Source organism: Helicoverpa zea, chromosome 4, assembly GCF_022581195.2.
Source record: "Helicoverpa zea isolate HzStark_Cry1AcR chromosome 4, ilHelZeax1.1, whole genome shotgun sequence".
NCBI classification, from domain to species: Eukaryota; Metazoa; Arthropoda; class Insecta; order Lepidoptera; family Noctuidae; genus Helicoverpa; species Helicoverpa zea.
The window spans coordinates 9,486,322-9,630,500 of NC_061455.1; the positions used below are offsets into that span (position 1 = coordinate 9,486,322).

At 35.8% G+C, this 144,179-nt stretch overlaps 7 protein-coding genes and 1 long non-coding RNA gene across 11 annotated transcripts; 2 read left to right on the top strand and 6 right to left on the bottom strand.

Annotated features, from left to right (window-relative positions):
* Positions 1 to 647: 647 nt before the first annotated feature.
* LOC124629691 lies at positions 648 to 7,834 on the bottom strand. Its single transcript, XM_047163204.1, has 6 exons — positions 7,192 to 7,834; positions 4,487 to 4,693; positions 4,131 to 4,247; positions 3,351 to 3,467; positions 3,037 to 3,129; positions 648 to 2,922 (listed from the first exon to the last, which is right to left on the bottom strand). The coding sequence occupies exons 1-6, from the start codon at positions 7,229 to 7,231 to the stop codon at positions 2,600 to 2,602; spliced, it is 897 nt and encodes a 298-aa protein (XP_047019160.1). The 5' UTR covers positions 7,232 to 7,834; the 3' UTR covers positions 648 to 2,599.
* Positions 7,835 to 23,474: 15,640 nt separating this feature from the next.
* On the top strand, positions 23,475 to 23,795 carry LOC124630004. Its single transcript, XR_006984366.1, has 2 exons — positions 23,475 to 23,538; positions 23,657 to 23,795. It is a non-coding gene; the product is annotated as an uncharacterized LOC124630004 (long non-coding RNA).
* Positions 23,796 to 27,974: 4,179 nt separating this feature from the next.
* On the bottom strand, positions 27,975 to 29,847 carry LOC124630005 (THAP domain-containing protein 2-like). The gene is made up of 3 exons (XM_047163706.1): positions 29,652 to 29,847; positions 28,937 to 29,111; positions 27,975 to 28,820 (listed from the first exon to the last, which is right to left on the bottom strand). The coding sequence occupies exons 1-3, from the start codon at positions 29,720 to 29,722 to the stop codon at positions 28,593 to 28,595; spliced, it is 474 nt and encodes a 157-aa protein (XP_047019662.1). The 5' UTR covers positions 29,723 to 29,847; the 3' UTR covers positions 27,975 to 28,592.
* Positions 29,848 to 31,639: 1,792 nt separating this feature from the next.
* LOC124630103 (multidrug resistance-associated protein 1) lies at positions 31,640 to 63,296 on the bottom strand. 4 transcript variants are annotated; one of them, XM_047163834.1, is made up of 25 exons: positions 63,000 to 63,296; positions 58,267 to 58,572; positions 54,813 to 55,079; positions 54,280 to 54,473; positions 53,752 to 53,937; positions 53,169 to 53,423; positions 52,097 to 52,337; positions 49,085 to 49,222; positions 47,473 to 47,622; positions 46,505 to 46,589; positions 46,154 to 46,351; positions 45,782 to 45,958; positions 45,289 to 45,422; positions 44,974 to 45,184; positions 44,624 to 44,740; positions 44,440 to 44,543; positions 44,200 to 44,343; positions 43,746 to 43,821; positions 37,186 to 37,406; positions 35,682 to 35,899; positions 35,393 to 35,591; positions 35,216 to 35,314; positions 34,348 to 34,768; positions 34,113 to 34,279; positions 31,640 to 34,032 (listed from the first exon to the last, which is right to left on the bottom strand). In XM_047163834.1, exons 1-25 carry the CDS (start codon positions 63,045 to 63,047, stop codon positions 33,838 to 33,840), a joined length of 4,551 nt encoding a protein of 1,516 aa, XP_047019790.1. In that variant the 5' UTR covers positions 63,048 to 63,296; the 3' UTR covers positions 31,640 to 33,837. The 4 variants fall into 4 exon arrangements, with proteins under 4 accessions (XP_047019790.1, XP_047019788.1, XP_047019791.1 ...); XM_047163832.1 differs by lacking the exon at positions 37,186 to 37,406 and adding an exon at positions 41,368 to 41,591; XM_047163835.1 differs by lacking the exon at positions 47,473 to 47,622 and adding an exon at positions 47,023 to 47,169 and having other exon boundaries at positions 63,000 to 63,295.
* A 7,108-nt stretch (positions 63,297 to 70,404) lies between these two features.
* LOC124629566 (multidrug resistance-associated protein 1-like) lies at positions 70,405 to 91,271 on the bottom strand. Its single transcript, XM_047163009.1, has 25 exons — positions 91,106 to 91,271; positions 90,036 to 90,341; positions 89,188 to 89,451; positions 88,911 to 89,104; positions 85,895 to 86,068; positions 85,559 to 85,813; positions 85,168 to 85,405; positions 84,953 to 85,090; positions 84,730 to 84,876; positions 84,569 to 84,653; positions 84,273 to 84,470; positions 84,014 to 84,190; positions 83,807 to 83,940; positions 83,495 to 83,708; positions 82,998 to 83,114; positions 82,807 to 82,916; positions 82,523 to 82,666; positions 81,999 to 82,074; positions 81,658 to 81,878; positions 72,661 to 72,878; positions 72,369 to 72,567; positions 72,165 to 72,263; positions 71,664 to 72,084; positions 71,406 to 71,572; positions 70,405 to 71,329 (listed from the first exon to the last, which is right to left on the bottom strand). Exons 1-25 carry the CDS (start codon positions 91,151 to 91,153, stop codon positions 71,135 to 71,137), a joined length of 4,539 nt encoding a protein of 1,512 aa, XP_047018965.1. The 5' UTR covers positions 91,154 to 91,271; the 3' UTR covers positions 70,405 to 71,134.
* Positions 77,133 to 81,028, bottom strand: LOC124629567. The gene is made up of 2 exons (XM_047163010.1): positions 80,127 to 81,028; positions 77,133 to 79,897 (listed from the first exon to the last, which is right to left on the bottom strand). The coding sequence occupies exons 1-2, from the start codon at positions 80,424 to 80,426 to the stop codon at positions 79,019 to 79,021; spliced, it is 1,179 nt and encodes a 392-aa protein (XP_047018966.1). The 5' UTR covers positions 80,427 to 81,028; the 3' UTR covers positions 77,133 to 79,018.
* A 493-nt stretch (positions 91,272 to 91,764) lies between the features above and the next one.
* On the top strand, positions 91,765 to 95,130 carry LOC124629710 (splicing factor U2af 38 kDa subunit). The gene is made up of 5 exons (XM_047163223.1): positions 91,765 to 92,036; positions 92,570 to 92,724; positions 93,067 to 93,224; positions 93,770 to 93,969; positions 94,327 to 95,130. The coding sequence occupies exons 1-5, from the start codon at positions 91,993 to 91,995 to the stop codon at positions 94,457 to 94,459; spliced, it is 690 nt and encodes a 229-aa protein (XP_047019179.1). The 5' UTR covers positions 91,765 to 91,992; the 3' UTR covers positions 94,460 to 95,130.
* A 64-nt stretch (positions 95,131 to 95,194) lies between these two features.
* On the bottom strand, positions 95,195 to 106,233 carry LOC124629709 (esterase FE4-like). Its single transcript, XM_047163222.1, has 4 exons — positions 106,015 to 106,233; positions 97,886 to 98,021; positions 95,515 to 96,809; positions 95,195 to 95,425 (listed from the first exon to the last, which is right to left on the bottom strand). The coding sequence occupies exons 1-4, from the start codon at positions 106,080 to 106,082 to the stop codon at positions 95,257 to 95,259; spliced, it is 1,668 nt and encodes a 555-aa protein (XP_047019178.1). The 5' UTR covers positions 106,083 to 106,233; the 3' UTR covers positions 95,195 to 95,256.
* Between the last annotated feature and the right edge of the window lie 37,946 nt (positions 106,234 to 144,179).

Sequence of the window (144,179 nt, forward strand, 5' to 3'; positions counted from 1 at the left end):
TTTATGTGTGCGTACATCCCATTTCACACACATGTATACATCAGTATTGTCTACAGGTTATTCGTCATCTCGACAGACTAAACTCACCATTAAAGTGTCGAGTTGGTGAAACTCGAAATTTGTACATTTATCATGTCGTCAACTCGCCACTCAAGATTTTCATTCGTGTCCAGTTAGTGAAACTTAGATTTTATCACTTTTATGTTTTCGCCAACTGGATACATTGTGTCACAAACATCATCGGCCACTGAACGTCCATTTTGCAAACGTTTGAAACGCGAAAAGTTGATTCCCAAACTTGGCGAAAACATAAAAGTGATAAAATCTAAGTTTCACTAACTGGACACGAATTAAAATCTTGACGTGGCGAGTTGACGACATGATAAATGTACAAATTTTGAGTTTCACCAACTCGACACATTCGTGGTGAGTTTAGTGTGTCGAGATGACGAATAACCGTCTATAGATATTCTAGGGGAATTTGTTCATACGTACGTACTTACAAAATATAGCCACAGAATGTAGAAAATAGTTATTTATTGAAATATGGAAATACAACACAGATTACTACAACTCAACAGAACAACGTTATGTAGGAACATTTAGAAAGTACTTAGTAGGCGACCTGGAATTAAATAAAAATCATATTTACTTATGTTTATGTTTATTGTAATAAATTTGTGCTGAAAGTTTAGTTTCATCATCCTCATCACGATATTGGATTTTACCTGATAAAATTCGATTAATTGAGCGGCACCAACTATATACCAAAATATTTATTGTAATGTTTTCAAAAACATTTCTTAATTCTATCTTGTGGATATCGCAGGTGAAAGGATAATCCACAAATATGTCTAAAAACATTTTTATCTTTTCTTTTAATTTAGTTTTTGGCACATTCTTTTTCAAAATTTCTACTACAATATTTTGTATGTCTTTAAAAACTTTTTCCGCCACTATATTGGGATACAACAGACAATGTTTTCCTTTTGTATATTCTTTTGCCCTTATATAACTATTTGATTTTAATTGACTGTCGCCAGTTAGTTCAGTTTTGCAGTGCCTGCATGATTTAGCAACTTTTTTAAAACATTTAGCCAGCACCCACCCACATACATAATTGGCCTGACCAGCATCAGCAGGCTCAGAATTTAAATTTATAAAAGGCACCTCAATTTCGTCATTTTCTTCTTGCTGAAATGGTAGAACCTCATTACTGGGAACATTAGAAGTGTTTTCTAAAAGTTTGTCTTCCAAAAAGAAACTCAATGTCTGAAGACAATCATTGTCATCATTTTCACAGTTAGCGTTAAGTGAATGGGGTGAGTTATAATTATTTAAAAGAAGTGATTTATAGGCACCTTCAAAGCTAATTGTGTTGGGTGCCGTATTCCTCACCCCAAAACTTCTAATGTTCCCAAAAAAATTTTCCAGTGGGTCCTGGTTAAAGTTTCTGGTCATCATTGTATCAAATAAATATTTTTGGGATAATATTTTCCACAACTGTTGCATGCCCTCAATAGTACGTATAAAATTTTTTATTGAAGGTACCGAACTCGTTTCAATTAATCTTATTTTATTTTCCTTTTCTTTTTTAACTTTAATAAATTTTATTGATTTTAATACCTTTTTGGCATTTTCCCATAATTCATGATGAGGAGAATTGTTTCTAACACCACATTTATACATTTTTCCATGTATCATATTAAATGAGCTTGAATTTAAGGAATCAAATAAATTGTCCATCATTTTGGTAAATGTAATTACTTGGCGGCACTCATTAGATAAATCGCCCCTAGCAGATAAATGTTCTGCAGCTGTAGCAACACTGCGGCTAAAAATTTGGGTTGCGTGTTTGACCTTCATTTTTTTTATTTTCTCCACATAAATATGTTCATCAGTTAGTTTCTGACATATTTTTAATTCACCATGTAATTTGTCCGCTTCATAAATTTTCTGGTAATATTCCCATTTTATCGTCTTTTCAACCTTTTCTTCGAAGTCGAAATATTTTAAGTCCTTCGTAAGTAAATTGTTTCTTACCCCTTTCAATAAATGAGGGACATCAAATAATGGGATAATTTTAGATTTCCCTACTTCCATTACATCATGTCTCCATTCCTTATTTTCTTTTATGAATTTTATTCTACTATCTTCAATAATTTCATTCACTACACTGACATTTACTGTGCTTTGGTCGCACACTGTGCACAAAATATTAAGCCCTGTACCCTGAACATATTTAATGACTTTTATAGTCAAGGCTTTTAATTCTGCTTTGTTAACAGAATTTGTAAAAAAGTATGCAACAGGCTGTTTAAATTTTTTCTTTAATCCTTTGACCATGTAAACTAAAACATGGTCAGCAATTTTTTTACTACGCCAAGCGAATCCCTTTAATTTATCCTTAGATCCGTCGTAATGGATCTGCGGCGATATTGACATCTCGTCAAAAATAAGACAGCAGAGGCGATCTTCTGGACTTAATTCCTTCACAGTCTTTCTCATTTTTATGAATAAAAACTTATTTAGCCCCGACTCTATTTCAATTTTCGCAAGAAGCCTTTTTAATGATTTTATAGAGGGCAATGTAAAGTATTTATATAAAAGAGTATAACTCTTGGGACTCTTTTTGTACATGGAGAGAGACAAAACTTTTTCCTTTAAAGTAAACCTCCGCCCACGAGCTCTCTTGTGAGTTTGGGTGTACTGCATGTTTGTGAATATTTTTGCTGCAGTTGTCATATTTCTCGTTATTTTTTTTTAAACAATTTGTATTGCTAATTTTATCAACGCTGGCTAATCTTTCTTTCAAACTACTACTCCGTTTACGTAACCGAATAATTTCGGTTTTTAAATTCTTCATTTGAAATCTTGAAATCTTTAATTCATTCTCCAGCGATGAAGTTGATTTCAGTTTTTCTGCAAAAAAAAAAAAAACTTTTACTTTACTACTTTCCACACCCAGATAAAAAGTAGCCTATGTATAAACATTTTTTTTGGATATCTTATGGTATAAACTACATTGGCACTTACTTTTGTCTCCTTTAAGTTTCCGTCTTTGTTGTATACCATGTTTACTGCAATAATTATGTTCTGCTGCTATAACACACGCATTGGGAGGTGCAGCTGAAAATAAAATAATAATAATTCACCATTGTCATTGTAAACATCAAAATTACTAGTGTGAGTTACATGAGGATTATTAACCTAAATTGTCATTACAATAAATCAAGTTGAAGTGTGTTTGTAATGACTACACAACAGTTACATATTACTTAATGCAGTAATTAATTATGGTAGCTAGTTAAACATAATTTGAGAATGTAGGTAGCCAAGCGTTTACATACCAGTGATTATTTGCTTTGATGTAGAAGGCAGATCCCATATATTATGTTCAGGCATAGGAAGTTCAGTTGGTATATGTGGAGTTGCAGGAGGCATATGAGCATCTTGTGATGGAGCACCTGGAAATAGTAAAAACAAGTCTAAGATCCCACTAAACAACAACCTTCACCGAGTTGGTTAAGGGGTGAATGAACAGTATTTTATATCCAATTAAATATTACTATACTGCAAACAGGTGGCCTTAAAGGTATCTATGAAAAAAATGAAATTTAAAAAGCGTCGCCCCCACCCAGAATACAAAGGGGGCGGGATTCTCCATCGCGATTAGCTCCGGTACCCGCCTGGGGTATTATTACTCTATTTCGTAGTCGCATTAAATTATATTAGGAGCAATGTTTTAAAACTTAAGAAAAAGAAAAGTTAAGAGGTGAAAGAGAGAAGGTGACTGCAGAGTACATATTTTAAAGTAATAAGATATATATTTTATCAGACACTGAAGAGAAGGTAAAGGGAAAGGGAAGGTTAGTTGGGAAGTTGGGACCGTTAGTTGGAAAGGGTTAGCCGAGGTGTTATGACTATATTTTCTGATGGTACCTCATGTTTACCAATTGGCACAGGGTCGTCTAGTTCTTACTGACTTCTTTAAGCGTTCATGCCTTCCCCCATCACGTCAAGGTGGCCCCATGGGGGGGGGGATTATTATTATAAAAAAAATGCAGTATTTAATTATGGCAGCTAGTTAAACATAATTTGAGAATGTAGGTAGCCAAGCATTTACGTACCAGTGACTATTTGCTTTGATGTAGAAGGCAGATTCCATATATTATGTTCAGGCATAGGAAGTTCAGTTGGTATATGTGGAGTTGCAGGAGGCATATGAGCATCTTGTGATGGAGCACCTGGAAATAGTAAAAACAAGTCTAAGATCCCACTAAACAACAACCTTCACCGAGTTGGTTAAGGGGTGAATGAACTGCATTTTATATCCAATTAAATATTAATATACTGCAAACAGGTGGCCTAAAAGATTTCAGTTCAGTTTAATTGTGAATAATTAAGAATTTTGTTTTCTTAATGGCAATTTTAACTCAGTAGGTGGCATTGCGATCTAGTTCAAGAATAAAGATCTAAATCTTACCCTGAAGATGGAGAGTAGGAACAGCTATGTTATTTAAACGGTTGTTGCGATTCTTAAACTTGTCTGCAAAATGTATGTCACAGATGACTCGCTTTCTGTAAAATTTGATATCATCTGCAGTCTCCAGTTTTCCACCAACTATATTAACCCAGGCTTTGAATAACTCAGGATTCTTTTCTGGGTGTGGAAATTGATGTTGTGTCACACCTGAAAAATAAATTACAAAAATATGAAGTTTGTATGCTGATATTGTATAGTGTATGTATGAATGAATACCTATTACCTATGTATGTGTGCGCGTGTCTATCTATGTATGTCTATCTTATTAAATCATGTATCATTTCATATGGGATTCAGTAATAAATGGTTACTCGTAAGGAACTGTGTTTCTCTAAACGCCCAACCTTATAATTGACTGAGTTGGTATCTCCCGTGATGACAAGTTTATCCGGATGACTAGGAGCTTTCAGGAGCACGATTCTGGGGCCCGATTCTGTTAAGTTAATAATGTCAAAATTGAATAGAAATTGCATCGCAACAGCTTTTTTAACCATATCGGGCATTCTGTTACTAATATAAGACCAATCGTATTCCAACGACATTCGATTGGTTTGCGATTGGTCTGCCATTTTGGTCTATATTACCATAATATTCTTAGTCTATATTGCCATATTGCAATCGTAAATCATTTGCAGACAAAATGATTCATTATTGAATGACAGAAAAGGATAAAAACGTTTATTTCAAAGAAAAAATTGCGCAGAATCCTGCCCCTGCTAATTTTACTTTAGCGACATGCGATTCACATCCGACTGAGATCCAATCACGACTCAATTACGATTGAAGCGTATGTGGCATTCCACTATTTTTTCTTTTAAATAAACGTGTTTATCCTTTTCTGTGATTCAATAATGAATCATATTGTCTGCAAACGATTTACGATTGCAATATGGCAATATCATCATCCTCCGAGCCTTTTCCCAACTATGTTGGGGTCGGCTTCCAGTCTAACCGGATTCGAATTATTCCCAACTAGCGACCCGCCCCGGCTTCGCACGGGTAACAGTATTTCTCCATTATTTAATAGATGTTATTATACATAAAAACCTTCTCATGAGTTACTCTATCTATTAAAAAAAACCGCATCAAAATCCGTTGCGTAGTTTTAAAGATTTGAGCGTTCATAGGGACATACAACATGACACATGACAGAAAAAGCGACTTTGTTTTATACTATGTAGTAATAGTCCCCTCTAGCGCTGTCCTCCGGGGTGATAGCCGGGAATTGTCTTCCCAGTTATCACCGGGGTGACAATTTGTGCCGACTGTTCCCTTTGAAAACTGACTAGAGGGGACAAATGGGAAGTCTATTTCTCAGTTGTCACCGGGGGGGTGACATTTGCTACGGTTCCTTCTTCCTTCCAAAGAAAAAAAAATGTAATTACCATAGATTTCAGGTTTTTTATTTATTATGCTACATAGAATCTTCCAAAGAAAAAAAAATGTAATTATCATAGATTTCAGGTTTTTATTTCTTATAACAAACAACATTGTGTTTCCTTTAATAGGTACATCACATATTATTAATTTCTATTAACACCAATCGTTTTCTTAATTTTATTTAATTTAACAAGATTACAAACTGTGTTACAAATAAGCATGCGACTAATAAGCACTTTTAACTTAACCATTAGTGATTATCTGTGATTAGTATTAATTAAAGTTATCTGTGATTGTGCCTATTATAGGAAACATAATGTTGTTTTTGTTTTTTATAGTAGTATTAACTACTATAAAAAAATCGATTTTTGTAAGCCTGTTGACATTGTGTTAGTTAAAATAATAATATATATATTTTTTTATGTGATTCTATGTAACATAATAAATAAAAAACCTGAAATCTATGGTAATTACATTTTTTTTTCTTAGGAAGGAAGAAGGAACCGTAGCAAATGTCACCCCCCCGGTGACAACTGAGAAATAGACTTCCCATTTGTCCCCTCTAGTCAGTTTTCAAAGGGAACAGTCGGCACAAATTGTCACCCCGGTGATAACTGGGAAGACAATTCCCGGCTGTCACCCCGGAGGACAGCGCTAGAGGGGACTATTGGGAATAATTCCCGGATTCAGCTGAGTACCAGTGCTGTACAAGGAGCGACTGCCTATCTGACCTCCTCAACCCAGCTACCCGGGCAACCCGATACCCCTTGGTTAGACTGGTGTCAGACTTACTGGCTTCTGACTACCCGTAACGACTGCCAAGGATGTTAAATGATAGCCGGGACCTACAGTTTAACGTGCCATCCGAAACACAGTCATTGGTTTCTAAGATATACTTAGAAAGTACATACAAACTTAGAAAAGTTGCATGGGTACTTGCCTGACCTGGAATCGAACCCACGCCCTCATACTTGTGAGGTTGGCTCTTTACCCACTAGGCCACCACGACTTTGAGGCAATATGGCAATATAGACTAAGAATAATATGGTAATATGTACCTATAAACCAAAACGGCAGACCAATAGCAACCAATCGAATGTCGTTGGAATACGATTGGTCTTATAAATATTAGTAGCAGAATGCCCGAAATGGTTAAAACTGATATTGCGATTTAATTTCTATTCAATTTTGATATTAATAACTTAATGATACTATTAACAGAATCGGGCCCTAGGTACTATGAACTTGATAAAGAAAGCACTTACCCGGGTTGTGTGAACATCCCAATTCGCACCGCCTCGGCATGATTATATGCACTCAAACAAGCGTCTCTAATCGCTAATAACACAATAACAGTGTCTATTTCACAAATATCACAAAAAAGGCGTCTTTATCGCAAATAATACTAAACACTAATGGCGTCTTTTCGCAAGTTATGTGAAACAATGAAACAGAGGAGCACAGCTCAACTCACTCACTAATTCACCGAAAACACAGCGGATGAGTAAAACTCAAATCAACGCAAGTCAACAGCAGAAAACACTTAAATGGACGAAAACTTAACACACAAATTGTATGTACTGTACTCGCCATTAAAATTCAAATTCTAACTTCAGCATTGGCAGTTGGCACGGTTTATTGCCAACCAAAAAAATAATTATAGAAAAATAATTTATGTATATAAAATAGTGTACAGATTTAATAAAAATAATTGATAGATTTCCTACGTAATACTAATATATAAAATAATTTTTAGATTTCAATAATTTTAGTGATATTTTATGGAAGTTAATTTTTGATTAAAGAGCCATCTATTATCACTTGAAGATATTAAATACTTTAGGAAGAGGATTGCAGATGGCGCTTTTCTAAATTTTTTACCGAAATCTAGTCAAGTACGGCAGTGACCAGCCCCTGATTTTAGCGCAATATCCGCTTTTAGTAAATTGGCATCCCGTTTACAAAGAACAATGTCAGACGTCCATAGTAACTTAGGCTCAATAAAGATATTTCATGTACAGTGAAAATTCTTACAGTTTTTTGTGTAGTTTAATGTCAGAAGCTTTTCTATGTTTTCCACTTTTGCATTGAACTTCTCAAAACCAAATTATTCCAAACTAGCTTCTGCCCGCGACTTCGTACGCGGATCCTGTCCCTTATGCCAGCGACTATGGGGTCAGCAAAATCAAAGATCTGAATAGTCGCAATAGACGTGACCATAGGGATAAAAGTAGTGATTCTAATTAGTCCGCATTTAAGTTGTGTGTGGCAAAAATATTACACGTATTATAACGTAAAAAAACATTAAATAGGTGACAAAGTCGTGGTGACTTAGTGGAATTCGTGGTGGTTTAGTGGGTAGAGAACCAATTTCTCAAGTATGAGCGTGCGTCTTTGATTCCAGGGTCTGGCAAGTGCCTGCCAATGCAACTTTTCTAAGTTCGTATGTACTTTGTACTTTCTACGTATATTTTGGATACCAATGACCGTTATTTGGAGGGGATGTTAAACTGTAGGTTCCGGCTGTCATTGAACATTCTTGGCAGTCGTTATGGGTAGTCAGAAGCCAGTAAGTCTTACCAAGGGGTGTTGGGTTGAGGGGGTAACCGGGTTGTGGAGGTCAGATAGGCAGTCGCTCCTTGTAAAACACTGGTACTCAGTTGCATCGTGACTGGAAGTCGATCCTAACATAATTGGGACAAAGGCTCTTGAGATAATAACGACAATAATAATGAGATATAGGCACCGCAGGATATCTGAGGCTGATGACGGGGAGTAGCGACCCCGCGGGGCTATATATACTGAGTTCTCCAGAGAGTGTATACTGTCCCCCATCTCCGGCCGGTCGGAGTGAACCATGACGGGGGTAGGTCTCACGCCTCTGGCTTGGCTTGGCCGTCCAGAGTGGAGTCGCTAGAGCAGGATTAGTAGCCCTGCTCGGAGGGTAGGTGTCTCATGGTAAGCACAGGGAGCGCGTAATCTGCGTTTAAAGTCCGCCGAGGTATCCTCACCCTTCAGCCGCTCATGTCCCTGTTGCCCTCTTGTTGCTATTCAGTGACTGGTTCCCGGGGGCCCAGTAAGTGAGGTGGCGAGTCTCCACCTGCCGTTTTTACATGTACCTAATACATTGTCATCCACTAACATCCCATCACAATAGCCCAAGTAGTTATCCTCCATAGTTAGCAATAGTTTAGCACAGAACCGGGAATTGTCTTTTTTTTAACGACGTCCACCGGGGATTGTCCTTGGGTTCATTTTTATAGTGTATAAAGGGATAATCGTCGGTTTTGTGTCACCATTTCATTAAAGTTGTCTCAAAAGGGCTTCAGCGTGTTGGCTTCGGCCCCACGTTTGCCTCCCAAAAATTCGGAACTCTGTAGTCCCGAGGTCTGGAAGAGACATACAAAATAATAATGAGATATAACGCAACAAAGTTAGAGAGTGGGGGCTCGTGACGCCACGTCTAGGTATGTAAAATTTGTACTAAGCAGTGACTTAACACGAAATTCAAGCGTTGTTGTATCTTCGTTATTATTTGTTTGAGAGAGAAAAGAAAAATGCGTGTCCATTATTTTAGGGTTATCTAAAAGACGGACTAATTACTTTTTTTGATTCACCATACCTATTTCATAACATTCATTTATATACATTTCAAGTGTAGTATTGCTCTTGAAGTTCCACATCAGGTGTTCCAGATCTTCGATGTTTATACGTCAATAGAGAGTGCTTATCAGATTGAACCACTTTTGCTAAAACGTCATATCTTCATATGCTTCATATAGTCTAGCAGGGCTCCTGGAGTTCCACATCAGGTGTTTTAGATCTTCAATTTGTATAAGTCAATAGAAAGTGCTTATCAAATTGAACAACTTTTGCTAAAACGTCATACCTGTATATGGTACAGAGAAACTGGGCTCTTGGGGTTCCACATCAGGTGTTCCAGATCTTAAAATTTATTATCTCAGCTGAAAATGCTCATCAAATGAAACAATTTTTGCCACGGCACCATATTTGTATCTCTTATAGTTTTATTGGTCTGTTGGAGTTCTGCATCAGGTCTTCAAGTTTCGAAGATAAATTATAGCCTATATGTTGACCAGGGCCGCGATTCTCCTAATTTTACTTAAGCGTCATACGATTCACGTTCGACTCGATTCGACTGAGATCCGATCCCGACTCGATTACGATTGAAGGGTATGTGGCATTCCGCTATTTTTTCTTTGAAATAAACGTTTTTATCCTTTTCTGTCATTCAATAATGAATCATTTTGTCTGCAAATGATTTACGATTGCAAATTGATTGTACAGCAAACTACCGTATGGACCAAAATCACCAAAATAGCAGACCAATCGCACACCAATCAAATGTCAATCGAATGCGATTGGTCTTTTATTAGTAGCAGAATGCCCGATATGGTTAAAACTGCTATTGCGATTCGATTTCTACTGGATTTTGACATTATTAACTTAGGAGAATCGGGCCCCAGGCCTAATACTGATAAAACAAAGAAAAAATCATTGAAATCCGTTCAGTAGTTCGGAAGATTAGCGTGTACAAACAAACAGACAAACAGACAGAATTTTTTTTTTGGAATTGTGCTCCATTACTGTTTCTAAACCCCACCCAATTATTACTTTATATATTCAATGTACAGACACAGTTTTTTTACAGATTTATTATATGTATAGATTATTCAAACGAAAAACCTGAACTCGATAAACAAAATAATTACTTATTAACATGATATTTTTTTTGGAAAAGTTCTAGATAACAATTAAATATTTTATAAGAAGTTAGTATTTTATATGTAAATTGTTGTAGTAAAGAACTTTGTGTCCGTGAGAATTCAGTTTTAAAAGTTGATTGGGTGGGCCGAAACCTGACATTGTTCTTTCTAATACAGTTGCTTTGACTACATGACTACAGAAAGGCTGTTGTAAATTTTTTTTTAATATTGTCAAATCGAATTCGTCTAATTCGAAATCGGAGTTTAATTTTAGATCGATTAAAACTTTTAAAACACAATCCTTTAATTTCAAAAAGCATACAATCATAGCCCCGACACTATGACTAAAAATGAGATTGACTTCATCATGACGAACAAGAAGCACATAGAAACGTCTCCGTGATCAATAGGTTTAATACCGGTAGCGATTACCGACTTGTCTGAGGCTCTCTGAATATCAACTTCAAGGCCGAACGTTTCCGTCTGATGAAGGCCAAGCTCCGACAAACACTGCTCCAAACCATTTCAGGATCTGAAACGTTCCAGTCAAATTTGGAGAACCGATTTGCCGCCGTGGAAACCACAACAGACGTTAACCAGAACCACGAATATGTGGTTCGGATCCTCAGGGAGGAAGGTTCGAGATTCTGTAACAGGCAGCGTAAGGGCAAGAAATCAAAGCTTTCGGAAGAGACATTAGGGCTTATGAAGAAACGACGTGAAAACCCGCCTGTCACTTCGTCAGCTAAGCGGGCTCTAAACCAAGAGATCAACAAGCACGTACGACGCGACCTCCGGTGCTCCAATACTCTTGACATTGAAAGAGCAATTGAGCTGAATCGGGGGTCAAAGGTGTTCGTACAATCTCTTGGAAGAAGCCACTTGACGAAGCTGGCCACAAGAAGTGGAGAAGTCATTTCTTCGGTGCCGGCAGTCCTTTCGGAAGTGGAAAACTTCTATGGCCAGCTATACGCATCGCATGCATCTCGACCTGATCCCGGAAATGAGGATTCTAGAGCCACATTAACACGCCATTTCACCGAAGACCTGCCAGAAGTCAGCAGTGGCGAAATCGAGATCGCTCTGAGACAGCTCAAAAATGGAAAAGCCCCTGGCGAGGATGGCATTACAACAGAGCTATTAAAAGCAGGAGGTAAGCCTGTACTGGGGGAGCTCCAGAAGCTTTAATGATGTCCTGTTTGAAGGAAGAACTCCAGAGACGTGGAGTAGGACTGGGGCCCGATTCTCCTAATTTTACTTAAGCGATATACGATTCACGTTCGACTCGATTCGACTGAGATCCGATCCCGACTCGATTACGATTGAAGCGTATGTGGCATTCCGCTATTTTTTCTTTGAAATAAACGTTTTTATCCTTTTCTGTCATTCAATAATGAATCATTTTGTCTGCAAATGATTTACGATTGCAAAATGATTGTACAGCAAACTACCGTATAGACCAAAATTACCAAAATAGCAGACCAATCGCACACCAATCAAATGTCAATCGAATACGATTGGTCTTTTATTAGTAGCAGAATGCCCGATATGGTTAAAACTGCTATTGCGATTCGATTTCTATTCGATTTTGACATTATTAACTTAGGAGAATCGGGCCCCTGTTGTCGTCCTGTTCTTCAACTTCAACTGTTTCTAGCATTTGTGGACTATGAGAAGGCCTTTGACTCGGTTGAAATCTGGTCTGTTCTGGAGTCCCTGCAGCGTTGCCAAGTAGAATGGCGATACATCCTAGTGATGAGATGTCTCTTTACTACTGACTAACAAAACAATAACATCGTTTGGCTCGCTCGACCGATTAAGAAATCAGTTGTTTAAGAAAGGTTGAGGTATGCTGAAGATAAAAGTTGGCGCTTAACATACAAGTGTGAAGTGTGAGAATAATATTACCAGTACATACATCTGACAGAGTATGGAAATATGAGCGGAGAAGCCATAAGGCAGGTAGGTCAGGCAGTGGTGTAGGCACACCTAGAACTTTTAGATCAAATACGTACGATGGGCATGACAAGGGAAGGTTCTTTGAGACATCTATCAACGATTTTTGGTATTACAGCAAATGATCGTGTCCAAAGATATAATTTACATGCATTGAAGCACAGGCCCACTGCCAGCTAGCAGGCGGGCGGGCGAACGCAACCAAGGTCCATCCTTTTATTATTAAATCATTTCTTGTGCCCAGAACGCACCTTCACAATTATTGAAGAAAAACAACAATTTAGTATAATCGCTTTATTTTATAGATTCTAAAGCATGAATCATTTTTAATAAAATATCTTTTTGAATGTCGTAAATAATATTATTTTGTTTCCCATTTTTATGTAATGTAGACAATACCAATTGTAGCAGTGGATATTTTAAAGTTTTTAAGTCCCTTGTACCAAGAATGAATTTGACTAGCCAGTCAAAATTTACTACTGTTTCACAGTAACTGCTATTGTACTGATTCAAAGCTGCATTTAATAAATCAGACTTGTATTTATCTATTAATCCATGTAAGCATTGAACTTTTTCTTCTGGCCATCCCTTGCCATTAAATACATTTTTAACTGATTGTAGATCAAAATTGCAATCAGAAATTATTGAGATCAAATTTTGTTTTGCAGCTGTAATCACATCTCCTTCAATGTTGGATGTTAGAGAAGAAGATCCTGAATAATACAAATCTGTTAAGATTTTTTCTGATACCTGAAACAGGTTAATGAAAAAAAAATGTCATGATGAATAATAGTAATGCTGGACCAAAACATTGACAAAGTCATTAAGGTAGAGTGAAAGATTAACTGGGTAACGGTTTTAAGTGGCTGCAGCACCATAATCAATGCAAATCAATGTATTTGAAGTATGTCATAAAGATCACAAATGAATTATTAATTTGTGTGACAAAACACTAGTTTACAGCATTTTTGGTCCTAAGGTAAAATATATAATTTCTTGTAGAATAATTGATACATAACCAACGTAAAGAAAATAAGGTTGCAATAGCATGTCTGTGTATGGAGATATGTATCTAATGGTGCTGAAACTTTACGATATTTGACGTATTTTCTTATAATAAATTTGCTAAAGCACCCTGTAGTAGTACTGATCCAGATTCAAAAACATTTTAATTTTGAACACTATGCGTTTTCATTTTCATAATATAATGTTTTCAGCTGCGGTAGTTCGATGCTGTAGTTAGAAATTAACAGAAAATATTGGTGTCTTCAAAAAATAAATGAAATACTATTAAAAATGACGTTTTTAGTGCTTAAGAGGGATATAGCTTTAAATTCCGACGTGCTAGAGCAACTTTGTGATCTAGACTTCGAAGAAATAAGTGTCAAATAATCTACAAGAAAATTATATTATGTTTCACCTTCGAGAAAAAAAAATGAAAACTAGTGAACTCCGCCCCTAAGAGGACCCACTGACCAATGTTTTTATTTAATAAAAAGTAAAAGATTTTGATGTGTCCAGATGCAAACCTGGCATGTCGTTCATGCACATAGTATTCCCAGTTAAGTGTTTGTGGCAGCTAATGGTTTATACTGTTATTTGGACTGGGTAGGTTCTACTTACATTTTGGAATGTTTCTAGTGATTCAATTTGAAATATTTTATCCATTTAAATAGAGTTACACAGTTTTAGAGAAAACTTAGTCAAATCCAATATTTCAAATATAGGTAACACACGAAATTGATTAAACTATGGTTGAATTCTGTATTAAATAAATGAAAAATTGTATTCAGCAAAATTGTTACCTATCTATATACAAGGTTATTATTTTTATTTCTAATCCAGCCCTGACAGTGACAAATAAATATGACAATGACAACTGACAAGTTGGAAACTGCCTGATGTTTTTTTTTTTTTTTTTTTTTTTTTTTAAGTTGGCTAGTCGCTGTATGCGCATTGCCACCGACGAAAACGGGGAAACTTGGTAGGAATGAAATAAAATTTAGGTAACGGAATTTGGATAGGTATTGGATAGGATTATTCGAAAACTACAGGATATTAAACACTTTAAATACGTATGTTATTCAGAGAGATAAAAGCTACTAAATACATATATATATTGGGATCATTAGTTGCTAGCAAGACAGGGATAGAGGTAGGAAAAGGAATCTTATAGGATAAAAGACTTGATAGAAAAGGTTCGTGATCGAGAAGAGGACAGGAAAAAAACATGTGGTTTAAATCGCCAATCTCACCACATTCGCAAAGGGCACTATCAACGATCTGCAGTCGGGCGAGGTGAAGCTTGGAACAATTATGACCTATTCTCATACGAATTAGGCAACTGGTAGCAGCTTTATTAAAATTTAGTTTAGCGAACCACGGTTTTTTTGGAATGCATGATTGGATACGAGCGTAATAGCTACCTTTATTGATACTGCTATTTGCCCATGACTTACTCCAGTCATCCCAAAGAAAATTCTTTGGTAGACTAGCCAAGTCATGAGCAAAATTTATATATGGAAATAAATCACCACATTCTACCGCTTCGCCAGCCAGATGATCAGCTTTCACATTTCCTGTGATGTTGCAATGACCCGGAATCCACACGAAGGAAACTTGAAAACCTAATTGAATACATTGATATAACAGGCTTCTAATGATTAAAATAATCGGAAATACTGGTTTAGATTTAAAAGGATATTTTTTAATTGCTTGCAATGCACTTAATGCGTCAGTAAATATTACTGTCCTACCCAATTTCATTAAGCGGACGTACTCTAAGGCCTTGAGGAGACCAAAGCATTCTCCAGTAAACACTGAAGACTCAGGAGGAAGCTTAACTTTTTGTACTATATTATATTGGGAGTGAAAAACGCCAACTCCGACATTACCAAAAGAAGAGTGTTTAGATGCGTCCGTGTAAATATGATGCCAATTGTCCCAGTGTATGCTCTTTGAAAAGTTGAATAACTCTTTTATACAATTATCATTTTTATTAATGCCTAAATTTAAAATAACATTCGGAGTAAACACTAATGATTCGTAAGAATTGCAAAAAAGAGGAAATGTTATTGATTTATAAGTTGGAGCTTGCAAAGCAAGGTACTTTTTATAGCTAACAACAAGACAGGGAGGTGATTTGTGAGACCAATAGTGAGAAGAGTTGGTTTCCTCTAAAAGAGACTCAAGTTTTGCGCGTAAAGGGTGATTGGAAAATTGTAAGGCACGGAACAAAAACTTGTCAGAAAGATATTGACGTCGAAGGGATAGAGGAGGATCAACCGTTTCGACCTGTAAGGCATTAATTGGGCTTGACTTCATAGCTCCGGTTACAATTCGTAAAGCCTTTGACTGAATAGCGTCCAATCTTTTAAAAGCAGCTAAATTACCAGGTTCTAGTAAGAATGTACCATAGTCTAATACACTTCTAACTATTGCATTATAAATTAATTTTAGTGAGAATGGATGGGCCCCCCACCACACTCCAGACAAACATCTTAATATATTTATTCTTTGTTCACACCTCGCTGCTATATATTCGCAGTGTGGAACTCCAGAAAGTTTGCTATCTAATATCAGACCTAAAAACTTAACTGATGATTTAACAGGAATAGGAACATTATCATAATATACATACACAGGAGGAGGAAGACGCATCCTAGAAAAAAGTACAACAGTACTTTTTGCGGTAGACAGCTCAAGACCATTGTTATCCATCCATTTCTTTAAAAGAGTGAGACCCGATGACAATGAATCACAGGCCGTTGTAACAGAGTTATTTGGGCAATACAACAGAAGATCATCAGCATATTGGAGCACTTTCACTTCATTATTTAGAGAAGATTCAAGATCGTAAGTATAAATGTCATAAAGTAAAGGACTAAGAACTGAACCTTGAGGGAGACCTCTCCACACGACTCTAGATTCACAAGAATCCTCGTGAGTAAGTTTTATATACCTCTCAGATAATATATTTATAATGAAATTTACAAGCATTATAGGCACATTTAACTGCAGAAGTTTATATTTTAACATAGAAATTACAACGTTATCGTAAGCCGAAGTGATATCCAGAAAAGCTGAAACTATGGAGTGATTGGAAGAAAATGCTAATCTAATGTCAGTGATAAAGATACTTAGACTGTCTAGGGTACTTTTACCACGCCTAAAACCAAATTGACTTTCGCTTAATATTTTCTTACTTTCTATAAACCATTCTAATCTATTTTTGGCTAAATGTTCCGAGACCTTTAACATTACAGATGACAAAGCTATTGGTCGATAAGATGAGCAGTCAGAAGGACTTTTGTTGGGTTTCAAAATTGGAAGGATATCTTGCGATTTCCAAGAAATGGGAACCTTACCAGAAATCACAATTTGATTAATTAATTTAAGGTAATATAAAAGAGATAAATCGCTCATATTAGCCAGAAAAGAGTAGGGTATACCATCTGCACCCGGTGCAGAGTCTTTGATTTGGTACAAAACACCTTTTAGCTCTTCTAAAGTAAATGGATTATCGAGTACGCAGGGAGGATCTGATAATGTGAAAGGGATATGATACGCAGATGTATTATCTGAGACGTATGGGGGAGCCAATTTATCTAAAAAACTATTTCTTAATTGAGGTGGAAGACATGCAATAACCGGTTCAGAAAAAGCTGATCTGAATCTTCTTATGTTGCGCCAAACAACAGAAGGTTTAACATTTGGTGATATGGAAAGACAAAATGATCTCCAGCCCTCAAACTTCTTTTTTTTTAATAACTTTTTGGTGTCTGAAATTACTTCACATAAAATGTCAAAATTTTCTTCGGTAGAATTTTCAAAGTAGAACAGTTCACACTGCTTTCTTTTGTGTATAGCATCTGTGCAATCCCTATCCCACCATGGTGGCATTGGGATTTTGTTTAGTGGATTTTTATGAGGGAAAAGATTATCAGCAGTTTTTATCATGGCATCTGATAAAGCATCAGCACAAGCCTGTTCATTCCCACTTTGAATTTCAGGAAGGCTAGAAACGATTTTATCCAAGTGTTCCCTATACGTATGCCAGTTTATATCGGTTAGTTTATACTTCAACCGCGGAGGGCGACTGGAATAAGATTTTTGGCTGGATGGAAATTTTAAAACTATGGGAAAATGATCACTACCATAAGTAGAAGGCATAACTTCCCAACTCAAATGCGAGGCTAGTTTATTAGTGCATAGTGACAGATCAGGTGCACTGGCACCTTCATTTGGAGATGTGCGTCGAGTAGGCGACCCAGTGTTTAAAATACAAAGATTAATATTATCTAACATATCTAATAAAGTACTACCATAACTATTTGTTGTAGCACTACCCCATACTTCATGTTGACAATTAAAATCCCCTAAAACTATAAATGGTTTGGGTAGAAGAGATAAAATATTTACAAGTTCGTTAAAGATTGAAGAAGAAGGACGAGGAATATATACAGAAACGAAACATATACTATCTACAACAGCTGCAATTATGGAGAATGAATTATTATGAGATGGGAGTGAGAAAAGTGAAAATGAATGATGATGTCTGATGAGTAAGGCTACACCGCCATACCCATCAGAACGGTCTTCCCTAAGACAGGCGTACCCAGGGATCTTAAACACAGACCCTGGTTTAAGCCATGTCTCTTGTAGGGCAATAACTATAGGTTTTAAATTATTGACAAGATGTATTATATCAGATTTTTTATTAATTGCGCTTCGACAATTCCATTGTATTGCCTTGGCTTTGTGTTCCATTATGAATATTCTTTTCAGAAACTGCATTAATTACAGTGGCAGCGATGGTCGGTGAGAGGTGTTGAGTCTGGGTTAAAGATTTAATTAGTGCTATGATTAACTCATTTACTGAGGCTGATGATAGATCATCTCTGGGGATGAGAGCACAACCATCTTTTGGTTGAGGCAGACCCCTAGCGAGTTCTTGATGGAATTGCTGATCATAACCTTTTGAAAACTGAGGGGGGGAACGAGGCTTAATAAATACAGTTTTTTTATAAGATGTTTTATTTTTTGTTGGAGAGTAATCCTGAGGAACAGAAGCATTTATATTGCTTGAAACTGTGGGAGAGGAAAGCAAAGCATCAGCATAAGAAATTTTGGAAATTGTGGGGTGAAGTTTTGAGGCTTCAGCATATGATATGCAGGATTTGGCCATAGATTCTTTTATGTTTTTCTGCCTCTCATATTCTAAACATTTCCTGCTAGTGGCCTCATGGAAACCTTTGCAGAGACAGCAATGCAAATTATCCTCAGAGATGGTGCACCCATCCCCAGAGTGACCTTGACCACATTTGTAGCATCTAGGGGTAGATCTACACTGACTTTTAACGTGCCCATATCTACAACAATTATAGCACTGAATAGTAGGGTAAATGTAAAGGTCAACAGCTAAAGAAGTGTAGCACATATAGACCCGCTTTGGTAAAACTTGGCCATCAAAAGTTAATATAACAGTTTCAGTGTTTTTAAACTCGGATTTGCCATCTACAACAGTCTTTCGTTTAATCCTCCTCAATTTTAAAATTTTTCCACAACCAATTGGGACTGAAATATTTTCGAGGACATCATCATCGGACCACTCCATGGGAACGCCTCTAACGACGCCCATGCGGGTCACCGAGAAAGTTGGAATGAAAGCTTTGAAATGTTCTTTTTCTAATAAGCTATTGGTAATAAAAGAGTTGGCGTCTAAGTATGTAGTAAAGGAAACAACCAGACGATTGCGACCAATTTTTTTTAAACTACCGTTTACTATACCTTTAAAAGAATTCCTCCTTAAAAACCTGCCAAATGAAATTGGGTTTAAGTAGCTATTATCGTTGGGAGCAGTTTGCTCTCTCTGTATATGTACAAGAAATGGTGCCGCATCGGAAGAATTGTATACCAATCTGGCTACCGAAACCGGTTTTTGTGGAGATTCATTTGGTTTATTAACATGAGAACTAACAACAGACGCGCTATTTAAAGGATCAGTTTCCATGTCCACCACGCCACAACTGCAGTCGGACTGAGTTTTCGCGCCATTTTTGCGCCTCTTTTTATTGCATTGTTTGCAAAGGCTGCGTGAGGATACCCTCTTCCTCTTTGTATTAGTAGTACTGACGGCGGAGCCATCAGTATCTACTCCGGTGTCGTTGTTCGAAACTGTTACATAATGCCCAACTTCGGGCGGCAATGTTCCTCCGGGGTCATCCGGAGGTTCCATTTCATTAGAGAAAAAACTAAATAAAAAACTTACCAAACAGAATTAACACTAACACTATAACTAAACTACGATATTACGATAGAATATATACAAAAACTTAATCTAATCCAATATAAAAATTATTTTTCAACTTGAGCAAAAGAAAACACGTCCGCCAAAGTTCAGGTTTCCCGCGCTTTTCAAAATCATACTTCCGCCTGATGTTTCAAAGAAGATGGATCAAAATTGCCCCACGTGCTATAACAATGTGACGTATCTCAAAAAAAAGATAAAAATGTTTAAAAAAATATAGCATACTCTCTAATTCTTTTTTTTTACACCTTCATACGAAAAAAATGCTTTAAAATTGTTCAGGCGCTGTTATGAAAACATCATTAATAGGACTATTTATGGACTATTTTATTAAATTATTTATTTGTTTGATAGGGTATACCTCACAGGTGGTCCCATAATCATCAGGTCAGGATCTGATGATGGAAACCCTGAGAAATCCAGGACAACTTTTTAAAGTTGCAGGCATGCGCAGGATAAAAACGTGACTATAAGGTGTATGTCTTATAACAATATGCAACAGTGAAGGTTTGGAGCTGACCTGATGATGGAGACGAACGAAGGTTGAGGGTACTCGACAACTGAATACGTAAACTGCCTCGTGTTTGGTCTTATATTATTTGTATTGAATAGAACTTTGCAACAGTGAAGGTTTACATCTGACTTGATGATGGAGACCAGAGAAAGTCGAGGGAACTCGACAACTGAATATGTGAACTACCTCGTGTTTGGGCTTATATTATTCGTATTAATGAGAACTTTCCACTTATGCGGATAATGACAACTGTGCGTGTCACTGAAAAGCCAAAAAAAAAAAAAAAAACTTTTTACAATAAAATAAAACCGACTCCCAAAAACACTGAAAAGCAAAAAAAAAACTATTCTTTGGAGCATCGGCTTAGGTACATCCATTAGACACCGACTCTTGAGGTAGTTCACATATTCAGTTGTCGAGTTCCCTCGACTTTCTCTGGTCTCCATCATTTCATCGGATCAGCTCCAAACCTTCACTGTTGCAAAGGTTTATTCAATACAAATAATAAAAGCCCAATCACGAGGTTGTTTACATATTCAGTTGTCGAGTTCCCTGGACCTTCTTTCGTCTCTATCATCAGGTCAGCTCCAAATATTCACTGTTACATAGAATAAGACATACACCTTATAGTCAAGTTTTTATCCTGCGTATGGCTGCAACTTTAAAAAGTTGCCCTGGATTTCTCAGGGTTTCCATCATCAGATCCTGACCTGATAATTATGGGACCACCTGTGAGGTATACCCTATCAAACAAATAAATAATTTAATAAAATAGTCCATAAATAGTCCTATTAACGATGTTTTCATAACAGCGCCTGAACAATTTTTAAAGCATTTTTTTCGTATGAAGGTGTAAAAAAAAAGAATTAGAGAGTATGCTATATTTTTTTAAACATTTTTATCTTTTTTTTGAGATACGTCACATTGTTATAGGACGTGGGGCAATTTTGTATGGAATGTGATCCGTCTTCTTTCTGAGGAGAGGTATTAATATTACATCTATGGGTATTAATCATCGAGCTTAGAATTATAAGGAGACGCCGTGTTGTTATTGACGTATCTATAGTTATATAAATATGGGCGAAATATGAAACAAACTATGCAACATAGTTCTCTCTCACTCTTTCTAAGCAGATAATTATATTTGAAAACAGGGACAACAATATTTTTGTGGTTGCGTGAAATGGTGACATTTATTTTTGATATCCTCCTGTTTGTAGGTGCGTGCCATATCTGGTACATATGTCATGGTAGTTGTGCTGTCAAATAGGTGCTCTTCGTGACTTATTTTTGCTATTTTATAGAAAATCACTCGTGTTTACTTTTAAGACTTTACTATTTCAATAGTGAATTTATCAACGAGTATGCCTACGTGTTGTATCGTGAAGTGTGGTGCAAGTAAGCACAAAAATCAAGCTGGATTGTCTTTACACAGGTTAGTAACCAGTTTTTGCTAGATTCTACATAAACTAATTCACATTGGATAAAAAATATGTTACGGAAACATGAATTGATGGTGAAAGCACTAATATTTAAGTTTATTTCTGTATAAAAAGCTATATTTAGAAATAAATGTTGTTTACAATATAGTTCGGCCATTCAGAGAATGCGTTCCTGACACGTCGCGATTGAACTGACGACGTAACTTTGCAATGGCGTTACAGTTACGATAAAAATATTTTTGCTGGTTGTTTACCGTTTTAACAATTGAGGAGCATTAAAACAACATTATTATATCAATAATCAATGAATGTTATAATTTTGTGCCAAACTGAGTGTCAAATAACTTGGTAAACAATATTTTTCTAAATCTATACTGCGCTATTACAAGGTTATGTCAGCGGTTTATATTTTGTAGTGCTGTGCTAAAAATAACAGGCAAGTATCGTAATCTGTTCTTATACAGTTATAATATAAAATAATACGTTTTGATTTTCTTTTTAAGAATTGGAAAATAATGGACTATAAGACTTAATTATAACTTTTATGAAATATAAAAATAAAACTATGACCAAACCGCATTTTTATACTTAGATTAAAAATGGTAACCCCAAATGGCGTTATGGGCCGCCATTTTGTGACGCTAAAACAGTCGTCCGTTGTCGTTTCTTGCGCATAGACCACGTTTTTCAAGTGTTTTCGATCTGTTTTTATTTGATTACCCGGCTTTTGTTAGACCGAGATATCAGGATTGATTCTGTTATTGATAATAATATAATTATACATGTAGGCGAAGATGATGATGAAGACACCACCTCCTCAAGCAAATCGGAGTCTGATTAATATTCTGTTCGCACATTCAATTCAATGTACTTGTAACAAAGAATAAATAAAACAATTTTATTATATGAATATTACCTTTTTTTGGTTTCCACTTAAATAACTAAAATATAAAACAAATGATTCCGCCAATTTAAAACGAAAATAATCTTAAAATAATGCGGCGGTTCATTTTGAAGGAACGGTAACGAACTCAGTGTTATGTTGTGCCCATCACTAGTCGTGACTAACTGATAGGTGTCAGGAACGCATTCTCTGAACGGCCGAAGTATAACATATCATATTGGCATAGTGCTGTACAGTTGTCATAACTGTATCGATATAATATCCACTTTTATAATTCAGCTTTTACTAATTTTAACAACAGAAGTTACTGTTCCTAAGACACTGAGCCCTCAAAGTTGTGTATTATGTTGAATAGAACATCTCTATTTTGTTATTTACTTAAGTACTATCTTTTCATCGCGGTATTACTCGCGTTCCGATGGATCTAATTCCGTACCCGAACAGTAATAACCTATGCCCACCGGGTAAAGTGTAGCTTTCAAATCGGTCAACTTGTTTCGGAGCCTATGCAATCCAAACAAATAATCAAAGTATAGATAAGTTCAAGTTTTGATGTTCTTTAATTAAAAAAAACATTTTTTGCAGGTTTCCTATACGAAATGATTTAAGGACAAAATGGTTAGAAGCTATTGGTGAGGAAAATATTAATCCCAGACATAAATATTGGTTTGTCTGTTCGCTTCACTTTGAAGATAGTTGTTTTAATAGAACACTGGATATCTTAAGATTACGTGACAACTCTGTTCCCACATTATTTTTGGTAAGTCTTAAGATAGTTTTTTTTTTTTTTTTTTGTTAGACAAATCCTATGTAATTACATTATTAGTACAGTATATCTCTCCGTTCAATCGTTATTAAAGGAATATTCTTTTTTTCAGACACCCAAAGAAGGCCCCCAGGAGTCGTTGAATAGCTTGAAAACGATTGTAAATTATTGTATTTTTTTTAAGACAGTATCTACTTATGGCGTTTCTTGCGGATTCTTCTTCATAAGACCGAATCTTTGGCACCCTGCAACTAGTCTGACGTGAAAGAACTTTCATAGGGCTATTTGAAATAATAAATAATTACTTTGCCTGTGTTTTTTTTTTTTTTTTCAAAGGTGAAGAAATGACTCCTCCCATTTGGTTGATGTTGTTGAGGTTATTAGTATCAGTGAAGTTAATGTGATAGTTAGTTCTATGACGAAGAAATTATTTATACTAGGTTATTTTTATGCACCCAGTAAGACTCGTACGTACTTCTAACTAGAATACAATATCGATATTTGTTGAATCCGGTAGTGGTACAACCCTAGTAATGGCAGCCATTTTAGTTACTACTGCAGACTGTAGGTGTGCAGGTTTTTTTCATTGACATATAAATAAAGGGACAGGAAATGTCACGAAAAAAACGTGCACACCTACTGTCAGTCTGCAGTCGTAACTAAAATGGCTGCCATTACTAGGGTTGTACCGCTACCGGATTCAACAAATATCGATATTGTATTCTAGTTAGAAGTACGTACGAGTCTTACTGGGTGCATAAAAATAACCGAGTATAAATAATTTCTTCGTCATAGAACTAACTATCACATTAATTTCACTGATACTAATAACCTCAACAACATCAACCAAATGGGAGGAGTTATTTCAGTAGGGTGATACCTTTGAAAAAAAAAAACACAGGCAAAGTAATTATTAATTATTTATTATTTCAAATAGCGTGGTGGCCTAGTGGGCAAAGAACCAACCTCTCGAGTATGAGGGCGCGGGTTCGATTCCAGGTCAGGCAAGTACCAATGCAACTTTTCTAAGTTTGTATGTACTTTCTAAGTATATCTTAGACACCAATGACTGTGTTTCGGATGGCACGTTAAACTGTAGGTCCCGGCTGTCATTGAACATCCTTGGCAGTCGTTACGGGTAGTCAGAAGCCAGTAAGTGTGACACCAGTCTAACCAAGGGGTATTGGGTTTCCCGGGTAACTGGGTTGAGGAGGTCAGGCAGGGCAGTCGCTCCTTGTAAAGCACTGGTACTCAGCTACATCCGGTTAGACTGGAAGCCGACCCCAACATAGTTTGGGAAAAAGGCTCGGAGGATGGAGGATGGATATTATTTCAAATAGCCCTATGAAAGTTCTTTCACGTCAGACTAGTTGCAGGGTGCCAAAGATTCGGTCTTATGAAGAAGAATCCGCAAGAAACGCCATAAGTAGATACTCTCTTAAAAAAAATACAATAATTTACAATCGTTTTCAAGCTATTCATGAGAAAGTTATATAATGCAAATGGAGCTAATTATGTATTAATCGATTGTACAAAACAATTTTGTGCCGGCGGCCATATTGGATTTACAATGTTATTGATATTACTATATTGTATTGTCATGGGAATTAAAGGTGTATACAAAATTTCAGATTAATCGGTTGACAGGAAGAGGGTGAATTTTGAATTACTAAATTTGACCCAAGAATAAATAATAAACCAAACGGGGTGAGCAAAGTTATTCATTTCTAAACAATATAAGCTTATTAAAAAACTGTCTATGAGACAGTTTTTCAATTCTTCTACAACCGTAGTATCTGAATCTTATATCTAAAAATGTTTTAATTATTGACTTGATCAAAAGGAACTTGTGGTTAGTACTGTGATTGGGATCACAGTCAAAAAAAGTATTAATTTCATAAAATTCACACATAAATTTAAAAATGTATAGATAATAGACTTCAGGTTTAATTTTACAATCTAAATGAGTTTTCACGAGTTTCTCTGTTTTTTTAATTATATCTATGACGCTACAAGAGGCATATTTCAGCCCTCCTCTTGTTTTTACATAAATGAGGCTATTGATGTCTTCCTCCCCAATTAATAATGAAACACAAACGTCACATTTAATGCTACGCATTAACTTTTTAACGACGTATCCAGATATATATTCGATGACTTTATCAGAGTACGTCTCAGCTGTGGTATTTAAAATGTATTGCATATACGTATCGTACAAATCGCTATGATCCTCTGGGATATCTATGAAATTCTTTCTATCACTCAATTCATTTATAGCTAAAACCGGATTTTTACTAGAGCAATTTAGTACAGTAATTTGCTCTAGTGGAGCACAATTCCCAATGCCATCATCGCGAATCTCAGCTCTCACTAATAACTTTTTGTAAGCTGCGCGAAATTGAACAGCATTGGGATTATTGTTGAAACCCCCTCTAGCTCTCACAGCCGAGAAAAAAAGCTCTAAATGATCTTGGCTGACTTTATAGAGGGGGATGTATTTGAGCAATTTTGTGTCTTCGACCAGGTAACGATAAAGCGACAAAGCGCTTTCCATATTAACAATTAAACCAATGAAGCCGGTTTTTCTTCGGGAATTTATTACAAGTTCACCTGATGGCAATTTTAAACTTTTCAGGTAATTTGTCGCACATTCAAATAGAGCAGATATTAAACCAATATTGGCAGGACACATAGCTTTTTTGAATCCTGGGGGACGGATGGAGTGGCTGTTTAATACGTCGAATACGTTGTTCATTAAATTTATAAAATTCACCGTGCCATCACAATTTTTAAATTGTTTTAATTTTAGTTCACAACGGCAGTAATCAAGTGCATCTGCTACTGAGCTACTAAAAAGCTGTGTCGCCAGTTTTACCTTCATTTTTTGTTTTTGGTAAAATATATGAGGTTTTTTAATTTTATTAGCAAGATGGAGGCCCTGTTTTTCTTGAAGTTCAAGAAGTTTTTCTAGATATTCGAAATCTACCTTTCGCCCGAGTGAGTCTATGAACACTCTAAGTTCGCCAAATGCATTTCTTATTAATTTTATCGCGTGGCAAGGGTCAATAAAAGCGTGAACGCGAGTGCCATATTCAAAACTGGTAATATCTTGCTGTCGGAAAAGATTACAGCCAAATGACGTAAACATGCTAAAATTTGCGGCAGGTCCATCACAAGTAATACTAACTACCTTTACGCCTATTTCTTGACATAACTTCAAAGCTGTGCCAATAATAATATACTTTTGTTCGCCGGTAAGGGTTGTTATGAAAAAATAACCAATGGGAATTTTCCACGAGTCGTTAATAGCTGTCAACAAGACCACTAGAACTTGATTTGCTTCCTCGGTACTGTCACTATCTAGATTGTGTCCTAAATTAACTCGACCATGAAATATCTGATCTCTTGGATCCCAGGTCAGAGACTTTCTTATGGCCATTTCGTCGAAAACTAATGAGCATATTATAGGCCGGGTACTTCTCTGCACCTTGAATTTTAATGTGTCAAATGCTTCTTTAGTAAATCCAGGTTCGCAATTAACGTGTTGGTACCATTTGCATAAAGTTCTTGTATGGGGTAAACATGTGTTATAAGTCTGCCTTATATAATTGTAAGCTTTAGGGGACAAGAAATGTAAAGTCAATGCAAACTTTCTGATTTCTTCGGAGTACATACGAGGTGTAGGCAAACCTTTAGACTTCATAACTTGCCTTTTCAAAAAGTCTTTTGGTCCCGCTAAATCTTCAATAGCTACAGCTTGTTCACTGTTGACACAATTTTTTCTCTTAAGATCTTCTACAATATCTGCTAAATTGGCTATCTTTTTGTTACGCCTTCGAATCGTCTCGTTGAGACGTTTAATTGTTTTCTGCTGTGTGAGACATTTGTTTTTCAAAGCCTTGACTTTTTCAATCAATACAATCTGGTAAAAAAAAATCACCTGTAGGTATAAAGAAGCAGGGTATGTCCGTAAATATATATGTAAAGAGCATTTAGTTGGTGTAAGATATTTCACCTCTATGGTTTTATTTTCTTTATGAAAATTAAGCGTACAAAGGGACATAGGGACAGGAAAAGCGACTGTGTTTTATATATAGTGATACTACATATCTATACTACATATCTATGTAATGCTACTACATACATACTCAGTCGAAAACTGAACTTTCTTTTTTAAAATCTATACTAATATTATAAAGAGGAAAACTTTGTTTACTTGTAATGAATAGGCTCAAAAACTACCGGACCATTTTTAAAAATTCTTTCACCATTCGAAAGCTACATTATCCACGAGCAACATAGCATATAAGAAACCTATAGTACCAAACTCCCTTAAAAAAGATTAAAATACTAGCCTTAGCCTACACTTTAGAAAGTTGAAATTGTTCATAAAGACCCGGACTTATACACAAAAAGAAAAGACATACAAATCAAATTAATTTATTTATTCATATACATGTTGGGTATTAAATATGTTCACAATTTTAATAAAATTAGTACCACCAAAATCTGCCTCAGAAGGCGTATGAATGTAATGTCAGGTATGAAGATTGTAGTATTAATCACATACATTAATTTTCATGTATTAATATTCAACAAAATCAAATTAAATGCATTTTCAACAAACAAAATTAATTACAATGTCAAAGTTATGATAGAAAAATAAAAATATTCACATCACAATAACAAGTAAGGATACAGTAAGTATGTAATATTAGGAGAACAGGGCGTATGTCAAGGTGTTTCTAAGTTATTGTCATTTAAAAAATCATTAATGGTGTAGTAACAATTTTTGACCAAGAGGGCTCTAAGTGCTCGTTTAAATGTGGTCAAGTCGTATTCTTTTATTTTTTGTGGTAATTTAAAATACAAACTAGATAATATATACTTTAAGAATTGTTACAAATGTTTTAATTTACAAATAACTTTTTACAATGTCTTGATAATAAATATATATACATCATACAACTAACTTATTACGTAATATATACACTTACTATAAATATAAATGTATAATTTAAGAATCATTTGTTCTATATATTTCTAATTTAATTACTAATGTTGCTATCCCTTACAAGGACCATTGTAAATACCTCTTTATGACGGACAGTCTGCTTCTTCCTTCTTCTTTCGTCTGAAACAAACTCCTTATGCTTTGGTTTTATATTTTCATAGGATAATGGGAACACATCAGTTGATGTGGCAGTATCATTATGCTTTCTGATGTTAGTAATATCATGTAAAACCAACGACTCTTGGGGGCCTTCTTTGGGTGTCTGAAAAAAAGAATATTCCTTTAATAACGATTGAACGGAGAGATATACTGTACTAATAATATAATTACATAGGATTTGTCTAACAAAAAAAAAAAAAAAACTATCTTAAGACTTACCAAAAATAATGTGGGAACAGAGTTGTCACGTAATCTTAAGATATCCAGTGTTCTATTAAAACAACTATCTTCAAAGTGAAGCGAACAGACATACCAATATTTATGTCTGGGATTAATATTTTCCTCACCAATAGCTTCTAACCATTTTGTCCTTAAATCATTTCGTATAGGAAACCTGCAAAAAAAGTTTTTTAATTAAAGAACAAAAAACTTGAACTTATCTATAGATAGGTACTTTGATTATTTGTTTGGATTGAATAGGCTCCGAAACAAGTTGACCGATTTGAAAGCTACACTTTACCCGGTATAGGCTATTACTGTTCGCGTACGGGAATTGGATCCGTCGGGACGCGAGTAATACCGCGATGAAAAGATAAATAAAAAAGTAAGTAAGTAAATAACAAAATAGAGATGTTCTATTCAACATAATACACAACTCTGAGGGCTCAGTGTCTTAGGAACAGTAACTTCTGTTGTTAAAATTAGTAAAAGCTGAATTATAAAAGTGGATATTATATCGATACAGTTATGACAACTGTACAGCACTATGCCATATGACATGTTATTGTAAACAACATTTATTTCTAAATATAGCTTTTTATACAGAAATAAACTTAAATATAAGTACTTTCACCATCAATTCATGTTTCCGTAACATATTTTTTATCCAATGTGAATTAGTTTATGTAGAATCTAGCAAAAACTGGTTACTAACCTGTGTAAAGAAAATCCTGCTTGATTTTTGTGCTTACTTGCACGACACTTCACGATACAACACGTAGGCATACTCGTTGATAAATTCAGTCTTGAAATAGTAAAGTCTTAATAGTAAACACGTAAAATACACACATAAAATAACAAAAATAAGTCACGAAGAGCACCTATTTGACAGCACAACTACCATGACATATATGGCCACTGGCCAGATATGGCACGCAGAAGGATTTCAAAAGTAAATGTCACCATTTTACGCAATCACAAAAATATTGTTGTCCCTGTTTTCAAATACACTTATCTGCTTAGAAAGAGTGAGACAGAACTATGTTGCATAGTTTGTTTCATATTTATATAACTATAGATACGTCAATATCAAAACGGCGTCTCCTTATAATTCTAAGCTCGATGGTTTTTTTCGTGACATTTCCTGTCCCTATAGTTATATGTCAATGGTATTAATGAGAGATTTTCATATTGAGAATTAAAAAACATACTTTTTCCGTCAGGTATGGGGCACGATTCAATAAATTAATAGATTTCTGCACATTGATTTCAAAATTTCTCGGGATATTCGGATAAGAATCTGAACGACTTCTTTTCTCCTATTCTGTCACTTTCTTGGGAAGTACTTTTTTTTTTAATTCTCAAAAAGAAAATCTCCAATTTGTAGAAAGATCATATAAAGTGAGTCCAAGACAAACTGGTTTTGTACGACTTCAAAATTAGATTACATAGATAATGACGCTTCGTTCCTTGCAGTACCAAGATCAGCGCCATCTAGCCATCAGACAGAAAAAGAATTAAAAAATCTGCCCGGCCGCAGACATCCGGTTTCCTGATCAGGAATTCGGATTCGGAAACCGAAATCCTCTTTTTTCATACAAAATGTTCACAAGGGCGCACACGTTTTTACTTTTTCCGGACGGAAAAAAAACCTGACATTCGGTTTAAAATTTTCTCCGTGCGTTCGGGTACTCAGAACGGAATAAAACCTAATGACGTCATTCCGAACGCAGCGCTCGCGAACAATTTGGTTCGACCGCCGCACACATACGGAAATTTTCATTCGGAATCAAGATAGCCCTGTTCCGAATGGACGTGTATCAGAGCATTCAGAGCCCGCCTGTGACTTGCATTTTATATATGTTTTATTTTTGTATTAATATTATTTAAAAAAATCTTGTTTATTTAACAATTAACAAACGTACACATAATTTCCATAAATAAACACCTGAAATAATGTGATTTTTTTATTTCTCTTGTACTTGTCTTCTATGCCTTTATGTAGGATAAATATAGGAATAAAAGGATTTCATGGACTTTCTATAATACTTAAATAATTCCTCTGGGTAGTGGGTATAGTCGTAATTTAGTTCTTTTAACATAGAATTGACTTTCGGATAATCTTTGAGCATTCGACGGGTGTACCCAGTAACGTCGTTTCCTCTTTTTCTTGTTTAGCGCCAGTAAAAGTGCAACAGCAATCAATTCGTCATAGTCCATGATGTCGTGCCTTCACTATGGTTCCTCTTTACGTACTGGCCATGTAAATTCCGAATGAAAAAAACCGAATGTGTGCGCTAGTGACACGGAATCCCGAATCTGAATTCCTGATCAGGAAACCGGATGTCTGCGGCCGGGCTTAAAAAAACACTCAAGGGTCGACACGAATTAATCTCAATTTTATGACGTTATCGACTATAAAATATGCAATTTCTTTGATATTATTTGAGTTTGGTCTACAGTTGTCGCGGTGCAATACCCATATTTGAATTCGCTTCGCGAAACGTATTTGTGGTCATTAAAGAATTTATTACAAACTGGCCAATTTAAAGAACTTAAATTTTTCTTCGCTATGTCCCGAGCTCTTTGCACACCCTTTGCTGAATTGTGACCCACATCTATAACGCAGCCATAGATACTGGCCAACTCTTTTTCTGATTTATGGATCACCTTTGATAGGGATGGAAAAAAAAAACGTTTATGTCTATCCTGGTAAAATTTCTTTAATTTAATACACATTGAAACAAATAATCTTTAATTATTCAATAGGCACAAAAGTGAAGACTAATCTACTTATATCCTAAAACCTGCCTTGCTTGAAACTGGGCAACTTTTTACAAATTGTACATATTATGTACATAGGTACTTTATTCACAGATGTACAGTTATTGTAGACCTTATTGACATTACAAAAATGGAATAGTCAAAATTCGCGGTCGAATTTAACCCAACTGCTTCCAATTTAAATGCAAGTTGGTGAATTATGACGGTGTTGTCACCGTAATTAATTCGACACACGTTACGAAGTAAGGTTGACCAATAGAAGCACAAGTATTTTTAAGTTTCTTCTGTCTTGTTTTTTTTTCTTTTTAATTCAACTTGGAAATTGAATGAGCCATAAAAATATTTTTAAAACAAAATTTATTTACTCTTTATGTATAAACCTTATTATCATCACATGACAAAAAATCGCATGTGGTATTTTTAGTAAACACGGCAGCTTTAATTTAAAGTATGTTTTCCTTAAACATAGTTTTTTACAGATAATATTATTTCAACACTTAAACTGAGGTTATTAGTGGCCATTATATTTGCCGGCAACACTTCGTTTGGCAGCACCCTTCTATGGTTATGTAAGTTTTTATGTAAGTACTAGTATAAGTTTTTACATATTTTTTCAGCACAATGAAACCAAGCACTGACAATACAAATGATGGACCGTTGCGTGAGTCATAGCATATAAAATCATACTTAAACAAAACTAGTTTCTTCATACATATCTACATAAATAAAGGAATACAAACATTGTTAACATTGATCAAGCAGCTGGTCCGTGGTAACTCATTGAGCTAAAGGTAAAATAATAATAACTCAAATAATATATTGAACATGCAAAACCATTAAATAGCTTGACAATTAAGTAAATTTTAATGTAAATTAAGTATCAGAATTAAGTTAACAAAATAATAATTCACAAACATTATACAATAATCAGGAGTATTTAAATAATTCTAGTTTAATTATAAACTATACAGCATATATGCATATGCCGTTTAGGACATAAAAAATGTGTAACAATGTACATATATATTAAAAGAAAAGGAGATACTTAAAAGAAGGTACTTGGCAGGGATGAGTTTAATTTGTAGCAAATACTTAATAAAACTTATATAATGTGCTTATGATCAGATTATTATTATTAATCTCTTACATGAATTGATATGATTAACCTAGAAACAATGAAACATAAGTCATTTTGTAAGTACGTGAACACATTGCGAAATATAGTTTATTCCAATGAAAGAAATTGCTTTTTGGCCTTAAGCACGCTTAGGTACTTGTGCCGGAAAAACTACAGGTACAAGCAACCTACTCTTGTTCTATTATTGGTTTTTCACATTTATAAGTGCATGTGACGTAAGTTAAATAAAAAAGATTTGAAGTTAATTAGGAGTTCGCACAATTCTGACGTAGATCTGATCTGACGAGAAGGCTTCCGCTAACTGATCTGTCAAAAAGATGGTAAGCGAAAGGCATCTCTTACTGCACCACATCTCACAGACATTTAATGTAATTTTTTTCTTAGATTTTCATTTTACATTTATTAAAGACGCAAGTTTTCTTCTCAAATTGAAATCATCCTTATGTCTTTTCTCGTGGCATGATTTGAGCTTACCTTAATGATATATCATAATTATATTACCTATAGCAGAAACTCATAAAAAATCTCACCCTGTCATTATACTTAAGTACTATTATGACATTAAGTCACTATTATCCATTTATTTGTAACTGTGATGAGTTGTAAATGCTTCAGTTTTCTTACTTTCCTACACACTAAAACTTAACATGGGGAGGTAAAATAGATTAACTTTCTATTTATCATTATGACTATTGTCAAATAACTTAGTGGCAGCAAGAGTTTTTATTTGTGTAGAGCGCAAATAGAGTTAAGTAATAGACAACAACGACTCGATACCATGTATCGACAATGCAGACACGTCGTTAACAAACAACGTAGGTATGTACAATTTTTTCATTAGCATTTTTTTTTGCATTAGTAAGGCCAACTACTACGAGCTTAGCGTGCCTGTATTGATATCGTCTATCACCCTAAGATGAGCTCAATACAATAAATTCACTATGTGGAATGGATGAGATAGTGAATATGATAAAAATATTTAATTAACCAGTCCGGCGTCCTTGGCCATACTGTAGAATACGGAGTTCTTGTCCTGAAGAAGCTGGTCGGGCGGCGCGTACTCGACAAGTTGGCCCTTGTCCAGCACCATGACCTTCGTGGAGTCCATAATGGTGTTGAGCCGGTGCGCGATGGTCAGCACCGTGCACGACGCAAACTCCGACCGGATGGTCTTCTGCAATGCGACAAGAGACGCGATAGTGTTTTCTGTGTGTGTGTGTGTGTGCGTGTACAGTGGGTACACACGCGACTCACCTGGATGAGCTCGTCCGTCTCGAGGTCGACGGCGGCGGTGGCCTCGTCCAGCACGAGCAGCGGCGTCTTGCGCAGCAGCGCGCGAGCCAGGCACACGAGCTGCCGCTGTCCCACCGACAGGTTCTCACCGCCCTCCGCCACCTCGTGGCGCAGCCCGGCCGGCAGCCCTGCACAAGCACATAGCGTCAGCGCCGCTCTGCTGCCGCTCGACTGCAGCGACGCGGGCGACACTCACCTTGCACGAACGGCTTGAGGTGCGCGTATTCGAGCGCCCGCCAGATGTCCTCGTCCGAGAAGGTCTCGAAGGGGTCCAGGTTCATGCGCAGCGTGCCGGAGAAGAGCACCGGGTCCTGCGGGATGATGGTGATGCGCGAGCGCAGCTGGTGCAGGCCCATGGTGGCGATGTCCAGGCCGTCGATGAGGATGCGGCCGCCGACGGCCTCGACGATGCGGAACAGGCCGAGCGTGAGCGTGGACTTGCCGGCGCCGGTGCGGCCGACGATGCCGAGCTTGTCGCGCGGCGCCACGGCGCACGTGACGTCCCGCAGCGCGGGCTCGGCGCCGGCGCGGTACGCCAGCGTCAGCCGCTCCAGCTGCAGCGCGCCCGTCTCCGGCCACGTGGCCGGCGGGCCCGCGCCTATCGCCCACGGCGCCTCCTGACACACACCCATTCATTATGTAACACTCACACACATACCCATAGTTGAAAGAATACTAAAATTCAAACTATTTTAATTAAAACGGAATGTTATATATTAGACTAGCGAGCGCAGCGTAGGACGTCCATCAACGACGTGCCCTGACGACCTTATAAAGGTCGCCAGAAGACGCTGGATGCAGGTCGCTTCCAACAGGTATCTGTGGAGATCTAGGGGGAGGCCTATGTTCAGCAGTGACTGTGGACGTCCTATGGCTGACATGATGGTGATGACGATAAATATATTACTTGATATTTAAAATGAATATTTATTTTAGTTAATGTATCAGGTACCTAAAACATTTGTCAAGGTCTGAGATTTCACCAAAAAAGTTAGGCTTAGATAATAATAATTTAAAGAATTCAGATTTAACTATTTTGTCATGAATGCTTTATGTTGACTTGCCTGTTCCGTCTCTGCGTATTCTTTAATTCTCTCGACTGCTACAATGTTTGTTTCTACTTCTGATGTCATGCGTACCAGCCAGTTCAAAGTTTGTGTAATCTGAAAACCAAACATCGTGATTAACAATATGAATTGTATTCCTTGTTACGTTACTGATCATCGTGTTACGTTACATACCTGTAAGGCGTAGCTGACGGAGAGTCCTACAAGACCGGCGCTAATGGTGTCCCTGTTGAGCACAGCAAACATCGCCGAGAAGAAAATGATCAGGTTTCCGATCATTTCCAGCCTGATCGCCAGCCATCTGTTAGCGATGCAGCTTGGGTAATAGCAAGACTGGTTGTGGTCAACTCCGCGCTCTGATTCTTCGATAAACCTGATGATTTAACAACATGGTCGATAAAGAAATACAAATAATATTCATGCAATCAGTGAGACGAATTAAATAGAGATAAATAAAGTTTACCTTTCCGAGACGCCGTACGCACGTATCGTACTAGAGCCAGTTATACTCTCGCCGAAGTGCGAGTAGATAGGCGATCGCGACACAGACTCCAGTCGCTTCAATTGTCGCGACGTGGCCACGTAGAACCGCTGGATCACGTAGTAGATAAACCCAATCGGAAGGATCACGGCCATGAATATCGGCGTCGAGAAACTTATCACGAAGAGGGTGCCCAGTACCTACAGACATTTACGTTCAATTATTTTTGGGAAAATATACAACAATCCCAAATTATATGTCACATGGAAATGTAGTAAAACTAGAGTCTCAATTATGCTAATATAAATTAAACAAGTTAATTTAATTTAATGAGCACAAATTTATGTACTGAGAAAATCCAATACTAGTTAAATGGTGATGGTAGTAGTATTTAGATTAGCATAACTATGACCCAGGCCCAATATAACACGTACAGACACAACAATATGTCAGTTACAAAGTTAAGGTCCGTATCACAGAAGTTTAATACCCAAGCACTCATATGAATAGCCTTATCCTAACTATGTTGGAGTCGGAAGAACCGAAATTGTCTACCGCCAATATGCTTACTTCAGGCTCGCCTAGTCATTTGGAACATAGTAAAAGCTCGAGTATTCTTCTGTAATGCGGACCTGAATGTCTTTTGATTGAAATGACAGTGCTGACAAGATACCGTAAGGCCCGGTCTCCAACAAAGCGGAGATGTGCTTGAAAGCAATGCGATAATTGTTTTTCCCATATTTCTTTTTTACTTAGCTTTGGTATAAATAAATCAAACGGAGATGAGATGATATCTCATTTTTCTAAAGCATCACCTCCGCTGAGGTGGAAATAACCAGTCAGTTTTGCAGCATTTATCCTCTTGTCTCTTTTTCTATCAGCTTTGGTGGAAATGGGGCCTTAGTGATACGGCTACAAATAGGTGCTTCATTTTTTAAAACAGTTGAATTCGTTAATACAAGAAAAAAAGAGCTATGCAATGGAAGCAACTACTTGTAACAATTTAAGTAGGTAATGATAAAAGCAATAGGCACTATCAATCATATAATTTGGGATCAGTTTACAAGCTTGATTTACATTTTCTAGGTGATTCTGGTCAAATATAATGCTAAATTCTACTTTTATATCAATTTTCTGTTGACCAACCTAAACAGAACACATTTAAATTAAACTATTTTCACTTTTTATTAAACAAAATTGACATTCTACGCCATGATGAAAATAATGTTTAAATATTTAGTTACCGATGTCATGTGAATTCGTGCCAGATTCTACCTGTTTCCCCCGCCATGCATTGCACGCGAGGTGCTGTCGGCGCTAGCGATCCCACATGGTAACATTCTGTTGCACTAACACTTTCACAAATAACGCGCACATCATTACACACAAACACCGACAAATATTAAAACTACAAAAATACCCACCAACATAACTGAATGAGCCATGAAATATTATGAAGTCATGAATTTCAGACTGGTGTGATTACCTCAAATGTGCACCACATCAAGTCGGAGATCTGCGAAGGAAGGGATGTGTCCAAAATATCCATGTCTTTAGAAAATCTAGAGAGGATCCTGCCAAGTGGCGTCACTTCGAAGAATTGCAACGGTGCTTTTAACACATGGTCCAACAATAGTTCATGGAGAATTCTTGCCGCCCTCCAACACGCCAGAAATGGCATAAGGTCAGCGAAAATTGATGCTAATGCTGCAACAACACATCCATGGACACCATTTTAGTACCTAAGTGAACACCACGCATGGACGCTCGACAACTGGTGACAGTCCTAATAATAATGAATACATTTTTTACGACAGAAATCACCCAAAATCTACCGGGTAAAAGGGCTATACGACGCTAAGTTGGTGGATATTGAAAGTGCACTATGCGCAACATAAAACAAACGAGCTAATTAGCGAAAAACGAAAAAACCACAACGCATGACGACTTTCGGTCTCAAACTGCAATCATTATTATTATTTATTGTAATTCTTTAAATATTCGGTGACCACAACACGTCTTATAATTTGTTTGAGCTATTTCCTATTTCATTCTTATTGCCAAAGTCATAATTTTATTCCATGTGAATGCATTTTTGAGCTCTTGAATCAAATAATTTTAGATAGTTTTTAGCATTGCATGAATAATGCATACCTATAGCGCAATATTGAAACTGCTTAACAGTATATATTGTTAAGAGGGGGACAAATTCATCAATTATAAAGAGGTATCTCTATCGAGTGTTGTCGAAGCGTGGGACCGCTCTTTTAACTATCCTGTATTGTCGGCAAAATCGAATTGGTTCAGGCGAAACCTTGGGTTTCTCGAAGCGCCCCAAGAATACGATAACTAGGAAATATACAACCGTTTGATTGCAGCTATCAATTTCAATGCGGTCTGAAGTTCCACCGTTACAAAGCGTTGTGGTCAAATATCAAAAGAACCCAAAAAAAAACTCCATTCCTTTCCCAATTTTGTCAAGAAGGTGCATAACTTTTTTTTACTAATGCATGAATTTAGGGTTAAAGATATTTACTATAAATCAATATGCGTCGTGGTAAATTGATTAATTACATGTCTAGCTAGGTTCATTTTAAGCTTTACTGCTATACTAGGTTAATACATGCAAGCTTATCTAAGCAAACATTTCTACATAGTAATTAGGTTAAAACAAAAGTTAGCAAGGAACGTACGAGAGCAAATCTATATAAGAACCTCAAACAAAAAAATACCTTACATCTTATTAATAAACTGATCCCATGTTAATGTACACGTATACGTTTTATAATTTCTACATAAATATACTTTATTCTACATTACACGATTTGCGTAACACATTGCAGTATAAAGTGCAACACTTGGTGGACTCCACTAATATAATGTATTTATTGGTGTACTATAACACTGGTATTTTATTATTTAAAACCTTTAAAACGCTTTTTTGTGTCACAGCGACACATTTCCCATCTACACTAGTTATAGATAGTTCAACTCAGATTTGCGCGCGGCCCTATGTGTGCGTCGGCTTGTAAATATACAATTTTCATTCGTGTGACAGTGACGTCGTCCGAGCATGACGTGTTCTTATCGCTTTTTGTTATGGGTACAGTCGTTTACGAAAATGTCTAGTTCTTCACGGAGAAAATGTTTAAGGAGTCAGGTAGCGTTTCAAAAAATGAAACAACATTCAAAGCTTTTTATTATTACATTTTACAGTTTTTCATTATTTTCTCATAAGTTTTTTCAAATTGACGTTGACAGTATCTAAGAAATAAATGAGGTGAAATATCTAAGATGAATTAAATACTCCTTACATATTTTCTAGATCTCGGGGTACGCGGACAATAAATAAAAGTGTGGACTAAGAATGTAAAAAGACGTATAATCTAGTATAATAATGTAAACAAAATGTGTGGGGAATTTTAAAAAATAATATTGCTTCGCATAATGTCGACCAAAATAAGACGGAAATAATGAAACTCATAAATGAACGTTTAAGTCATATTGATGAAGGAATGTTGGGTAATACTTGTCGACATGTACAAAAGAAAAAAGAAAAATACTATAGACATTTTGACATGGAGTCAAAAGGAGATTGGGCAAGAATGTATGAAGTTTGGTCCAAATGTCCACCACGAACGAGACCTATATAATTAAATAGTCCACTTAATTTAGAGTAACTTTTACTAAGAAAGTAAAAAAAAAACAATGCCAAAAAAAAGTTATAGCCAAAAATGTATTCTTAATTTTAAGTAGTTTTTGTATGTTGTCATTATTATTTTTTATTTTATTCCACTTTCATTTCCGCACTTTATCTAAAACTAAGATGAGTAAGACACATTTGCATATAAACCCATATTTATTTGCCCGATGGATGTACGAATCACGAACCAATTGAGGTGCCAGAAGGGCTTGAATATACTCAACGGTGCCTGGATCTAAGATAGTTCGAAGTAACTGGTGGTGTCTTCTCTCTAATAATGAACAATTCTATTTTGTCAGAAGTTACAGAAAGTACGAAAATCGAACATCACGAAAAGTAATTGAAAAAATTAAATTGAAAAAATCTATAAAATGTTTTATTTTATTTTGCTATAACTTTTTTCTGGCATTATATTTTTTTTTACTTTCATAACAAAATATGTTCTATATTTAACGGGCTATCTAGCCATATAGGTCTCGTTCGTGGTGGACATTTGGACCGGAATCGCCCATTGTCCTTTATAATTGGGAACAAATATAATGACCACCATAAAATGCTTTGATACCCTAAGTTTTGTAACCAGAAATATCTACTGAACACCAGAAAAATAAAGTCTAAAAATGTAATAGTACCAGCTAATTTAGTCACGACTTCACTTTAAATTGTATTCGACCACCAAATTTAGTAAATGATCACCAACTCTTGACGACCAAATTAATGTATTATTTTTGGCTAAATAAGTCACTGTGATTGCCATAAAATGTAGGCTTATTACCAAATAAAGTATTATGATGCCATATTAAGTTATGTGTCCGGCTTGCAATGCATGCGTGAGTGTCAGTATGACGAGTGACAGGGGAAAATGGAAGAAAATGACATATTGCGCCGACCCCAAGTAAAATTGAGAACAGGGCAGGAGAAAGAAGAAGAAGAATGTGTTTCTCAATACACTCCCTCGAAAACACACTCTTATCGCACTGTTTAGAGGCATGCAATAGACAATTTTCCACCCTAGTGCAGGAAAAGGGTCCCCATAATGTTACTACATTTATTGTATCAGGCCGAACTTATTTTTTTGGAGTCAGTTTACTTAAACAGGATAGCAAGATGTAAAAACTTTGATTATCATTTTATATTAAAACGCTGGTATAATTTTGATGATCATTTACTACTTTTGGTGATCATTTACTACTTTTGGGATAACAATGATTTATTTGGACTCATTTTGCTTAAATAGGATAGCAGAATTTAAAAACTTTGGTTGTAATCTTACTTTAAAATGGTGGTTTAATTTTGGTGATCGTCTACTATTTTTGGCTTACGCATGATTTATTTTGGAGTAATTTCACTTAAATAGGATAGCAAAGTGTTAAAACTTTGGTGATAGTTTTACATTAAAATGCGAGTTTCATTTTGGTGATCATTTACTATTTTAGTCTGCTATTTGTTACTATATCTGGTGATCAGTTAAACATAAGCCTTTATAATTTACCTCGGTGAGAGTAGCGAATCCGAAAATTCATCATTTGATTTTTCAAGTAGCGATTCAGAATCATTATAAATAAATAAACATTAAATTACGTAATAACTGTTTTTCTTTAAACAGCCGTAACCCCTAAATAACTGTATTTGTACCCGACTGTACCTCTTGTCACGCACACAAAGTCACTGTGTATGTACAAGGGTTACCCACACATAAGGCCGCGCGCAAGACTGAGTTGAACTTACTATAACTACATTTCATCTAAAATCAGCCATTTGATGCCTCGACGGTTTTTTCGTACATTTTAACTGTTGTGCAGTCACTAGTAGTGTGTAGTGTTCGGAGGGTTACAATTTTATTCGAAGTGAGCTGTTCATCCCGATATTTGAATTAGCGGGTACAGAACGTTTGACAGTTGGTCAATTTGCCTATGTAGGAGTAGCACCAGTGTTACACTCCACACCGGGCTCGGCGTGGCATACCGCAAAGAAGCAGGAGGTCCAGCCCCTGAGCGTCATGGGCAAGACATTGTCGAGCACGTCGACGTCCTTGCTGAAGCGGTTGAGCACGCGGCCGACGGGCGTGCAGTCGAAGAAGCCGATGGAGGGCGCGTGCAGCACGCCGGCCAGCAGCGCCGCGTGCAGCGCGCGCGCCGCCGCCAGCGTGCCCAGGTACAGCGCCAGCGACGACACCGACACCGACACCACTGCCACACACGCACGTCACTGCCGCGCCTCGCACACTTGTCGACCCACGCCCTACTGCTAGCTTGAAAGCTTCACCGCAATCACACTAATGCGCCACATACTATTGCCAAAAAGCTGACGCTTTATCGCGGACTAGCCGATTACCCGCGGTTTCACCCGCGTCCTGTAGGACCTATGTTACTCGGAAAGAGTGTACATTTTTAACATCAGATCCAGAGCATATAGGGTACAAACAAACCAAAAAATGTTTTCATTACATACCGATTTCATACACGTCAGTATGAAGTTAACTTCACTCATACCGAAATCGATTTAACAGTTTTCTATGCTTTGGTATCGAATTGCTTTTATTGACGAATATCTATATTACAACAATGATGACGATGATTGGACTGTGTTTGGTAGTGAGTAACGTGGTATCGGCTTTCAAGTCCAGCTGTTAGTGTCGACAAATGTGGGAAGATGCTTCTTGTCTAGGCCATCAAACCACTCAAATTCAAAAACTCACACCGTACACCAGCGGATTGAAAAAAGAATATGTACTTTGTAAAATATACTGTTACTAGTAAGAAACAACACAGTTTCGCGACTCAAGAAATTATTGAAAACTCCCAAAATGTTTCATTCCGTAGGTGTAAAGACGTGATATTTTTTGTGGTTATAACATCTTACTAGACTGAGTATGTAGTTATAATTTTAACTGATTTTGAAACTGTGTGGCGACTACTCCATAGCTTTTCAGAAATCCTATTAAAAAGCCTGCTCCACCCGAATTTTTCAGTTGAACCATTGAATTTAGTGTTAAGAGCTTTCCCAGAATTTAATAAATTACGCATGTTGTGTTGTTATTTAGTTATTTTGATAGTTGAGTTACACACACAAACATATATTTAGTATTTTTACATAACAGTACAAGTTATTCAATAAATGTTATTTATTTTATTCCACAGTCCCTTTAATAAGAAAAAACACCCTGCGAAAAGTAAATTAGTCACGATATGCACATTCGCGATTAAACGGTACTTCACTAACTGTAATATTCAAATCTAAAAAGGAGGAGAAACACGTTGCATGCATTTCCTAAAAAAGATAGTAAAAAGTTCTAATTTAACATACAAAAGTCATTGTATTGTGTTAGTATCACATATAGTAGAACATCAAATAGATACATGATTATGTGTTACATATAAGACTCTTTGTTATTATGTTAAAAATAAAGATTGTTAGTATTTTTCAAACATAGATAATAATGGTTAGACGAGTGACTCTTGTACGTTACATCTACTAAAATAAATCCTTTGTTGCAAAAACATTCATGCAAATTAGTTTTAAGGTTGATAAATACATCATGCATCAATAACTTCTTTTTCAAATGTAAAATGAGTAATTGGTATTAAAAATAAATCCATATCCTTAAAAAAATACATAAATACGATAATTTAAACATAAAGTAAATAATGTATTCATTATTAAAAGTTTCCAATTTTTACCATATCCCATATAAATGTATATTTTTTGATAATCACAACGAATAAAAAGAGACCATAATATACCTTACTTCGTGTGCACATTTTATTGTAATATGAAGTTTCAAAAAATTCCGAGCATAACTAATAGGTATGTATTCTAGAGCTAACTTCACAGGAAGCCTTGCTTTATTTACAAGTTTACATTATTGCCATGATGAATATCTTAATGTTTTACGTATATATTGCTGGTACTAATTTTCGGGTACAATTTGGTACTCTCTTTTTTCATAAACATCATATTAGTTACATACAATGCTCATTCCTTGACAATTAACCAGATTTAAACAAAAGTGGTCGCATTTGAATTTTAGGTGCGATTTAACACTATGTCGAGAGAATAAACAATATCTATATTCTGTGTTTTCTAACACCATAATTTTTTTGTGGGACTGCATTAATCGATGTTTTGTCATTTTATAAATGGGACGTATTTGTTTTCATGTACTTAGTCCTTACAGTTGCTCATCGCGATTTCTGACTTAGTTAAAAATTGAAATAAAAACGGAATGATATACGAACATTCAGCTCACCGCGTTGACCAACTATAAGATCTAAGGAAACAGTGTAAAATGTCTTGTCACCATAGTAAGAAGAGACGTTAGTTATATTTTTAGTCTGTGTTACCTTGTCCGATACCGAGGCCGCCGTACACGCCCAGGTACATGTCACGACGTTTCGTGTCCACAGTTCCGTTCACCAACTGTTGACAAACAAATCGTATTAGAATTTGAAGAAAAATAATTTTATATAAGCGGCGTGACCAAAGCGATAAGTTATAGTTGAATTAACAAGGCGTTCGGGTTTCTTGAGAAATTTCTCAATGATTGGTCTTGATTGGTTGTAAAAAAAATGGGTTCCTCGTCCCCTAAACACTCGCATTTTGGCGATGCAACTTTTTAGAAGATTTTTTGTATGACGTCTCCACTAGCCATTTCGTTTTCCATGATAAATAAAGATGCTGATGACATATTAAGTTAAAGTTGTCATTCTGTCAATAAGTTATGTCTCTAAGTTTGAAGAAGAGAGTACTTTATATTTTAAAAGACAATAAAGCTACTAAAAAAATAAAAGAACATACCATTTTATCATCATTGGCCCACTCGGTCAGCCAGTAGTTGGAGCCAACTTGGAATACTTGGAGAATGAGATTCATGAGTACCGTGATTACGGACGAGAGGATTCCGACGCTCATCAAATAGTGTTTGTATACTCCCCATTTTACCTGCGCACAGATAGAAAACACGTACATAAATGCATGAAGGCCAAATTTCTAAAGCTTTTTTCTTTATAAAACATATGTAAAGTATGTGGTACTTACACTTCCAGTCTCGGTTTTCTCAGCTTCAATGAGTTTGTTCTTCTCTTTCAATTCATTAGGCGTTGCTTCTGGAGTCTTTCTTTTCACGCTGCCGGCGCGGTCACCTTGAGGGAATTACATTTCGAGCAATTATATAATAATTTTGATGGGGCTGGTCGAATATTTTACTATGTTTAATATTTACCTGCTGCTGCCTGTTCTGATTCGGAGGCACTTTCAGATAGTGAACGAGCTCGTTGTAACTTGTGCTGGAACTCAGTTCCAAGTTTACTTTCAAGGTCCTGTTTGATCTTGTCCAATTCTGAAATTGTGATTTAGATGTTATTTAGAGAATATAATAAAAACGTATTATAAAAGGCTCTCTACTTCCGTGCGTGCAGGTAGCGGTGATTTTTAGTTTTTAAATTATTATTTTTTTCCGCGCGATCTAAGGTAGGTCAAGTCATAAAGTCCCAACCGCGAGGTGATGATGAAATAGAGTTTATGAATTTCTATACATACAAGTTTAAAAATTAGTTATAGATAATTTATTACCTTCAGGGGAGGTCCTCTCGGCGTCGCTAAGATGGTGCAGCAGGAAGTCTGCGAAGGCGCCTTTCTTCTCGAGCAGCTGCTGGTAGGAGCCGGCCTCGGAGACCTCTCCGTCGCGCAGCACCACCACCAGGTCCGTGTGCATCAGGTACGACACGTTGTGCGTGACCCACACGCGCGTCTTGTGCTTCAGCAGCCCGGCCGGGCCCAGCACCTGCACAGCACTCGTCACTACTCGCTCTACTCGCGCTCGCGCTCGCGCTCGCACTCGCACTCGCACTCGCACTCGCACTCGCACTCGCACGCGCCCGCACTCACCTTGTCGAAGATGTGCTTGCCCACGTGCGAGTCCACGGCGCTCAGCGGGTCGTCCAGGAAGTAGTTGTCCGCGTCGCAGTACACCGCCCGCGCCAGCGACACGCGCTGCTTCTGCCCGCCCGACAGGTTTATTCCTAAGCACACACTCTAGGTTAATAAACAAATTCACTTTGGTAAGGCCCACGGAGTAAGTAGATGGACGGAGATGCCATAAGGCGTAGGTCAGGCGCCTTCTTCTAAGTCAAATACCTACGATAGGCGTGACCAAAAGGATCAATTACAAGTGAGCTACCGAGACGTTCGGGTTCTTTGGGATATCTGTCAATGTCTTTGGTATTACAAAAAATGGTCGGGTTCCAAAGAAGGCGTATAAGAGCGGAGGCAAATAATCTTTCGCCCCCGCACACCCGTATTCTGGTCCTTTGGAGATTTTCCGTTATGGCATCTCCGTCATTTTGTTCTCCATAGTCAGCACATATGACAAATACATTACCCTTTTCTCCAATTTCAGTTTGGTCTCCACCAGGCAGTACTTCGAAGTCAGGTTTGAGAGCACACATGTCTATGACATTGTTGTATTTTTGCTTGTCAAGAGGCTTGCCGAAAAGAATGTTGTCTTGAAGTGTTGCGTTTTGGATCCACGCTTGCTGAGGTACGTACGCGATGGTGCCTGAGGTATAAAGGGGAATTGATGCTTAATGTAAATTGTAGACAGCACAAATAAAAAATAGTAGATCAACCTTGTATAAAAAAATTGTAGGTTAACCTTAAACAAAAATTTGGCAAAAATGCAGGTACTTATTCTAGGTAAACCTCTAAAAATAATTCCTTATAAAATATTTTTATTGGTAAGTTCGTATCATACCGGTAGTATTAACTCGTCCGGAAAGCTTGTTCATCTCTCCAAGAAGGGCAGCCAACAAGGAACTCTTGCCGGAGCCGACGGCGCCTACAACGGCGATGAGTGAACCACGAGGAACGTGTAATGTTATGTTCTTGAGGAACGGCTCCGAATCCTGTTCGCCCCATGTAAAGTGACCGTTCTCGATTGAAATTGGGTTCGCTGAAATATAATAAAGATGTTGACTTCGTTATTACTCGGTTGGAGAACCTATCTAGCGGAAGGTATACTTAGTTTTAAATATATGTTAACTACGTTTGGGACAATTGACTGGATAATAAATATTTGTAAGAATAATATGAACAATATACTTACGGTCTTTAGGATCGTGTTCAACGGACGTGACATCGAGTTCATCACAATTCATGAATTTGTTCAATCTCTTTATACCGACGGATGTCTAAAAACGCAGAATCAAGTTAGTTGTAATAAAAAAAAGTTGTTATTAGCAAGAAAACAATAACTCAAGCAATGACTTCCACCACATTAAGCTTTGCTATTTTAAATAGAGTAACCAATCCTTATCATAAATTTAATCAATAAGTAGGTAATATAGAAGCCAGTGAAATCATTATAATTAGTTGCCTGATCAAAGATGTTGAAGGAAATTCAAAATGAGTCGATCCATGGATTGTGTAGTACCACTACCTCAATAACGACAAATTATCCCAGATTGTTAAATATTAAGATTTAGGAAGCATAGTACATATTTTGATTAATCACTGATGCCAATCACTATACATTGCGGCCAAATATTTGTAATTCAATTTCTATGGGACTCCGTAAAGCTCGACATGGCACACAGACAAAATAATCTAATATGATAAACTTACTTGTACAACATTCGATATAACGTTAGGCAGCATTGACAGTGGGAAACGCAGAATGTTGAAAAGAGACAACGCTACGAAAGCTCTCTTAGAGTCCAGTACTTCAGTATCGTTTACCAGTACAAAGCACCCGAACGACATCAGCGACACCTACGACACCAGTCCAGGAGTTACAAGAGGTGACCATGCAAGCGGCACGACCGAAGCCTACACAGCTCAAGTTGTGTTGTGCTACCTGCCTTTGTACGTTCACTCGCTCTGGGTTCTAGGGCCGCGAGTCAATGTACAAAAACTTGTCTAAGTAGCAAAACACAACGTGAACTGAATTGTGCACTGTCGCTTTCTCAGTTAAAATATATTAAGTAGTAGATATATGCGTGTTAGTGTGTCTGTATGAAAGAACCATAGCCTCATGCGTAGATATCTAGAGGTGTGAACGCGTGGTGGCACTACCTCGATCGCTGATACCACGATGAGTGGCAGTAAACCTAGGGGCAAGTGCATTGTGTAAAACAGAGACATCGACACGAATATATTTTCAGCTGTCAGGATATTTTTCTCAGGGTCGCTTATCAGAAACGTGAAGAAGGTTAGGAAGGTTACCTTGAAAACAAACAAAATGATTTAATACCTTTGGATCTTATTAATATTTAATGTTCTACACGTAAAACTTTATTAGGAAAATGTTTTGTGATGGCTCTATTTGTAAAAGTGATATTACTTTTAATTTGTTTTATTTTGGTTTCTAGTTTATGTATTTCTGAAGAGATTAAATTTATTACTTTTAAAATTCCCGTGGAAGTTCTTTTAACGAAGTAAAATTGTTTACCATACTACTAAAAGTAAAGAAATACAAAGAAAATTGATCATGATAACTTTATCTGCAGAAGTAACACTTCTTTTTAACAACACAGAAATTTTTCACTTTCGTTGCCGACATTCTGGGGAGTGATTGAATTAATTAAACTTTTAGTATAACTTCTATTTTTCAAAGGACGATAAATCAATTAACAACTTTTGAGTAATAAATATCGCGTCTGGACATATTTTCTCTAAGCTGTTAATACGTCAAACATATTCTTCAGATAAAACTTATCTGGCGATTGAAAAATCGGCACTAAGTAAAAAGACTTAATCACTGCATACTATCAGTAGTTATATCATATTAGTAGAACGATAAGCGATCATTAACGCTCATCAATAACAATATAACGACATTAAACATTGATAACATTGGTATTTAAGCGTGTAATCTGGCCTATATCATTGTAAATCAACAAATCTGTGACATTTATAACATCGTTTGATTATTATCCGTGATTGAGAATTAGTTTTATCAAGGTAATAAAAATGTTATAGGCTTACATGACATGCCAGCTGCAGCTTTTTAAAGATTTTATTATCTGCTGAGTACCTAAGAACATAATTTATTGTATGGCAAATATGGATTTCTCCTAAACAATAAGGTCGCAACATACTTCTTTTACCGTGTTCATACATAATAGTGTCCAGCCAGATCACGGCGACTATTGTGTCTATCGATCAGTCAGTTGCGCAAATACTTGTCCATATAATATTATTATAATAATCCACTACTATATGTTTTTGTTCACAAGCATTTGCGTGGATACAGGTGTAATCTCTATTCCCTCAACGTCGTAGTCCGATGGGAAGACCCGGGAATCGAACCCGAAATCCCGTGCACGGTACTCTCGACAACCACTAAACCAATTCATAAAGAATAGTTTGTGATTGCCATAACAAAGTATGATTCTAGTCTCGTTGATATTTTCTAAACAGTACAGATAACACACAGCAAATTACCCGTGCTTACAAAGGGGTATAAAAACTTGCGCGGTGTTCTTATCGTTGAAGATAAGAGTACCATCTGTAAATATACTCTGTTACAGTTAAATTAACTTCTGTATTTTCTTTATGGTGCAATCAAAATCAGCATGACTTGAACATTTTTTAATTACTAATGTTATTTGACTTAAATGTTTTATTTATTCATTTATTTACCCTGCAAATCAGGGTGTTGGCTAGATAAGAAAGAGTAGCTTACCAGGAAAGGTGCGCAAGACCATATAAATGAGGTAGCAGAGTTGAGATAAGCTGTTTGTTTTAACACATTCATTTCCTTGTTTCTTATTTTAAGAATTTGGTCTTCGAAACTCGGCTCCCAGGCGTACATTTTGAGGACCTGAAAAAAATATCGTAGGTACTATTTTAAAAAGGGAACTTTAGAGTACCAGATTACTGATACACATACGAAAGTTCTGTGGACCTGCATAAGAAGATACTTGTGCAACTGAGATAAATTGTGCACTTACGTAAAACATACGACATTACATAAATAACGTAACGTATGACTACAGTTATAAGTAATGATATTATGATTGTCAAGTTATCAGTTGATTTACTTTCTATATATCATTTGGTTAAGTATTTAACTAATGATAAACCTGAATATGGTTTTATTTAAAAAGCAGTTTAAAAGTAAATTGCAGCTAAATATCAATGGCAATAGAATAATGACAATTTCTTAATGTATTAAAGCATTCTTTAGAGCAGTATTTTTATTTCTTATATGTATTTGTGTAAAAGGTCCTATCAAATATTTAATAAGGAACATTAATTGTTCTTTTATTTTTACTATTTATGTTCAGTTCTTGTAAAACTCGATGGCAGTACGCAACTAAATTCCGAAAATAAGTACGCGTATATCACCATACCCCTTCCCAGCTGATACCAAAGATTGGTTTCTGCGATTATTACATCTTCCGTCATGAGAAAAAGTTTGGCAAAACTACACTATAACGGGTATAATATTTTTTTATTCTGTTCCTGTACATTTTGCCCTGATGTTGATCAATATTTGGTGGAATCTAGAGTTTCCTTATAATAATTATGCTCATGACATACATTTAACAGGAAAAAATACAGGTGTTATGTTATTTTGTTTTTGGATACCACAGTTAATCGTATGCTTAATACATTTCAACATCCCAAAAACCAGTGCTCTAACTAAAACCATAGTTCACTGGCAAAATTGACCACAAAGATCAACATTTTTAGAAAAAATCAATTAAATTTATTTTTAAACTAAGATCCATGCTTTAATGTCACTAGACTCTGAACTAAGTCTCTCAATGGTAAAAAAGAGTTTTTCGTAATATTACGCAATTTTTACATGATAATTCATAATATGATTTCGTCATTTTTCACAACATTTGTGCGAGATAAGCATTTTCATCCGCTTTGATAGCAATGCAGACAAAATATCTGATTCGAATGTCCCGCTTTCACAATATATCTTCAAAATATTCCTCTATAACAATGGTTCTTAACCGGTGGTCCGCGGACCACTGGTGGTCCCTGGAGGCATTCCAAGTGGTCCGCGAAGCTTATCTTCGCGACGTTGCTATACGTTATCTAACTTAATTATTATCGACTTATCTATGCGAGCGGGGGTTTTCGTATGGACGTATATCGGGTGTGTCGTACCTAGTCCCCCCATTCATGAAAATGTATGATTGAGCTACATTTAACGTAATTTTGGTTTTGAGTCTTAAAAAATAATTAAAATATCGCGCTTGCTTCGCTCGCGTATTCAGAAACTGTATGCCCTTATTGTTGCATTTGTCAACAAACAAAAAGTAAAGTACGTTTGGGCAAAATTTTACGTAATATTTGGTTGAAGTCCGATAAAAATTTCGCGCTCGCTTCGCTCGCGTATTCAAAAGCTATATGCCCTTATTTTTGCAATTGTCAATAAACAAAAAGTTAAGCACGTTTGGGCAAAATTTTACGTAATATTTGGTTGAAGTCCGTTGAAAATTTCGCGCTCGCTTCGCTCGCGCATTTGGAAACTACATAGGCAAATTTCTCTTCATTTGCATTTGCTTACCTACACAACTGCCGACATGCGTTTAGCTTTGACTAGAAGTGACCCAAAAATTCACTTTTTTTTGATAAATAATAAAGAAATGAGTGCTAATTTAGGTAAACCGATGAGGTGGTCCCCGGCAAGACAAACTTTAGTTAAAGTGGTCCCTCATGTCAAAAAGGTTAAGAACCACTGCTCTATAATGTACTGATATAAACCTATACCTACAAGTGCAGATGAATATCAGTACATTGAATTAAATTTTATCTTTCTAGTTCTAAGGTTTGTGATATGCTTATCGAAGTAGGAATATATGTCAGTAGCGAGTCGCCCCAGCTTCGCACGTTGATAAATGATAAGTACCTGAACATTTCTCAATATTTTGCAATAAAAAAAAATATTTTCTGCGAGGTCAACCAGCCAGCAAAATCTCATTTAAAAGCCAGTTAGTTGAAAATGCCTCAGATAACTTTTCTTAGGGCTTAAAACGTTCTATAGAATTCATTTTGGATAATTTCAGGAGAATTAAATCCTTTCAGGATGAATACAGTTTTAGATAAAACCAACAGTTTAGTGAAGTCGAAAACGACTGACCATGATAAAATTGCGGACACACTGGCAAGCCGTCACCTTTTAGACTATCCTGTATAATTTGGTATCCTAAGGCAAATACCTATTAACTATCAAACTTTAACTTGCTGATGTAAAAAAAGAGAATTTTCACGAAAAGTTATATCACGAGGAAAATTCGACAGGTCAGGACCGACAGACTTCCTGTCAGTTAAAATTGAAAGTCATTATTTCATATCATATATTTTTACATGTGGGGAAAAAGATACCGATAAGCAGATACCGGAGCTAGATACTGATGTAATAATAATGATTTATTGTGGATTTGCGTACCTAATGTTATCGGGAGAATCAAAAAAGATATGTCATGTGGTATGCAATGATATCGCAGCGGCCGCGAATACTTATCTCACAAATCGTTGTAATATGTGAAGAAATCGCAAGAATATTTGTATTAAGATTCCATCAAAAGTTGCACCATATTATGAAAAGATAAACTGCCAATAAATTTGACATTAGGATACGTCTAAAATTATATCCTTCTCTTTGATCTTTCATCATCAACCTAGCCTTTTCTTAATTAAAAATACGATACGTAAGATAATAATATTTTTTTACCTTTATTCCATTAAGTACTTCATTCATAAGTTTGACCCTCTCGTCCTTGTACTTCATAAGCCTTATTTGGAGGGTTTTCACTCTGTTGGCAATGAGGCCGTTCACGGGGATGAGTATGATCATGACTGCCAGTCCGGCAAGTACGGAGGGACCAAGAATCCCCCACAAGAAGTATAGGGCAAGAGCTATTTGTAGCGGCGCAGACCAGATCATGTTCAAATAAGCTGTTAATTCCACGAATCTGCAAAATACAAATTACTAATGTTAATAAAGTTTTCAGTAGTTTTCATAGGCGTAATTAGATTTTAACTAGTTATCATGCATTTGCGGCGCCTCCAGCTTTATGTAACCTTATGAATCAAATCATTAGTTCCACTTTTTATATGACCCGTAATTTATTATACACAATAAAGATTTTTTTGTTAGTATCCTAGAGTTTCCGAAACTACTGATTCGATTATACAAAATTCTTTCGATGTTGGGAAGCTAAACTAGGCTGTTTTATCTGGGTACACGAAGAAATACCGTCCTGAACGCGGGTGAAACCGCGGGAAACAGCTAGTATTCAATAATTCGATCCCTTCATAATATTTATATTAATAACTTTATTGTATCATCAATTTGATTAATTGGTTTCATAATTATAGGTAAATAGAAAATAAATTGTAAAAAAGTAGGTTATAACCGTGAATTCAACAAAATTGTCTCATGATAAGATTACATTATGTATTTAAAAATAGAAGAAGTTCGTTCTGTATTTTTTTATCAGAATTCAGAGCCTTCCTGTTATTTTGATTAGTAGGTGAGTGATAAAACGATATCATTTCTGTTACATCTAGTATTTACACACACTGCTTGTTTATCTGAATGTCAGATCTTTATATCAGTTCACTCTGACGCTGTTACTCTTCTTGACTGAATAACAGAATGAATTTGCAAAAAAACTGTGTGCAATGTTCAGGCTGTAACTTCCTTCTGTTACCGTAGGTAATGATTATTTGCAGTTTCTAAAAGCATGTATCATAACGATAAAGGGATAAGGAAAATAAGGAAAAAAATCAGTTGACATTACCTTTGAGCATCAACGGACATGAGGTTAACGATTTCTCCGACGGTGGACTCCTTCCTGGCGGAGTTGGACATGCGCAGTGACTTCCTGTAGATGGCGCTGGTGAGGGCGGTGCGAATGCGCATGCCCACCAGGTACATCCTGGTGAAGTAGTGCGCCAGCAGCATGGTTTGCACCGTGGCGCAGGCAAGAAGCGCAACTGCATAAACGTAACCTTTCCATATCGGCTCTTTACCTTGCACGAAACCTATTAGGAGTCTAAAAATTGTGTTTATGAGTTGTCATATTGGAGGAAGTCGTTTTTATTTTGAATATACAGGGGTCAAAATTGTTATCTTTAGTAGGTACTATTGTATCAATCGCTCTATGAATGGACAATTTATTCTTTATTAATAGATTTGGTGTGATGTCACTGAGCGTTGCTATCGACTGTTCGAATCCGTGAATCAGCAAAATATAGAGATACTTTAATCGCTGAGATATTATGTAAATATGTTATGACTGTTGTTCCTCACGTGACTTGGCTTAAGAATTAAAAAGGGAACATTATCGTGAATTGATAAGTGTCAAATCTTTGTGTACTTACTTGAGTAGCTGTGGCGACAAGAACATCAGTACGTCGTTGAAGAGTTTGAGCATAGATCCGAACAGGAACTGACCGCCGAACGCGAGACATAGTGCTGGTAGTATGGAGGCAGGCTTTTTCTCAGATTCAGGCTTGAAGTTCACGCTGGCCGATGTCTTACGATATGTCGCTTTTGTGGCGTTGGAGCTGGACAAGTTTAAAGATATAAAATGGTTAAATGAAGTGTTTCCTCTATTTCGTGAACGGAAAGTTTACAAAATTTTATTACTAAAGATGAACTGCAAGTCGTGGGAAAAGAGTAATTCAATTGTTCGGCAAAATATATGAGAGGTAGCATGTAGATAAATAAAACATTTAGAATTTTAGATAGTCGCATAACGAAAACCTTAAAGGAACAACATCAGAATATTTTTACCTTGAAACGTCAAAATTGATTAAAGAGGTAGATTTTGAGATAAAATATAGTTTTTTTTCTAAATAAAGTTCAAATGTTATGTTTAATAATTGTAATTTTGGCGTCATGCTTACATTTCTCGTTTTCTCAAAGACTTTTCCCAAAATTTATCGAACTTTGGCACAACTTCTGTGGACGAGTCCTGAGGGTTTAATGCCCACAAGTCTTCTTCAGTTAAACTTCTACGGAACCCTGTCAAAGCAAGGGGATCGAACCAGCTGTACGTGAGTCGACTGGGGAATCCCGACGCGTTTTCTGGGCACTGGTTCTAAAATATAAAATGATTACAATATAATGTAATTTATAAAAACGACAAGGCCGAAATTTTTTAATAAAAACATACTAAAAACTACGTACTATAAGACTAAGTATTTACGCTTACGTAATTCAACATTCTTGTGGTCGAAATGTGTTTTTTTCTAAAGCACATAAGGTAACAAAAAGTCGATTAAATAATAATACTATATGATTCTTGATTCCAAATAATAAAGAAGATGAAAACCAGTTTCACCAAAGCGGTATTGGCATTTAATATGGTCTGTTTTATTTTAGTAGATGCTTATAGCTAATTTCATTAAGAACTTAATATTAATTAAGGAGAGCTTACCTTTTCATATTTATAAGGCGTATCTTTCGGAGGTAAATCGGCGAAACAGTTCAATAAAAACATGAGGATTATCAGTGGATAATAGACCATGTAACTGACGAAGTTATATTGAACATTTTCATCGTCGCTGAGGTTGTAGTGCGCTTTGACCTCGGACTGTAGCTGGGGCAAGCCCGCCAGTATCAACAATAACCAAAAGAAGAACAGAACTCCTGATGCTCTCATACCATACTTTCGATTGTAGTATAATAACGTTGCTGATAAACACTGCGGAAGAAAAATATATTTATTAACTTTGCTTAAAAAACTGTTACTAGTTTTCCAACAATTCAGACGCTAGATTTTCGTCACATATTTTCATGTTAACTACTGTTTATATAGAATACACACACAGTAGTTTAGCAGTAAAGAATACAAACTTTCAATTATTGCTTAGAAAAATTACTCCAAGTCATGAGAAATATTTTGAATTGAAGAAAAAAAAAAATTGAATCGATTCTTCTGTTTTAATAACAAACCGCCAATTAATACAGAACCCCGTTTTGCTGAGTCTTTTTTCTACCTCGTAAAACTTGTCATCAAGTTCAGTAATTTGTCCTAGTTTTCATGAAAGGAGGGTCACTTATTAATAAAACACAGACGCGCTAAGCTGAAAGAAATAAGGGTATAACCATACTTTAATGGAGGACACTCAAGGTGTTTTATTGATTAGTAAATAAATGGTATCATTACACCATTTAGATTATACATTGCTTCACGCATTATATTTTTACCTACATAACTAGGTATGTAGGTACAGTAAAAACTGCAAATCATTGATCACATGACTAAATAAATTTATTTATTTAGGCTTACCAACTAAGACACATACAGACAATCTTAAAAATGAATGAAACAACAGTTAGTGTATGCTCTTAAATTAAAGGTAGGCTCAACATTTTTTTAGGTTGTTCAAGTAAAAGAGTTAAAAATTAAAAGTAATTAAAAATAAAAGAAATTAAGAAATTGGGTAAAACATAATAAAACTATAAAAATTAAAAATTAGGCAAACTCTTAATGGCTCTTTTAAATACACTTATTTTACTTGCAAATATATCCAAGTCGTGTTTTTTATAATGTCATTACACTTTCTCGATCGATGCTGTTTGTCATCTCTGAATCTTTGGAGAAGAGTTACAAGATTGATAAGAGGCAAAGAGTAAAATTATGATTGAGTAGCCAGCAAAAACACAGCTGTTTCATAAAAAGAATAATTAGGAAAGTTTTCCTAAAAGATAACATTATCATCGTTTTATACTTAGCTAGATTAATAATAATTATCGTTTATCTTCCGCAAACACGATAAATCAATATGATAATGGTGTCTTTTATTATTTCAAATATTTAGCTGGAATTCCGTTTAGAATTTTTAAAATAAATTATCTGTTTTACAATTTCAAAATATCGATAATAAAGTTAAGATATTATTTCCTCACTATGTTTACTTACTTTTATTTTCAAGGCAAAGTTTGGTAATGCAATGTGGGCGGACAGCGAATATAGATAGTGGTTTTAACAAACTAACATAGGTGGGAAAATAATATTATAGTGAATTACGATTGCCAAAGCATTAAAAATTTTTACATTTCTATTTTTATAGTCAGCTAGAAACTACTATTTTAAGAACCATACATGATACTTGTCATTAATACTTGTACATATATAATACTTGTCATTAATACGAGAACTATTAAATTCTTTATCTTTGCATATTGAATAATCAAAATTGTCTTAATTCAAAGTGGTCACGGTCATGGGATCGGTTATTGAATGATTCTACTCTACGGCGTTATATTGCACAATGGTACCATACATTTAAACCGCTGTCGCATTAAGTTGGTCGAAGTCCATTTTATGTCATATTCAAGTTTTTATGAAGATCTACCAGTGACTGTGATTATATCACAGCGAAGGTCAATAGTTTGAAGATCCGTTTCGTAGTAACTACAGAGTTCCGTGGTACGATGAGTCCGGCCGTCGTCGGTCCGCTAGTCGACACTCGGCATTGGTGCCGGCACAATATAATAGTGTAATAGGTTACGGGTGATGTAATATTTTTTTGTCGACATTTTGTGTGGTTAACTAATTGTCCAAGGTTAACGAACGCAGTACCCAGCCAAAGGGCTTAATGATGACGGCGCGGTGCTGCAATTTGGAGACCTTGGTATTTGAAATACATAAGTAGTAGAAGGAATTTAATTGTAAGTTGGTAAATTATATGAAGAAAAAATAGCTTTCTGGTAACTGTGTTTAAAGCTATAAGTGTGATGTCATATATTACAAGAAGTCCTCTTGATTACAATAATAATGCATATACAAGACTAATTTTAAAAGTAATTATTATATGACCATCATAACTGAATAAAATGGAAGTAAGTACCCATCTGTAAATTAAAAGACATTAATTAGCCATGGCATGCCTTGATGGATATGTACCTAGTTCGATTTAAGAATAAGGCCAATTATTGGCTTTATTACAAACCTCAATCACTATGCTTGCCTACTTATTAGTTTAATATAAAAACAAATAGGTACTTGTGTGACCTAGTTTTTGAAATACAAAGATATAAATGTATTAAAAACTCGATTGTTTCTGCGAATGCCCTACCAAAAGATAACAATGTTTAATTTTTTATGTTTACGGAAGATTATAATTATTATCAACGAAGGATATGAATAGCTAACACGGTGTTTTTAACCAGATCGCCGAAGCACTGAAGCAGATGTCTTTCTTTTGCGTTTACTATAACTGTCTTGACATATTTTTTAGCAAATAGCTGGATTATATTCAGAATATGTATATTGTATTGCTATTACCATGAGCTTTGCTGATGACTCACTCAATAGATAGTTATCAGTCCAGTAAACCTCTCCCAATTAATCCGATTCCATGATAACGAACCGAATCGATTTTTGTAGTTAGGTTAGGCAATGATTTGCAGTTTTCACTATATAACATCATAGTTATTTTCATACGAATTATACATAGAATAATATTACTGTAGTGGTAAACAGTAAAAACATCGACAGGACAATCGTGTTAACCAATTTATAAATGGTAACGTTAAATAACCAATCAATAAAACTCCTCGTGTGTCGTCGGAATAAGTATGGTTAAAGTAGTCTTGATGTAGCTTAACTCATTGTTTTATTAATAGGCGACCCTTCTCAAATGGAAACTGGGACAAATGGTGGTTGTTTTAGTTAGAAGAAAAAATTGAAAGCACGCTGTTCTCAGACTTCATGCCTAAGCAAAATTAATAAGTATGTGGTAACAAAGCAGAATCATTATCGAAAATTATTATTTTAGCCAGCTCATGACATCTTCGTGATTCATGATTATGTTCATGGAATACAAACTTTTTTCCAGTTCAGCTAATTTATTGTTAGAATAGTAAAATGATGTCATACTTACAAATGTTAAAATCTTGATAATGGGACTATAATAATCGGCATTAAACACTTCCTTCTCTCCTTGAGATGAGGTGTGCACAGTGACGCCCAAATCCACAAACTTTAACACTATCAGAAGGCAAGTTATGAGCAGTTTGCTGATGTTTAATATGTTCCATGGTATGTTCCTTTCTTTACTGTTTAATATATAGTAGGTGTCAAGGAACGCCGCGGCCCATAGGTACAAACATGGTGTCCACACGAGGACTGTTTTCTGAAAGCATGGCGTTAGCTCTGGGCTGTCGGTGTACCACGTGAGACTGCTATTCTAGAAGAAAGAAGAGAAACATGTGATTAGCCAAAGTAGATTAGGTAACTACGAGATTTAAATATGATTAAAAATTTATTATGATATGACATCTCTATGTGTAGCAAGAATTTGTTTTGAGAAAATCCATGATGTGTGGGTATGTTGAGGGCAACGATAAGAGAATTGACTAAATTAGAACAGAAGCATACCAGCGCTCGCAGTCATTCGGAACGGAACCCTATAATATTATGAGCAACGTCAGAAATTGTCACTGCATAGCATTGTAATCAAATGACATGATATCGCGAGACCAAGGTCATTAGAATTGGTATAATATTCCGTTACTTCGTTCAAGCTTTGATCCCGTTAGACGGGCCGGGGCTGTGATGCCATCAGTCTCTGATAGTAAAATCATATCGTTAGATTTGACAATATCAGCGCGGGTGCCTATAAACGATACGGTATCTTTTAGTTCATGTAAAATATAATATTGCTGAGCAGGTTTTTCGTGTTGGAGATATTTTAATTATTTTCCACGTTCGTATCCTGCGATAGTATTAGACTACAAACCGACAGGTACTCAGCGGGATGGGATGCGAGTTTCTCAATCTAGATTGTATGCATTGGCATGCACGTGTCTATTACGAACGAAACATACCACCCACATGAGCTGAGTAAATTTTGTGTTTATAAAATTGAGATTGCAACGGTATAACTCTAAAAACATTCATGTACATAGCTGCATCTACATACATATATACACAGATAAACGAAAGGTCTGGTTGCTTGTTACATTGAGTTATTCTCTGAGAGGACTACTTCTGGCGCCAGAATATAAGATCGTATTTCTATAATATTTCATATTATCTTCATATCTCACGCAAATAGGTTCAGCCGTTTTACAATGTAAGCGTAACCAACAAAGCTAACTTCGCATTTTATAATAATATAGGATAGGAATGTTGGATTATTTTAAGAGTTTTACTATGTTACACAGTGATCTGCTTGTGGGTAGATAAGGCGTCCAACAAAATGCCGAGTCATCGTGATTCGTGTGGCAACAAATTGATGTGTTATACGACGAGTCTTCCTATACTACTCCCGTTAAACATGACGCACATCTGTGTTATTTTGTACTGATGCCTTACATGAATTATGACTGCATGACAAGTTTCCTAAACTCATTGTTTAGTTTTTCACGGAACCCTTTCAACGTAATGCTGTATATTTTAAGAGTGTAACTTTAGCTGTAGCTATCTATATAATTTCATGTGGCTTCGGGTTGAGTTTCTTGATTACTCTGTACTCAGTACTGTAATTCTTTCTTATCCATGTATTCCATGATTATGTGTATGTCGATATAATCTTATGGCTGTGGCGATATTGTTAGTGGCATCATCCGGTACTGTATCAAACTGTTGCCGTAGTTACCGATGTTTTCAATTTGCGTCGATAATTCCGGGAACAAAACTTGTGGCATGAATGTGGACTGTGCATGTAGTACCTACTTTTACTAAGTTAATATTTCATATGCGTACATCGTGGGTTATAAACAGTACCTAATAAGAACAATATCTCTTTTATTATACGATTGCAACATACATTGTAGAGGTTTACAATAAAGTAATTCATGACTACTTAAAATATCTGGGGTAAGTAACGATAATGGGGGAAGTACCCAATTTTTTTGCTGTTCCTTACTATTAAATTAATATTAAGCCAAGGCAATTACGGGGAATCTCCTTAGCAACAAACAAGTAATCAATCATAAATCAAAGGTCAACAATAGAAGCTTGGGTAATGATAATACACTGTAATCAAAGGCTAGTTATTGTAAATAAATATAATTTTTTTACGTACCTATAATCTAAAAAAATCATTAAGGAAGGAATTTTGCATTTAATAGGGCTTTTAAATTCTGAGATATATATTTACAGAACGATAAGGGCTACACGAATAAGTTTATTGTTGTAATGAAAGTCAGATTATTTATATTGTTTTACACAAATGTCTAGATATAACTGTTTTAATGGCGACCAAAACTACCTACATTAGTAGATATCAATGCAATTATAGATAGGAACAGTCAACAAGATATTTTTTTTTAGTTAGAATCAGTTTTCACAATGTTGGGCAATACACTGTTGACACATATATTTTTAGTTTAATTTTAAAAACCTGACTGTTAATGTTTCATTTAAGTAAAAATTTTTGCAGTTCCTTTTTTTACCAACTAAGTCTTGAAAATAACACTCATTTTGAACAGACTTATAGAAAAATTCACAATACTAATGTTGTTACTTTTTAGCTAGAATTTACTCTCCTGTTTTATAAAATTACCTATTCTGGATTAAAATCTATTCAGTCCTTATAAAGCTATAGTATTTTTGCCAAGCAGACATAGTTGCCTTATACTATACTGTATTACATATTATGTACCATGTAGTTTGGACTTTGGCTATTTGTCATGGAGATGAAGTATCAACATTAATAGTGTATTTAACATACCATGATTCATCATAAAAAAATAGAAATGGGTCAAATACATTTCATGAAATTTTTTTTATTTTTAATATCTAATATAAAAATGCTGGAGATTTCAATCAATAGCATTACTATTTTTTACACTGTACTGAACATACAATAAGTTATGCTCAGTAATGTCTTTAAGCTGTAACCCATCTATAGTACCCATACCATGGAGCAATTAAAAAAAATCTCTGGATAACGAGCCTTTTTCTGTTTGAAAATGGGACCCGACCAGTATTCCAAAACCGAATTTTAAAAAAGTAAGCATGTACATATCTATTTAAACTATTGATTATTTTTCCTGTTTTTTGTTGTAGTAGTTATGGCAACACAATAGTTTGTGTTAATCAAATAAAGTTACAAGCATTTAACTGTCAATGAGTAGCATAGTAACTGCATGCTTATACTAAATCATGTTACCTTTAGAAGACAATTATTTGTTAATGGCAGTTATTTGAAGAATCATTTTTAAGTCTTGTGCAATGTGAATGACTTGCTGTTTTTATACTAACATACGGACATAACAATTATTAAAGTACCTATGAGCATACTTTAGTCATGTCCCTTAGTTTTACATGTTCATGGTGAATATACAGAGCTTAAAATATTACACAAATATGTTTGATCATTCATTTGAATAATTAGTCATGCCTACTCTGCCACTTATATCAATGTTTTAATTACTGTTTCATGAGACAGGATAAAATTCGTATTCTATATTCCTGTAGATTTATCATCATATATATATCATATTTGTTTTAGGTACTTTTCAATAGACTTCATAACAAGGAGATTCTCAAATTTAAATTTTGTTTGTTTATTTTCTTCTTGAAAGCATTAAGAAACTTTATGATTAGTAAGGATTTATATGCCACACTAACAAATACAAGTTAGTTAATCATGAGAAGTAATTTGAAACCAACAAAATGATAAGGCAGAGTATAGAAACAGCTATAGTAAGTATCACAAAACTGGTTTTATTCATAGACATGATGTTATTATAGAAAATGGCTTGGGTCATGGTCATGTGGTTACACAGGGAATGTTTTATTAATGAGTTTTCTCGATTATTTCTTATTATTAAATATTGTAAATTATTCATACTGGCCAAATCTATAACGATTTTATAATTATACATTTGAAACACATTGATACAGCCAAAAAAGTCATAAGTATAATATTAATTTAACAAAATAATAAAGGTAAGGTTATTGCACCTAATGATGTTATAGCAAATGTTCCAATAAGAAACTATGTGCATCCAGTTGGAATAATATTTCCAACAGGAATTACTTCAAACAATATGTTAGGGTGTTTAAAATCAGATATCCAATACTAAGAACATACCTAATGTAAAGATATAATAAGTAGGTAGGTAGATATCTACCTTATGGACCACTGAACTAAATTTGGGTCAAGTGTTTAAAAGAGATTCAGCTCGGACAACAATAATTGTATTACCTTAATCATGTTTACCTAATATAAATTAAAGATCATTAGAAAAAGCCTTAGGATTATACATACTAACTTCAAAAACCTACCTAGTTTAAAAAATATACACAACATGAATAAATATGTTTTTTTCCTTTTTTGTGAGAAGTATTAATACAATAAACTTTTTTAGGGGAATCAGACACTACCTGGTCACATTTATTGGTAACGAGAATTAGACATTCACTTTTATTTTCAATAAGTAAATGAAAAAAAATTTACATCAACTTTTTCGTAGCAAACTGACCTTTCATTAGCGTGCCACACAATCGTAGATGCTGCGAAACTGGTTAATCTAATGTGTAGAAGAAATTCAACATTTCACATTTTAAAGTTGCCCTCAGCAGGTAGGTAGTTTTGCATAACCCAATGTGTTCACTAACCAAAATGATTTTTGATAAAAGTATCGCAGCAGACATACTTACCCAAAATTGAGATCCGCAGAAACTATCAAGCGTAGAATTGTAAGACATTGTCACAATTTTGTGAATATTAGTTACTTTTAACTGCCATAAATTTTATGTTGTTTTACGACACTCCCGATACATATATTTTTAATAACTGAATTAATAGAGTGGTGTTAAACAGATATATACGATTAAATGTTATTTATTCACTGAGAGATTTTTTACTGAGATATAAAAAATTGAATAAAATCTTCAACATCACACACCACATCACACCGCACCGCACCGCGCACCACAGATAGTTTACGAATAGTTTATTCTGGGTTTGCGTCACAGATTAATATATGTCGCAAGTTAGTTTTCGTTCGGTACGCAGAGTCATTGACGTAGTATAGAATAGAATAGAATAGAATAGAATAGAATAGATTTATTTATTTGCATAAAATGTAGGTAATTTTACAATTAGGTGTTACAATTTTATTTGACCCGTGTACATTCTGCCAGAATGGCATGCAAAAAATAGGACTTATACTATAAACATATAATCTAGGTATCACTTATAACTATATTAATTTAATCTAAGAACAATAATACTGTAAGCTAAATTGAGTTATCATTAATGAAATCGGATACAGAGTAATAGCATTTTTTAATAAGTAAATTTTTGAGTGTGTTTTTGAATTTTCTTAATGGTAGCTCTTTTATCATTTTTGGTAGATGGTTGTAGATTCGAGGAGCCATACCCATGACACTCTTTGTCAACAAAGAAGTTTTATATTTACCTAGATATAACTTATCTTCATATTGAGATCTTAGACATGTGGTTCTGTTTCTAGACATCTTTAAAGTCGGGAATAGGTGGTGATTAGTTTTTACAAAAATAGCTATTTCCAATATGTATAGGCATGGGAAAGTTAAAAGATTATATTTTTTGAAAGTAGGTATGCAGCTGTCAGTCACTTTGAGATTAAAAATAGATCTAATACAGCGTTTTTGCGCCTTAAAAATATTTTCTCTCTCGCTACAGTTACCCCAGAATATTATTCCAAATCTCAAGACAGAAACAACTAGACTATGGTAAGCTATCAATACTGTTTGAGTGTTAACTTTTTTAGATAAGCTATACAAAGCATAAGCAGCTGAACTAAGTTTTTTACAAATGTTATCTGCTTGAGTTTTCCATGTCAGTTGACTATCAATCGTAATCCCTAAAAATTTTGCTACGTTAACTTCATCTATTGTTTGTCCATTATAATTTATATTCATATTTGTATTTACTATTCTTTGATAAAAATGCATTACTTTGGTTTTTTCTAAATTTATAATTAAGTTATTTTTTTCCAGCCAATCAATAAATTTTTCAAGCGTACTGTTAACGTTATCTTCATAGGAATCTTTATTGTGACATTTAATTATTAAAGTGCTGTCATCAGCAAAAGAACCATAGGATTTGGCATTTGGTTAGGTAAATCATTCACGTACAGTAAAAATAATAAGGGGCCGAGTACGCTACCCTGTGGGACACCAGATTTTATATTTCTTCTAGATGAAGCATACTTTTCTTCTTTTTTCGTTTTCTGACTGACTCTAGAAATTTCTGTAAATTGTTTGCGTCCTTTTAAGTAAGTTTTGATGAGATTTAGCACATTTCCTCGTATCCCGTATGTTTCTATTTTCTTTAAAAGTATATCATGATCCACATAATCAAATGCTTTTGATAAATCAGTAAATAGAGCACATATCGGTATTTTTTTATCAATATTTGGCATTATGATGTTAAGAAAATCAAAAATAGCCATATTAATATTAGTGTTCTTCCTAAAACCTTTCTGCTCATTACATAAGATATTAAATTTAGTCAAGAAGGCATATATTGCATTATAAATAACTTTTTCTATTATTTTAGAAAAAATTGAAATCAAGGAAATTGGTCTATAGTTTGAAATCTCATCTTTGGCGTTTTTTTTATAGAGTGGCTTCACCTTAACGATTTTAAGTGCTTCTGGAAATTTACCAGCTGATATACAGGCATTTATTATATGAGCTAGTGGGGCTGCTATATAGCTACTGACATATTTTATGACCTTTGTAGAGATACCATCATAGCCATAGCTTTTTTTATCTCTCAAAGATTTGATTATGTTTATTACATCTTGATGAATTACTGGAGATAAAAAAATGGAGTGGGAATTTTCTTTTACAATATTATTAAAGTCACTTTTTGATGCTGCAGCTACTTGATCTACGTAAAAATTATTGAAAGATTCTGCTAAATCGTGGGGATCGGTTAATACTGTATTATTATATTTTATTTGAGAGATAGGTTCACTTGTTATTTTTTTATTATTGATTACTTGCCATACTGTTTTAGATTTATTTTTAGATTGATTAATTAAGTAATTGTTTTGCGATCTTTGAGTTAATTTAATAATTCTCTTAAATTTACGAGAATAATTTATAAACAAAGTCTTATTTTCTTTTGATGGTTTTAATCTCTGTTGCCAAAGTAAATGTCGTTGTTTTCTGCTGCACATACGAATGCCTCGAGATAACCAAGTAATCTTTCTTTCAGTCTTTATTGTGACTTTTTTAAAAGGAAAACATAAATTGTGTAGTAGCTGAAAAATATCCATGAAGTTATTGTATGATTCATCAGGATCTTCTGTATTGTAAACGTCATAAAATGATAGACTTTGTAAATGTTTACAAAAAGTTTCAAGATTTTCTTTGGAAGTGTCTCTTTGCATAGTGAACCAAGATTTAATCAAGCAAGTTTTATTTATTTTTGCATTTATGATCTGTGCCGAGTGATCTGACAATCCAAAATCCTTTACTTGGTGTTGACAGACTTGTTTAAAATTGTGAGCAAAATTATCGATACATGTGTTGCTAGAAAGTCGAGTTGCTTCATTAATTTGTAACTTTAAATTGTAACTTAAGAGAAAATATTTAAATTCCAAAGTATATCTATTGTTTTTTAATATGTCTATATTGAAATCTCCGCATAAAATGAGTTTTTTATTTCGAATACATACTTTCCTGAGAATGGCATCTAAATTTTCATAGAATTTATTTAAATTTGTAAGCTTGGGGGGTCTGTACACACATATTATAATCAATTTTTGCTGTATGAGTTCAATAGCGCAACACTCAATTATTCCTGCTATGGAGAACTTCATAATTTCCGGCAATTCTTTATATTCGTAACCGCTTTTGACCAAAATACACGAACCACCACGTTTAATATTACTTCGTGAATAGCTTGCTGCAAGTTTATAATTCGGTAAATATAGTAAGTTTTCCTGTCCGGACATTATGAAGTGCTCGGTTATGCATATTACATCTATTAATATTTGTTGACTACACAACTCTTGGATATACATAGTTAAAAGATCCGACTTGTTCAAAAGTCCAGCAATATTTTGATGGAATATACATAAATTATTAGAGAAAAAACTGTACAAACAGGACTGATAACTTACAGCCAAAAAACGAGCGGAGTGAAGTAGGTCGTACGGAGGCCGTTTGTCCCTTTCTAATAGGGTGATTACAAGATTAGCTATGTGGGACAAATTCGAATTTGCTAAGATTATAAAAAAAATCTTCATTATTGTAAATGTAGACTATACTAATAATAAAATTATTTCTAATTATTTCTATTATTTTTAATTATTATTTATTATTATTTTTATTATTATTTTGGTACCTTGGACCCTGTGCCCGATATCGGTGGCAACCTATTTTTTATATTTTTAAATGTTTTTTATTTTTATATTTAATATTTAAAAATGTAAATTATATGCTTGAAAATAAATTATTTCCTTAAAAAAACATGTATGTACGTATGAAAAAGGAAAAAATAAGAAACAGTAACTACGAATGTTGAAAAGAAATAACATTGTAGGGACACATGTAAGAATGTATGGCAGAGCGCAAGGTAAGCAAAAACGTGTGAGAGCGTGAGGTATGCGAGGCACGGACAGTTACTGCGCACTGGTCCGAGTAAAAGGTTCTATCTGGGGGTTTTCGAAATATATCCGGTATCCGAACACCGTGTTTCTCTCAAACCCCTGCACCCACCGACCAGAAGAGGCAGTGTTCAATTAGGGATCCTACTCCTACCTAAGACCGATCCCTAAAACATTATCTTACAACCAAAGAAATCGTTGAATGGGAATTAGCGGTATAAAAGCAGGAAAATTTCGAAGCTGCATACGACTGAATTTTGAAAAACAATTATCAATAAAGTTTTAGATGCACCAAGCATATTCAGGGTTACCACAAGAATCGTGTATTCTTCGACCAATTTAGTTCATTATTTCGTTGGAATAGAGTTCATTTTCGTAAATATATGTATATTTTGTTAGTTATCAATCATGTTCGGATACTACATCAATGGTCAGAGTCCACAGAGCCATAAAGAAATAGAGTTGCGCAGAGACAATTAATGTCGTTGAATGAATATTTTGATACTTGGATTTTTATTTGCAACAACACCGGTTAAATTAGATGGCGTCACGACCATTGACATATAACTATAGGGACAGGAAATGTCTATGAAAAAAACGTGCATACCTGCAGTAACTAAAATGGCTGCCATTACTAGGGTTGTACCGCTACCGGATTCAACAAATATCGATATTGTATTCTAGTTAGAAGAACGTACGAGTCTTACTGGGTGCATAAAAATAACCGAGTATAAATAATTTCTTCGTCATAGAACTAACTATCACATTTACTTCACTGATACTAATAACCTCAACAACATCAACCAAATGGGAGGAGTCATTCATTTCAGTAGGGTGATACCTTTAAAAAAAAAACACAGGCAAAGTAATAATTTATTATTTCAAATAGCCCTATGAAAGTTCTTTCACGACAGACTAGTTGCAGGGTGCCAAAGATTCGGTCTTATGAAGAAGAATCCGCAAGAAACGCCATAAGGAGATACTCTCTTAAAAAAAATACAATAATTTAAAATCGTTTTCAAGCTATTCATGAGAAAGTTATATAATGCAAATGGAGCTAATTATGTATTAATTGATTGTACAAAACAATTTTAGTGCTAAGAAAAAAATATTTATACAATTCGAAACCTATATTCGGTAACTAAGTTCTGAAGCAAATATTGCAACTTGCATTCCGATTTGCTCGTCTGTGCGGAAGCACTGCCGTGCCCGTGGTCGCCGTAGAAGCATCATGTGAAGATAAAAAGGCAAAACATATTATTTTCAATAAAATATGTCTTTAAAATCCTGAATTTTATAATACGCCTTTTTAATCAAAATGTTTTTAACTGCATTTTAAAACTTTTTATCTGTAAAATGAAGGATATATTATATATAAAAACATAAACTATTCCCTAAAAATATACACATATATTCGGAACGCAACTAAAACCGCGAGGAAAGCTAGTATTTAACTAAAGAACAAAATAAAGATGTTTTATTGAAAATAATACACAACTCTGAGGGCTCAGTGTCTTAGGGACAGTAAGTTCTGATGTTAAAATTTGTAAAAGCAGACTTATTAAGTGGATATTATATCGATACTATTATGACAACTGCACAGCACTATGCCAATATGACATGTTATTGTAAACAACATTTATTTCTAAATATAGGTTTTTATACAGAAATAAACCAAAATATAAGTACTTTCACCATCAATTCATGTTCCCGAAACTATTTTTTATCCAATGTGAATTATTTTATGTAGTTTCTAGCAAAAATAGGTTCCTAACCTGTGTAAAGACAATCCAGCTTGATTTTGGTGCTTCCTAGCACCACACTTCACAATACAACACATAGGCATATTCGTTGATTATTTCACTATTGAAATAGTAAAGTCTTAAAAGTAAACACGAGTGATTTTCTATAAAATAGCAAAAATAAGTCACGAAGAGCACCTATTTGACAGCACAACTACCATGACATATATGGCCAGATATGGCACGCACCTACAAACAGAAAGATTTCAAAAGTAAATGTCACCATTTTACGCAATCACAAAAATATTGTTGTCCCTGTTTTCAAATACACTTATCTGCTTAGAAAGAGTGAGACAGAACTATGTTGCATAGTTTGTTTCATATTTATATAACTATAGATACGTCAATATCAACACGGCGTCTCCTTTTAATTCTAAGCTCGATGGTCACGACAAAGAATATAGACCATATAGACGTATAGACTGACGTTGTTTGAAAAAGGGCGCGTGTTATCAACTGCCTCGACTGACTAACTCCCGGAAAACTTTCGTCGCTCATCTGTGCAAGGTACGTTTCCTGCTTAAGATACGTCTGTAATAATTTGAGTAATAAAGGAGATCTATATATCGGCTTTGGCCGTATACGTGTTAGTTAGATAACGCCCAAAAGTAGCCTTTAGCTTGAAAAGCTTAAAAGAGACTTACTGGGGCCCGATTCTCCTGATTTTACTTAAGCGACATACGATTCACGTTCGACTCGATTCGACTGAGATCCAATCCCGACTCGATTACGATTGAAGTGTGAGTGGCATTCCGCTATTTTTTCTTTGAAATAAAAGTTTTTATCCTTTTTTGTCATTCAATAATGAATCATTTTGTCTGCAAATGATTTACGATTGCAAAATGATTGTACAGCAAACTGCCGTATAGACCAAAATCACCAAAATAGCAGACCAATCGCACACCAATCAAATGTCAATCGAATACGATTGGTCTTTTATTAGTAGCAGAATGCCCGATATGGTTAAAACTGCTATTGCGATCATATTCAGATTCGATTTCTATTCGATTTTGACATTATTAACTTAGGAGAATCGGGCCCCTGGTCTAGGCAGATGATGACGTAAGAGGAGCGTTACTGGTAATCTGAATCTCGAGTGTTACCTACCTCTTTTTTCGGTGGGACACGTTGTCTGAATTATACTGACTAAAACCTTCCATGTTCTTTCTGGAGCCCTTTGTGTACCAGGGCCGCGGTAAACCGTTCGAACAATCCTACAGCTTCTCAGGTGCTAGGTATTCCATACCAGTCGATTTCAAAATAAACTGCGGCCATGAACCAGTTCGGACGGTACCTATAAGTTTTCTACAAAATCAAAGGACAGCTAGTTAGTTCCGATTTTACACTAGTTCTTCCCCACAGTTTCACCGACATGCTGTGCTTTTTCCCGTACCCGGATAAAACGTCACCAGTAAAATATCTTTTGAAATCGGCTCTCTAATTTCGGAACCTTTGTTATGGTACAGTCAACTTCAGGTCAGTGGTAACAGTTTTATAGGAAAATGGTACTTATTACTATTGAGTTAAGGTGCATGACAGTTACCACTGATGTGCAGTCTACCGTACAAACAAACAACATTTCCGTTTAGATACCCCTAGGTAGGTTTTTAAGGATCGTGGAAGGCTTCATATAGTAAATAAAAAAAAACATCGTAACTCTTAAATGTGTTTTAATACTTTCCAAATACATATCTACGAAGATTCTTTTATAAGGCACGACATTGCACGAAATATCTTTATTCTTAGGTATTTCAATATAAAAATTATACTTAATAATACGTTTTTTTTTTCAATTAGGAACATATTTTAACGTTTTATGTTTACCAATTTATTCGAAGAAAATTACGTATTAAATTACGTATACGATGAAAAGTAAGAGATTGCAATGGTACATAGGTATGAAGGTTAGCTTGAGATCGGCTTTTTCCATGTTCCAAGCTATAAAGTGCCGATGTTTCAGCAGGTACTACTATATGTACCTATGTAGCCCAAGCTAGGTGGCCAAGCTGTCTTGTGATTTCTCATCTACCTTTGTAGAGACCTGAATATACCATATTAAGCATACCTACTATTTACTAGTTTTGCCTCTGTTTTACTTATACCCTACTGTTACTATAGCTACACAGCAGAACAGGGTGCTTAAGTAGGTTATCCGATTTGCTAGTAAATTCCAAGTTTTTAACTAAAACTAATATATAAAATAAATAATTTAAGTAACAACATACTTCAGCACCATTGGTTAAAGCTATAGTATAAAATGACCGTGCAGGTATATCCCTATAGCCTGACACGTTATTCGAATATCAGGCTAGCACCAAACACATTTTTAATTGACGCCTTATGAGACTCTTCCCTGACTCGGCACTGATTGTGTGGCATTGTATCAGTGAACCAGTCCGGCGTCCTTGGCCATACTGTAGAATACGGAGTTCTTGTCCTGAAGAAGCTGGTCGGGCGGCGCGTACTCGACAAGTTGGCCCTTGTCCAGCACCATGACCTTCGTGGAGTCCATAATGGTGTTGAGCCGGTGCGCGATGGTCAGCACCGTGCACGACGCAAACTCCGACCGGATGGTCTTCTGCAATGCGACAAGAGACGCGATAGTGTTGTATGTGTATATACACGCGTGTACAGTGGGCACACACTCGACTCACCTGGATGAGCTCGTCCGTCTCGAGGTCGACGGCGGCGGTGGCCTCGTCCAGCACGAGCAGCGGCGTCTTGCGCAGCAGCGCGCGAGCCAGGCACACGAGCTGCCGCTGTCCCACCGACAGGTTCTCGCCGCCCTCCGCCACCTCGTGGCGCAGCCCGGCCGGCAGCCCTGCACAAGCACATCAGCGTCAGCGCCGCTCTGCTGCCGCTCTGCTGCCGCTCTGCTGCCGCTCGACTGCAGCGACGCGGGCGACACTCACCTTGCACGAACGGCTTGAGGTGCGCGTACTCGAGCGCCCGCCAGATGTCCTCGTCCGAGAAGGTCTCGAAGGGGTCCAGGTTCATGCGCAGCGTGCCGGAGAAGAGCACCGGGTCCTGCGGGATGATGGTGATGCGCGAGCGCAGCTGGTGCAGGCCCATGGTGGCGATGTCCAGGCCGTCGATGAGGATGCGGCCGCCGACGGCCTCGACGATGCGGAACAGGCCGAGCGTGAGCGTGGACTTGCCGGCGCCGGTGCGGCCGACGATGCCGAGCTTGTCGCGCGGCGCCACGGCGCACGTGACGTCCCGCAGCGCGGGCTCGGCGCCGGCGCGGTACGCCAGCGTCAGCCGCTCCAGCTGCAGCGCGCCCGTCTCCGGCCACGTGGCCGGCGGGCCCGCGTCCACCGACCATGCCGCTTCCTGAAACACACATTCCCATTTTTTGTTATACTCATTTCCACTGGCTCAACATGTATTCTATGTATCTCAACTGTATTCACCTGCTTCGTCTCCGCATACTCTTTCATACGCTCTACTGCTACGATGTCTGTTTCTACAGAAGACGCTGATTGAACTAACCAACTTAAGGTTTGTGTTATCTACAAAAAAAAGTACCAGAAGAACCATGTAAGTAACAAATTCATAAAGAATAATCTAGGTATGTAGGTACTTGCAATAATCATAACTATGCTGTAGGTACCTACCTCTAAAGTATAGCTGACGGAGAGACCAGCAAGGCCAGGAGTAATACTATCTCTTCCAATTACTGCGAATAATGCAGCAAAGAATATTATGAGACCGCCAACTGACTCGAGGCGGACTGAAAGCCATCTATCCGCAACCGTCGACATAAAAGAGATAGATTCATAATGATCCACTTTAAGTTGAGATTCCTTTACGAATCTGAAATAAAACGATATGCAATTTATACGACTGTCGTTGCCTATTGCTGGATACATAGAATGGTACAATATGTACCTACTAGGTACAATTTACCTGTCTGCGACTCCAAAAGCACGAATACTAGTTGCACCCAAAATACTTTCATTGAAATGTGAAAACACAGGCGAGCGAGCTACTGACTCGATTCTCATAAGCTGTCTTGACGTCGGTACATAGAATCTTTGGATGAGATAGTACATGGCTCCAATAGGCAGGATCACAGTCATAAACATTGGCGTAGAAACACTTATCACAATTATCGTCCCTATTAACTGTTGGAAAAAATTAGAAAAAAAGGTTGTTTTAAAAAGTTACGCGTATACGTATGTTATTTCTGAATGTTAAATAATTAACACCACTTAATATATAATTAGTATTGTTACATAGTGAGACCAATAAAGAAACACTATCGTACACCCTAAATAACCTTGACCTACCTCAGGTTCACCGTACCTTGAAGCTGACACGACCGACACTGAGGGTATGGGGTACGGTCACGAAGGAGAAAAGACTAGCGGAGATGCCCTAACGCAGGTAGGTCACGCGCCTTCAGGTAGGTCAAATACGTCACGACTACGTCACGGCAGGCGTGGCTGGACACCGCCCATATACCGTCCTTTACATCAAACTGACATCTTGTCATGGTTGTATTTTTACCACAATTTCAACAGATTTTATTTGTTACTCGATTAAAACGATGAAATGCGCTACGTAAGGCTGCCTTTTAAGTTCTGTCGTTTGCTAACTTCCCCCGATTATTAAAAAAATATATATATGCCACTTTCATCTTCTTGAATTTAGAATTAAAAAACAAAAGAATGTTTTTAAATTGATCGAATAGTTTTATTGTATCGTCCATTCAAACGTTCGTTAACGGTTGTAAAAATAGAAATGTCTAAGGAAAATTTGCGTGCGATAATTTTCTAGAACTTCAAAAGGGGGTTGTCGCGACTTCAGTGCTTTGAAGAGATTAGTTCTGTATTTAATGATGTAGCACCATGCCTTAGGACCGTAGAACGCTAATATTTAGGATTTCAACTTGGGCACTCTAGTCTTAGTGACAAGCCACGTGAAGGTCGTCCAAAAACTCCATGACGGAAGATAATATCGACGCCGTGCGGCAGCTAATTCTCGCAGACCGACATGTAACATACCGTGAAATAGAGGCATTCGTGGACATTTCAGGGACCACTATCCAAAAAATACTGCACGAAGAATTTGGAGTAAAAAAGTTGATCTCTCATGGGATACTACATTTACTTAGCGACGGCCAAACATCAGCCCGATTAAGTTGGTGTCACAAAACTCTGCAACGATTCGACCGAGAAGAGTCAAAGCATGTCTATGATATAGTTAGTGGTGACGAATCTTGGATATATGGTTACTATCCAGATTATAAGCACCAGTCCACTGTCTGAGTCTTCCAAGATGAGCCGAAACCGACCAAAGTCGTACGCGCACGGAGCACTTAAAAAAACTTTTTGCCTCGTTTGTGGAAATGGGGGGGCACGTCGCCACTGTTGTACTTGAAGATCGCAAGACGGTTACTGCTGACTGGTATACCAGTGTTTGTATTCCACAAGTCATCACCGAAATTAAAAAAAAATATTCAAGACGTCATGTCACACTGCACCATCACAATGCAAGTTCGCACACCGCCCACCAGACAAAGATGTTTTTGAGTTCCGAAAATGTTGAAATATTAGATCACCCGCCTTACAGCGATAGCTTAAGCAATAACGATTTTTTTACATTTCCCAAAATTAAGCAAAGTCTTCGAGTTCAACCTTTCAGCACACTTGAAGAAGCTGTTGACGCATACAAATCAGCCGTTTTGACTACCCCCACTTCAGAGTGGAATAAATGTGTAAAAAACTAGTTTCAACGCATGCAAAAGTGCATTAAATATTGCGGAAAATTCTTTAAAAAACAATAAATCGTAATAACCTACTGGATTATCTATAGTTATTTCAAACGACACAACTTAAAAGGCAGCCCTCGTATCATTAATTGTAGAAATTGCTCAGGATCCAAACTCAAACATACCATAGGATAACATTTCACGTGTAAGTAATATTTTAGCTTTAAAACATATTTTTTGCTAGAGACATCTGTCGTCGAATAGCTGCATTTCTAGAACCTCTAAGTGAATTTGTATTATTTTCGTATCAATCTTGTATAAATGTATATTATTGGTACCAATTTTTGCCTTAAAAAGCAGCTTCATTTTTCCTTGCATCCTGCAAGTTTTTTTATAGATTATTTACAAACCAAAACATATGATATATTATCATGAAAATTTAATATTATAAAAACACCATCTTTCGGTAAGTAGTCGACTTACGTATATTTGAAGTAAAATTGTGTTCATCAAGACAGAGAGACCCGTTACAAAATTAAGTGCTACCAGACATCGAAAATGCAATCACCCATTCTTAAAAAAGATCTTATTTAAAAAAGCTGCAATTATCTTAAAATTAATCATAACTCTAACTATGTAGATTTATTTATATTCATCACTAGCCGTTTTCCCGCGGTTTCACCCGCGTACCGTGGGAGCTACTGCCCGCACCGGGATAAAATATAGCCTATGTTACTTGCATATAATATAGCTTTCTAATGGTGAAAGAATATTTAAAATCGGTCCAGTAGTTTTTGAGTTTATCCATTACAACCAAACAAACAAACAAAGTTTTCCTCTTTATAATATTAGAATAGATCAGCAATGTTTTACATAGGTATATATCTCTTGCCGTACATACTTTTTGAATGTACCTTTACTCAGAGCAATATCCGACTCACATAAAGTCTGCTACTTATTTAGTGGATGCGCCGTTATGATACAGTTGTGAAAACTCTAATTTGATAAACACTGTCCCTATAATTTTAATTCCCATTTTTCTTGGTGAATTTCGTAATGTGGCAACATCGAAAATAACTACAGTCATCGCAGCACGGTTCTGGAACAAATAGAACGAATTTTCGTGCTTGTGATGCCATAGTGGCTAGTAGACGAACTAACACAATGCCATAAGTTGATACTTAAATTACACCATGGGGGTATTTTAGACCCGTGGTGAATAAAAATGATTTTTCATCGAGTCTCCGTTTAATGGTTCCTAGATACCTATTTCATTTCTGGAGGAGTAAATAAATTGTTGTGGGGCAAGTTCTCTGCACAAAATAATACTTATATAACAATTAATTTTCAAACTTTTTTATGTCTCTCTTTTTCTTCGTTCATTTCAAATGAATGCTTCTTTAAACTTTCTAATTAAAGATAAAGATAAAGATAAAGATAAAGATAAATTTATTCGCAAATATGGGTACAATACAGGTGACACAGATACATTACAATAGTTCAGCCATATTTTGCCATGAAGGCATGCAAATTTAAATAGTTTTTTTTTTTTTTTTTAAGACATAAACAGATTTTTTTTAAAGGACATTATAAGTAAAAATAAAAAAAACTAAATTAAAAAATGACATATACTAGTAATTAACTTACATAAGGCTTTCAATAGCAATATTATCAATCCTGATTAAAATACTCTATATAGTAAAGTCTTTTTCATTGAGGAATTCACTTATACTGTAGTAACTTTTATTCAGTAGAAATTTTCGCAGTTTCTTTTTAAATTTCAATAGGGGTAATTCTTTCCACTGTTTAGGTATTTTATTATATATCACCGGAGCCATGCAGTAAACACTTTTGCGCATAAGTGCTGTTTTAGATGTTTGTAGATAAAGTAAACTATTGTTGCGCCTACTCCGTGGGAAATTATCGGCCAGGAGTTGAAATTTATTCGGGTTTGATTTGACAAATAAAGCTATTTCTAGGATGTACAGACAGGGTAGGGTTAATATATTATATTCTTTGAAATATGGCATGCAGCTATCAGTGGTTTGCAACTTAAAGATAGCTCTTATACATCTTTTTTGTGCTTTGAAAGCTGTTTCTCTTCCCGAAGAGTTACCCCAAAAAATAATACCGTACCGTAGGTGCGATTCCACTAGGCCATAATAGGCCGTGAGAAGCGCATCCATATATACTATTGAGGATAGTGTATGCAAAGCGTATGCGGACTTACTAATTTTTTTACATAGAGTGTCAATGTGAGATTCCCAATTTAGTTTTTGATCTATTATGAGTCCCAGAAATTTTGTATTCACTACTTCTTCTATTATATTATTACCGTGCTGAATGTTAATATTAATGCTAGGAGTACGCTGTCTAAAATGAATAGTTTTTGTTTTAGTCAAATTAATTTTTAAATTATTAGAGTCTAACCAGTTCACAGCCTGTTCTAAACTATTATTGATATCACTTCTATATGATTCTATAACTTGACAAGGTATTGTTATGGTGCTATCGTCTGCAAACAATGTCACTGGGTGTTTAATACATTTTGGTAAGTCATTTATGTATAAAATAAACATGAAAGGGCCTAATACACTCCCCTGTGGTACTCCAAATAAAACTTCACGTTCGGTGGACCTAAATATTTCTTCGCGCTTATTATGTATGTTAATTTTAGTTATCTCAGTTTTTTGTATTCTATTTTTTAGGTAAGATTCGAGTAGACTAAGTACATTGCCTCTAATGCCATAGGCTTCCAGTTTCGATATTAAGGTGGGATAATGTACATAATCGAACGCCTGGGTCATATCGCAAAATATGCTGCACACAGGATTTCGCTTGTCAACATTACTAAGGACATTATATAGGAAGTCGTATATGGCCATATTAATTGTTTTATGTATTCGGAAGCCCTTTTGTTCTTCGCACAATATATTAAACTTTTCGATGAATTTATAGAGTTCCTTATATATATATTTCTCGAATACTTTAGATAGTACAGGTATTAATGAAATAGGTCGGTAATATTCCATTTGTTCCCTATTTTCTTTTTTGAAGAGTGGCTTTACAATTGATATTTTTAGGGCGTCTGGGTAGATACCCGCACTGATAGATAGATTAAGTATATAACTTAGGTGATTGCATATTTCCATTGATACACTTTTAAGTATCTTGGTAGCTATACAATCGTACCCTACACTATTCGTATTTTTCAATGACATTATTATTTTGTGGATGTCTAGTGGTACACTGGGAGCCATGAACATTGATTTGCTATTTGTGTTAATTTTACAATGTTTTGGTTTGCTATTAACCTGAAGCTTCCCCTGCACTTTATCAATAAAATAGTTATTGAACTCTTCAGCTATGTCATTGGGATCTGTCAGAGTATGGCTTTTTAGTTTTATTTTATTGATATTATATTTAGGTAGATTATATTTTGCACGGTTGATCAATTGCCAAGTTGTTTTAGATTTATTATTAGATGATTTTATTTTATGGTTGTTTTGCGCTTTTTGTGTTAAATTTATAATTTTTTTATGCAGTTGTGAGTAATTTGTAAAACATTTTTTATTAGTTTTGTTTGGGTTTAATCTAAACTGCCACAAAAGTTTTCTTTTCTTACGACTACCCAATTTAATACCTTTGGACAGCCATTTAGGTTTTTTTACAACATTTATTTTAGTTAGCTTGATTGGAAAACATAAGTCATATATTAATTTAAATAAATCAATAAATGCATTGTACGCTATATTGGGGTCATCCGTATCGTAAATCTCTGAGAATGTAAGGCTCTTTATATAATTTTTAAATTTGGCTGTATTTTCAGTACTGTAGTCTCTTTTATTTACGTACCAATAGTTTATAGCAAACGTCGTTTGTACTGGACAATGAATCAGTTGTGCAGTGTGATCGGATAACGCTAGCTCTATTACGTCTGTCTTACATGACTTACTAAAGTTGTGCGCAATGTTGTCGATACAAGTCATACTAGCTAAGCGGGTAGGTTTTTTTATTGCAAGTTTTAAGTTATAACTCATTAAAAGATATTCAAAAGCATTTGTGTAACTGTTTTGTTTTAGTACGTCAATGTTAAAGTCACCAGCTATCACAATGTTAGTGTAACGCGCACGCGATATTACCTGTAGAAGGTGTTCAAGTCTATCCAGACAGTAGTTAAGATTATTTACATTAGGTACTCTATATATACAAACAACAATTATCTTATAATCAGTCAGTTCAATTGCGCAACACTCAAATAAGCCTGATGTAGATAAATTTGATATATTAGGTAGTTCTTTCCATTGTATTCCGTGTCTTACAAGGATGCAGGCCCCTCCCCTTTTTTTCCCCTCTCTACAATAGTAAGCTGCTAAACCATAATTAGGCACATATAATTCATGCTGATATCCTTTCATTATGAAGTGTTCCGTTATGCACAGAACATCCACATTTATCTTTTTTTCTGACAGTTCATCTAAACATAAAGTGAGCATATTAGATTTATTTACTAATCCTGCAATATTTTGATGTAATATTTTGAGGTATTTATTAGAGAAAAAACGATTGACATTCATTGTGGTTGGTGTCACAATGGGAGGATTCAAAATTTTCTCTATCAGGCACATTAATTACATCACACATATCAAATTCCTTAATCATCAAGCCCAAATTCATAAATATGTTAGACATGCCGTAGTTATTTACAATTCCATATTTCTTCCAAAACATTTTATAATCATAAGATAGATAATAATTCGAATCAAACAAATATGCATAATGGTGAGTACATGCATCAAGATATAAAAGACTATTAAATGATTCTATCCTTCCGTTATACATAGTTGAATAGCCATTAAGTCTAAAAGTAGGCGCACATATTATAACATTTGTATGATTAATTTTTGAAAGAGTTTGACGTATAGCGATGGTTAAATCGATGTAATTGTTCGTTTGCCGGAAATCTGCTTCACCGATGAAAATTAGGCAGTAATCATCCATTGTATAGTTTTTCAACTTGAGATCAATGTTGTCGATAAGTTTCATTATACCACAACCAGGTGACAGGTAGTGGCAAACTTTGTAATTGGGGAACGTTTTTTCTGCGATTGTGAGTATTTTGTTTTTATTATTCGTACTCAAAATGCATAACTTCATATCACTACTCGTGTCCTGTTGGTTAGATTGTTTGACAGTGGAGGTAGGCTGTAGTTTATTAGGGTTCTTCTGTTTCTTCGTATTATCATCTTGTGTATCGCAAACTTTATTCGGCGTACCCGCGCTTTTATGTGGTTTCGGTATCGGTAATTCCTTTTTTGCTTGTTTTGATGATGTGACTTTAGAGCTTGGTTCAGTTTGAGTTTGTTTATCACACCCATCGTTATTAGTTATATTTATCTTTTTACTTGATACGTTCAACTTAGCTGGACTATAGTTCGGCCATTCAGAGAATGCGTTCCTGACACGTCGCGATTGAACTGACGACGTAACTTTGCAATGGCGTTGCAGTTACGATAAAAATATTTTTGCTGGTTGTTTACCGTTTTAACAATTGAGGAGCATTAAAACAACATTATTATATCAATAATCAATGAATGTAGTTACGTCGTCAGTTCAATCGCGACGTGTCAGGAACGCATTCTCTGAATGGCCGAACTATACTAGTTATTTTTTTAAAGATGTCATTTTTCTTCGTTAAGTTTTCGTTAAGTTTTTTTAGCTTACTATTCTCAATTGATAGGGATTCTATTTCTGAATGGGCACTTTGTAGTTCTAACGTGAGGTTGAACACTTGTTCTTTCAGTTTTTTTATTTCGTCATCGTCGTCATCAGACAATTCGGGTAGGCTAGTGGCAGTCTCATTTACTACATTTGTTGTGTGAAGTTCGTTTTCATCTGTGAGCATGGAATCCGATTTTGTTCTGGGTCGGCGGAACGTGATGTTTTCTAAGAAATTCATTTCACTAATTTATCAAACTTGAATGAATAACACTGTTTTTCTTCTTGGATGGTAATTTTATTTAATGCCCTCTAGTGCCTAATAGCAGTACTATATTTAATGTTGAAATATCGATCAACTAGTTAGTTCAGTGACTCGTCAATAGGTGTCGTAGAAACAGTTTTTCTTACTGAGAACATAGATGGCGGTGCTGTTACTATACTAATGCAATATTTGAGAATGACTTGTGATAATTTGAGTTTCCAACGATATATGAAGTTTTCACAAATGCACTTTTTAAACGTTTTATGGGTTAAAATGTTATTTCAATCACTCAAAACTGTGGTTCTTGGTATTTCCAAAGTTTCAAATCACTTCCAGAGTTAAAAGATATTGAATTAACTGTTATCTTAGAAAATGTTTTAACACTTTACCGCCAATTGTTTATTATAGTTTTTTGTCACTATTATAGTACGGTTCTTTTGGATAACACTTACACATGTAATTTGGAACTCACTTTTACTAATTTAACTTTATTAACTACTCGTAATGCACTTAAACTATTTTTAATTAGATAAAATTTACACAGGGATTTATTTTACTTGTTTACTAGATGAGCGCCATCTAGCGATTCCTTTAATAATTCTTTTAAAATAGTAATTGAATTACTATTTTAAAAGAATTATTAATTTTGAGTATTTACTTTACTTTTGAGTATGTCACTGGTGGTCGATGTTAGTTTAGGGTTAGATTTTAATCATCCTATTCCACGCTAGATGGATTTACAAAAAATGGGTGGCTTCCCATAAAAGGCGTATAAGGGTGGAGCACGGGTGGAGACAGTAACGTTCCTCGTCCCCCGCTCACCCGAATTTTGGCGCGCTGCTTTGTTAGGAGATTTTTCGTTAGGGCATCTCCGCTAGTCTTTTCTCCTCCGTGGGTACGGTGTTTTATAAATGCATGTATATGATTCGGTGTTTTATATGGATGACGGTTAACTGACCATTTAACTATGGCGCTTTCAAGTTTTAATATCTAATACGGGCATAGGAAGTTATTATATGATCAAGACCACCATAAATGGCGAATTCCCGAATTTTTGGATTACTTATTGCAATTGCGATTTGAGGACTGTGGGCGGTGGTGTACAAAACGTCTAATTTTGTCCAAAAGTTGAAATATATGTATGTTTGAATTAGTAAATTCTATTAAAGCAATAATATCGGTGTGAAATGTTGAGTAAAAAGTTTACCTCAAAAGACCCGTTAAGAACACTGGAGATTTCCCAACAAAGTGAAGTATCCACTACGTTGACATCTTTGGAAAATCTAGACAGGATTCTTCCGACAGGTGTCACTTCGAAGAATTGCAAGGGAGATTTGAAGACATTGTCCAACATGATCGCGTGAAGTATCTTCGCTGCTTTCCAGCAAGCCAAGAACGGCATTAGGTCGACAAACAGTGATACCAATGCTGTAAAAAAAAACGAAAATATCGTCGTTACTTAGTAGGTCATACTCTGAAAATGATGACTTTTATAAGGAGACATGAGGGGTGCTTTACAAATGGTTTTATGAATTACAATAATGTTACCTTGACAAAATCCCAGACCGCCATACACACCGAGGTACATGTCTCGGCGTTGGGTATCCACTGTACCGTTTACAAGCTAGAAAAAAACAAAAAAAAAACATTTATTTTATTAAGTATTGATTGGAGGAGGAGAGGTAAAGAAACAATTAGATTTTTAGAGATCCATAAAGGATCGCATAGCGCCAGAATTCAACTATGATGATGTAGTGAACCGCATGTTAATTCTGTATTCTCAACCGCAGACGGTAAAGAATACCGGTTAGGTCTGAAAAGGCCTTTGTCAGAATTCGACAGACATACATCTCAAATAATTTTACAAATGTATGGGATTTCTTTCAAAGTTTTCCTCATGCTACTATTATTGTCCCTTATCTTATCTCCCTCTGTTGACCAAGTATTTACGAAGCAAAGAAAAACCTTGTAGATATAACTAGGTTATCGAGTCGAAGTAGTTAGGTTCCAACAGACGAATATTTTCTTTTGTAAGTAAGTATAAAATTTTATGAATACTGGAGAAAACCAACCATTTTGTCATCACTGGACCATATCGCGAGCCAAAAGTTGACGCTTATTTGCAAGGAGTGTAGCAAGATGTACATTACTAACGTTGTTATGGCCGCCTTCACGCCGATTTTTGATAGATAGTGCATGTATACTTCAATTTTTACCTAAATAAGAAAGAAAATCATTTTAGACGACATGATAACAAATGAAAGTTTTGAGACAATCTATTAGAAATTGTTTCCTAAAACAGAATTTTGGATGAAGATGACTCTCTCATCGTTGCCATAATTGGCTCAATACTTACTTTTCCTGTTTCAGTTTTCTCGGTCTCAATAAGTTGGTCGAATTCTGGGTCTTCTTCAATTGGTGTATTTTCTAACTTTTCCTTATTTGCAACGTTATTGGCACGGTCACCTAATAATAAATTGTTAAGGAATAAGTATAGAATATTCTAAAAACGTAGGTTAAGTAAGTATCAATATTTCGTATAGTTACCAGCATTCGTTGGCTCTTTTTCTGAAGCACTCGTCGAAATCGATCGAGCCCATTGTAACTTACGATGGAACTCTGGTCCCAGTTTATTCTCTAAATCATTTTTAATATCTTCCAAATCTGCGGGAATTCACAGTAAATGGTCAATTACGTTCTTATTGAGGTAGATACGTGATTATAACACATTGTGGCCTTCACGCGTGACATCCGTTCCACAATTACATTCTTTGGTCGGTTACAATTCATTCAAACTATGGGGAAAAATGACAATGAATTTCTGATTGAATCACTGTGCTGAGATTCCTGTATCTAATCGGGTAGATAACGTGATAATTTGCAGTAGTTAGGTCCAATGACATTAAAGGCTACCTTAGATTTTTTTTATATATGTACTACCTAGGTATACATGTATTTGAAATCTAAACAAAAAAGATAAGAACAATAAAATTCATCATTCATTTGTTTAGGAAATGAGATTGCTAACAATACGGTTCCATTACCTTCTAACGAAGAGGAGCGCTCGGCGTCGCTAAGATGGTGCAGCAGGAAGTCTGCGAAGGCGCCTTTCTTCTCGAGCAGCTGCTGGTAGGAGCCGGCCTCGGAGACCTCTCCGTCGCGCAGCACCACCACCAGGTCCGTGTGCATCAGGTACGACACGTTGTGCGTGACCCACACGCGCGTCTTGTGCTTCAGCAGCCCGGCCGGGCCCAGCACCTGCACAGCACTCGTCACTACTCGCTCTACTCGCGCTCGCGCTCGCACTCGCACTCGCACTCGCACTCGCACTCGCACTCGCACGCGCCCGCACTCACCTTGTCGAAGATGTGCTTGCCCACGTGCGAGTCCACGGCGCTCAGCGGGTCGTCCAGGAAGTAGTTGTCCGCGTCGCAGTACACCGCCCGCGCCAGCGACACGCGCTGCTTCTGCCCGCCCGACAGGTTTATTCCTAAGCACATCCTCACTTGTTTATACAAACACCTTCACTTTGATCTGGATATAGGTATAAAAAAGAAGACTACCTTTTTCACCGATTTCCGTTTGGTCACCCCCTGGCAGAATTCCCAAGTCCGCTGCAAGAGCACACGCCTGTACGATATCATTATATTTTTTTCTGTCAAGTGGCAACCCAAACAAAATATTGTTTTGTAAAGTAGCATTTTGAATCCAAGCCTGCTGGGACACGTATGCAATATTTCCTGTAATTTTAATTATGAATATTAGAATAATAACGCTACGTATTTTAACCCTCTCGATTAAGGGTTTTCGAACGAGTCCTACCTTTAATATTAACGCGTCCAGAAATCTTGTCCATATCTCCGAGTAGTGCAGACAGCAGGGAAGTCTTGCCTGAGCCGACACTGCCTACAACGGCGACGAGTGAACCACGAGGTATGCGTAAGTTTAGGTTCTTTAGAACTGGATCTGAATCCTGGTCACCCCACGTGAAGTGAGCTTTCTCCATCACGATTTGGTCTTCTAAAATTATTAGTTAAACTTTACATTTTCTGAAATTCCAATTCTAAGCTAATCAAAACTTCGATATATGTAGATATGTAGGTTGATATAGTACTTACTCTCGTTAGGGCTATGTTCTATCGCGTTGGTATCCAATTCATCAGAATTCAAGAATTTGTTAAGCCTCTTAATACTCACTGCAGTCTACAAGAAGAAAATTCAAATGAATGCGTCAAAATAATACCGACCTAAAAGAAGTTGTAATTAGGAAGGTACAAACCTGTATGATATCCGATATAACATTTGGCAGCATGAACATTGGGAATCGAAGTATATTGAAAAGGGACAATGCTACGAATGCCTTTTTAGAGTCCAGCACTTCCGTATCATTCACCAACACGTAGCATGTGAACGACATCAGCGACACCTGCATTATTTTTAAATTAAATATTGGTTTTACATTGAATAGGACAATAACTTTTTGATGTTAAATAGGCGCTTACCAAGAAAGGTGTACAAATCCATATAAACGCCATTCCTGAATTTAAATATGCCAGTTTTTTTAGAACTCCCAATTCCTTATTTCTTATACCTGTAATATGATCTCGGAAGCTTGGTTCCCACGCATACATTTTGAGAACCTGACACAAATAAATTATGTTAGGTAAAAAATAATAATTTTACCGAAATTGATTAAGAAAATGTTTAAGCATATTACCTTCATTCCATTAAGTACTTCACTCATAAGTTTAATTCTTTGGTCTTTGTGTTTCATCAACTTGGACTGCAGCTTCTCCTGGTATCTTGCCATCAGACCATTGAAGGGCATGAGAACAACGATGACGGCTAAGCCAGCCATCACAGAAGGACCTAACACGCCCCATAGGAAATATAGAGCTAAAGATATTTGCAACGGTGCAGACCATACCAAGTTTATGAAAGTCAAACTGCCGAACCTGAAATATTTATTTAATTTTTGTAAAGAATTTCGAATCTTTGGCAATAACGGTTGCTAAATGTTTATGTCTAGGGATGACAGGTTTCTTTAACAGTTAGAATACACACAAAGTATCACCCAATTTGACAATTAAACAGAAAAAAATACTTACCTATCGATATCGGTGGACATTAAGTTAATTATTTCTCCAACTGTGCGCTCTTTGCGAGCGGCATTGGACAAGCAGAGAGCTTTCTTATAGACAACACTACAAAGAGAATTTTTGATTTGTATTCCAACCATGTTTATTTTCATGAAATATTGCCCCAGGAACAGACTTTGTATGATAACACATACAAGCATACTGACCGCGTAGAGGTAGCCTTTCCATACAGGCTCATTGCTCTCGATAAATCCAATCAGATGCCTATAATAAAAGAATGACAGAAAATGTAGAACATATAAATTATTTTACCTAAAAAATCTTAAAGGAACTTTAAATACCTACTTAAGTAATTCCGGCGAAGCGAAAATAAGCAGGTCGTGGATCACTTTGAGAAATACTCCGAACATGAACTGTCCGCCGAAAGCTAAACAAACCACTGGCAATATCGATACTGGTTTCTTTTTCTGTTTTGCAGTCGTAGGGGATGTAGGATCACTCGTTGATTCATTTGACTTCCTGAAATCAAATGAAGAGGAATAAAATATTAAAAGATCATTGCTATTAGGTAGGTACCTACATTATATAGGCAAATTCGTTTCTGGAGAATTGGTGAAAATAACTTTCAGTGCTAGGCAAGAGTCATTTCATTCTGCGGTAAAGATAAACGTTGCATAATGTAGGTAAATAATTTCATGATCAAGGTTATAAATAGACAGATAGGTAGGTACCTATCAAAGTAATTAAAACAAATTGCTCGAGTACTTATTGCCAATCTCGATAAAATTATTGACCTACTAAGATCATACGACTGAAATATAGCTGCCTGAGTACTTAAGGAGCTCGTGGCTAAGTAATAGCCGCACGGATTTTTTTATTATAAGGGTATTATAAGTAATGCGAGGTGTTGTCTTCCCGTAGATGAGTGACCATCTTTATAGGTGCCTGTGTAAAACACACGTATACTCAGCTGCATTCGGTTGTAAGGGCCAGGCCACAACAGTGCGTTGCGGCGTCGCATCGCAAAAACAACATTGCACAGCTATGCGATTAATATGATATGCGTCGTTGATTTTTGCGGTGCGACGCCGCAACGCACTGTTGTGGCCTGGCCCTAAGAGCTATGAAGCCTACTCCCATGTAGTTAGGAAAATGGCTACGTAGGCAGATGATGAGTAGTTCTTTACCTAACTCGGTTGATTATTTACTCTACTTAAAATTAAAAGCAGGTGCCTACATTACATCAGATAAATATTAGGCAGGTATACTATACCTACTCTTAAGTACCCAACAAGACCAAAAAGACCTAGAAATGAAAATGAAAGCGAGGCGAGGCCACTAAGTAACAAGTTGTTTTACTTTCATTGTGATTGTAAAATCAACCGTTCCACTCAAATAATGTTTTCAACGGTGTGGTTGACGCCGACAGAATTCGTTCAAATGATTAGGTGGACAACAAGAGGAAGGTGAAATAAATAAGTCTTCTACTACGAAAGTACCTAATTGCAGATTAGAGAAAAATGGTTTTAGAAGAAAAAAGGAATTCAGAACGGGAACAAATATAATGACCACCATAAAATGCTTTGATACCCTTAGTTTTGCAACCAGAAAAATCTACTGAACACCAGAAAAATAAAGTCTAAAAATGTAATAGTACCAGCTATTTTAGTCACGACTTCACTTTAAATTGTATTCGACCACCAAATTTAGTAAATGATCACCAACTCTTGACGACCAAATTAATGTATTATTTTTGCCTAAATAAGTCACTGTGATTGCCATAAAATGTAGGCTTATTATCAAATAAAGTATTATGATGCCATATTAAGTTATGTGTCCGGCTTGCAATGCATGCGTGAGTGTCAGTATGACGAGTGACAGGGGAAAATGGAAGAAAATGACATATTGCGCCGACCCCAAGTAAAATTGGGAACAGGGCAGGAGAAAGAAGAAGAAGAATGTGTTTCTCAATACACTCCCTCGAAAACACACTCTTATCGCACTGTTTAGAGGCATGCAATAGACAATTTTCCACCCTAGTGCAGGAAAAGGGTCCCCATAATGTAATTACATTTATTGTATCAGGCCGAACTTATTTTTTTGGAGTCAGTTTACTTAAACAGGATAGCAAGATGTAAAAACTTTGATTATCATTTTATATTAAAACGCTGGTATAATTTTGATGATCATTCACTACTTTTGGTGATCATTTACTACTTTTGGGATAACAATGATTTATTTGGACTCATTTTGCTTAAATAGGATAGCAGAATGTAAAAACTTTGGTTATCATTTTACTTTAAAATGGTGGTTTAATTTTGGTGATCATTTACTATTTTTGGCTTGCGCATGATTTATTTTGGAGTAATTTCACTTAAATGGGATAGCAAAGTGTTAAAACTTTGGTTATCATTTTACATTAAAATGCGAGTTTCATTTTGGTGATCATTTACTATTTTTGTCTGCTATTTGTTACTATTTCTGGTGATCAGTTAAACATAAGCCATTCAGAACTAGGTAGGTATCTAAAGATTCTTCATGCTCGCTTCTAATGACCGAGACATGCTGTGTGTCATTGACATTATAGGTGCATGACCTTTTGAAAAAACTTAGGCAATTCCAAGTCATGCGCGAATGTCTTCTTTTACCTTTCGTGGAACCTCCATAAAAACATTCATTTTGCAAAACAGGAAACAATTTCATAACGTAGGTACTGAAATCATTTTTAGGGTTCTGTATGCTCAAAGGGGTAAAATTATTACCTATTACCTATAACTGTTTCAGGGTGCAGTAGCAACTGTCTATAAGGAAAACTATCTCGGCTCAGTTACCGGTTCTAAGTTGTAGTTGATAAAACAAAGCGTATACTGCGCGTGCGCCTTTTATTAAATACCTCAGGATTAAAAAAAATATTTATTACAGAAACAGTTTTAATAAGGAAAAGACCAAGTAAAATACTTTAATAGTAGGTACATTCCCGCTGCAAAGCCAGCTTGAATATAAACGTAGGACTGCGTAAAACCAATTCAAGCCTAAGTCTAAATCTGTCTGTCGAAAGGAGATACAGAGCTTGTAGATTGATTAGAACGAAGACACGTGTGAGTCAGAAGTTTATCATTTTCAATACGCAATATTTGTAATTGATTTCAAAGTGGAATAATATGTATGTAACCGAAGTAAGGAGCGGAAGCGTTTGATAACATTTAAAAAGTTATCGCGAAAAAGTTAAAAAGACGATTGACGAGAGATAAAAGATTTTTTAAACACGTTATTTTTTTTTAACTATTTTCCTCAAACACGTTTCATTTTATTGCAATAATCTTGTTGATTTAAAGTTGATCTGTAAAAATCGAATACTTACTGGTCTCGTTTATTCGAAGCTCTCTGCCAAAATTTCTCAAACCTAGGAACAGCCTCTTTGGATGTAAGTTGTGGGTGTAGAGGCCATATATCTTCTTCAGTAAGACTTCTTCGGAAGCCCGTCAGAGCGAGTGGGTCGAACCAACTAAAAGTTAGGCGACTTGGAACCCCTGCACTGTTCTCGGGGGACTGAACCTGTACACAGTGATGATAGTAAGCATTTACAAAGAAAATAAATGGAACTACTACCAAGAACGTAATTAATATTTTTATTTTACCTTTTCGTAAGTGTAAGGGGTGTCTAAAGGTGGCAAGTCAGCGAAACAATTCAACAAAAACATAATGACAATAAGCATATAGTACACGATATAACTAGCAAAATTATATCGGACATACGCGTCGTCTTTTGTTTTGTACTGCACGATCTCGGACCTGAGTTGCGGTAGTCCAGCCAGGATGAGGAGCAACCAGAATATAAACAGCACCCCTGACGTCTTTATACCATATTTCCTGTTGTAGCACAGTAGTGTTACTGACAACATCTGAGGAAAATAAATCGAAGTTAAGTAAAATAAAAAAGGCTTATATATAAGTAGTTATATATTTTCTCTGTCTCTATGTCTCTAATTAATAACAAAGTGAAGATATTTTGATTCGTGTTAGAAAGCAGGTAGGATTTTTCCGTAATATTTACAAAATTAAAATAAAATAAATATTTTAGGGGGCAAACGGCGAATGCAGAAAATGTTTTTTTTTGCCGTTTTATAAGATCTATAATGTTGCGGAACCCGTCGTGTGCGAGTGCGACTCGCACTTTACCCCGGTTTTTAATATAATATTTTTTATAACATATAAGTACCTAGGTACCCAGTATGTATTTGGTACTATCTCATATTTAGGCATCTAATAAGAATTTAATCAAATAGGTATTTTTTATACCTTCTCAGGTAGTCACTTACTGAGTCTGTATTTTTTTTCAACAACAAGTTGCCTATTAATAATGTGTTATTTTTTTCCCTTCCGTTTATTCACATCGCAGCTTCATTACCTAGGTACCTACATATTACTATGTAGGTAGGTTTACCTAGGTACTTGCTATATATTCTATGAAATATAAAATACTTACCAAAGTAAAAATTTTAACAACAGGATCATAAAAATCTGCATCATTAATTTGATTGTCTTCTCTAGACGATTCATAAGTAACTAGCACAAGGTTAAGTATTTGCAACACTACTAAGAGACTGGTTATGACCAGCTTGCTTATGTTGAGTTTGTTCCATGGTATATTGCTTTCCCTACTGGTCAAAATATGGTAAACATCTATGAGGGCTGCCAGCCAGAGGAACAGACATGGAACCCACACAAGGACAGTCTTCTGGAAACATCGGGTGAAGTCCGGGTTGTCTGTATACCATGTGAAGTTGCTGTCCTAGAATTGTATAAGATAAATTAATAATATTAGGTAAGTAAGTACACCTAGTCATACAATATATTGCATAGGTACCTCCTTTTGTATTCTTTATCCATTAAAAAATATTGAATATTATAAATCTTCTTAAATATTTTTTTTCTATTTTTGTTTATTTATTACCCAATGAAAATAATAATCATTTAAATTAAGAGGTTTCAGTCATATTTTAAGTGTTATATAGTTTTATTTAAAAAATAACACTAGAACGTTAGTTGAACTTATCATTAAGTATATGTACAATTGTACATACCTACATAATATTTTTATATATTGTGTCAATAAGGTAAGATGACATACAATTGCACAACATTATAGTTCGGCCATTCAGAGAATGCGTTCCTGACACGTCGCGATTGAACTGACGACGTAACTTTGCAATGGCGTTGCAGTTACGATAAAAATATTTTTGCTGGTTGTTTACCGTTTTAACAATTGAGGAGCATTAAAACAACATTATTATATCAATAATCAATGAATGTAGTTACGTCGTCAGTTCAATCGCGACGTGTCAGGAACGCATTCTCTGAATGGCCGAACTATAGTCATAGCAACTTGGTACTTACACCATAATTAGAAACTAAGAACATTATTTCATAACAATATTATAATTTTGAGAAATTATAATCTTTTCTCAATAAATACATATAAAACAGAATAAATTACTATTTTATCTCTTTTTGACTGACAATAATTGCAAAAAATAGTTCAAATCTGATACAAACCCAAAACGTGGAGCTACAAAAATAATCCAATGACGAATTGGAGGTCATTATGAATTTCAAAAAAACTTATAACTTTTTTTAGTTCAAATTTACCGCACTCACTGGTACCCGGACTAAAGTTTTTGGCCATGTAAAGTGCACAGACCTCTTGCCTTGACTGACTGACATACCTGATACCTAGCACAATATCTAGCTAGCCACTGAGCGAGTGAGCGAGTGTATAAGAGTCAGAGCCGGAATGGGCTTGAATGAATGCCATTAATTTCATTCATGCTCTCAATATTTTCTCAGTTCAGATTAATGAAAAAGAATGACAATAATTATTTTCTAACGGTCGTTTCCAATAATCCATTAGATCTGTTGTTTTGCTAACATTCACATCGGATGTTGACATTACTTACTATATAGTACCGGGGAATGTCAAATTTCTATCTGTAGTTGTTGTACAGATAGGTTGAATATTGGAAACGGGCGTATGTAGCCCTAAAAGCACCCTACCCTAAAAGCTTAATTTATGATTGGAGGTGAACAAGAGTCTAGTGGTGAAGTATAGGGCAACAACCAAATGAAGGTTATTATTATAAAGGGAAGCCCACACGATCAATTATTATTTACGGACATCATAGACGAAAGCATAATCGGTTACTCGTAATCATTCGGTCACTTGATTCGTTCCATTCACTCATGGCTTGTGGTTTGGTTTGTGATGGTGGAGCTTTTTATATAGCTGGTGTAAAAGTGAATTGAGTTGTTAATTTTACCCATATTGATTGTGTTATTCAATAAACATTAGGTTTTAGTGATTTTAAGAACAAAACAACTGTTTCTGGTGTGCTCGCATAAGTAAATTGTGACGAGGAGGGGACCGTGTTGGTCGTTGTATCAGGATGGCCGAATATTTAGCTGCTATTTTTGGTACAGAAAAAGATAAGTAAGTATCTCCTGAGTTTTACTTTAAATTGGTCTGTAAACTGCTAAAGTAATTAAAGTGCACAGAAAGTATTTTTGCGTACATATAATATTTGCAGTATTTAGAGGTTATTTTTCGGGTTAAGGGTTTATTACACTTGACTAAATTTAGTAGCCTAATTAGGTTTTTCTAATTAGGTTTCTAAATAATTTAATGAAACCTACCTTCCTAAATGCGATTACATTTGTCTGAATTTAGTGACTGAATCATTTAGACGACTGAATTCAGTCAAGTGTAATAAGTCCTTAACTATATAACAATATAAGACATTTACACGTTTACACTAATTTATGAGGTAAAACCTAACGATAGATCGATTTGAGTGGGGTACGAACCTGTTTAGGTTGCTAACAAAGCAGGGATCTCTGTGGGCAAAGCTAGCTTTCCAAGATACTAACTACAAGCAGGTACAAATTGTTTGGTCTTAGAAACTAATACTGCTAGTACTTTTTAATGTGTAAGCAGGGTTAATGTATTGTTTCAATTTTTTTCAGAGTAAACTGTTCGTTCTACTTTAAAATTGGGGCCTGCCGACATGGTGATCGCTGTTCACGTATTCACAACAAGCCAACTTTTTCACAGACAGTGCTTTTACAAAATCTGTATGTGAACCCTCAGAATTCAGCCAAATCTGCTGATGGCAGTCATTGTAAGTATTAGTTTGAAAACCTAAAAACCCAGTTGCACCGTGTAACTACCAACTATGACAATAAGCAAACCACAAACAGCCATGTACTTCCCGCTCATCTATCAATTTGGGAGTTGACAACTAAAATGGTTCTGTTATTGTTAAAGTTAAACAGTTATACTAACAACACATTATTACTTTGTAATAAATTGGTATTCAAACTCCTTTAAATGGTTTGTACAATAAGCATTTCTGGGCATGCACTTAATATTCATACGCCTAGTATTTATACTGATTCCAAAAGAGTAGTTGATTTTCTAAATTGCACAAAAATAATACATATATGATATTGTGTGTTTTCAGTGGTTGTGGCCAATGTATCTGACGAGGAGATGCAGGAGCATTACGATAACTTCTTTGAAGATGTATTTGTTGAATGTGAAGACAAGTATGGAGAAATTGAAGAAATGAATGTATGTGACAATTTAGGAGACCACTTGGTTGGCAATGTTTATATTAAGGTAAGTTCAAGAAAATATTTTATTGAAAAAAATAAATAGTTGTATACTTTCTCCAATGGCTAAACGAAAAAAGTTGTGGTGGCCTAGTGGGCAAAGAACCAACCTTTTGAGTATGAGGGTGCAGGTTCGATTCCAGGTCAGGCAAGTACCAATGCAACTTTTCTAAGTATATCTTAGACACCAATGACTGTGTTTCGGATGGCAAATTAAACTGTAGGTCCCGGCTGTCATTGAATATCCTTGGCAGTTGTTACGGGTAGTCAGAAGCCAGTAAGTCTGACACCAGTCTAACCAAAGGGTATCGGGTTGTCCGGGTAACTGGGTTGAGGAGGTCAGATAGGCAGTCGCTTCTTGTAAAGCACTGGTACTCAGCTGAATCCGGTTAGACTGGAAGCAGACCCCAACATAGTTGGGAAAAGGCTTGGAGGATGATGATGACTTTCGCCAATGGCTGCTATCCCACTGGCGTTTTCCACAGGTTTACTTTAGACTCTAAAAATGCATTTGATGGACAAATGGCAAATTAAACTTTCAATGTATTTTAGTTCCGTCGCGAGGAAGACGCAGAGAAGGCTGTGAATGACCTAAACAACCGTTGGTTTGGCGGTCGGCCCGTGTACGCTGAGCTGTCTCCCGTGACGGACTTCCGTGAGGCTTGCTGCCGTCAGTACGAGATGGGTGAATGCACCCGCAGTGGCTTCTGCAACTTCATGCACTTGAAGCCGATATCACGAGAGTTGAGGAGGTTAGTACTAGCTTCTAGCTTATTGCTGTAAGTTTTATACATATTTTTGAGTGCCATCAACGTTAAAGATTAATGATAAGAATTGGGAAGAAATAACAAATCTGCATAGAGATCTTTATCTTGTGTTAGTGTGACAAACAGTAATATTATGATTATCAATTTGTTCTATGCTGTTATTGTGGCAAATATTTGACTAGTTATTGTTAGTGCTGACCTAGTTTGACTATGTATATTTACTTTTCTTGTTGTTGTTAGTTGTTATCAAGTTAGAGAAATCTAAGAAAACTTACCATTATATCATGGCAGCAAACACAGACTTTACAATCAGATCTTGTTATTTCAATGTGCACATTCCAGGTACCTATACTCCCGTCGCAAGGGTTCCCGTCGCTCCCGCTCCCGCTCCCGCGAGCGCCGGCGCCGCTCGCGTTCCCGCGGGGAGAACCGCCGCCGCGAGCCGCCGCGCAACTCGCGCTCCGGACGATATTGACCGTGACCACGCCATCACTGTCCACCACGGGGTACACTCAGCTCCCGTGGGGACCTGCGATTTCGACTGTGACGAGACCACTGTCCACCACGGCGAACAGTCTTTTCCCATAGGGACCTACTCTTTCTTACTTACATTGGTTTAAAATAAACAAGGATTGCAGAGACTATAAGTGACTTTCTATACACAATGATTTCTTAACATAAGTTGTATGACAGATTTTTAAATCTGGGTGTGCTAATATTCATGATTAAGTACATTTTTGTATGATCTTTAGGAATATTAATTTTACAACACTGTGTTACAGCATTGCTAATTCATGTAATAGCCCAACTGTCCAGTGTATAATTGAATGCAATTGGTAAACATAGATTTTGAATAAAATGTATATTCCATGCATGACTGATAGTAATGTATTTCTTGTGTTCCTAACAAGTTAGTTTGATAGTTTTGTAGTCCAAGTTATAAATAAGCAGCAATAAGGTTGTCAGACACTATCATGACTAAATACGTTTTAAGTTCAATTTAATATCTGTGTTTTACTTTAATATGTTTCTCAGCTATTTCCTTTATTGTCGCATTTATTAAGCTGTGAGATGTCACGATATCCATCTTGGACAGTAATATTTGTAAGAAATGTGGGAAAATCAATATAAGTTTAATTTCTTTAATACTGCTATTTATTTACCTTTAAGCTTTTAATTGAGGTGTGTCCAATGCACATAAAGACAGATCTTTCCATATCATATTTTAATTCATTGGTATTATTTTGACTTATAAAACAAAGTACCCTTATATTATTTGTTGGTAATTTTTAATTGTGACTCGTCATAAATATCTTCCCAGAAAGCCATGTTTTCTTTGTGAGGGTCACGCTTGCATTCCAGTTGTTTGCCTATGATGTAGTAATTTCGCTCAGAATCTTTGAATGGTTTCCATTCCACAGTTTCGTTTGATGAAGGGTTACTGGAATGAGAAATAATAATTATTAATGATGTGCCATTCAATATCTGATTATAATCGTTAAGCACGTATTAACACTCTATTATGCTTACCCAGTTCTAGCAAAATTCACCCATAGGCGTACGAATTGCTTTATAATGTCCCTAGACTCATCTGTTAGCGGTATATCTAAGCAAGTGACTTTGAATAGATAAGCCAACTCATCAGAATGACATACTCCTTTTACGGTATCCATATTATATGCCTTTTTCGTGAAATTCCTTTCACTTTCTGCTACAAATTCGTAGAAGTACACAGGTGCCGATGTAACTTGTACATGACACCGTGCGTATCTCATGATATTGTACAAAAACGCTCTATCCGTCTCAAAGTTCGTATATTCTTGTATCAGCTCCATCGATATCGGTTGATCATTAAAATAATGTTTTCGTATTCTTCCATCAGCTTTTTGAACTCTTTCTGGTTCCCATTTAAGTTTTAATTCCCTCGGTACTACTGTGCTAGGGATAGACAGAAAGCCAGCCGTAAGTGGCAGTTTTCTTCCTATTTCTATTCCGTCGCCTGAAGTGTAGCCTAATATTACAGGCACTTTTGCCATTTGTCCTTTTTTCACTAATTCTATTGGTAAATCCGATAGAAATTTATTTTCTTCTAGACCAGCTTTTTCTACTACTGGGCCAAATAGAATACTGTCTAATAAGTCATTGTATTGTAATTCTAAAATTGGTAACTGTATGTTTACTAAAGAGGAAGCTGGTACTGTTCTTAGAAATTCTAAAAGCTCGGTTGGATTGTCAGTTTCTTTTCCCAGCAGTTTTCCTAGTTGAAAAGCTCTTTGACGGGCGTATATATTGTAGCTCCACTCGTTTAGACAAACACCACTTTGGCATATAGCTTTATTAAATAAATTCGCACTCATTTTGGATACCAGGTGACAAGACACTGACGCGGAGCCAGCGCTGCATCCAAATATAGTTATGTTGTTGGGGTCGCCTCCGAAAGCTGCTATATTCTGCTTCACCCATTTCAAGGCAAGCACTTGGTCTTTCATGCCAGCATTACCTGGAACTTCTTCGGTATCTAAACACAAAAAGCCTAAGACTTCAAGTCTGTAGTTAATTGTTACTAATATAACGTCGTGTGCCATGAAGAATTCTGGTCCATAAAAATCGGAGTCTCCAGATCCCGTATAGAAGCCGCCGCCATGAATCCAGACCATCACGGGGAGAGGTTTTGGTGGGGTAAGTGTTTTGGTGTATACGTTAAGGTAGAGACAGTCCTCACTGCCTGCTTCCACACGGTTCATGCGTTCGTTGAACTGCGGACATACGGGGCCGTGCTGCGACGCGTCACGAACTCCCTGCCATGGCTCGGGAGGCTCCGGCGCCTGAAACAAATGCAATTTATTCGTGGTGTTACTATCGTATACTCCACATTACCACTATGATTCAAATGTGGTAACATGTTTCGTCGACAAGCGCCATGGAAACAGAGTCTAATTCGGGCTCTTGATGAGAGGAACATATTAATTTCATGTTAATGTTATTTTTGGCAGTTTGTATCACAATTTATTTATATTTGCTTCTGGGGCCCGATTCTCCTAATTTTATTTAAGCGTCATACGATTCACGTTCGACTCGATTCGACTGATATCCAATCCCGACTCGATTACGATTGAAGCGTATGTGGCATTCCGCTATTTTTTCTTTGAAATAAACGTTTTTATCCTTTTCTGTCATTCAATAATTAATCATCTTGACTGCAAATGATTTACGATTGCACAATGATTGTACAGCAAACTACCGTATAGACCAAAATCACCAAAATAGCAGACCAATCGCACACCAATCAAATGTCAATCGAATACGATTGGTCTTTTATTTTTAGCAGAATGTCCGATATGGTTAAAACTGCTATTACGATCATATTGCGATTCGATTTCTATTCGATTTTGACATTATTAACTTAGGAGAATCGGGCCCCTGGAACGTTTATGTTTGAATAACATGTATTTCGCTCGATCAATCAAAGCCCCAGTTCGCTTGTATTCAAGACAAGGCATCTAAAGTAATTGGACCACACAGTTCACAAGACAAACTTTCGAGTTATCGGTGCAGTGACTATCATCACTAATTTAAGGCAATCTGATGTAATGTAGTTAATGATTTTAGTACCCGGCTTTAGTAGATATAACATTATTTTATGAAAGTGTTTGCCAAGAAGATAAGTAACAAGGTAGGTACATACTTGATATGGTAATATAATTTGCAATGTAATACACACAAGTACTTGTAGACTTACCTGAATAAAAATTTCATTAGATGTGACTACTACGCGAATACCATCATAATGTGCTCATAGTCTTCAAGTGAATACTAATGTGGAAGCGTAAGTATGCTTTCGTCTTAAGTAGAAAAAACTTTACAATCTATATGGGTAGGTATGTGTTCACTTACTACTCACCTTGAATCTTAATTCACCAAGTGGCGGCTTTGCATATGGTATGCCTTTGAACGCCACGTAATTCTCGACATCGCTGCAGACGACTCCCTTCAACTCGCCCTGCGCAGTCTTCACTAAAGGCATGTTGCGGCTTACTCTGTCAATTGCAATAACTTTAATATTTAATAATTAAAACCCTTTTTGGAAAACTAGTCATGTTAAAACGCTAAGCCGCGGCTGAATGAAACATTGTACATTTTAATATACCGCGCGCAATTGACGATTGGTTTATTGCCAAAATCGGAAGCAATATCTACCTAGCTACTTGTAACCTTGGCTACAAAATACAGGAAACACAGGGCTGTGTGATGCATAGTGACAAGATAAATTAAATTAGAGCTATACCTACATAGGACTGGGGCCCGATTCTCCTAATTTTACTTACGATTCACGTTCGACTCGATTCGACTGAGATTCAATCCCGACTCGATTACGATTAAAGCGTATGTGGCATTCCGCTATTTTTCTTTGAAATAAACGTTTTTATCCTTTTCTGTCATTCAATAATGAATCATTTTGTCTGCAAATGATTTACGATTGCAAAATGATAGTACAGCAAACTACCGTATAGACCAAAATCACCAAAATAGCAGACCAATGAAATGTCAATCGAATACGATTGGTCTTGTATTAGTAGCAAAATGCCCGATATGGTTAAAACTGCTATTGCGGTCATATTGCGATTCGATTTCTATTCGATTTTGACATTATTAACTTAGGAGAATTGGGCCCCTGTACAAGCATGGAAAGTCGTTTTATTTCACGATTAAGTAAACACGGCTAGGTATATTCAATATAGATAAACGACTAGATTTTTGTGATATTTGCACATTATAAAGACGCAAATATGAAGGTATAATTAAATATATAGCTTTATGTAGATAAGCTGTTGCACCATTCAATGTATGATGCATATTGTTGCACTTAGCTTGACTAGATAGCTATTATTGAGAGTTCTATGATTATATTGAGGTGAATCCTAAATCTATTTACTTAGGTAGGTACTTAACTGTAGTTAGGTACCAATATGCACCTATATCAGTAAGTACATAATAGCTAGTTAATGGTTGAACAGGGTTAAAGCCTGATCTGTCGGCCAGTAGCACACATTGTCTATCTGTGACGTATATAAGCATCGTCACTATAGTCGCGAAACACAAACGCAACGTCTCGTTCGTTATCTGCACATTGTACTTTGTAATACTCGGTAGATAAATAATGTCTGTAGATTGTAGAAATGTTTGGCTGTATGCCGCCGTCTATGTCTTATTACAATGAAGATTTTGAACCACCAAATATTGCGGGAGTTTATGACGCGTTGAAAGAGTGGTTTGTTCACCACCTTAAAATAGGCACACTTATCAATTAGGTAGGTAGTGGTACTTAGTTAGTTATCACTTGCGCAAAATAATGTCTTGTTTATTAGATAGTAGGTATAAATAAATTCACTATATCTGTACCTAAATATGTAGGTATAAACTCATCGAGAATATCTATTATTTTATTAACTATGTCACTTCCCAAATTAAAACATAAGTACTTAATAAAAAAAATACACTTATTATAGATATTACATTACTACTTATTGTACATTTATTTATTGTTAGAGATTGTAAAGGCCGGTTTACACTTTGCGAAGTGTGAAGTGATAAGTGTTAAGCGTTAACTTTACGCGATAAGTCTCAAGTGTTAAGTAATTTTTTCCATCTCCGTTTACACAGTGTTTAGGAAGAAGCTCATAGGGGTACTGTCCGTTGTGCATAGTGTCTCTAGAAATGGAAGATGAACAGAGCCTAATATTGAGACAAATAATTAAGGAGATTGTATCTGTTGTGGTATATGATATAGAAAATGAACTCAATTTTGAAATCGGGAATTCCCATCGCTTCACTCAGTTTCAATAGGGCCGCATCTCTCAACTGTTTGTTTTTAAATTCTGCGCACTTTACATTGTATAGGCATTCAAACTTTATGTATTCTTGTACGAATTTTAAAGTATGTTGTTCCGTCCACTTCATTTTCGCTTTGAACTTGACACTGCGCACTTAAGACACACGTATTTACACACTGATTAGTACAGGCAAATTGCGAGAGAGGGTAGTAGAAAAGTTGAGAGGGGGTAGTCACTTAACAACAAAAATAGACCTTGATTCTATTCACTCGCACTAATCAATAAGTACTAATCGCACGTATCACTTAACACTAATCACTTTACGCTTCCGTTCACACCTTGATTACTAAACACCTGCACTAATCACCTGCAGTGTTAACTTAACAAAGTGTAAACCGGGCATAAGTTACATTTTTTTATTTGTTTTCTAGTTCAAATGTCAATCATAAATAAATTGACACATAGGTATCGATATCTCGATGGTATCGATTGATGATAAGGAAACGGAAATGAATGAGCGGAGGTGTCCACATAATCGGTGGTATAATAGGTAAGTTGGTAATTATGGCAACACACATGTTGGTACGTATTCTTTCAAATATTTGTAAACTAGCTTCTGCCCGCGACTTCGTACGCGGATCCTGTCCCTTATGCCAGCGACTATGGGGTCAGCAAAATCGACGTGACCATAGGGATAAAAGTAGTGATTCTAATTAGTCCGCATTTAAGTTGTGTGTGGCAAAAATACTACACGTATTATAACGTAAAAAAACATTAAATAGATGACAAAGTCGTGGTGACTTAGTGGAATTCGTGGTGGTTTAGTGGGTAGAGAACCAATCTCTCAAGTATGAGCGTGCGTCTTTGATTCCAGGTCTGGCAAGTGCCTGCCAATGCAACTTTTCTAAGTTCGTATGTACTTTCTACGTATATTTTGGATACCAATGACCGTTATTTGGAGGGGATGTTAAACTGTAGGTTCCGACTGTCATTGAACATTCTTGGCAGTCGTTATGGGTAGTCAGAAGCCAGTAAGTCTTACCAAGGGGTGTTGGGTTGAGCGGGTAACCGGGTTGTGGAGGTCAGATAGGCAGTCGCTCCTTGTAAAACACTGGTAGGTACTCAGTTGCATCGTGACTGGAAGTCGATCCTAACATAATTGGGACAAAGGCTCTTGAGATAATAACGACAATAATAATGAGATATAGGCACCGCAGGACATCTGAGGCTGATGACGGGGAGTAGCGACCCCGCGGGGCTATATATACTGAGTTCTCCAGGGAGTGTATACTGTCCCCCGTCTCCGGCCGGTCGGAGTGAACCATGACGGGGGAAGGTCTCACGCCTCTGGCTTGGCTTGGCCGTCCAGAGTGGAGTCGCTAGAGCAGGATTAGTAGCCCTGCTCGGAGGGTAGGTGCCTCATGGTAAGCACAGGGAGCGCGTAATCTGCGTTTAAAGTCCGCCGAGGTATCCTCACCCTTCAGCCGCTCATGTCCCTGTTGCCCTCTTGTTGCTATTCAGTGACTGGTTCCCGGGGGCCCAGTAAGTGAGGTGGCGAGTCTCCACCTGCCGTTTTTACATTTTACATGTACCTAATACATTGTCATCCACTAACATCCCATCACAATAGCCCAAGTAGTTTTCCTCCATAGTTGGCAATAGTTTAGCACAGAACCGGGGATTGTCTTTTTTTTAACGACGTCCACCGGGGATTGTCCTTGGGTTAATTTCTATAGTGTATAAAGGGATAATCGTCGGTTTTGTATCCCCATTTCATTAAAGTTGTCTCAAAAGGGCTTCAGCGTGTTGGCTTCGGCCCCACGTTTGCCTCCCAAAAATTCAGAACTCTGTAGTCCCGAGGTCTGGAAGAGACATACAAAATAATAATGAGATATAACGCAACAAACTTAGAGAGTGGGGGCTCGTGACGCCACGTCTAGGTATGTAAAATTTGTACTAAGCAGTGACTTAACACGAAATTCAAGCGTTGTTGTATCTTCGTTATTATTTGTTTGTGAGAGAGAGAAAAGAAAAATGCGTGTCCATTATTTTAGGGTTATCTAAAAAACGGACTAATTACTTTTTTTGATTCACCATACCTATTTCATAACATTCATTTATATACATTTCAAGTGTAGTATTGCTCTTGAAGTTCCACATCAGGTGTTCTAGATCTTCGATGTTTATACGTCAACAGAGAGTGCTTATCAGATTGAACCACTTTTGCTAAAACGTCATATCTTCATATCTAGCAGGTCTAGCTGGGCCCCTGGAGTTCCACATCAGGTGTTTTAGATCTTCAATTTGTATAAGTCAATAGAAAATGCTTATCAAATTGAACAACTTTTGCTAAAACGGCATACCTGTATATGGTACAGAGAAGCTGGGCTCTTGGGGTTCCACATCAGGTGTTCCAGATCTTAAAATTTATTATCTCAGCTGAAAATGCTCATCAAATGAAACAATTTTTGCCAGGGCACCATATTTGTATCTCTTATAGTTTTATTGGTCTGTTGGAGTTCTGCATCAGGTCTTCAAGTTTCGAAGATAAATTATAGCCTATATGTTGACCAGGCCTAATACTGATACAACAAAGAAAAAATCATTGAAATACATTCAGTAGTTCGGGAGATTAGCGTGTACAAACAAACAGACATACAGACAGATTTTTTTTTTTGGATTTGTGCTCCATTACTGTTTCTAAACCCCACCCAATTATTATTTTTTTAATATATTCAATGTACAGACACAGTTTTTTTACAGATTTATTATATGTATAGATAGGTAAAACTTGATTATGTAAAAACACACTTCGTATCGAAGCGACAAACGATAAAAGTTTTTATTTCTGAGGCGAATCTTTCTTACGAATAGGTATATTCCTTCTCTATAATGTTTGATTTCTTGTAGGTCCCTCTACCTCATATAAAAATGTTTCAGGAACGCAAAAACCTTGTAGATTCTTATTTAGTGCAACTTATGAAAATATAGACCTTAAATAGCTTATGCAAAACAAAGAACGCTCGAATAGAGAATTAGGTATGAGTGAGCTACAAAAGTGGATGGAAAACCTATTTTTTAAGTTTTTAGGTTGGCTAGTTGCCTTCTTAAAAGAAAAGCGCCATGTTTATTTTCTGCCGACTTTCTAGAAAGGAGAAGGTTCTAAGACTCCTATATTTAACCGTCACTGACGTTTGGATTGAAGAGTGTCGGTAGGAACTATTGGCATGTTACTAAACATAGGTTTTATATTTTCGGGAATAATATAAACGGCTTTCTTATATGACTCTTGTTTAAATAAATATATTAGGTACCTACTCTGCATCCACATTGTAAAGAGCACAAACATAATATTTTACGAAACAAAAAAACGAATTTTGCTAACTTCCAAGAAGATATCTAAAAAATCTGTGATGTGACCTTTACGACAGAATTGAAAATACTTATTAAAATGTGGAACGATCAGTTGGTCCAGTGTTGGCACGAGTGGTGCTCGTTGAACCAAATTGAAAATTGATAACTATGGATGTTCATGTAGGACACTATTGATGGTCACACTCCTGAAGCGACATGTGTTAGTAGAAACACTTATTAAATCAACAAACTTTAGTGACCATATTGTGTAGGAAGAGTTATCATGAAAAACCCCATTATCAAGACCTGCTCGTCAGGACTAGGGAATGCAATCCCGACTCGAGATTGCAAATTCGGGATGCCGTGGGATTAGAAATATCAATCCCGCGGGATCCCGGAATTTTCGGGATCCCGTCTAATTAAAAAAAAAATTGAATTCAGATGACTGAAAAAGCTAATAACTGCTTGTTTGTGATAGTGAGGTTTACTCGAAAGAAAATAAAAACCTTTATTCTTTAATCTTACCAACTAAATAATAATCAGGTTGTAAGGAAATTAACGTAGGTAAATTAGGTAATCAAAACAATAAGCTTATTTCAAGGGAATTAGGAAAAAGAGTGATTTTGAAAATGACTTCTTAAAAAACAAAGGGTATTAATAGTTTCATCTGCTAAACGGCATCTAATGTCCGTTGCAATGTACCCCGCTGCTGAGAATGCCCTCTCCGACTCAACGCTGGTTGGCAACAGCGTGGCGAAGCAATTATATGCAAACTGCAAAAATCGCCCCCTTGTTCCTCCACACTCAAGCAAATCCATTTCTTTTTTAATGGTAGATTCTAATTTGTCTAAGCTCGTGGACGTATATATACGTGCAAAAGGACTTGGTTGTGTGTGTGTTGCGTCACTGACCACTGCCGCCCAATCCCGTCAATCTCGAACGGGATCTCGTCATATGATGCGTCGGGATTGAGCCCGAAAAATTACACGAGATCTCGCGAGATCGGGATCCCGCGGGATCGGGATTGCATTCCCCAGTCAGGACGGAAGGGAGTCTTCGCGTTCAGTGTGATACTGTTTTTACTTTAAATCAATTGAATATTGATTGTAAATTATAACTCGGCTGTATAGACCAAAAGCAGCAAACAGTACATATCTACCGAATTTACTATACTAAAATATTATTATTTAATAGACTAAAATATTATCAAACCGGTATTTTTTAAAGCTGCTTCCAAGTTTTTTTTTTAATCCTGGCTAGCTTATTTAGGCCATGTCAGGTAAGAGCAACTTAAAAGTTTGTTCCGTTAGTTCTGAGGAATCGATTGGATTCAGACATTAACAAAACCGACCTCCGACAATGTAAATACAAGTATTACTTCATTATGACGTAGGTATATAATATTCCTGTTGTAATGTAATAACCAAATGATGATAATCTGATATGAGCACAGATAATCTGGCCATATTTTACAATGAGCGCGAGCGGAACTAACGCAACCATAATTTGGTTTTCAGTATCAGTTTTATCGTTTGCAAATTGGGTGTTGGAAACTGTTGCATTTGATAACTCCTTCTGAAGTAATTACTTCTGCCTGCCTTAGTCTTAGGCTGGACTTAATATCACCACCTAAGCGTCTTCGTTCCGACAGGGGCCCGATTCTACTAATTTTTCTTACGCGACATACGATTCACATTCGATGGAGATCCAATCACGACTCAATTATGATTGAACGTATGTGGCATTCCGCTATTCTTTCTTTTAAATAAACGTTTTTATCCACTCTGTGATTCAATAATGAATCATGTTGTCGGGCAATTATTTACGATTGCAATGTGATTGTAGAGCAAACTACCGTATAGACCAAATGGCGGACCAATCGCAAACTAATCGAATGTCATAGGAATACGATTGATCTTTTATTAGTAGGAGAATGCCCGATATGGTTAAAACTGCTATTGCGATTCAATGTTGACATTATTAACTTAGGAGAATCGGGCCCCAGTTCAGCCTATAGAATGATGGCAGAAGGCAGACGTTTGCGGTGTGCGTTAAGTCTGTGAATTATCCGCAATGGACTTTATGTCTGCCATACAGACATTTGTTTGCCACAGACCTGAGCCACAGACTATATCCCACAAAAAGCGAGTTGGCTGCGTCACACCATTTATTGGTTTGTTAAATAAATTAGCAGCACTTTACTTCTTTAAATGCATTTATCGCGTTATTAAATATTTAAAATTGCTAGGTTACCCACTAAATTAAATAGATGATTTTATACTTTTAAAATTACCTATATGTTGTTTTTATTGAGGATTCTAGCTAGCTAGGAGCGTACCTATTTCATGTTGCTGAGATAAAAATTAGCTCCTTGGCCTTAAGTCAAATAGGTGAGGACCTTTTTACAAAGCCTCAGTCATAATGACTAGACAAATACCTAGGAGCACTGAGGAAAACTAGAAGTAAATAGATCTAATGACTAACTAGGCATTATAATTTACGGCGAGTTGTTTATAACAAACATGTCGCGTTCAACACATTACCTACATAAATTGGCGTATTAACCAACACTAGTTTCTTTTTCTTTTAACCGTTTCCGCGTTTGACACTTATCACGATGAATAATCATAATAACAAGATAGTTTAACTATTATGCAGAGGTACCTAATTTACAAGATAAAAGGCTTAGGGAATCAAATAAAGTGACACTTGAACAGATAAGATTTTTCGTATCCGTAAAAAATATAGGTAGCTAAAAGGTAATCCAAAGTGCCTACACGTTTAGAACTTCCACCATGCCATAGTTGAAATATTAACAAAGTTTGTTGCATAAAAAAGTACTTACATGCTAATTGTTTTAGCAGTCTCTCCACGCGACGAACAAAAATAACAGCATATCGACCGCCAATGCATTATTGAACCTGTATTGTAAAAAATGTATGTTAGGTACACTTGCAGATCCTATATTTAACACTAGACGAGAAGTAACAGCTTGGTGAAACGCGCCGTTGATAATACACGTCGGCTATGTACGATAGCCAGAATGCATGTTAAGTTTGTTATCCATTTTATCTGTTACTACACAATCTACGTTATCTAACACTTAATCGTTCTTCTGAATCATTATGACTGACTTATATTTTAATTGATCAAATGTAATCTTATGCGTGTACTTTGGAACTATTATGATGCTCTGTCTGAGGCGATAAAGATAATTTAGGTACACGGGGTTCTCAAACAAAAGGAAATCAAATGTATTTTTACTTCTTTTTGTGATAAAATAGTCAAAGTTCGGGTTCATGGTATCAAAATATTATTATTTTCCTGTTCACGAACTTAGACTCAACAATGGGAAATAATAAAGAAACTAAAGTTTTCTGTTTATAGCATCACAAGACCATGGCTCCATTAGAATTTCAAAGAAAGGATGAAATATTAAGATATCAATGTTTCGCGTCCCTTGAAAAGGAGAGTTCGTTAATTCGGTTTGACACTTCGCCTGTCGTCAGTAAGTACAACGATGTCTATTCATTTATTCAATAACTCAGTTAAATATTACGTGGCTTTTAGAGCATTATTTGAACATTTTCAACTAAGGACTTTAATGTCATTCAATTCATCAGAAAAGAGAATACCTATTATTTATGGCCAGTTTCACCGATACCGATAACGTTTCTATAGCCGATCAGTAACTATCTGACGTAACATCATCCTATTAAACGTATTCAAAATGATAACCAGACTGAATTTTTGATTCCTTTTACTACCGAGCTCCAACCAGTAAACCCGTGGCGCTCTTCGATATCATTAAAAAGTTACTGTAACAAAGTTACTGAGCATTGTATTGCCGACTAAATACTGATTTTCAGTTAAAAGTTACAAAATCCAAACCGAACCGCTCACAAAGAAACTTTGATTTAATAAAAATAACAAAAAAATATTTATTTCTTCTAGCTATTAACTAGGTATAAATAGTTAAAAAATAATATTTCTAGCTTTGATTGTCCTGTAAAAGTGTCGAGTCACTTTTAGGTAGATATTAGGTCCATTAATTTCACTACAGTAACCTACCTTCTAGGACCTTCTTACATTTCTGTAGTTATTATTTGCTTTCTTTCGAGTGACATTTGGACTCAGATTGCTTTTTATTTCAAACAATCTAACGTAATTTATGATTCGCTATTTTTAATAAACAGCTGTAAAGTATATGCAAATAAATGGAGGGAAAATTTATGAAATTCCTTTCATAAATTTTAATAAATCAAATGAAATGGTAATATAATTTAATATAAGGGTCATTTTCTAAACTGACATTTTAGCTGTTTTAATCATTGCGGATTCGTAGAAACCATCATTTTCATTTTTCAAATTACACCTGATGACTTTTTGTGGTACTGGTTATACCTATTTATTAATTAGGTCTAGAAAATATTTTTTCACACGATTCCTTGATGATTGGGTTAGTTTGACGATTGTATGTAATAAATTCTCCATTTGGTGGCAGTGAGTACGTTGAGACAGGTAGAGGTAATTTCGCATATAGGTACCTACATCTGTAATAACAATATTAGTGTGGATCGTTCAATAGTAGGATTAACTAACATTGCCATTTGAAGGCGTGGGCGTCGACTCCTGGTGCGGGGAGATACTAAACTGCCACAAAACCTTGTTATTCTTTCATTTCTAGACAGATCAGGACAGCGGACAACAAGATCTTTATCACAGTCTAGCTTAAAGTATTTTTTACTTTCGTTTCTTTAGGAAACGTTTCAACTCTCGTTAACTAAATAAAATATTTACTTACATTTAAAATGTCAATAGACGCTTCTGTTAAGTCTCGCAAATTACTTAAGTTAGTAATTAATTTAAGTTTTCTCGCTCTTTTTATGGAATTATTTACTCGTTTACAACTATGTAAGTACATTTCAATGAAATAGTTACCTCTCTTAGATACTTAATATGTACTTAGGTTGAAATGTTTTGTTGCTGAATATTTGAGCAGCTTATTTCGTTCGCAAGCGTTAAGAAGGTTGAAGGTCCTTCAACCTTTTATTGCTGCTATTTAAAATTATATTCAGATAAGGCAAATATAAACTACTTGCTTCAGCATAATTTTGTCCTGTAAAGTACAGTCGAAGTTATAAATATGTGACGATAAGGACAACGGCCGTAAGGTGTGCGGCGTCGGCATTTCCCCAGTTCGTGTCAGCTTTATAGATAAGGTTAGATTATGATTGTGTTATGTTGACATGACCCTCGAGGTGCCGACTCTGCACCTACTGGAATTTATTCGGAACATGAAATACACTCTGAAAAACAATGTCGCAAACTCGCAAACAAATAACGTTCGAAAAACGGCTACGGTAACGGTATTTTTTTGGATAGCTTTTCCTCGCTACTGTTTTTATTTTTACTCCGAAAAGTAGTAAAAAAATAAGAATGGTATGGCGATATAATTATGGAGAGTAATTTAAAGTTTTGCCATGTCAAATTTCAAACTCCGTTTTGAAATGAAGGCTATTGTTGAGAGTTGTCGAGAGACTTTTGGGATTTATCTGTAAGCGGAATTCTGGCTTTACGTGCGTGTATTTATACAGGAACAATGGAAAGGTGCGGTTTCCATAGATAACATAACATTACATAGGTATAGCTAATGTGTATGAAGCATGAAATATTTATAATTTTCGGAAGGCTACGAGGCAGGCGTGCGGCGATGGCAGAATGTGGCGTGTAACTGGCTGTGATAACAATTAAGCACGGCCAGTTATTATCGGTAGTACTTCTGAATGTTAATTACGTTGATTGGACTTAAATAAATTATTTTAGTTGTACCTCGGGGCGTTGGAAATTATTAAAAGGTGGGAAATATTGTCAGATACGACTGTTTCGACTGTTTTGAACATACTTTATATTTTTTTTTATGATATCAATCAAATTAAGTAGTTATTAAATAACCATGTTACTATATAATAGATAACAACTAAGATTACGGGTTCTTGTTTAACGTTTTTTTCTGTCGGAAAGCATTTGGCAGGTTTTACAGGAAAAAGCTAAAAATTTCAATTTTCTTTGTACTTGTAAATAAATGATATTCTACCACTGTCAAAGACAAAAAGCCGCGTAAAATATTCAACAGCTATATCTATCTATCAAGGGTAATGTTTAAATTATTCGCGGGGCCTTTCACACGCTTTTAACTGAATCATTCTATTTACTGAATGTAAGTTCCGTTATATTGAAAATTGAATTTTAAATGTAGCCCCTAGCTACGCGGAATGGGCATATATTTTTTAATTGGTTATGTTTAACTTTGTACATTCTTCCATTGGCCGCAGCCACTAAACATTGTAAAAGAGAACATTTTCCTGGAACGTCTGTGTTTAATCTCTTGCCTGCTATTGAGTGGATGGAGATTAATTACTTCTATCTACTAGGCTATTCTTCACAAAAAACTCACAGACTTCAGCCATTCGACAACGGAGTATAAAAGCGCCCATTTCGGTTGGTGAACTTAATTACTTAATATATGTAGGGTACATCAATGGTTTTTTCGCTTTTCTGTCTCTTATTAGAGACCAACTAACAAGAGGATTCTATTATTTATAGAGACTTTGTAAAAGTGTAGGTCCCTACGTATATACGCAGAGAAGAACGTTAAGGAAAACTCAAGAGTCCGTTTATAAGTCTTTTTTATATTTAATTTGTATTCTACATTCAAATAGGTGTCATAAACGTGACATTTCAAAATATTTAATTCAAATCGACGCGTCGACGAAGCATAAATAAGCGTACCCAAAAATATATTATTATAACCGCGTACTTGATAAAAATAAATTATATTATTATTGCGTGTCACATGCGATGATTATTTTTGGTTTTTCTTATTATTTTACACTTGTTACGCCTAGATCTGATAAAAAGGTTTCGAGAAGCACAGAAGTAAGTAGTTTTAATATAGGAGCAGCACAGTTGGAGGGCGTCGCACAAAAGCCTGCACCGATCTAAACGAGCCGTCAATATTGTAAGTGGTATCGGTCGTTATGCCACCTCAACGCTCTCTGAAAATCTTGAAAGTGGGAAAATATGGCGAGCGCCGTGCCGACCAACACAACCGCACAGGAGAATTCTTTGTTGACGATGCGAGAACTTGTAAATAGCTCAAACGGGACTAAAGGACTAACAATAACAATGTACGTTCCTATTTATTCGCCTTTACCAAGGAAATGTGCGCTCTTTTGTTATTTCGAGGTATTCAAGAAAGTATTTTCAATAAATCATTTCTGTTGTATTGATCAAAAAGATCTGAAGTAAGATTGTTTTTTTTTTAATGGATATTCATGGTTTGGGTGTAATTCAAAATAGTTATATGCTAATCGCTTTATCATCAGTGTTATGTGAACTCATTGACACCAGCTCCAATTACAGGTTTCTAGTTGGCGGTCCTCCAAGCAATTCATGTAGAAAAATAACAAGTAGGTAACAGAAGGAGATCCAAATCCAGGTTCTCAATTTAATATTACTTATTTTTGATATTGAAGCGTTTCTATTGAACAATCTTTTTCTCCTTATTCTCAATATCACACCTTAAATGTTCCACAAGCACACAAATGTATACCAGCCTACACCTGGCTAATTTATATGCTTCGCTCGAATAATCAGCATTTGTTGTCGGCATTTTTGTTTCTTTCATTTCTTAGCTCACCCCCATTCAGGAAGATTTGACACCTCATTTCTCAACAATTGGACCAACCGTTATGGCGTTAATACTTGGCTGAATTTCACGGTTTGAAACAGTCGCGGAGAAAAATGAGTTTCAGTTTTTCTTCTGAATGATTTTACAGAAGTGTAACTTAATATTCAGCTACGTTATGAAGTGGAGATATGGTTTTGAATGAATTTATCTTTACAAATGAGATTTGAAATTGTTGGCAATGACGCTGACGTCATTTGATGGTCTACTAGGATCAATCTGACGGTCATTGGTATTCAAGCAATATAAGTATAATAGGTAAGTATCTATCTACAACGGGTTTGGAATAGTATGTACCTACTAACCTATTTATTAAGTAGAATAATTACAGTGAGTTGTCACCTAAAATGCCATAACCTTGTTTATTTACAAGAAAACAATATAGTGCTACAATAAATAAGCAGACCTTCATTGTGACACACCACATTTTCTAAATTAATATCTTCAATAATCTCATTTTCACGTGCTTTCGTTTTATTTCCCGCGAGGCTGGCCGTCAATTCGCGTGAAACGTTTAAAACAGTTCCAAAGCGACCTTTTTATAGTTCAGCTTTTTCTGTAGAAGTGTTTAGTCAATGCGAACCGAGGGAAAATAGAGAGCTGTGACAGGCCATTGACTTGCTCTCAATGATTAGCTGAGCAAAGCATTTACTAATAAAGTTTTTCACATCAAGTAGTTTTTGCTAAACTTAGAAGGTTCTTACTTCTATTCATGCCCGCGATTGCGGCTCCTAATTAGCCGTCTGTGGGATTATTTAATTTTCTATTCCTACTACTGTTATTGAGTAACCATGATGACTAATTGTGGCCCATAGCTAATTGAAGTCAATTAAAAGCTTGATAGCAGAGTGTTTGTCAACACAATATCATCGCTATTATTTAAGAAGCATCAACAGTTTGCTGTCCCTTGGTGATGATATTTTATAAAACATCTCTAAACAACTGTGAATTATTAGTCTTTCTTAGCTCCGTTTATTGCTCTCTTCGTCACTACATCAGAACATTTATTTATTGAGAGATTTCTGCATTTCAACGCCAAGTTTTCCGTCTTCCAATTTTCGTGATTTATTAAGTCCGTTATTACTTCATTTGCATTGAAATGTTGCACGTGGCCTAAAGTCAAACAGAACCGAAAAACTTTATGACGATCCCCTTTCAACTTTTCTTGAGGGATTCGTAGAATGTTTAATGTACGTACCTAATATATGCATCATATATATTTTGGTACTCTGTTTTCTAAAAGTTTTGAAGGGAACATAAATTGTTCATCTTCAGAAGTACAATAACCCCGTTAACTTCAGTTTATTTACTTAGGAAAACTTGTACTTGTATTATGGTAATATTTTTGAATTAGTTCTAAGAAAAAAAGATGTAATGATCGATAGAAACCGACGTTGCTAAATCTACTTTTCGCATAATTTTTGAAGGGATTTTTCATTTTATTAATGATGCGTTTTATTATCAAGAAAAGAAGAGATTAGTCAGGTAATAATGTACAAAGTGGATTAGGGATATTTCCAGTAATTCGTTATCATTAAAACACACATTAAAAGGAATATATGAATAATATGCTCGGATAGGATTCACAGATTCAGAAAGTAAATATGCTTATGATATACTTTTTGTGAAAAAAGTGTAGCTTGTTTTGTGTGTGAAGCATATTGAAAGTATTTTTGATGAGGTTTTTAATAATTTTGTTTAAAAAAATATAGGAAACATGTCTATTCTAAACTAGCCAATCTAGGATTTGTAGCTTTGAGTAAATTGACGGCACGCCAATAATAATTAAATTATAAATGAACTATAATTATAAATGTACTTAGCTACTGAATTAATAACATGAAATTAATAATATGGAATAGCTGTTAGCTTATGGTCAGAGTAATAACGTAAATTGTATCGGATAAATAGGCATGTGACCGACGATTACCTAACCATTATTGTTGAAAGCTATGATTTTAGCATAGAGGGACGTTAGTCGAAAATAGTATGTATATAGGTTCTATTAATAGATAGGTACTATAAAGGGCTACAAAAATTGTTTCATCAATTAACAGTGATGTCACTTTATTCAAGAATATTAACAAGATCCGTAAATAATAGTAAGGTTTAGAAAAAATACAAATATTGTAGTGTCAAGTATAAGAAAAGAAAATATTTATATAGGTACACGTCAATACTAATGTTGTAAAGTTTAAGGGTTTGTTTAATGCTTGAAAGGGCCAATCTCAAGAACTGTAGACCTGATTTGAAAATAGCTCGTTTACTAAGGAAGGTGAAACGCTACTTTAAAATTAATATTATAAATGCTATTTGCGTTTGTTGCAGTAAAACAGCTTACGCGGTCGAAGTAAAACTTGGAATGGGGATGGGTATTATTGCCATCAAGGATCATATTTATTCGGGTGTTTGACATGTTCCCTCGGGACGAGGATGAAACCGTGGGAAACAGCTAGTACCCTATAAATAGTTAAGGCTATTTAAAAAGTAGGTAAACTCCTTGATATGGTTGTAACATAACAACTATACAATTTGTATTTTAAATGAAAAATTTCAGTGATACGATTTTCCGCGGCATGACTATCGGTTCTAGCCCCATAGTTTTCTGAAAGGGAGTATTCCCCTACACACTCATAGAAAATGTTTATTATTTACATAATACCCACAAGTACCCCTGCTGCGAAGAACCACATACATCAGATACGTATATTTTACACGTGTAAATGTATTTACTCATAAATGAGTACAATAGTCCGTAGGGACAGTTACCTACTTATTCCAAGCGATATAACCTATGGCTGTTTTCCTTTACCTACTTATTGTATGCGTAAGATAAACGCAGCTTTCGGCTCTGACCTCTTAGAAACTAATACGTGATTAACATATAAACTTCCCCGACATTTGCATAAACTTTATGTCAACAAAGCTTATTTGGAATTAACATAATCCGTCTTCGTTTTGATACGTAATCTGTAGAACGGATTAAAGTACAATAAAACCGTGTAAATATGCGTGTTAGCAAAATGTTTCCTTATAACACGAAGATTATTTAGTATGGAAAATGTTTCTGGAAAAGCCGTTTATGGGAAAATTGTTTTGGCCTTGTAATGAAAAGGAAACCCGGTTACTTATTTTTAGGATTTCATTACTTTTCTATAATTTTAATCCAATCAAAGGAATTCATCATCTCCCGAGCCTTTTCCCAATCATGTTGGGGTCGGCTTCCAGTCTAACCGGATTCAGCTGAGTACCAGTGCTTTACAAGAAGCGACTGCCTATCTGACCTCCTCAACCCAGTTACCCGGGCAACCCGATACCCCTTGGTTAGACTGGTGTCAGACTTACTGGCTTCTGACTACCCGTAACGACTGCCAAGGATGTTCAATGACAGCCAATCAAAGGAATTCAAAAGTAGTAAACTACTGAATGAATTACCTACTGGGTATCATTATATAGTTACGACAATAATAAATTGGAATAATAAATTGAAATCTCCGTGTTTTAGTTATTTGTCTGTCATTTTTTTATGTGGGACCTATTTCTAATGTAGGTGTACATACCGAATGTTAATAATACGGACGTGTTTTCCTTCCCTTGTACCTATATTACATTTTTTATACATCTCCCAAAATACTGTTATTGCTATTCAAAAGGCACTAAACAGCTCCGACAGAGAGTAAAACGTTAGAAAAAATATAATATTTGGATTTATTATTTGGGTATAATAAAAATCAAGTCTTTTCAAAGTGGAATGTTTTACTTCTGTATTGACCTATTTTCGTGAAGTAATTCAATTCAGTATTTTTGGAAGAAAAGAAATATTTATAAAGAAAGCTGAAGTTTTAATGGGCATCGTCCGAGGCGTTCTGAGGAGGAAGATCAGAATGTAAATGTTGGTACTGGCCGAGTCACAAGTTGCTCTGTGTTTGACAACTTGTTACTTGAACAGCCACAGTAACTTAGTTGCGATGCTTTAATTAAACTTATTGATTATTTACACTTTATTCGCTGTTTCTGATAAGTAAATAGTGTTCTGTTTAGTTAAAGTATTAAACTATTTTCTGTTTGTGAGAAATTATTTAACATTTTCTAATTTCTTGGAATTAAATGTTTGTTGGTATCAAACATACGCTTTCTGGTATAACATGATTTCAACGTACAAACTGAAAACTTACTGCCTTGGTTTGGCTAGTTTTTTTGCAAAACGATGTTGGTATTGGCTCTCAGTGTTTACCAGTTGCAGCTTTGCAGATATACGGGGCGACTGCCATTTTCGATCTCCTCAACCAAGTTACCCCGGCCACTGGATAGCCATTGGTGCGACTGATTGTCAGACTTTCTGGCTTCGGTCTACCCTATCGATATACATGTACTACGGTCTACCCAAGAACGTTTAAATGACAGGAGAAAATCTCTCCAATTTATCGTTCGTGTAAATACGGAGGAGAACTCGTCACCCATCCGCAGACTTGTAATTTAGCTACCTTTATTTTGTATCTTCTCTAGCAGACCACTTTAAATGTTGCACATTGTATGTTTTACTGCATAATTGCACTAAAATTGGTTTGTATTTCCAATAAGCCCCAAAATTGATAGAAACGCACATATATTTCAAAATTCTTACAAATCTCTGAAATCGTAATAAAACCGAGTTGTGGTTTCTAACAGATGGTATAACATTTCGGTCTCCTAGTTAGCAAACGAGCAATAAAACACGTTTCGTCACGTCAAAGCAATTTGTGTAGCTAAGATAATGCATATATTATGTATGGGGCGGCGACCACGTAATGCCGAGAGCCACCCTTCAATGTAGCTGATTCCACCCTCGGGACAGCCGAGAGGGCCTTTTGTGCTCAGAAGTAAAATGTCGGGAAGCGTCATTAGGTATAGTTCCCAACTTCCCATACTCATACTACATTTCACATAAATTGCTAGTGCTGATCTATAGGCGAACATAACAATTTTCTGCTTTTAAACATACAATCAAGTTCTAGAGTAAAAGTATTGGAAGCGACGGACCTTACAATATCGGCGTTTTATTCGAAACAGAAGTTTGGATACCAGAATTTTTGTCAATTTATACCTAGCAATAAGTGTAAGTGCATCGAAATCGGTGGAAGAACAGAAACTTATTCCGTTGTATTGCAAGCGTATCTAATTTTAAACAAAGCTTGAATGTTCCAGAGTTTTCCTTGTTATAGAAACTTGAACAAAATAATCCAATTAAAATAAATAAGTAGGTACCTGTACGTCTGTTTATGAGTAATGAAAACATCGGACTCAAATTACTAATGTTAATTATGTTTACATTTTTTTTATATAATGAGAAATAATTAAGCAACATTGAACATTTTTTTCGAAGTTAACTTAGCCTTATTATTTCAAAAGGTTTCTTGTCGTGAAAGTATCTTTTTTATAGATAACGTCATAATATTGATGAACTATGATGATTAAAGCCTTAACCTGACTGCTTCTACTCATACTTGCTTAGATACAGTAGGTACGCATGTATTGTTTGTAATAATGGCGCATACACTGATACACAGAATACCTAGGTGTGCAGCTATAGAGTATAGACGTGGTGCAGTAGGCTGTGTTGTGACAGGGCGTCGCGTCGGTCGTCGGCTGTCGCCCATCCCTGCCCGTCCGGTCGCATGCCGCACTTCTAGTTCGGTATTTATATCCACGTTGTTTGGCTCTCAAGACGTCCTACTTTAACCTCATTAATTTTTCATCTTTTTCACGCGACTCGATACGAGGAAAGATGGAAAAATATCCTTTGAACTTTTTAGCTTGTGAGCGAACTAGAAAATAGGCGGATAGCAACCTTATGATATTCTTTAGAATATCAGGATATACAGATTTCTATTCTTGCCTATCGAGCCATCGAATAAACTTCTACGAGCTAAATCTACATTTTATTTCATGCTGTATTTTAAACAGACTTTTCATATGTATTTATTCCCTTCGATAAAATATTAGATTCTTTGATGGTTCTAATAACAATACGTTTTACGAGGTTGCATAGCGGGGTTCGCATCGGTCCCCTCTCACCCCCGGCATTATTAGTTACTGCAGATACTATTTGAAATTCCTTAGGGATCAGAGGGGCGTCGGTGAAATGAAAACTGGTCATGTGAAAATGCTTTCATTGCTTTTTACGCGTCGCCAGAGGCAATTTAGACGTTGCGGTGTTTTGTAAAGAACAGAGCCCAGGCTCTGGGGACTGCGAGGTGATTCTATTGCTCACGCTCTGCGGGACGCTAGGCCAATGTATTTGCTTTATTGATTTCACAGCAAATAGCCGCTTCATATTGGTCATTACGAGAAATAAAGAGAAGGAGGTGGATCGATACAAGCACAGTATATTTAGGTTAACCTTTAAGTATTACGTATGGATTACACTGATGAATTGATAAAGTTTTATAGGGATTAATGGAGCCCGTACATCCTACACTTAAGATTTACCTAACATACATCTCGCCTGACTTGATTTAATCTAAAACTACGAGTCATTCCATCAATCACATTTCCACAAATTGAGATAAACCTAGAACCTCAACGTTGGAAATGATAATACATCGTCTAATGAGCAAACGGCTGTGAAAGAACACGGAAAATGGCCAGTTTCTTACAACAAAGCGAACAATGGTAGTCCGGGAAAACGTAACGATAAAAAAGATAATTCGTGAGGTAGGTAAGTAAAGCCAGTCAAACACCGGATAATATCGTCGGAAGGCGCTCATGTATTTACGTGGTGTCGGTAGTTGTAGCCCAACTGGGACAGGTGCTATCTATCGCTGCTCCCGGGGCATTACACACTCCTTTAGAATTTATGATTATCGTGTGGATTCCTCACGATATTTTCCTCGCCGTTCAAGCTAGTCATAAATTTATAGAATGCGAATATACCGTATTATACGATCCTCATACGTGTATCTGCATAATAGTCTATCTACACTAAGTAATATATGAACCAAATGTCTGAGCGTGTTATTAAAATAATTTTGATGAAAAAAATCAGTATCTCCTAAAAGCAACGTATTTTACGTAAGTATTACAATAGCAACTGATGAGTCAGCAAGTAACTTAAGGCGTAACCAACACCACGCAAATATAATGCAAATATAATTTACAATGAATGTTCAGTAGCAATAATTCGTAAAACGAAAACGATGCGAATTTGTATGGGAAAGTTTGCGAGCGTTTGAATAATTGCGAGCAACTCCTGAAAGGATACGGGTGAGTGTTGACGCATTGCGTGATTGTAATAGACGAAATGTGTCACGATTTTCATTACCTACACGTTGAGTGTTACATTCTTGAAAGTTAAATGTAATTAATCACTTATTTTCGAAGCTGACTGATTAAATTTCGCAAGTAAGCTATACTTGAAGCGCAGTGGGCGTTATTACACGTCAAATAGATATAAGTTTGGTAAAGATCAAAAGTCATGTTGTTCAGTCTTGCATCCCAGGGGAACTGAGGTCGATTCACGTGGGTTCCATAAGAAGCGATTAAAGGATAATATTTAAGGATTGCCAGGGGAGAGAGTAGTCCCTATTCAATCGTAGTCGGTGTCGAAAAGGGTATAGGATTAACTCAAGTGAAGTTGACCGGTAGCAATAATACGAATAATTATACTATATAGGTAAAGGTACGAAAATTGGGATGATATAATGTTTCAAAATAACTATTACTAAGAATGAGAATATGTAAGTTACTTATGACAATAGTTAAGGTCAAGCACTCTATTTATTGGCATGTTTTGATCGTTGAGACCTACAAACTTCCACTCTATCGCCCCTCATAATGTTTAGTTCCAACGAAAGGGTCTCTTAGACAAATCTATTAACAGTAGAGTAGAGCGTTTAAGAGGCCAATAATAGTTAAAGTAACAGTTATTTGGGAGGGACAGATTAGATCTACCCAGCTATCAGACTGTAAATAGTAAGTGTAATCTAAACACATCAACGCTTCACAAATGGAGGTTCCTTCCCGCTGCAATATCTTACGTCCGAGATTACAGACTATACCTACACATGTGTATCACTATATACGCAACATCAAGTGTAAAAAAACAATTTCAGAGATCGCTCCAAAATAAACAATGGGTTCAAAAGAACCCCAGAGCAAATCATTAGGGTGAAAAAACTTGGGGGACCCCAAACCCGCGCGTGCACGAACAAGATGAGCAGCCAAAATTTTATTTCATCCCCTTTTGATAAACAATACACTTACGCAAATATCGTGTGTGTTCCCGATATTGTTTTAGGGTTGTCTTATTGGTTACGTATAAGGAACCATTGAGTTTTCCACCATTTTAAGGATATAAGGTAAAATCAAAAATGTTTTTTCACAAATAACATCTATTTATTCTCTTCAAGTTTACAAAGGTATAGCTTTAATAAACAATACGGAACACTGGGGCATAATTGGTTACTTGATTGTATTCTCGATAGAGAAGTAGCAATTGGAAAACATGTAAGCCAATAAACACATACGGGTTGGGATCACAACCGCCGCGTCTAGATCCGCCGATACGGATCACAGATCCTGATTTCATTCCTACAAACTATATTCTTTTATAGAAAAAATAACCGGTGTCAAATTCCTGCTAGCTTATTTATTTTAGTAATGCTTGTTATTTTCTTCTATATACCAAATATAAATAAACACGCAATAAAAACGTCAGACAATTTCTTCACTTAGAAAGGAATTTTTCTTTATTACTGATATGGAGTCGTAATTGAAATATTTTTGACGACGATCTTTTTTTTTGTATCTAGAAAAACTATCTTGCTTTTAATAAATATCCGGGAAAATATTGACGGCTGAATAAAATTGGGGTCGTTATTAGAGTATCACTGAACGCGGATAATTCTATAACGTCACTAAAGTCAGTAAAAATTGTTTCGCGCTTATCTGAGTATGAAATAATAACTGATACCATGTTATGTCAGTTGGTTATATTCCCGCGTATATTTCATAAAGTCGACTGAGCGAAACGATGACATGACATTCCAACATTTTCGGGAAAAAACGTGTGTGTAGTGAAAGTTCATAAATAGATAGATTAACCTTAAAATAACCAATAAGAAAATGGTGTTACCTAACTATTGTTATAGGAAATCTGTAGGTACTATTGTTTTCATCAACAAAATAATGTAGTATTTGAAGTCAGAAGGTAATCGAATGTCTTTGTCTCCGGGATTCAGGGCGTATTGCTACATAGTTACCTCTTTTGAGATTCAGTCATCTGATCTGTCTTAAAGATTTCATTTAAATCTAGCCAAGTTTCATTCTATTTAACGCTCAAAGGAGAACTAATAATATTGAACAAGTAAACAATACTTCGTAGGTACATAAAAAATATGATTATGTAGGTGCTTAACGGGCTTCGTAAAAGGGTGTCAAGATGTGCACGCACTTATGAAAATGTGTAATAAAAGTCCATTACTATTATTAGATAATATTTACCAGCCACCCTCCAAAGCTGCCCTCCACGTGGGTGTGAAATATTATTATATTATTGATAAATAGTACAACGAAAGTGAACACCCGCTATGAGATCACAATGAGCATAACGTTCCTAAAAGTATTTTTATGTGAATTCCTGGCTACCAAACAAACAGAAGTTTTCTTTTCATAATACTTTAGTTTGTTATTTTACTTCAGAATATTTTTCAAGGTTTCACTCAGTTTTTTATGAAAAGAATAACTTGAGCACCTTCTTCCATCTTGTTATTTTTTGTTGTTGTTTTGGTATTCAAGAATTATTAACAAAAGACTTTATCTATATAGCTGCTTAATTACGGTTATCATCACATTGAAATTATAATCTTACAAAATCCCTTAACCAGCTCATTATTACACCCTTAATCAAAGTGAATATTATATTCGCAGTGCAAGGGGTGCGCAATCCGAAAGTGGTATCCAACTGCCCAAAATGATGACAGTTACTCCGACTCCAAAGTTTGCTTTGCACTAATACATTATTCAGATGCAATCCCCTCTCAATTATGACATTTGATGCGTAGGGTTGGCTGGAGGAACAGCAGTTGCATAAATTTAGTCAATTTGACACGGATTGGTAGGAGACGAGAGCGGAGGGCTGGGAAATACGCTGCGTAGTTCATTTCCAAAGGTATGGGGCTATATGCAACAGAGAGCAATTTATTAAAAACGCTAATTGGACCCGGAGCACGGGTCGGCGCGTTCAATTGACACTGACAGACAAGTATGTAATGAAATGAGAACGTGTTGGATAAAAGTGTTGAGTATGTTGACGTATGACACTATTTGGGAACTTCACGTGTTCAGTATAACCGCCGACATGCAGTTATCGTTACTGGAATTCACACATCTCCAAATATGTAACTTTATCGTTACGTTGAAAAACGTTGAATAACACTGCAAACTGGTTTAACATTTCTCAAGAGCACACGAGGCTCGCCATTTTTAAGAAATGGAATACCTACCTTAGTGAAAAAATCATATTGAGTGATTTATTAAAGCTAAGATTCCTCTCCATCGATTCTAAACGCGACATAAAATGCCCACAACCTGAAAGTAACCATTTGTTTTAGGGGTTATATAGTTGTAGTAACAAGTTACATAAGCCTACATTGGTACCTAGATTAAAAGAGGACTTAAGATAAAATAAGTACTGATCGAAATTTAAAACCAATAGTTACCCATCGGAATAAAATTGCTGCGAGTACAATAGTAAACAAATACGAGTTTATTGTGTGGTCATGATTATTGTGTGTTCCGGGTGACATCCGACTGCGGCACTCGATTAGGAAGAGGGCACATGAACGGAATTATAGTGGTTCCGCACTACAGACCCGCACCGCTGACTCATAGCTTTTTCACTTGACCGTACATAATGCAATACCGAAAACTTCCAAAATAAGTTCGATAGAAGAAGAAGAAAGCTATATTCATTCACTGCAGATAATAATAAGGTTTCGTATTCCATTTAGAATAAACTTTCCGTAATCCTAAAGTTCTCTATTATAGACTTCGTATTATAAAGTTCGGAAGTTATCTTGCTTGAATTCCCGACGATAGCATTGTCGCGGAAACCCCACTGGACACCGATAGATAAATTGAGGCGACTTCCAATAATCGATTAAAGAAGAAAGTTGTAGCGCTCCAAATGTTCACAGATTAATTCGTAAGTTATCTTGCGAGGGAAAGGATAGTGGAGCTAAAAAGCCGAGTACCGAGTAGCACCCTCTATCAGACACGATTATGAGGCGGAAAAGGCCGCGCAAGTGGAATTGTAGTGTTTCCGCACTAGAGGCTCGTTTCGAGCTGATCCAAGATCACTTGACCCATCATTGTGTGCCACACTCTGTATCAATCGAGGATCTCGTCGAAGGATGTAACGGGGCTCATTAGCCTCATCATATTACGCAGTCGGGCCGCGGAATTGCAGAGCTTTGCATAAAGTACTCCGGGTTAAGCGAAATCCTTGTTTGTGTAAGAGCGCGCCCGAGATGGAGGAACACTCGGAAAAGTATTATGAGTAAACTAGCTTTAATGCCAATCTGGCATATTTGCAGTACAAACGTTACGGTAATTGTTTAATGAAATTGCTTCACTTTTCATTGAGTTATAGCTTAGAAGGGTGGTATCAAACAGAATTTTAAATATATTTTATAGGCTTTGTGGAATACATATTTTAAAATGAAAGATTGGGTTTCCATAGTCAATAGGGTAAATTTATTTTATTCTAAACTACTATCTATTTCAGTTAAAAATTTCTGTACACACTATACATATATACAAACTTAAACTACTATACTTAAATAGTCAATAGTGATATAAAAATCATACAGACAGTGTCCCATTTCATTGACTGACTGGTAAAACATCACTTGTTTGACACGGTCTGTAAAAAATACAATACGGAACCAAAACCCATATCGATCGGTACCGAACTTTGTATACGTACATCAATGGCATACGGAGCACAAAGGCCGCAATTGTGACAGATTGCTACTCGTTCCAATTACCAGCCCTGTCCAAGGTTTTATTTAATTCCCAGATCATGTCGTGGCAACTTGATACACGTATCAGCGGGCGCATAACGAAGTAACGTAAGAATATCATTTGATCACGATATTATATTGGCGTTGATGTATTCACACGATAGCGAACAAATCACGGATGAATATGGAAATAAGTAGTTAACGCATTAACATGTTGGGACATTACTATGATGCATATCGCAGGATGCTCCTGGTCGCGATCATATCCGCAACTCATTTGCAATGCATTACCATCCATTGAACTCGAGAGTAATGGCTTTTCAAACATCGAATATTGGTTTATTTCTCTTGTTAAAACTTATTAAAAATGTCTTTTAGATTTTTTTTCAAATTCATAAGTGTTTATTATCCTCCAATCCCTTAATCTGTAGGTGCACATCTTGGACAATTTAAAATTTGCTAAAAGCCAAACTCACCACAATCCTTTTCAGTTATGCCACAGTTGGGCAAATAACGTCCCCTGTAATCGTCGTAATTGCGCAACCAAGCAGCCACCCTCCCTCGAAATATAACTATTACGCTTTTATTAAGCTCACGGACCCACCAAAGGGATACTCATAATTTAATTACGACCCTCAAAATAAGTTATTTCAAGTCTGCAGGAATTGCCTCGCTGGTTATTTGGGTGTACGTTGAAGAGTCGGAAGTCGTTGCCTTTGTTAGAAAACTATTTTTGTAATTAGTGTGCCAACCCAATTAGTTTCACCATAACGTTTTTGGAATTCGTTTCGACTTGAAACTTTGAACGTAGATTTAAACTTAAGTTAAATAGCGCGGGTCACTGTTCGACTTTAAAGCTTTCACCATAATCATAATAGTTTCGGAAATGTGTTGTTTTAATAACGTCTATTGGATTGCTGGAAGCCGCATCGCGAACTGAAATTAAAACTTGCCAACTGTTTTAAACTTCTACTTTAACTTTCCCTAAAGAAAAAACAGCATTTACCGACTTCGTCCGCGTTAAGTAGTTTATTCAACTGCTTAATTGTAAAACTTTATAAATTGCAATTTGTGTCAAGAAGGATGAATTTTAATAAAATATTTAAATATGTAGCTGTAAACGACTAAGACATATTTATTGAAATAACACATTATTTGTTATCCTTGTACTTAAAAGCATTACACGGATCTATAATGTATGAACAGCAATATTTAATGAAAGCAAATGGGTTACTGGCGAGCCCAAGTGGACTGGCCACCGGCGGCGAATGGCGTGAATAACGGTCCCCCGAGGGAATACCGTCGCGTTGCTGACCTTGTTAAATTGATCAGGTTGCCCACAAAATGCCGGAACTCGTCAACGCCTTCGCACCTAAGTATTTAGTGACAAATTCCCATGTAAATCACGCAGTCACTCCGCATTTTGAATATTTTGTGAACAATACCATTCTGCCATAATTGACTATTTTAAATCCTATAAACCTTGCTGTTAAGTGAACCTTGGTGGTCATTTACTTTTGACATTTGGTAACCAGCTCAACCCTATTACAACATCCTTGAAAACTTTTTTGAAGGGATGACCTACAAATTGTTTCTAGGTAAAAAAGCACCTTTTTACATTTAAACGGTAAGGGAAATTTATTTTTAGTTTTACTTTTTAATGACCCTGGACCAAAGCTTTTCTTAAATTTTTAGCCACAGTAAGAATTCGTTGGAAACAGTAACTCACTCTTAAACGGTTTTTATATTTCGCCGAGATCCCCGCCTCTTCTGGTTGGCGCGGTAAGAGCTCGACTCATTAAAAACCGAGTACCCAATTTATTTTATTTTTAGTAAGAATTTTCACATATTTCTACTTTGGTTATATTTATGGCGCAGACATTTACCGGTATATTTTCTGGTAAATATTTAACATTCTCACTGAACGATCAAATAAAGCAATTTTTAGTTAATTCTACTAGCATTACGAATTCTGAAAAAAAAAAACAACAAAATAGCAAGACATGAAAGTAGCATTTTGAAATTGTTATAGCAAGTGGAAAAAGATTTCATTGTATATTCAACAGAAGCGACATGTTGACGCACAAACAAACCGGCTTATTTTCATATAGCGGACTACTAGGTAAAGGGAAATGTTATTAGGGATAATAGGAGTCCGGCGAGACCCTTTAGATGGGATAGACAATAACCGTTTCCTCTTCAATATTGCTCTATCTATAGCAACCTGGCCGCCTCACCGACCTGACAGGGATTAACAGCCAGAAACTGCTCCCGCCCGTTATCGCCTGTAAATATCATTACGACTCACTAACTAATGTAGACGTCTTAGTTCAAATATCCAACCATTGCTTAATTACTTTTCATTTAAGAAAGGTCTGTTCGGTAAACACAAAGTTCCCCTATCTTCCCATGTTGTAGTTTCGGGAAGGGAGTTTCAGGGCCCTCACGTCTTACTCATGTATCTAAACAGTAAACGTTAATGAGTATGTAAACTATTCTTTATATCATCTCCATTTGAAACTAACATCTATCAACTCTCACCAACATTTACATTTACAATAAGTGCTAGTGTAATTCCCACACCCATAGTGTTATACCGACAGTAAAAATGAGCTTAAAAGCCATTTATTTAAGTTACGATCCCCCATCAGAGCAACTTTTTACTACGAAGTGACTCTCCAGACTCAGATTTAAAAATAATATTTGTTTATATCTGTTCAGTAGATTGCTTTCCAGACAGTTTTAATTTAATATTAATTTACTTAGCTTTATTAAAAAGTTCTTCGACGTCTTGTATAAAACAACTCAAATTGGTAGTTTCCAATAGAGAAAGTAAATCGTTTTCTTAGTACGAATTTTGAATTGGTTAGCTGATAAAATAAAATATAATTTGGGAGTATTTTATCTGCAGTTACTTTCTACAAGTTGTCAAAGGTTTGTAGCACGGTACAATGGTGCGGGAGAATTCTATCGAGATATTCGCATTATAGATAAGTTGCATTTTGTGTAGACCGCTAGCCCGCGGCACCGCCCGCCGCCGCACCGCGCCTGTCGCCAAAACGCATTTCACTTTTCCACCCCTTTGGAGTTGAGTTTCAAAAATTGTTTCTTAATTGTTGCTTACATTACGAAAAGGGTGTATGAGAATGTTGTTTCAAACGTAGGGTTGTTTGTTCGAGCTTCAAAGATATACATTATACATACGATGCGATGGTACGGACGAGTTGAATGTTTCTCACTCGAAGAACAACCGAAGTCACAAAAGTTATTACTGCTTCTTCTTAGTGGATCGATGAGAAGGCCTGATGGTTAATTTGAATATTTCAATTTACAGAACATTTTGAATTAGGAACATATTTTCTGCAGGAGACATGTTAGATTTGAATACCAATAATGTATTTCACTAATTTCCTTGTTTGTCAGTAAGCAGATGCAGCTAATCTATATTGACATGGCGACTGTCCTCAACAATTAATATCTACGTATGCTTCTGGACACCCATAGATTAGTCATAGTTACATAGTCATATTAGCTTTAGCCTTGTCCGTAGAGAGTGTATGTGTCCCCGAGACAATTATTGCTACAAGGACTTATTGCGATCACGAATCACATACTTATGCTTACGGACAGTACTGTGGATAAGGTAAATCCTTTTTTTTCCTTTAGCTATTTTCCTTTGCAGGCAGCTTAATGCGATCTAGCATTGCTATTTAACGCAGCAAGTCTGTAGCTTTAAGTTAAAACCCTTAATTCTTCTTGCTGGTAGTACATATTGAAAAAAATACAATTGTATCATGGATAAATCATAAAGCAACCTGTAATTGGCATTCAAGTGAAGTGTTCAAAGAAACTCTCGAAATAAAGGCAAAGAAAACCGATAAATCAATAAATAAATGCACATTTTTCACCTACAAAGACTCGGTAGTTGTGTGCTGTGAATTGCTACGTACTTTCAAAGTGAAATAAACAAAAGATGTACTTTACTTCCAAGACTTTTATTAGATGCGCAAACTATCTATAGGAAGTGTACCTATTGCATATTGAGTTCAACGATAAATGTTCCAATATTTCGAAATATAAACGATAAATTATCTATTTGTACGTTAAAGCATTAGTTATTCTATGTGGGCTATGTTAATGGGTTGGCTGTTAAATATATGTAATGTACATACATTTGTGCCTTATAATTAAATTGCAATTATATAAGTGCAAATTGGACTTTTATATTAGTTATTTGCTAATAGAACCTTTTGTTTGTATAATTAAATATGTTAAAAAACGTATCTGTAGTTAGTTAACGTATAGGTACCTCTATAGTACACCCATATGAGTTATGATCACGAGTATGTATAGATCTCTTACAACGGTATTTATCATTTGTATTATATGTACCTCTAATTGAGTAAGTATTAGTTTCTTATTAGAATTTAAAAATAATCTTTAAATACAGGAATGAATTTTAAGCAGTGCGCAAAAAAAACTGGTGGCCCAGAATCGTTATCAGAGCATATCTGCATCATCAGTAAAAAAAAATTTTAATTCTTTTGTCCGCCCTAAAATCAGCGAAATATGGATACCAACTATTCTTACGCGCGCCGAGCGGAGCTCCGTCAGTAAACCGGTTTCGCGTTGCCGCCGTGCATACTATGACGACTGTGACCGTACTATCGATTACAAAATAAACATCTTTCGATATCAATAACTTTTCTTTTTTGTACTAAAACACTACAAAATAAAAATATACGTATCTATAAAACTTATTTAACTATAAGTTGACAAAGTTTGCGCACTGGATAAAATTCATTCCTGTATATTGTAGTACCTGTGGTTGCCGAAGTTTCAACGACCCCTGTTTAGCCTAAAATGATATAATAATAAAAAATATATAAAAATAAGACGTTCTCTGGGGTCATAGCTAATACGTTCATAAATATTAATCATGCAGCCGACTGGAGAGCGAATTCAAAATTATCAAATGCATTTATCGGCTCATCGATAAACGAATTTACGAATGTGTCATTATCAAAATTGTATTTATTCTCTGTACGCTACATTACAGATGAAATTCAGAATATAAAAATGTTTTTCAACACAAAATGTTGCATATATGGAAAGCTGAACCTTTTGTCAGCTAACGATAGGAAACGGAAGTCGTCTACAGACAGATAAATAATTTACGTAATATATCATTCATCGTGTTGGCTTTGAGGGGAATATATTCATATGTGGGGACACGGTTTTTATGATAGCTCGTCCCTACTTTTATGAAGCACAATATTTAGTTGATTGTCCGTGGTTTATGGCCGTGCCAATGACGTCACGGGAAATCAGGGAATTATAACGAGGGATACGTTGGTTTTGTTCAGTTTCCCTACAGTTCAAACATAGCCGTCTTTTGTTTTGGATAATTTAATATTACCTATAAGGTTTATAGATCTAGTGGTATATGAAAGTACCATAAGGGATGAAAACTTTGTCCATAAACGTAAAACCGAATAGCAGTATTTGTTTAGAATATAAAGCCGGATATACAATATTCAGTCATGACGTTAGATTATGTTACATGAAAAGCTAAGTCGTCAGCAACAGCCGTCACAACCTCGCAACTGAAATAGTTAACACGATATAGTTTATTTAAATCCTTTCTGACAATAACGGATCCCAAAAAGCATAAAATATCAACATTTCTATTTTGCACTACGCTTTGTACGATTGTTTCACTAAGCCGAGATTTTCTCACTGTCAACACTGGACTGAAAATGTTGTCAATGGTCATGAAAGAATCAGCATATAAATACCGTACCCTGTTATTCAAAATATTGGTAATTTTTAACGTAAAAATAAAGTTATCTTACACAATAAAAATCTCAGTTTGTTAGAGAAAAAATTGCGTAAGAAGACTTTTGAAGTGAAAATAGTTCACCCCATGTTTTATGTATTCGTCTACTGTTTATACTTTCAATAAAGTGAAATAAATAGCTTAGGTGTGTCTGGGAGAGCCAGGCAGACCTAAAATTGGGAACTGGAATATACTCGTACCTAAATATAGTTACGATTTTCCTAAGAGCGGGGGCACACGATGCGTTGTCCCGCTCTAAGGGTGATAAGCGAAACACAAGAAGAATAAAGGTTTAATTATGAAATTCATCGCTATTTAAATGTATTTTCGAGACGTATATTTTAAATAACGTGGCTGATAACTTCACACCGTTTCGGATATTTCGGCCCTAACTACCCATCGAAATTATTTGCTCAACTTAACAGCGTTGACTTCTATTGAATTATTGATGAGATGGCACCGAAGTGCCATCTCATCTTTTTTTTCAATTGCTTTAGGTGCCTACGAAAATAATAAAAGTACAAAAAATCATAAAATTTTTACACCATTTAGTGACCGAACAAAATCTATAATTACTATTATTAAGCTGAAGAGTTTGCTTGAACACGTTAATCATATAAACTACTGATCTCATTAGAAAAAAGAAGTTATTTCAGTGCTCCACATATTGAAGGATATATTCAGGATATTAATGGCTACACGCTTTTTAACCTGATGCGCTTAAAAGTTAACACAGGACTTGGGTGAAAGCGCTGGTGGAAGCTACTTAATAGATAAAAATGAGATTCGACTTTGCCTTCTACTCAAGCGTACACAACATACAATATTAGTGGTATTACAAAGTGCAGTGACCTGCGACATCTTGCGAATATAATTGATATGAAGCGAGTAGCATGCGTGACGTCTGCCTAACATAACATTATCGTACGGAACCCGAAACGCATGGAACCGTTGTAGAACTAATTAACTAATTACACAACTAACGTACCTGCGTATTACGGTACTGTGGTAATTGCTGTACTAAACTAAACTTTGTCAACCAGGTGCTATATTGGTTTATTAATCAAATAGGGTAAAAACTATGGCCTTCCTTGAAGTGGTCACAAGGGCGTTGATTGAGATTCTCACATATGTATTTCTTTCGCTAAAAGAATTCCTCGGGATATGGTATAATAACAAGAAGTGTAAAACAAAGATATTATGTTACCCGAATTTTCATTAACATACATGAATGTTTCTTAATGGCAATAGCCACTAATGGATGTATTGGTGATATAAACATATCTATATACAACAACCAGCTTCTAATCTTTTCACTTTGATACTACGAGATAACAAATACTTTTACTCATTCCACCCAAAAAATAAACAAAGGTAGGTTAGGTATTCCACCGTACACAATCACTATATGTATATAGTTTTTCACCCACATAAACAAGTTCATTCATAAAAATTCACCTTACAACAGTGCTCGAAAGAATACATAAGTGTATTTTCCCCAATGCCACATTTAAGACCTTTTCTCCTTTGATATGTATCTCAAAGAATTAATCAGCGTAACCCGTGAAGGAAGCCTCGGGACTATTTTTTCCTCTATTCCTAGCAAATATCGTTATTGTATGTAAAGAGGCCGATTCTTACTCACAATATATATCAATGTCTTATACGCTTACACCTACCTCGAAAATCTTATAACAAAAGATGAAAATATTATAATATTGAAAAGAAAAATGTTTTTCTTTTCTTTGAAAATGTTAAGGCAGATGTGTGTCGGATATTGTATTAACACTTTGTAAGCTACACAATATCGGTTGTCGACCCGTTAAGCGCTTGATAACCTCCTTGCTTTGCTAATTGTGCTTCTGTGTGCTTGGATGCTTGATTTGATTTCCATGAAACAAGTAATTGATTCCCGACGCTCATCTTGCTTTCCGGGTAAATGATAATTGTATTTAAAAAAAATTGGCATCCGATACTGCCGTATACAGGTTATCTAGTTATCTTCATAATATTTTATTTCATCAACTCGCTTCAACGGTTAAACCGTGAAAGCGGAACAGTTAGATTCAGCACTTACAATTTCTAATCAAATCAATAACATAAAATAGCTCTCACTGCAGTATCTAGAGCTAGAACTAACCAGGTACATGTACCTCATAGTTCGATCGCATCTCATTATAATAGTACAACTTTGTGGGCCACGATTGAAACATCCAGCTAAACGATTTGGAACAATGCGCCGGTAAAATATACAAGCCTGCGTTCCATAGCCGAGAAAATATATAATTTGTATGCAAAGTGGCCGATGGGCTGTTTAGACAGAATACAATGTAAAAAAAATGGTGACCGTGACCGTTTACATGTATTAGCAATATATTCGAGTGGTTCGGTTGGCAAGTACTGAAAATATAGTGGTGTAAATAGTCACGAGTACATGTTTACTGGCCGCAATAACGTGTATCGATTTTATAGTTATACCTATGTTTTATTTATGGAAAAGCATAACACAGCACAAAAATCTGTTTAAAAATGGACTATGGAACTCGTTAAAAGTAGAAACAGGGATACACAACAGTGGGATAATAGGGTCAACGTGTACCGAAAGAATATGTCCTGCGAGCGTTTCGCACATCATAGCAGTTAGTGGCTAAGGAAGAAATACAAACGCAGGACGATGCGGGTTCACAAAATCCACAGAGAAAGAGCGGATGGTCTTTACTGCGCCCGGCGAAGGTAAACAAAACCCATTATAATTAAGTTAAAGGATTGCGTTTGCAGTGTCGTACCTACTCCTTTTACGCGTAATTCAAGGAAACGAGCTAACGAGACAGTTCTGTTAAAAAATACCTACAGCACATAAGAACTAAAAAAATCGGCCCACAACCAAAGTTTATTAAAAATACTAGGAAATAACAACAGAGTTGAAAAAGATAAAATAATCTAGACATTTATGAAGAAAAGTTTTGTTGCAATGTACACAGTTTTAGCGGAAATTGATTGCAGTTTCCAGGAAAATATGCTTGCTATGCGACGAATATAATAGAATAAAGAATTATAGAAACGAAGAATAGCTGACCATCCTATTTCTTAACCTAATTGGTTTGGTAATATCTTTTTGTTTTTTAGAAACTGAAACTTTTTCTTGAAACCAAGTCTTGTTCCAAGAAAAATATTTTTTAAATGCTAAGGTTTTGCAGTAAAACTTCGGAATATACGCCAAGTCACGATCTTCAACGAAATGGAAATGAGGTGTTAGTAGGCGTGCATTGATACTGATACTATGTTCGCAACTTCTTCCACTCGGTAAAGAAACTCCTAGCCTAAAGTTATCAATAGAATGTGACATTCTTACGAGCCACGAGCCCCCTTCTAAGCGAATTATGATTTAGAACTTCATGACCGATTTGATTTACTTCTTTACTGTGTGTCATACTGCGTCCTTAATGAGGGAAATGAAAATGTTATAACTTACTTTTAGTACCAAGGCAATTAAAAATATGATCGTCAGTTATCACATGTGCACTCGCGGTGTGATATTGTAACTCCTAATATTAGCAGGTTTATTGGCTATAAACGGCAGGCTTGCACGTCGCATTGCTGTATCTCACGACACCGCCACGTGAAATATGTAACTACACAACTCTCTGACACATTTCTGCAACTTTCAAGTCAAAGAAGGAAAGTTGTTTATCCAACTCAAATATTTCCACGCAAAAATATTCAAATAATAAATTACTTAGGCTTGGAGACATTTGTATTTTCCTGGCAGGAATAGACTTTTCAACAGAACTGAAAAAACATGAAGTACACGGTAACAGAAAACTGTCTCCGCCTCTCAGTACCTAAAGTTTTGCGTGTAATGGAGTATGGAAGAATTATTATAATAATTTCTATAGAAAAACGATAGGAATTGTGGGAGCCACAATACATTACGTGATTTATTCGCCACACGAATTGCAACAAAAGCACGATTGTTGCGAAATAAATACGAATCGATGGAATTCATTCAGAATTTTACGTTATAAACAAAAAAGTATTTCGCTGATCTGAGTGAACTGTATGTGTATGTAAACTTGGACGTTTCACAATAGGGAGTTAAAACAGATAAAAATGTATAAAATTAAATGATTGTTGGAAAGTTCTATTATTAGTAAGCACAATCTTTACACTTTAAAAAAATACAGAAATTAAATAAAAATACAAAAAACTGATTTCTTACTTACCTACTCGTTTTCTGCTTTTAGTTCTGATTCTTGCCAATGTTGATGGCTCTACTTATTACTAACATTACTAACAATACCTTCAAAACTGACACGATCTAGAACAAAACTAATAAATGCGTGTAAATCCTGAGCCACGTTCAGACAGAGGCTTTCCAAATTACGACTGATGAATCTCGACAAAAAAGATCAGTTCAGATTGAGTCTGTCTAGACATAAATAGAGGCGCCATATTTTACGGCCTTAGCTGTAAAGAATAAATACGAATGGTGTATTTTTGTTTCTTTTGTTGATAACTTTCTTTACTTCACTATAAGTATTTTATTCAGCTTTTTCTTTGTCGATACGAACATAATTCGGAATATTCTACAGTTTATTATGAGTATTGTTTTTACAAGAAACATCAACTGAACTCGTAAAATAATTAATCTGTAATAAACTTGACAATAATCAAGAGATGGAAAACGGTAATAGTTTCCAAGTCAACAGAAGGATTTATTAAATAAATCGGCTTATCTATACTAATATTATAAAGAGGAAAACTTTGTTTGTTTGTTTGTTTGGTTGTAATGAATAGGCTCAAAAACTACTGGACAGTTTTTAAAAATTCTTTCACCATTCGAAAGCTACATTATCCACGAGTAACATAGGCTATATTTTATCCCGGTACGGGCAGTAGTTACCACGGGACGCGGGTGAAACCGCGGGAAAACGGCTAGTTGTACTATATTGAAACCTCTCGCAGCTAATGATTATGAAAAACTATTGTTTCTACTTTATTACCATAATAGCTTATTGTTTTTACTACAAACTCAACAGCTGATAGATAATCCTGAGATTATTTTTCAATTTTATGAGAATTTCTGTTCTCGGAACTATGCTTTTAATCTGGTGTTCAGCTAAATGAATTGTAAAGTTCTAAGAGATGGACTGAGTCACTGAGTACCTGGTGCATAAGATAATAAATTGTTTTATGGGCACTACTTTAAAACAATAGTTTTATTTAAACAGTTTGTATACTCAGAATCTGTGGAAAACTCGAAAAATAATAAAAAATATGTCGGCCTGACTTCATGAGGCCTAATTTCCATAGTATGCCCTTGGCATGTCTAAAATTCACAGATAATAAAGAAGCAAATACTACACAATGTTTTGGGATTTATGCGTAAACATGTGCCTATGTATGTTTGTGTTTATATTTGTTATGGCTGTGTTAGTGCTTGTCAACACTCCATATGGTAAGTGGTCAGGGCCTATGAACATCTACAATAACAAAGACATTGCAGATACGTTGTTGCAGGGATATAGCTTATATGGTTCGTATGTGTCATATCTACCTATCCATAACCGGCCTTAAATGCCTTTGAAATTGTCCCATTTCTCAGTAGCCCTAAAATACTTTGAGAGAAACTAAATGAATCTTGCTATGCATAAAACTTTTTTACGTGGTTCTTATCCATAAGTTGAATGTTTGATTACGACTCTAATTAGTAAAGCTGTAGACTCTAGTGTTGCATTTACGCTATGAGCGATGTGGATCACTTTCGCACTCAGTATAGATCAAATTCTATGTACGATGTTCCAAAATCTAAATTAAGGTACATGACATGTACATTGTACAAAAGTCTTCAGGGTTTCATAAATCGATATTCAATTTAAAAGCCTACTCCGACAGGTCAAATAATTAACGTTTAAATACTTTTAACGGTGTGCGAAGTGTCTCAAGCATTCAAAGACCTAAATCTTGAATACTATTTATTCTGTCAACATCAAACAGTGAAGCTTTTAGACTGCCACGCTTCTAAGTGTGCGAACGTAAAGTACCCTATATTTTATAAATAATATCAAAAGTACCTTCCACTTAACCGACCATCTTAGTCTAAGATTTCTTGAATCATTTAGTACACTTGGTGCTCCGAAATTTATTCCCCACGCTATGCTGACGTAGTTAAAGAGATTTCCCATACCATTCGCTGATCCTTACCATCTTTTTAGGAAAACTTGTTTTTCTCCTACCTAGGAGGAATTCCGGCTTAGTGCCAGGATTCATTATGTGGCTTACGCTGCTTCTAGGATTCTCCGAAATAACCACGATCTTATTTGGTTTGCGAAAAACATTTCTTGATTCGTTAGGTCTAATGTGTCTTTTTGTATTAGTGAGCAGATAGATTGGATCACGTTAAACTGCAATCTTTACTGATAGTAAAGTGTTGTAGGTGTTAGACTTAAAATTTTTTCACGAAGTAGACGCGTCCTCTCGGGAACAAAATTGAACAATTTTGCTTGAATGATGACCTGTCGAGAACGTTTTAAAACAAAGGTCTGGAAGTATACTTAACGAAAACCTTTTAAAGTGATTATTTTATGGATAAAATTAATTATTTAAATTGGTCGCATTAAAGGAGGCCTTTGCTCGGCTGTAAGACAGAAATGGTCCGATGGTGATGATAAATTCCAGATATACTTAGCTGAAATTATTTAAGAAGTGTAATTTTGATCTGAGTGTATTATATGTCCATAAGCCTGGTATATACCCGATACCGATTAAGTGTTACTGTTACAGCCTTTTTATCGTCCCACTGCTGGGCACAGGCCTCCTCTCACACGGAGAAGGATTGAGCGTTAATCACCACGCTTGCTCAATGCGGGTTGGTGATTACAGACTTTATAGTCCAGGTTTCCTCAAGATGTTTTCCTTCACCTTTATATCAGCCATTGGTGTCTAAGATATACCTAGAAAGTACATACAAACTTAGAAAAGTTGCATTGGTACTTGCCTGACCTGAAATCGAACCCACGCCCTCATACTCGAGAGGTTGGTTCTTTACCCCCTAGGCCACCACGACTTAGTTTAGTGTTACGCTTGAACCATTTTTCTTCAAGTCAATGGTTTTGACCTAGCATTTAAGGTGGTATTTTTTAAGATCGCCTTTTGTAGTAAGGTGGATAAAGTTCTTACTTAGTCTCGAAATTATTGAAAAACTAATTTAGATATATTGGGCTGATCTCTTAATAACTTGAATTAGGTTAAAGAATAAAGAATTTTGTTACGATAAAACGTTCTATTTTCTGCTATATATAATCACAGATTTTTCTGGATAACAGCCTCAAGGTATGTTTTTTCTCACCAAGTAATTTAATAAAAGTAGACAAACAAAGATTATTTTATTCGCGACCCACAATATCTTGCTTATTATAATAATTTTCGGGAAGAGCTCAATTTCGTGAAATAATTGCATAATATGTTAATGATGATAAAATTACAGACAATGGGTGAGATACGCATCGTAATTACGCATTAATACGCTACTAATACTAATTAATTAGCCTAAAACCGACAACTTGGTTGATATTAGATAGGCTGTGATAAACATTTTATTAGTTCAATCTTCTTCTAACCCTTTGGGTCCTGGGTTTCATTATTCTGACATTGAAGAATCGTCTCTATGGAGATTATGTCATGGTTATCAGTCAACCCTCAAAAACGGAACTTCTAAGTATTATTGAAATTACGCAATAAAAAAATCTTAGCAGATCAATCAAGTTTGCAACTATACTATTAGTTTCGTCGTGCTACTAACATTCCGAAATAATACTGCAGACAAACAGTTTAAAATTGTAACTATAAATTGTTGTATACAGATTCAAAGAAACGTGTATTGTTTTATGTTTCCTGTTTTCCCAAAGAGAGATAAAACCGACGACCACAGGACTTTATTGTTAGTGCCATTTCTGCTAAACTAAAATACTTTTTCATCTTTTTAGTTTACTACTTACAGCTTTACATATGAAATTTCCTTGAAGGGCTCTGATAATGAAAGCTCCTAAAATGTTTACGATATAAGGGGTGGATGCTTAGGGTCTATCTACTTATAGCATGCATATTAGACCTTATTCCTCCGTTCGAGGATGGAGGTTGAGTTTTAATAAATATTGGAAAAGCTTGGCTGCAACTGCAGTGTATTCGGTATCTAAGCGAGTGTCAGCAACGGAGACGACACTCGCGAAAGATAGTCGCAAATATTTTATAGTTTTGGAAACGAGTCAGATGCAATGTTTCTGATTAAATGGAATGCATAAAATAATTGTGACCGTTTATTTCCCCAGAATAGTTTTCATGAAGTTTCAACCTTCGTTAAAATATTTTTTACTCTTACTTGCAATAAATAAAACTCCGTTACATACTACAGCTTACCCAACACAGAATTCAAAGTAGAAAAAAGTGAAACTGAACAATGTAAACAGTTTAAAACGGTACCGAAGCTCGACGTAGTTTTTATTTGTTAGTATTGCTATCAGAAGTCATAAGTTTAAACTATAGTTTGCTATAAAACTTGGAAATTCTTTTAATTGCTATAAAGTTTATAGCTCACCCCCAGCTGTAAGTAAGGGCTAATATTAATGACACTTGTATTCGTAGGCACGGGGACGAAAGTGCCTTGGATTTTCATAAAGCCAACGGAAACTTATAGTTTACGATAATCCCGTGCGGCTGTGCGGTTGTAAAAACTTTATATGCTTCTTGAATATCTAAATTAAATGTTAAGACCGTGTCAAGCATAAATTTAATTAAGTCACAGCCGTTTGTTCGGCGGCGGTTGGAGGGTTTAGTATTCCTGTGGAGGTGCGGCACCGCGGCACTACCAGGGCGCCTGACAGCGGCCTACGTCAAAATTCTAATTAATTTACACAGTTCAGGAGGCCATTGACGGTCAATAAATTAAATCTGCGTCTATTTGGAACTTCAATCAGGATTATAGCATAATCCTTTAAGATAGACGTGCCAGGTTTCAATAAAATGAGCGGTTACGCGTTCAAGAACAGTCTTATTCATTTTCACGTAGTTGGCCGACTTTGTGCCAGACTACACGTAAAAACTTGTAATAGGTTTGAGCATAATGTTGGTCAGTGTTGTTTGAAACCAAACAACAGTAACATGTTGGATTTATGTTTGGGGACATTTGTAAGTAAAGGCAGTTTGTTAGGTGATCGCGCATTCGCGGGGGATGACAAATAGCCAACATCTCGCACAGATGAAACAGCTGCTGTGACTACTAGTGGTATTTCTTTGAGCTCCACCGATGTATCGCGTGCAACTTTTGTGTATGCTACGAAATATGTAGTTCTATATCCTAATTCATTAAGCTGTACTTAGCATCACGACAAGTACGGTCTAAAATTAGTGGCGTTATAAATGTAACCAACACAAATTAGATATTAAACGTTCGAAATAAAATCCGGCCTCACAAACACTTCACAAATGGGTTAAAACAGCTAATTAAAACCTTCAGCCACCTTGAACAAAAATATATTAAAATTGAACGTGAAAAATTATAATTAAATATTCACGGAATGATGGCTATTTTTATCTGGATTACAGGTGTTTAAACTGTTTTATGTTCCAAAAATAGCTGTTTTGTTATTGATTGATAGAGTGGGGATAAACATAGAAACATATTACTGGAAAACGACCACTTTGAAGGCCGTAAATTACTATTATCTATATCCACTTGAACACACTGACAAAGTCAAATTATTGGGCACTTGGCGGCCCCAAGTGGCCACTAACCGAACATTCTCTAGGGGAAATGACGTCATAGTGTTATCCACAATGTCAAAACGGGCCGGATAAGTAGTTCTTGTATTTGAGTGTAAGTTTCCCACCACGGGAAATAAAACAAACAAACTTACCTAGGACTTCTTCAACTGCCCCAGGCGTTGGCGAAAAAGTTATGTGTACGAGGATAAAAACTTGGAACACGATACATTTAATTCCTAAACTCCTAATCAGTTGGTTCAAATGTTGCCGTAACTGTGCGAGTAGTTACCAACTACAATGCACCTTTTGTGAGTCAAAGAGAAAGTCCAACGAAACTGATCCGAGAATTAGAGATGTTAATTGAAACACATTTCACTTTTTGATAAGATTTCATAATTGCCACGAAACATTGTTAACTGGCATTTCGTGATTTCGTGGATTTCAATTCGGGGAAGTCACTTGATGTTTCTAAATACAATAACAAGCTTTTGGAATACGAAGACTACTTCAGTTTGCTTTTTGGGATTTATTTATTTAATACGGCGTTTTGAAGTGGGCGAAGCTCCAAGTTTAAAACCTTAATCATAATTTTAAACTTAAAAATGCCAAAAAGTAGTAGGCATTTAAATGGTCTTTAAATATTCGTGGTTTTTTAATATCGTTGGTTGAAACAACCGTTCGCTTGCATTGCTTGAAGTTTTTTATTGCACCCAGCTGTGTTGTGTGTACATTGACGGATTTACACAACTTTTCGCCCTTAATTAAAAATGTTCGAGCGGCTTAAATAATTTTGTTTGGGTACGAGATCTGATGGAAATGTCTGGGTCGTGTTAATTTAGAAAAGGAAGACAATTTGGAACCATGTGTTTTCTTGAAAAATAACCCACTTTCTGGGAAATAATCGAATAGCACCTAGCTAATTACGAACTTTTTAAACTGTTTCATTCACGCCCTGAAAGAAATATGTACCTGTTTCACGCACACAAATAAATAACCCTTAATCTACGATAAAGCACAACAAACAAACTCACGTAATAATATGTTTTAGTGAGGATTACGTGGGTCATATAAAATTTACTGTGGCTAATTGCTCTGATTTTACAGACTAGAAATAAACAATTAGGTACATATATGTACCTAGTGACGTTGTAATGGATAAGGATTATAGGATATGTTATTATTTTGTAATATTGGTAAAACAACTACCATACAATATACCTTTGTTTGTTTATCTATAAAGACAACTTTGAAAACCTTACACTTGAAAAAATTATCGATTTTTCAATCAGATTTCTTCAACAAATATTTTTACTCGCTATTCAAGAGAATGCACATCACTAAAACTCGATAATCGAACGTGATAATTAAAGCTGAAAGAATTTTCTACAATAGAATAATAATATCATCGGAACGTATTGGATTACGTCACTCGAGTGCCTCCGTATCTAACCATGATCCTAATTCTTGTGACTGGCAACACCGTGAGCTCAATTTATACACAGTGTACATTACTTATTATAAAATGTATTTAAGAAGTTTGTTTGTATGTATTTTTATAGTAGTCTAGGGCTTGTTACTTATGATGGGAGGTAAAAAGTTCACCCCCTATCATAGTGGGAATAACATTAAACCAGCTGTATGTGGGTATTCTTTATAAAGAATAGATACACAACTTTAGCCTAACCTTTCAATGATAGAGTAAGTTTATGGAACGCTAAAGTTTCTTCAAGGTGTATTATGAAACATGAGTAAAGCTGTGGGCATGAGCTACTGTATACTGTATATGTTATGGACCAAGTGATAAATTGGGCAGTATACATAATGCCCGGTCATTATGAATAATGCCCAATATGAGAGTGCAATTTGATAATAATTATTCAAACAATCAAATTGACCGGGCACTATACATATTGCCCGTGACCTTTTGGGCAAAGTAATACAAACATATTTAATTTCATTTTTTTATTGTTATAGGCATTTCACTTAAAATAAACTAAATATAACACATCCCATATCAATTGACAGAGTATAGAAGTAGGCATGCAACATGCAGCAAGCATGGCTTCTGTCACGGCTCCGGCGCTGCGGGGCTCCGGCGGTCCCATGCGAGCTTATCGTCGCAGATGGTTTTCACGCTCACCACCGCAGCTTCGGCTTGCTGGCCGGCTCCCGGCCAGCCTCAGCCGCGGCGGCGAGCGCTTCAACTACCTGCGCCTCAGCTCGCAGGCCGCCTCGCCCCTCCGTGCCTACGCGGTTTTGAATTGCACTCTAGGGGTAGGGCAGACAAGACTACGTGGAGTCGGTTTTGCAGCGATTCGTTTTCGTCACTAAGTTCAGTTTTTAATACAATGTTTTGAATCCAAATTAAATTCTACCATAAAAAAACGAGCCAAGAAAAATGCGATCAAGAAAAACGAGGCCGAGTTAGTAAATTAGATGACAATTGTCCAATTAATAGTTTTGTGCCTAGACTTATAATTTCCCATTAAAATAGAACATATAATTTAAAACAATAATCATAAAATATGTAGCAAGTAACAGGATTTATTTATTAGAACAACTGCCACCCTCGCACCGCATAAAATATAGCTTTATTTTCAAATTGCCCAACTGTCATGTAGCAATATAATAATGCCCGTGCAATGTGATAAATAATGAAGTTAAGATAGTTATTAATCACTTGGCCCGATAAAGCTAGACATTATTCATAATGCTCGGGCATTATAAATAATGCCCGAATTATAGTTCGGCCATTCAGAGAATGCGTTCCTGACACGTCGCGATTGAACTGACGACGTAACTTTGCAATGGCGTTGCAGTTACGATAAAAATATTTTTGCTGGTTGTTTACCGTTTTAACAATTGAGGAGCATTAAAACAACATTATTATATCAATAATCAATGAATGTAGTTACGTCGTCAGTTCAATCGCGACGTGTCAGGAACGCATTCTCTGAATGGCCGAACTATAATCACATGGTCCATAACATATACAACAAATAAAGGTAACAATACACTATCGACTAAGTACATAACTAATACCTAATGCTGAATATCGATGTGTGTGCATATACGTACTGTAGTATACGAACAAACAGACCGACGTAGACATTGTTCAGTAGTCATTAGTTTCAGAACTAATATTAGTTTGCCTATGTACGTATCGGGTGTGTCGTACACAATCACATTAAATTCCATCACATATACTTTACCTATGATATTCTATGGCGAATTGTAAAAAAAATAACCTAATCCATTCAGTGGTTTAGCCACAGGAGTCATTTTTCGTTGTTATAATTTACAACATCATGTGTAAAGCAGAGATAAAGTTAGGAGTATCGAATGTTTTGATCAGTTGACAGCTGTCAGTTTTCAAGGGAGAATTACAGTTGTTTGTAATGACTGACTTTTATATGGTGTTCTAATTTTCTCACATTTTTATTCTATTTACTTTATTTGAAAAAATCATTTTTTTATTTTTACGTATTTTTCTTTTTTCTTCGTGTTAATGAACATATATTAACCAGTATATTAACGCATTTCATTTAATGTGATTATGAACGACACACCCGATATAATAATAGGTACCTGAGCATACGCCTATTTGGCTGACTTGTGACGTCACTATGGTCATTGGACGGCTTTTCAAACATAACATGTAAAGTCACTTATCAGCTTTCAAACCCGTGAAATCTAAGTTTCCAGTCTACGTATACATTTTTCTGTTAATAAGCTCGGACAAGTTTCACAAAAATTGCTTTAATACAACTTTCGCGTTTATAATATTATTATTAATTACTAATAGGATTAGTAGTATATCTTGTAACTTAATCGATACTTGTTTCTAATGTAATGACTAATTATTTAGAAATTGCGTCGAAAACGAATTCTCTGAAACTTTGAGTCATAGCTACTTAATGTTATCCTAGTTTAACAAAATACATTTCAAAGTAGTCCCTGCTGTCTCAAGTTACAATACAAACAGATTAACTAAACAATTAATCAATTAACTGTTATCCATATTTCCTTTTCACAAAGCGGATTTGCTTTTCGAACAATACTTCCATTATGAACAAACCAACAAATCAACTTAATCTAGACTTTTGTATTGTTTCAAAAGAACTTTCTCCAGCTACTTATATAGGTTAGGTCTACTGGAAGAATTTAGCCGAAATAGAAAAAAAAAACATTTAGTAAATGTTTCTAGAGGAATTCAGTAATTGGGTTTCTCGTTATAACTTCGCGTTATGAACAATGATTTTTTATTAATAAATATTAAAAGGTGATGTTAGTCCATTGTTCAAACTAGGCAGGCATACAAAGGAGTATTCACAATGGCGCACTAAACTGCTATATGTGAATCAATCAATTCCTTTGTTTGTACTACGCAGGCAACGCAGGTTAATATTTCTAAAGGTTTGTACAAATCGAATGCGCACTGTGTTTTATCACTCACTGTGTAAACACAAATTCGTAAATAAAATATTTTACACAAATATTAATAAAACGAAAATTACTCTTTTCAAAGAGCCCGGAGGCATACCATGACGTGCTTTTGCCATCACTGTTCAGGACAGAGACAGAACTAGGTGCAATATAATACATATATTAACTGATGTTTATGACTCTTTTTCACAAAATGTATATCATGGCGACTTCTGCCATTTATTTACATATTCACAATACATATAAAAACTATCCTAGTAAAACAAAAAAAAAATACTTAAACTAAAAAGTGTCAAAAAATTGGCGACTGATCAATTGAATGACCAAGGCATCATTAGCTAATTGAATTTGTGATTGAATTACACCACATGTCAGTTGTGTCATCTTCTCATAATATGATTACCTGTTACATGCGATTTAATTATATATTCCAAAGTTTTTATACATGCTTAGATCTTTAGAGTAAACCAATCGCTCGCCAAATGATCGTAACTTTCCGGGAAAGGCTTATAGGTTCTTTCTTCAGGTTTCTGATATATGTAGTTGGAACGTGGAAAACACTAAGTGTTAGAAAAGGATAGGACTTCGAAATGTCATTTTACTTAGGTAAATTATCATTTATACCCTAATGAAATAACCCGTTACTGAAAGTGCTGAAAGTAATAAAATTTATCATCTCTTTAGTTAGTTTCTGCCTATTTGAATTACAGGTAAATTAGAGTAGAGTAATTTGTGATGAGCAACTGTTTAGAACGGGCGCGTTAAATAAATATAAGCTTTCAGCCAGCTCTTTGATAGATAGACTCAGTTTGGTTCACTATCCGCCTCTGTTTAATTATGTAATGTACTCACAAAATATTGTCAAAGACTTTTATTTAAAACTTGAAAAACTAAAATGAGAATTAGCTGTTTGATTTGCAAATTCATAGAATAGGAAAGATTATTTCATGGAATTATGAAATAGACCAAAGGAAATGTGGTGTAAATATATTAGATCCTGTACCTGATATTATTATAAAACCCACAACGTTGCTAAGGTAAGTTTGGCGTAAAAGGAAAGAATTAAGTAAGTAATATTTTGCGTTGCTAATATTCAAACTGCATAAGAAGAGGCTTCTATATTAGGATAGTTTCAAACTGATAAAAAACTTGAACTAAGTACGAAGACGTAAAACTTAAAATTAGTTGGCAAAGCTTTACGTACGATGTCTGTA

Coding starts and splice junctions, on each gene's coding strand:
- LOC124629691 (XM_047163204.1), bottom strand. CDS start 7,231: ATGCCGAGGCGGTGCGAATTGGGATGTTCACACAACCCGG. Junction 3,468..4,130: donor ATCAAAGCAAATAGTCACTG/GTACGTAAATGC, acceptor TACTATTTCCAG/GTGCTCCATCACAAGATGCT. Junction 2,923..3,036: donor GAAACTTAAAGGAGACAAAA/GTAAGTGCCAAT, acceptor TTTTTTTTGCAG/AAAAACTGAAATCAACTTCA.
- LOC124630005 (XM_047163706.1), bottom strand. CDS start 29,722: ATGCCTACGTGTTGTATCGTGAAGTGTCGTGCAAGTAAGCACAAAAAT. Junction 29,112..29,651: donor GCAGGATTTTCTTTACACAG/GTTAGTAACCAG, acceptor CTTTTTTTGCAG/GTTTCCTATACGAAATGATT. Junction 28,821..28,936: donor CTGTTCCCACATTATTTTTG/GTAAGTCTTAAG, acceptor TCTTTTTTTCAG/ACACCCAAAGAAGGCCCCCA.
- LOC124630103 (XM_047163832.1), bottom strand. CDS start 63,047: ATGTCTTACAATTCTACGCTTGATAGTTTCTGCGGATCTCAATTTTGG. Junction 49,223..52,096: donor AAGTACTTAATGGAATAAAG/GTAAAAAAATAT, acceptor TATTTTTTTCAG/GTCCTCAAAATGTACGCCTG. Junction 44,344..44,439: donor AGAAAACCGAGACTGGAAGT/GTAAGTACCACA, acceptor ATCTGTGCGCAG/GTAAAATGGGGAGTATACAA.
- LOC124629567 (XM_047163010.1), bottom strand. CDS start 80,426: ATGAATTTCTTAGAAAACATCACGTTCCGCCGACCCAGAACAAAATCG. Junction 79,898..80,126: donor TCTTTAAAAAAATAACTAGT/ATAGTTCGGCCA, acceptor TGGCCGAACTAT/AGTCCAGCTAAGTTGAACGT.
- LOC124629566 (XM_047163009.1), bottom strand. CDS start 91,153: ATGACCTCCAATTCGTCATTGGATTATTTTTGTAGCTCCACGTTTTGG. Junction 83,941..84,013: donor AACGGAAATCGGTGAAAAAG/GTAGTCTTCTTT, acceptor GGATGTGCTTAG/GAATAAACCTGTCGGGCGGG. Junction 82,075..82,522: donor GGTCCAGTGATGACAAAATG/GTTGGTTTTCTC, acceptor GTTTTTTTCTAG/CTTGTAAACGGTACAGTGGA.
- LOC124629710 (XM_047163223.1), top strand. CDS start 91,993: ATGGCCGAATATTTAGCTGCTATTTTTGGTACAGAAAAAGATAA. Junction 92,725..93,066: donor ATCTGCTGATGGCAGTCATT/GTAAGTATTAGT, acceptor GTGTGTTTTCAG/TGGTTGTGGCCAATGTATCT. Junction 93,225..93,769: donor TTGGCAATGTTTATATTAAG/GTAAGTTCAAGA, acceptor AATGTATTTTAG/TTCCGTCGCGAGGAAGACGC.
- LOC124629709 (XM_047163222.1), bottom strand. CDS start 106,082: ATGCATTGGCGGTCGATATGCTGTTATTTTTGTTCGTCGCGTGGAGAG. Junction 98,022..106,014: donor ACTGCTAAAACAATTAGCAT/GTAAGTACTTTT, acceptor TGCAATTGACAG/AGTAAGCCGCAACATGCCTT. Junction 95,426..95,514: donor GTGAATTTTGCTAGAACTGG/GTAAGCATAATA, acceptor TTCTCATTCCAG/TAACCCTTCATCAAACGAAA.